General features: G+C 43.3%; 2 protein-coding genes, 1 non-coding gene and 1 pseudogene across 14 annotated transcripts; 3 read left to right on the plus strand and 1 right to left on the minus strand.

Annotated features, from left to right (window-relative positions):
* Positions 1-14,085: 14,085 nt before the first annotated feature.
* On the plus strand, positions 14,086-14,156 carry Trnag-ccc (transfer RNA glycine (anticodon CCC)). Its single transcript has one exon. It is a non-coding gene; the product is annotated as a tRNA-Gly (tRNA).
* A 339-nt stretch (positions 14,157-14,495) lies between these two features.
* On the plus strand, positions 14,496-53,887 carry Tia1 (TIA1 cytotoxic granule associated RNA binding protein). 8 transcript variants are annotated; one of them, XR_011368208.1, is made up of 13 exons: positions 14,496-14,736; positions 29,687-29,783; positions 35,640-35,738; positions 37,729-37,783; positions 37,952-37,984; positions 39,256-39,343; positions 43,593-43,668; positions 44,647-44,755; positions 45,153-45,248; positions 45,368-45,452; positions 46,694-46,817; positions 46,958-47,066; positions 47,922-48,008. XR_011368208.1 is itself a non-coding variant. In XM_070004455.1 (13 exons), exons 1-13 carry the CDS (start codon positions 14,711-14,713, stop codon positions 51,008-51,010), a joined length of 1,161 nt encoding a protein of 386 aa, XP_069860556.1. In that variant the 5' UTR covers positions 14,496-14,710; the 3' UTR covers positions 51,011-53,887. The 8 variants fall into 8 exon arrangements, 6 of the variants coding, with proteins under 6 accessions (XP_069860556.1, XP_069860557.1, XP_069860558.1 ...); XM_070004455.1 differs by lacking the exon at positions 46,958-47,066 and adding an exon at positions 50,884-53,887 and having other exon boundaries at positions 47,922-48,067; XM_070004456.1 differs by lacking the exon at positions 46,958-47,066 and adding an exon at positions 50,884-53,887 and having other exon boundaries at positions 47,925-48,067.
* Positions 53,888-57,759: 3,872 nt separating this feature from the next.
* On the plus strand, positions 57,760-94,752 carry CUNH2orf42 (chromosome unknown C2orf42 homolog). 5 transcript variants are annotated; one of them, XM_070004463.1, is made up of 9 exons: positions 57,760-57,798; positions 69,127-69,961; positions 73,558-73,668; positions 74,992-75,096; positions 77,816-77,920; positions 80,935-81,042; positions 85,228-85,328; positions 87,630-87,792; positions 94,072-94,752. In XM_070004463.1, exons 2-9 carry the CDS (start codon positions 69,139-69,141, stop codon positions 94,278-94,280), a joined length of 1,725 nt encoding a protein of 574 aa, XP_069860564.1. In that variant the 5' UTR covers positions 57,760-57,798; positions 69,127-69,138; the 3' UTR covers positions 94,281-94,752. The 5 variants fall into 5 exon arrangements, with proteins under 5 accessions (XP_069860564.1, XP_069860562.1, XP_069860565.1 ...); XM_070004461.1 differs by having other exon boundaries at positions 57,766-57,859; XM_070004464.1 differs by having other exon boundaries at positions 57,766-57,859; positions 73,588-73,668.
* Positions 94,753-118,399: 23,647 nt separating this feature from the next.
* On the minus strand, positions 118,400-118,693 carry LOC138815171 (10 kDa heat shock protein, mitochondrial pseudogene; annotated as a pseudogene).
* Between the last annotated feature and the right edge of the window lie 14,924 nt (positions 118,694-133,617).

A 133,617-nucleotide genomic window follows, 5' to 3' on the forward strand; every position in this document is an offset into this window, starting at 1 on the left:
GGCTGCTCCCTACTCTGCGCCACTCCTCTCTGTGTCTCTCTGTCTCTCTGTCTCTCTGTCTGTCTCTGTCTGTCTGTCTGTCTGTCTCTCTCTCTCTCTCTCTCTCTCTCTGCTAGTACTGTACCTACCACTTGAGTCACAGTTGTACATCTGGCCTTTATTTTGGTGGTTAATTGGAGATCAGAGTCTCACAGACTTTCCTACCCTGTCAGAACCCAGCCTCCTGAATGGCCAGAAATACAGGCCTGAACCACCATATCTAGCTAATTTTTTTTCTTTCTCCTTTTTTTTTTCTTTTCTTTTCTTTTTTTTTTTTTTTTGTCAGTCATGGGGCTTGAACTCTGGGCCTGAGCACTGTCCCTCAGCTCTTCAGCTCAAGGCGAGCGCTCTACCTAATTTTGTTCTTGACAGACTTTTACCAGCCAGTACCTCAAATCTACATGAGGAACTTTTACCAAGGAGAATTCCTCTACCATTTATCTGTCTTCCCACCATTTGCTACTCCTAGAGACTCAAAATCTTTTTCCTTTGTCTTGTCACATCTCTAAAAATCAACAATTCTTTGCTGAAGATGCTCTATAAGCCTGAATTCAAAATCAAATCTCTTAGAGATTTACTCATTTTCCTGGGTATTTTCCTTGTTTACATTGTTAAATTTTATTTATTTATATTTTTTGTTTACTTTTATCTAGTTACTATGGGGTTTTTTTTTGTTTTTTGTTTTTTGTTTTTTTTTTTGGTCCGGTCGTGGTGCCTGAACTCTGGGCCTGTGGATTGTCCCTCAGCTCTTCAGCTCAAGGCTAGAGCTCTACCACTTGAGCCACAGTGCCACTTCCGGCTTTTTTCTTATGTGGTGCTGAGGAATCGAACCCAGGGCCTCAGGCATGCAAGGCAAGCACTCTACCACTGAGCCACCTTCCCAGCCCAAAATAGTTTGCTTTGTTTTTATTTTTTATTTTTGTGCTGGTCTTAGCACTCAATTACTATGTTTTTTTATTAGTAAGGTCTGTCCCAACCAAGAACTCCAAAGGAAAAAAGAAAAAAAAATTCCTCTCATACGTACTGATGCCATAATATAGAAAATTGTACGCACTAAAAAGAATGTTTGGTCTAAAACTATGTTCCTAATATGATTGAGAAAACCTGGTGGCTGAATACTGAATATAAGCTGATCCTGTTTCTGTAATTACACTACTCTCATTTAAAAACAAACAAAAAGTAACAAGTATAGAATATTATAAATTGCTGGAGGTATAATTCACTGGTAGAGCACTTGCTTAGCACACATAGACCCTGAGTTCAATACCAGCATGTGAGAAAAATAAAAAAAGAACAACAGTAACAACTATGTGAATGGAGAAATTAATATTGATAAAAAAAACAGAAAAATCAACAGCAAAAAGAATTACATAATTACAAAGGAGGAGGTAACAATGCTTGATAGGAAATGTACTCATTACCTTACTCATGTAACTGTAACCCCTGTGTAAAGTATTTTTACAATATAAATATATACCAAAAAATTACATAATTAAACAACTATATGAGTTCCTTCTAAACAGCAGGCCATGGTCTAAATGCTTGTGAAGAATTAGCTTTAAGAAATACTCTTTCAGGACTGGGAATGTGGCTTAGTGGTGGAATGCTTGCCCAGAATGCATGAAGCCCTGGGATTGATTCCTCAGTACACATACACAGAAAAAGCCAGAAGTGGTACTGTGGCTCAAGTGAAGTGCTAGCCTTGAGCAAAAGAATCTTAGGGACAGTGTCCAGGCCCTGAGTTCAAGCCCCAGGACTTGCCAAAAAAAACACAAAAAACTCTTTCACATGTATATCTTCAAGAAGGGAGAGGGGAAAATGGTCAAATGTGTAGCAGTGGAGCTCACTAGACACGGATGAAAGTGAACTATACAATTTGGGGGTAGATGGGAGGGAGGGACTGGGAAAGAATGAGGGAACAGCAGACACTGTACAAAAGGAAATGTACTCATTACTTGACTCAAGTAATTATAATCTCTGTACATCACCTCTATAATAACAATAAGTAAATTAATTAAAAAATACTCTTACTCTGCAGAAATAAGAGGAACAAAGGGTAAACAAATGCAGCAACGGTACTCACTAGACTCACTAGAAAATGAGCTATACAACTTATGGGTGAATACAGGAGGAAAAGACCAAGTAAGGGGTGACATTGTCCAAAAAGAACTGTGCTCTTTACCTGATATGTAACTGTAATCCCTCTGTACATCACCTTTACAATAAAAAAATTTTAAGAATAATAAAAATATTCTTACTCTAATAAAGTGACCACAAATGCATGATAATTAGAACAGATAAGTAAATGATGTAATATAGAGACTGATGAATAAAGTGTCAAGAGACCAAGCGAAACACTCAGAGGCTGGAGAAACTCAAGTTTATCTCCCTCAAAAGTCTTAACACTGACTTGGCAAATATGCCAAGCATTGTCTTTTTTTTTTTTGAGGGGGGGGTCCAGTTGTGGGGCCTGAACTCTGGGCCTGGGCACTGTCCCTCAGCTCTTCAGCTCAAGGCTAGCGCTCTACCACTTGAGCCACAGCGCCACTTCCGGCTTTTTTCTTATGTGGTGCTGAGGAATCAAACCCAGGGCCTCATGCATTCAAGGCAAGCGCTCTACCACTGAGCCACCTTCCCAGCCCCACCAAGCATTCTCTTTGCTCTTTACCGAGACATCTACATGGCCACTTCCTCATTTCTTAGAAGTGTTTTTTTTTTTTCCAAGTAAGACCTACCCAATGAAGCCTACCCTTGGTTATCCCATGTATAGGGTGTTTGGAAGCAAGTTTAGATGGGGAGGGGGATGCAGGTATGGATTGTAAGGTACACTCTTGGATGGCAAGCAGACTCCACCCTCCTCGCAGCAAAGTCTCCACGCAGTACCTGCGTTACCTAGGCAACTGGGACACCTGGAAGGTCACATCTGTATCCGCTGAGGTCACATCTGAATTTGATGTGGCCACACCTTTCTCCGCCCATACCCTAGATAAGGCCTAGCCCAGGCCCTGACGCCCTCTCTCTGCTCTTTTCTAGCTCTTTCTCAGCTCTTTCCTTCTCTTCTCTTTCCCAGCTCCCTTCTTTTTCCTAGCTCTCTCTTTCCCACCTTTCCCAGACGCTCTCTTTTCTAGCTCTTTTCTCTCTCTTTCCCAGCTCTCTCAGCTCTTTCCCAGGCCTTTCCCCATCGAGTGGAGGACCAAGATGGCCTGGTGCCAACCGTAATGATGAATAAACCTACCCCTTACCTGAATACCACATACGTGCTGCTGTTCTTACTCGGCTATCTCTTTGTAAAAACCTAACATGGATCAAGTTTCCAGAAGCAATTTTTGCAAGGAACAGATGGAAAGTGAACAATCTCAGAATTAGATGAATTGCAGTGTGTGTAGGAAACAGCACAGAAAGCAAGTTATAAGTTATGTGTGGTTACAGAAGCTAAAAACTAAGCTCATTCTTGTCAAGTTATTTTGCTTATTATCAAAACAGTTCCCCTTAGGTGAGGAGGTCCTGGCTTATTTCAGGTTTCCAGACCTAGTGTTAGCCAGGCTGGGCTCCTTGACAAAGTAAGATAGAGCAAATGACTTACAATTTTACATAGGATGTTCAGAGGCTGTACCTCTTGCCTAGTACATGAGACCCACCCCCACCCCATCATCAAAAAAGGGTAGGGGCATTTTTTTGGGGGGGGCAACTCTGGGGCTTGAACTCAGGGCCAGGACACTGTCCCTGAGCTTCTTTTTCTCAAAGCTAGCATTCTACCACTTGAGCCACAACACCACTTGTAGCTTTTTCTGTTTATGTGGTACTGAGGAATTGAACCCAGGGCTTCATGCAGGCTAGGCCACATTCCCAGACACCCCATCCCATCCCTGGGGCATTTTTTACTTGAATTATGTTTATTTGAAACTGAAAGTGCAAGAAAAGAGAAAATAATTAGTAGACTCCCCCAGATCCTGGGGAGGGGACCTCCCCAAGAAAGGGAGAATCCGTTGTCTGTCAAAGCTAAATGTTTGGTTCATAGTTCTGGGAAGGGGCATTTTAAAATAGGCTGAGCCAGGGTCGGCTTCATTGAGTAGGTCTTACTAAAAAAATAAAATAAAATGTTTCTAAGAAGCAAGGAAGTGGCTATGTAAATGTTGGGGTAAAATGAGCAAAGAGAATGCTTGGCATATTTGTGAGGTCAATGTAACAGAATGAATACGGAGTGGAGGTGTTAGAGATCAAGATGCAATTGGTAGGGCTGGGAATGTGGCTTAGTGGTAGAGTGCTTTGGGTTCCATTCTTTAGTACCACATAAACAGAAAAGCCAGAAGTGGCACTGTGGCTCATGTGGTAGAACACTAGCCTTGAGCAAAAGAAGCTCAAGGACAGTGCCCAAAGATTCAATTGCTATTGGAAATAAACACTTCTACTTTAAAACATGAAATATAAAGATTAAATCTGCTTTTGAGTATATTAAGAAATTACAAAGAAATTTCCATTTTCCAAACTACATTCTGCTCACAATACTAAATATACACTAAATAAAAGTACTTAATATATACTAAATACAAAAGGCCTTCAATAAATATCTGTTAATTATAAATGGTCACATTAGTGATCTTTATATATATGTTTTTATTGTAAAAAAAAACTGTACAGAGGAGTCACAGTTACATGAGTATGGTAATGAGTACTATTTCCTATCCAGCATTGTTACCTCCTACTTTGTTTTTCCCCTACCCTCCCTTCCATCCCCACACATTAGTTATCTTAACCCTTGTATTATAGCTGGCAACTGATCCTGAAACCTTGTGAAGAAATTTACCAAGCAGGTATCTCTATGAAGAAATAGCTTAGAAGGCTTTTCAAATGGGAGACAGAAGCTTTTTACCATAATAGTATTACCCTTTCAAAGTAATAGTACCAATGAAACTTATGGTAATAATCGTGATAGAAAATGTTATCACAACCGGGTACCAGTGGCTCACACCTGTAATCCTAGCTCCTCAGGAGGAGGCTGAGATCTGAGGATTGAGGCTCAAAGCCAGCCCTGGCAAGAAAGTTCATAAGACTCTTTTTTTTTTTTTTTTTTTGGGTCCGGTCGTGGGGCCTGAACTCTGGGCCTGGGTGCTGTCCCTCAACTCTTCAGCTCAAGGTTAGCGCTCTACCACTTAAGCCACAGCGCCACTCCTGGCTTTTTTCTTTTTGCTTATGGGGTGCTGAGGAATCAAACCCAGGGTCTCATGCATGCAAGGCAGGCGTTCTACCACTGAGCCACCTTCCCAGCCCCGTTCTTAAGACTCTTTTTTTTTTTTTTTTTTGTCAGTCATGGGGCTTGAACTCTGGGCCTGGGTGCTGTCCCTCAGCTCTTCAGCTCAAGGTGAGTGCTCTACCACTTGAGCTACAGCGCCACTTCCGGTTTTCTGGTGGTTTATTGGAGATAGGAGTCTCATGGTCTCTCCTGCCCGGGCTGGCTTTGAACTGCGATCCTCAGATCTCAGCCTCCTGAGTAGCTAGGATTACAGGCGTGAGCCACCAGCACCCGGCCCGTTCTTAAGACTCTTATCTCCAATAAACCACCAGAAAACCACAAGTGGCTCAAGTAGTAAAGCACCACAAGTGGCTCAAGTGGTAAAGCACTAGCCTTGAGCTGAAGAGCTGAGCGACAGCGCCCAAGTCCAGAGTTCAAACCCCATGACCAACAAAAAGAAGAAGAGGAAGAGGAAGAAGAAGAAGAAGAGAAAATGTTATCACATTCTTGTGCCCAGATAAGGATCCCCAAAGACCAAGGAGCCAATTCTGATGCAAGTACATAAGTAGAGTCATTTATTGCAACTTGAGCATGGACTCACAACCATCACCGATAAAGCAGGTCAGAGTTGAGAGCCCGACCCTTTCTCTAGCAGGGTTTTTATAGGTTTTTAGGAACTTCTATGTGTCATTGCAGCACTTAACAAATCATATTACACTGCGGGAAAATCATAAAATAATTCTACAAGATGATTAGCATAACCAGTGGCTGGAACGGATCAGGTACTGGGGATTGGCTGGTTCATGAGGTTGATGCTCTTCAAAATGATTGGCTAAAGCACAGAACATCTGGAACTTTGGGTTTTTGCAGGAACATCTGGAACTTCGGGTTTTTCCTGTTATCTGCTGATTCCCTGTAGTTAGTGGAATTTACCATAAAGAGGATTGTTCCAGCAAGGAGCTGTAGCTCAAGTGGTAGCGCTATCCTTGAGCACAAAAGCTCAGGGACAGCAACAGGTCTTGAGTTCAAGTGCTAAGACCAGCACAAAAATAAAAAATAAAAACAAAGCAAACTATTTTGTGCTGGGAAGGTGGCTCAGTGGTAGAGTGCTTGTCTTGCATGCCTGAGGCCCTGGGTTCGATTCCTCAGCACCACATAAGCAAAAAGAAAAAAGCGGGAAGTGTCACTGTGGCTCAAGTGGTAGAGCGCTAGCCTTGAGCTGAAGAGCTGAGGGACAGAGCCCAGGCCCAGAGTTCAGGCCCCACGACTGGACCCCCCACCAAAAAAAAGAGGATTGTTCCTGGAATTTGGGCTCAAGGGGATCAAGGGGAGTTGCTGACACATTTCCCAGACAAAATGGAATCCAAACCTAAAATTGCTGTATTTTGGTCAGGCGTCACAACATCTGGGTGCTGGTGGCTCATGCCTGTAATCTTGGCTACCTAGGAGGCTAAGAACGCGGTTCTTTGAACACCATTCAAAGCTAGCTAGTCAGCAAAGTTCCTGTGACACTTCTCTCCAATTAACCAGAAAACCAGAAATGGCACTGTGGGTCTAAGTGGTAGAGAGCTAGCCTTGAAGCACAAGAGCACAGGGACAGCGCCCAGGCCCTGAATTCAAGCCCCATGACTGACAAAAAAAAAAAAAAAGGAAGAAAAAGAAAAAATATGTTACCATATAGATGAATTTTGTTGCTGTTGTTGCTGAGACAGAGCCACTGTACAACAGTCCAGGAAAGCCTTGAACTTTCAATCCTCCTACAAGAAAAATTTTCTCATACCTTCATATCTTCTCACACCTCATTTATTTCCCCTTTTCCCCACTTTTTTCCCAGTCCTGGTCTTTGAACTCTGGTCCTGGGTGCTGTCCCTGAACTCTTTTTGCTTGAGGCTAGCACTCTACCACTTTAAGCCTCAGTGCCACTTCTGTTTTGTTTTGTTTTCTGTGATTAAGTAGAGATAAGGACTTTACTGCCCCAGGTTAGCTTCAAACCACCATCCTCAGATCTCAGCCTCTAGAGTAGCTAGGATTATAGGTGTAAGCCACTAGCACCTAGCCATTTCTTTCTTAAGTAGTCTAAATCTTTTTTTTTTTTAACCACGAGTTTCAATATAGAGCCATTCATAGGAAGAATAATCCCATCCCATCTGGGAACAGCTGAGTCACTAAAGCCCAGGAGACTCTTATCTTCAATGAACCTCAAAAAACAGGAAGTGGGGGAGGGAAGGGATAGTAGGAGAAAAACAAAGGAGCAAAGGAGCGGGTAACAATGTTCGACAAGAAATGTATTCATTACCTTACTCACTTAACTGTAACTCCTCTGTACAGCATCTTTACAATAAAATTAAATTTAAAAAAAAAACTGGAAGTAGAGCTGTGGCTCAAGAGGTAGAGAACTAGCCTTGAACACAAAAGCTCAGGGACAGCACCTAGGCCCTGAGTTCAATTCTGTGACAGGCACAAAAAAGAAGATGAAGAAAGAGAAGAAGAAGAGGACGAGAAAAAAAATATATATATATATATATAAAACAAACATTTTCAGATGACAAAGCAAATGAAAAGTAATTGTCATGGATAGGATAACAGCCAGGTGGTCAGTGTTACAAAAATACCTAGAAGCTGGGCACCAGTGTCTCACACCTGTAATCCTAGTTACTCAGGGGGCTGAGATCTGAGGATCATGACTCAAAATCAGCCTGGGCAGGAAAGTCTGTGAGACTCTTTTGTTTTTGTTTTTTTGGGGGGTTCGGTTGTGGGGCCTGAACTCTGGGCCTGGGCACTATCCCTCAGCTCTTCAGCTCAAGGCTAGCGCTCTACTACCTGAGCCACAGTGCCACTTCCGGCTTTTTTTTTTCTTTTTGCTTATGTGGTGCTGAGGAATCGAACCCAGGGCCTCAGGCATGCAAGGCAAGCGCTCTACCACTGAGCCACCTTCCCAGCCCCAAGTCTGTGAGACTCTTATTTCTAATAAACCACTCAGAAAACCAGAAGTGGTGAAGTGGCTCAAGTGATAGAGCGCAGAGGGACAGTGCCCAGGCTCAGAATTCAAGCCCCATGACCTACAAAACAAAAACAAAAACAAAGAGCTCTACAGATTGGCAAGAAGAGTTAAACTATTTCCTATCTCCCACTTCCATATGTTCTTCTTGTTAAAACACTACAACTAAATATCAAGTTGGTTACCAAATCAGTTAGAGCTACCAGGTACGAGTATGTGTAGGCTCTGCCTTGGTGCAAAAACATCCTGTGGAAAAACATTTCATTCTAAAAACTAAAAGCCCATACCCTCAGTAACTCAAAATGAAGAACTATGTTGTATTTTTTATTAAACCCTTTCTTTTGTGTATTTTCTTCTGAGATCTTCTGCAGAAAAATCCTTTTGGCATTGATCTTAATGTTTGCTGGCAGGAAGTTAGTGGCCACCAGGCAGGAATAGAAACTGGAACAAGCTGAGATGGAACAGGAGTGAAACTGAGGAAACCACTGAAGCTACTTGGTCCCTTTCTCCATCCCTCTTCCCATTCAGTACTCCATCTCTCAGAGGATTTCTGACCCAAGTGGAGTTCCTTGCACTGGCGCAGTTTGAGGACCTGCAGTGCCACCTGCAGGTTAACATGCAGCTCCAGCAGCTCCAGCTTCCTTAGTGTGCGGTGTTGAATGTATGAGAAAAGCTAAGAGGTGGGGGAAGCAAGATACAATTGTCTCATTAAAAAAAAGCACAAGCCTTCCCAGAATCCTTCAACATTGAGCGCCATGAAAGATTATTGATGTTTGTCTATAAATAGCTGCCTCAAAGCATTTAAAATGCATTATTTTCACCAAGAATTTAAATTTTGTTAAAGATTGCTTCTTTTTTTGTGGGGGGGGGAGGAGAATAAAAGAAAAGTACTTGTCAGTATAGGGAAAATGATGTGGTCACTATTACATGTGTACAAAGAGTGCTCTCAATTGATCGGGTAAACAATTCCATATACACACTGTGAATAGGCAATTCATGAATGTACAAGTACCAATGGTAAAATCATACAGATATATAAAGAGATAATCTTTGTTTAGTTTATTTTTGTTTTTTATTGTAAAAATACTGTACAGAGGGTTACAATTACATGAGTAAGGTCATGAGTACATTTCCTATTGAGCATTATTACCTCCTCCTTTTTTCTCCCTACCATCCCTTCCCTCCTCTCCCCACCACTTCCCTTAACTCCTTCCTCCCTCCCTCTACTCCTTGTGGTTATTTTTTTAACTGTATTTTTTTTGTCTTTTCTTTTTTGGCACTGGGGGTCGAACCCAGGATATTAACACTTGGGAGGCAAGGGCCACTGCACTTGCATTCTAGCCCAAGATATTCAATCTAGTAGTAGTTTACATAAGTACAAACTAAAACACGCAGAGACCCTTTTATCTATTATATTGGCAAGGTTTAATAAAACTAAAATATTTTAATACAAGAGAAATATGAATGAGGTCAGAGGTCTCAAGGACTGGCTTTTTTTTTTTTTTTTTTTTTTTTGTCGGTCATGGGGCTTGAACTCTGGGCCTGAGTGCTGTCCCTCAGCTCTTCAGCTCAAGGCGAGCGCTGTACCACTTGAGCTACAGCGCCACTTCCGGTTTTCTGGAGGTTTATTGGAGATAGGAGTCTCACGGTCTCTCCTGCCCGGGCTGGCTTTGAACCGCGATCCTCAGATCTCAGCCTCCTGAGTAGCTAGGATTACAGGTGTGAGCCACCAGCGCCCGGCAAGGACTGGCTTTTGTACAACGTTCATGTAAATGTGAACGACCACAACCCTTATTACTATGATTATGTAAATGTAATCATGTATGTATGATTGTATGGTTACATATATATATATATTTCCTGTAACTCCTTAATGGGAAATGTGTCCTGCCAAAACAAAATACAAACCTCAAATGCAGGTTTGGCCAGGGGTGATGATGCACACCCATAATCCCAAACACTCCGGAGTTTGAGGTAGGAGAATCTGTAGTTCAAGGCCAATCTGAGCTACATATTGTGATCCCATTTCTCTAAACAAAACCAAACACTATAAAGACATATGCATCAGTATTGCAGCATCATTTGGAGTAGAAAAAAAGCAGAAGGCTGAGGATGTGGCACAGTGGAACATAGATAAATAGGGAAAAGATTAAAAATGCCTCCATTCTTCCCTTCTTGAGGTAATTAAATTTGAGGTCATTATATTAGTCTGCATGACTCCATTTCTATGAAATGTCAGCAATAGGCAAATCTATAGGATGAGGAAGATCCATGGGTTGGGAGAAGAATGAGATGGGTATTGCAGTACCTCTATGAATACCACTTTTTTTTTTTTTTTTGGTTGGTCGTGGGGCTTGAACTCTGGGCCTGGGCGCTGTCCCTCAGCTCTTCAGCTCAAGGCGAGCGCTGAAGGTTTTCTGGTGGTTTATTGGAGATAGGAGTCTCACGGTCTCTCCTGCCCGGGCTGGCTTTGAACCGCGATCCTCAGATCTCAGCCTCCTGAGTAGCTAGGATTACAGGCGTGAGCCACCAGCGCCCAGCCTGAATACCACTCTTAATGGGTGAATCAAAAGCTGTTAAGCTGGGTGCTAGTGGCTCATGCTTAAAATCCTAGCTACTCTTGAGTCTGAGATCTGAGGACTGTGGTTCAAAGCCGCCCAGGCAGGAAATTCTGTGAGACTCTTTATGAACTTCCAAAAAGTCAAAACGGGAGCTGCTGTTCAAGTAGGAGAACACTAGCCTTTAACATAAAGCTCAGGAGGCTGGGAATGTGGCTTAGTGGTAGAGTGCTTGCATGCATGAAGCCTGTTCAATTCCTCAGTACCACATAAACAGAAAAAAACCATAAGTGGTGCCATAGCTCAAATGGTAGAATGCTAGTCTTGAGCAAAAGAAGCTAAGGAACAGTGCCCAGGCCCTGAGTTCAAGCCACAAAACTGGCAAAAATAAAAATAAAATAAAATACCTTAGGGACAGTGTCCACATGCTAAATTCAAGCCCCAGAAATGGCATAAAAACAAAACAAAACAAAACAAAAATGGGTGCCAGTGGCTCATGCCTGTAATCCTAGCTACTCAGGAGGCTGAGATCTGAGGATCATGGTTCAAAGCCAGCCTGGGCAGGAAAGCCCAAGAGACTCTTTTTTTTTTTTTTTTTTAACATCTTGTTTGCTAGTAGTTTTTAAGATTAATTTGCTATTGTACATATTCCAGTGTCTTACATCGGTCTCTTGTTAGCTCAACAATAATCTTCAGTAACGGTGTTATAATTAAACTAAGGAATTATTCTAGTACTTTTGATATCATGCATTCTGTTTTAATACAGTTCAACCAAAACAAACAACAACTAACAATTCCAATCTAAAAAACAGTTGCTAAATGTTATTTCTTTGCCACTTGCCTTTTTTTTTGGGGGGGGGTGTCCAGTCCTGGAGCCTGAACACTGGGCCTGGGCACTGTTCCTCAGCTCTTCAGCTCAAGGATAGAGCTCTACCACTTGAACCACAGCATCACTTCTGTCTGTTTTCTTTTTGCTTATGTGGTGCTGGGAATTGAACCCAGGGCTTCAGGCATGCAAGGCAAACACTCTACCACTGAGCCACCTTCCCCAGCCCCCAAGAAACTCTTATCTCCAATTAACCACCAGAAAACTGTAAGTGGCACTGTGGCTCAAGAGATAGTGCTCCTGCTTTGAGCTGAAGAGCTCAGGGACAGTATCCAGGTACAGAGTTTAAGCCCCATATTTGGCACAAGAAAGAAAGGGGGGGAGGGGAGGAAAGAAAAGAAAAGAAGGGAGAAAGGAAGGAAAGAAAGAAAGAACAAACTATGTTCTGTTAACATTTATTTGCCTTAGTCTTCCTCAAAAGATTAATGCTTCCTGCTAGAGAAAGGGTGACATCTAAAAAGAAATGTACTCTTTACCTGATTTATGTAACTGTAACTCCTCTGTTCATCACCTTTATAGTATCAATTTAAAAAAATTTTTTTTTCTTTTTTCTTTTGGGTCTGATCGTGGGGTCTGAACTCTGGGCCTGGGCGCTGTCCCTCAACTCTTCAGCTCAAGGCTAGCGCTCTACCATTTGAGCCACAGTGCCACTGCCGGCTTTTTTCTTTTTGCTTATGTGGTGCTGAGGAATCGAACCCAGGGCCTCATGCATTGCAAGGCAAGCACTCTACCACTGAGCCACCTTTACAGCCCTCAATTAAAAATTTTTTTAAACATAATTTTCTTTCTTTTGGTCCAGTCATGGGACCTGAACTCTGGGCCTGGGCGCTGTCCCTCAGCTATTCAGCTCAAGGCTAGCGCTCTACCACCTGAACCACAGCTCCACTTCCAGCTTTTTATTTTTGCTTATGTGGTGCTGAGGAATCAAACCCAGGGCCTCATGCATGCAAGGCAAGCACTCTACCACTGAGCCACCTTCCCAGCCCCTTAAACATAATTTTCTTAAATGCCCCCCAGCCAGATGCCGGTGGCTCACGCCCGCAATCCTAGCTACTCAGGAGGCTGAGATCTGAGGATCGAGGTTCAAAGCCAGCCCAGGCAGGAAAGTCTATGAGACTCTTTATCTCCAATAAACCACCAGAAAACCAGAAGTAGCACTGTGGCTTAAGTGGTAAAGCACTAGCCATGAGCTGAAGAGCTGAGGGACAGCTCCCACCACCGACCAAAAAAAAAAAAAATGCCCCCCCAAAGTTTAATTAATACTTCTATTTGCTTGTTACTGTTATTTCACGAAGTAACCTCAGAAATTCTCAATTTCTTGCTTTGAGAGAACTGGGGTTACAGAGTGGGCCACAATATTTATGCAAGTGCTCTACTGGTGAACTATAGTCTTCAGCCCAATAGTTAGGTTTTTTGTTTTTTGTTTTTTTGGTCTGTCATGAGGCTTGAACTCAGGGCTTGGGTGCTGTCCCTGGGCTCTTCACCTCAAGGTGATAGCTCTACCACTTGAGCCACAGCACCACTTCTGGCTTTCTGGAGGTTAATTGGAGATTAGCGTCACAGACCTTCCTGCCCAGGCTGGCTTTGAACCTTAGTCCTCAGATCTCAGCCTCCTGAGTAGCTAGGATTACAGGTGTGAGTCACTGTGGCCCGGTTTATAATTAGAAAAAATACAATTAGGAAAAAAATGTGTCACAGACTCTAAATGACAATTCTAAAATGTGATATAGTCTAAAGGAACTACTTTAAAGAGGACACTACACTACTGTATACATAAATTCTATCTTTAAAAAATATTTCATATAAAATGTAATCTAAAAATTGCATATCGAGAACACTAAACCACCTTTGGGAGACCTTAATTCTCTGCTCCATAAATAACCTTCTGGTTTATTTAGTTTTAAAATTCTTGAGGCCTGTTTACAATAAATGCTTTTCAATTGTCTATTGAGTATACGAAACATTAAAAAAATTCAGCATCTTAAAATATTCTTTAGCACCAAGAAAGCAAGGTTTTTGTTTTTTTTTTTGAGGGGGGGAGAACTCAAGTTTGAATTCTGTACCTACCCTTCTTTTTTTATTTTATTTTATTTGTGCCTACCCTTCTTTTTTAAAGTAAAACTACATTGGGATGAGGAGTGACAAATCTTTTCTCCTAACAACAAAAATGGATTTTAAATTATCAATACATTTCTTTTCTTTAGAACTTTAAAAAATTATTATAAAGGTGATGTTCAGAGGGGTTAACGTTTCCATTCTTATTTTTAAGAAAACAAGTATTATGTGAGACCCATTTTCACATAGGAAAAACCAACCATGGGAACATGTGCTTGCACTTGCTCCTAGGGAACTCTGGCAAGGGAACTGACCGTCAGCGCCGCTGGTGTAGTGGTATCATGCAAGATTCCCATTCTTGCGACCCGGGTTCGATTCCCGGGCGGCGCAGATACGTTTTACTCTCCCGCACGCTAAACATTTTGAAACATAGTAATAACATAATCCTTCTACTAAGTTTTTTTTAAACATTTTTTCCTGAAATTTTCTATTACATTCTAATTCACTATCCAAACCACCCGTATCTGAAACTGAAAAAGTTTACGCCAAGCCTGAATTAGTTAATTTTGCGCCTGCGCTAAGCCATTTCCCCGCCCCAGCCTGGAGTTGGAAGAGCGGCTGCGCAACAAGTGAACCTATGGATTGAATGATAGACCAGCGGCCACGCGAGGTGGAGAGTGCAAGGTTCTTCTGCGCCTGCGCGGTCCCGGTCACTCCGCCGGCGGCTCTTGGGTTCCCGGCTCGCCGCCATCTTGGATCGGAGCTTCATTGTTCACGCTGGGCCGAGCGATTTAGTGTCATTGCCGTGGAAGAAGACGAAGTCACCCGCGGCCGGCCGAGAAACCCCGCTATTCCGCAGCTAGAGCTGCTCAAACGATCTGGGAGCTAGTGAAGGGCAGGGAGCTGGACCCAGAGGCGCCGCCGCCGCCGCGACCACCACAGCCATGGAGGACGAGATGCCCAAGACTCTGTGAGTCTGGAGCAGCGATGAGGGAGGCGGGATGGTGGTCGCCCCGGAGGGAGGCCTCGGCCCCGCGCCGCCCCGCGGCGCTCTCGGGAGCGCACACCTGGATGCTGAGAGCCGAGAGCCGGGCTGGGAGAGGACCAAGTGGAGGGAGCGGGGCTCCGCGCCCAGAGTAGCCCTGCACCCCCGCCTCAGCGCCGCGTGGCCCTCCGCGGTCCTCGGACCGGGGGGAAGACTTCCATCCCAGCCGCCCCGCGGCCCCGCGCACCTGCCCTTTGTCCTTTTATTCCCCTTCTGGAGGCAGAGAGTTGCCACCCTGGCGGGGGGGAAGCCGTCTGTCTTTAACCTTTGGCTTTCCTTCGGTTGCACTCCCCCAATCCTCGATCCAAAAGCCTGATCGGACACCCCAAGGACTTGCAAACTGCCTTTTTAAAGTGGAGATTCACACGGAGAAATGTATCTTCCAGGCCTTTTTTTTTTTTTTAAAGTGAAGCAACAGTTGGAGTTATATAGTCAAGTCTGAGGAGTTTTAGTTCACATTGAATGATCCGAGCCTGAGATGTTTTCTTTGTGCCATAGCTTCCCCCATTTGCTTTCTTTGTTTTTCAGAGTAACATTGGATGAGGTGTAATCTGCCTTTGTTGTATTTCTCGAAAAATAAGGGGAAAGCTCACTGAGTAATGTGGGTGTTTTGGCGTGTTTTGTTAGTATATTTGATGCTTACAACGCTTTTTCAGGATGCATATAGGAGTGAAGCAGACTTAACATCTGTCTCACATAGTTAACTTTTTCGTGAGTCCCATTGATAGCTTTTTTGGTCGTTATTCTTGGAACTGGCAGTTTGAGGGCTCTGTGCATTTAAAAATGCAATTTTAGATTTGCTGTTCAGTAGCTACTGAAGTTTTGAAATTGCATGTAACTTTTTCATGGTCAAATTTCTTTGAATTTCAAATTATTTCTAATATATATGGGGAACCACAGTTGCACTTGGTTTCTTCATGGTTTAAGCATTTTTCTAATTTATTTAATAATTACTTGCATATATATATATATATATGCAATTTATTTACTTTTTTGTGCTAGATCTGGAGCTTGAATTCAGGGTCTACACACTGTCCCTGAGCTTCTTTTGCTTAGCACTCAAACACTTGAGCCACAGCTCCACTTCTGGCTTTTTTGGTGATTAATTGGAGATAAGAGCCTGACAGATTTTCCTGCCTCAGCTGGCTTCAAACTTAGATCCTCAGATCTCAGCCTCCTGAGTAGCTAGGATTACAGGCATGAGCCACTGGTGCCCACTTGAAATATATTTTTGAAGTAATCATTAGGGCATTCCCTTTGTTTTTAGAAAGATATATAAATGAATTCTTTAAAAAGCAATTTAGTGAACAGTTTTTTTGTTTTTATTTTTGCCAGTCCTGGGGCTTGAACCAGGGTCTGGGCACTGTCTATGAGCCTCTTTGTGCTCAAGGCTAGCACTACAGGGCACTTGCAGCTTTTTCTGAGTAGTTTATTGGAGATAAGAGTCTCAGAGACTTTCCTGCCTGGACTGGCTTTGAACCATGATCCTCAGATCTCAGCTTCCTGAGTAGATAGGATTACTAGTGGCTCTGGAGCCCAGTTTGTTCTTGTTTTTGGTTGGTCATGGACCTGAACTTTGGGCCTGGGCACTGTCCTTGAGCTCTTCAGCTCAAGGCTAGTACTCTAGCATTTGAGCCACACAGCACCACTTCCAGCTTTTTCTGCTTAAGTGGTGCTGAGGAATTGAACTCAGGTCCTTATGCATGCAAGGCAAGTACGCTACCGCTGAGCCACCTTCCCAATCCCTGTTTTTGTTTTTTAAAACAAATTTTCAGGGCTGGGGGTGTGGCTCAAACTGTAGAGCTCCTGCCTAGCAAGCCCTAGGCTCTTAGCTAGAAATATGATAGCATCTTGAACTAAGTACTGTTCATCGTTTATAATTTTTAGATTATTTTGAAATGTTTTCATTTCAGACACTGTCAGTATTATCTGGGAACTTAGCCTTTTTAGTTATATCAAATAATATCAAATAATGGGAATATCAAATAATGAAGGCAGCTTCAGCATTCTCAGGCTGTACAAAAAGCAGGTAGTTAAATAATACTAGATTGGAGGCAGGGAACTAGCCATTGCAGGATAAATAATGGACCCTCATTCATTCACAAAGTTACTGGATGATAAGTCTGTCAGGCTCTGTATTAAATGCTTTAAGTGCTCATTCACTCCCCATTAGAATTCTAAGGTAAATTACTGCATTTTGAGGATAAGAAAAAAATGAAGTTTAGAATTTTTGTCTAATATCCTTCTTTAGAATAGCCTATCCAAGAAATTTTTCACCTAGTTTATGATCTAGAATTGCTCTTATTACCTCCCTTGCTTCTACCTTATTCAACCAAACTCATTCTTTCCAGGCCAATCTTGATTAAATATAGGTAAGGACTAATCCCGAAATTTTTTCAACAATATTGTACTTTTAAAATATTTGCCTTAATAATTCTGGGAGCCATGGGAGTTTAAATATAGTCTTGCTAGTGCTTGGTCCATGGTAAATGATAAATAAATTTGCTTTACAATCTAGTACAATTCAAGAAGTGAATCAAGATTTTACTCATTGAAAATAAAATAACTCAAATTTTAGTATTCTATGTGTTCTTAAATGGCTCAGAGGAAACACTGTCTTTTGCCACATCTATTTTCAGCAGCATCTTAAGTTAAAGACTCAGTATTCATCTTCTTGTCAGCAATACATTAGAAACATTGTAAAAGAACTCTCATAGTTTATGCTGCAAGCTGGGCACTGGTGGATCATGCCTGTAAATCTGGCTACTCAGGAGGCTGAGATCTGAGGGCAACCCTGGCAGGAGTCTCTTACCTCCAATTAACCTGCACCAAATCGGAAGTGGCACTGTGGCTCAAAGTGCTAGAACCTTGAGCAGAAGTGCTCAGAGACTATACAGTGCCCAGTCCCTGGGTTCAAGGCCCATGACCAACCCTCCCCAAAAATTACACTGCAAGATTATTTTGAGGATGTTCAAGGTACAAAATTAATAAATTCAAACATTCTAGCAAGTAGGGGGGGTGTACATACTATTTATTCTATATGAATTGGAAATTATCTATAATGAAAAAATAAAACATATGTAGTAAATCTGAATTAGTCTTGGTCACTTTAAGGACATTCAATTTGTGAATTAAAAACTACACATCCGGGGCTGGGAAGGTGGCTCAGTGGTAGACTGCTTGCCTTGCATGCATGAGGCCCTGGGTTCGATTCCTCAGCACCACATAAGCAAAAAAAAAAAAAAAAGCTGGAAGTGGCCCTGTGGCTCAAGTGGTAGAGCGCTAGCCTTGAGCTGAAGAGCTGAGGGACAGTACCCAGGCCCAGAGTTCAGGCCCCATAACCGGACCCCCCCCCCCCCAAAAAGCAAAAAAAACTACACATCCATGGTGCATGACTGTAATTCTAGCTTCATAGGAAGCTGAGAACCAAGAATCAAAGTTCAAATCCAGCAGAAAAATGAAGTTTGGGCAGAAAAGTCCAAGAGACTCCATCTGCATAATGACCAGCAAAAAACTGGACTGGAGATGTGGTTCAAATGGTGGAATACCAGTCAAGTTATCAAAAAACTGAGCAAGCTCAAAGTCCTGACTAGCCCCCCCCCAAAAAAAAAAAAAATCTCAAAATCTTTACACCAAATTAGAAAATACTGGGCTGGGAATGTGTCTTAGTGGTAGAGTGCTTGCCTAGCATGCATGAAGCTCTGGATTCGAGTTCTCAGTACCATGAACAAAGAAAAAGCCGGAAGTGGTGCTGAGGCTCCAGTGGTAGAGTGCTAGCCTTGAGCAAAAAAGCTCAGTGACAGAGTCCAGGCCCTGAGTTCAAGCCCCAGCCCTGGTCAAAAAGAAAGAGAAAATACTGCTGTTGATGGAAGTTAGCTTCCAAGCCCCTTAACATTAGTCATTGATTTGCTCTCAGGTGCAGTGCTTTTGAGATAACTTATGCTCTTACTATATAGCTTTCACTTTTTCTTTTTTCTTTTTGGTTGGTCATGGGGCTCTTGAACTCGGCCTGGGCGCTGTCTGAGTCTTCAGCTCAAAGCGAGAGCTCTAGCACTTGAGGCACAGCACCATTTTGGTTTTCTGGTGGTTAATTGGAGATCAGAGTCTCATGGACTCTGCCCCAGCTGGCCTTGAACCGTGATCCTCAGATCTCAGCCTTCTGAGTAGCTAGGATACAGGTGTGAGCCACTGTCACCTGGCTTACTTTTCTTGAAATTATGTTTATAAAGCAACCTTAAGAACCTGCAGCAGAAAAATTGCTGCATTCTAATGTGGGCCTTGTCATTCTAGCACTCTGCGTTTTTGGTTTTTTTGGGGGGTCGGTTGTGGGGGCCTGAACTCTGGGCCTGGGCGCTATCCCTTGGCTCTTCAGCTCAAGGCTAGTGCTCTACCACTTGAGCCACAGCTCCACTTCCAGCTTTTTTCTGCTTATGTGGTACTGAGGAATCGAACCCAGGGCCTCATGCATGCAAGGCAAGCGCTCTACCACTGAGCCAACTTCGCAGCCCCTCTTCGTATTCTTCATTATTATTTGTGCCACTTGTGGCCTTGTAATTTGTATGAAATATTTTTTTCTATGTTGGATTGAATTTGATGTGTGTGTGTGTGTACTCATATGTATGTGTGTACTGGGGCTTGAACTCAGGGCCTTGAACTCAGCCTTTTCTCACTCAAGGCTGATGCTCAACCACTTGAACTATACCTCCACTTCTGGCATTTTGCCATGAGAGTTCTGGATTTTCCCTGCCCTTGCTCACTTTGAACCAAGATCCTTAGGTTTCAGCCCCTAAAGTAGCTAGCCACCAGTGCCCAGCCTTTTTTTCCTCTCTGAAATAAGTCTTGTTTTTTTGTTTTGTTTTTTTCCTTTGCTGGTCCTGGGACTTGAACTGAGAGCCTGCATGCTGATCAGAAGCCATTTTTGCTCAAGGCTAGTCTACCACTTGGGCCCCATCTCCACTTCTGGCTTTTTTATTTTTTGGTTAATTGGAGATAAGAATCTCATGGGCTTTCCTCTTACACTGGCTTCAAACTGCCATGCTCAGATATCAGTCTCCTGATTATGATTATAGGCATGAGCCAGAGAGGTGCCCTCCTATGCAGTTTCCTTTTTTTTTTTTTTTTTTTTTGGCCAGTCCTGGAGCTTGAACTCAGGGCCTGGGCACTGTCCCTGAGCTTTTCTTTGCTCAAGACTAGTACTCTACCACTTGAGCCACAGTGCCACCTCTGTCATTTTCTGTGTATGTGGTATTGAGGAATAAAACCCAGGGCTTCATGCATGTTAGGCAAGCTCTCTACCACTAAGCCACATTCCCTGTCCCCTATGCAGTATCTTAACATGAAAATGAATAGCAAATATTTTCTCCCTGAATTTAGTAACTTAGACAAAATAAGATAATTTTCTAGCAAATCGCAGATGTTCAAATAATTCTGAGACTATACCTGATCTTGCTAGCAAATATTCAAAGAGTACTTGCTCTTACAATATTCCAAGCAGTATTCTATACAGTAGATATGAATTTTAATAATCTCTGCTCTTGAGGAATTTATCTTAGTTTAGAAATCTTATGCTTTTCACTCAAATTTTCAGAGACTTCATTATCAAATTCTGCATTTTAATATGATTGTGTCTGTAAACAAACCTAGCATTCATGAATTTTCTTTGTAGATAATCAAGAGCTGTGTTAATAAAAGTGTGTATTTTAAGTATTTTGAATTTCAGTATTCTTAGGAGCTTCAGCATATTAAATTGATATAAATTATCATTGATAGCTATCATTTTCACTAGAAGTATTGATTATTCTTTTCCATCATATGTCACTTTGCAGGTATTTATTTTGAAAAAAATTAAAAACCAATATAAAATTAATAAACAGTAGGGGCTGGGAAGGTGGCTCAGTGGTAGAGTGCTTGCTTTGCATGCCTGAGGCCCTGGGTTCAATTCCTCAGCACTACATAAGCAAAAAGAAAAAAGCTGGAAGTGGCGCTGTGGCTCAAGTGGTAGAGCGCTAGCCTTGAGCTGAAGAGCTGAGGGACAGCGCCCAGGCCCAGAGTTCAGGCCCCATGACCGGACCAAAAAAAAAGTAACAGTAAATTGAAGACAGATGCTTTTCATGTGGAATTAGCCAGATTTATATTATTTGTGTTTTTATTTTTTTTATTGAAGCATATGAGTTCACTGAAAACATAATAGCCCTGTGATACCTTAGGCTTAAATATTTTATGATATATTTTCTAAGAACAAGTGTGTTGTCTTATATTACCACCTTCCCAGCTCCTGTGATACTCTATCTTCAGTTAACCACCAAAAAGCTAGAAGTAGAGCTGTGGCTCAAGTGGTAAGAGTGCTATCCTTGATCTGAGTTCAAGCTCCAGGACCAGTGCTCGCGTTCACAGGCACACACACAGTAAATCCAAACCATTTTTTGTTTTTTGTTTTTGTTTTTTTTTGGGTCCGGTCATGGGGCCTGAACTCTGGGCCTGGGCGCTGTCCCTCAGCTCTTCAGCTCAAGGCTAGCGCTCTACCACTTGAGCCACAGTGCCACTTCTGGCTTTTTTCTTTTTGCTTATGTAGTGCTGAGGAATCAAACCTAGGGCCTCTGGCATGGCATGCAAGGCATGCGTTCTACCACTGAGCCACCTTCCCAGCCCCATCCAAACCAGTTTTTGCATGTGGCCAGTTCCTTTTCACTTCATGACTTGCTCTGATCAGATAGCAGTGTTATGCTGTCCTTTTCAAAGTCACCAGAGTTGTGGACCAAATAAATAAATCTCCACATACTCCCTCTCTCCCTCCCCCCTTCCCCTTCTCTTCTCTCCCTCTCTTCATATCCCTCAGGCTTTGGGGCCCTGTGCTTGCTTAGTTGGTGCTCTAATATTTGAGCCATGCCTCTAGCCTAGCTTTTTGTGGTTATTCTCAGTTCTCCAGCTCTCTTTTAGGAAGCTAAAATTTGAGGTTTGGGACACCTATGCCTGCCTGGCTTTTGTGGGGGTTAGGGTAGGCCAAGCTGGAGTTTTGAACTTAGAGTCTCATCTGTACCTGCTAGACAGGTACCCATCACTGAGCCATGCCTCCAGCCCCTAAACCTCTTTATAAGTTCCCCAGCCTTACACACTTTGTTAACAGCAACACAAAACACTTGAGAGACAGAGCATTTTGATTTAGCAGTTACTTTTCTACTCTTTCTAGTTGTGCACAAGATTGATACATGATCTCAAAGGTGTTACAGTAGATTTCAATTTTAGGGATGCTTAAATTCTATTAACAAACTCAGAATAGCTGAAAGAATATATTTTAATATCATTTGATAAAATAGATCTGGAGTGTAGCTGAGTGGCAGTGTTGCCTAGCATATGCAAGGCACTGGTTTGATCCTCCAGAACTATTTTTGCTTTTTTGTTCTTTTGTTTTTTTGCCAGTCCTGGGGGTTAAACTCAGGGCCTGAGCACTGTCCCTGAGCTTTTTTTTTTTTGCTCAAGGCTAGCATTCTACCACTTGAGCCACAGTGCTACTTCAGCCTTTTCTATTTATGTGGTACTGAGGAATTGAACACAGGGCCTTATGTATGCCAGGCAAGCACTACCACTAAGCTACATTCCTAGACCTTTTTTTTTTTAAGTATCAGACAGGAAAGCATTTTTAAAAGTAAGAACTATAAATGAAACTTTGCATTTTTGTTTTAATAGTTTAGTAGAAACCAGGCACTGGTGGCTCAAGCCTAAAATCCTAGCTACCCAGGAGGCTGAGATCAGAGGATTGAGGTTCAAAGCCAGCCCAGGCAGGAAAGTCTATGAAGCTTTTTAACCATTATCAAAAAGCCAGAAGTATAGAAGTAGCACTGTGGCTCAAAAGTTGTAGAACACTAGCCTTGAGCAAAAGAGCTCAGGGACAGCACCTAAACCCTGAGTTCAAGCCCAATGAGTGACAAAAAAGAAAGAAAAACGAAATTAACAATGGTATACCTTACTGCTAACTGTAGACTTTTAGCATCTTCCTCTGTATTTCCACTAATATCCTCTTTCTAATCCAGGATCAAGATACTTAGTGGTTAGTATCTTACATTCTTTTAATCTGTGGAAAGATTAAACATAACAGTTTTGTTTAGTGCAGGTACTGGAACTTGAACTTAGGACCTCAAGATCTTACTTCATGGCAGTCCTGAGGATTGAATTGAGGGCCTGGGCACATTCTTTAGTCTCCTGAGTAGCTAGGATTGCAGGCCAGTAGTGCATAGTTCAGTCCATCTTTTTTATTGCTTAATTGGAGATAGAGTCTTGCAGTCTTTTCTGCCCAGCCTAACTTTGAACTTCAGTTTTCAGATCTCAGCTTCCTGAGTAGCTAGGATTACAATTATGAGCCACCAGGGATCAGCTACAACCATGTCAAGTTTTGAGGGGTACTCTTTCTCCACTTTATAATGACTACTCTGTTTTGTTTCATTTTATTTTTCTTTTTTGGTGGGGCTTGAACTCTGGGCCTGGGCACTGCCCCTCAGGTCTTCAGCTCAAGGTGAGTACCACTGGAGCCACAGCGCCACTTCTGGGTTTTCTGGTGGTTAATTGGACATGAGAGCCTCATGGATTTTCCTGCCTCAGCTGGCTTTGAACCACAATCCTCGGATCTCAGCCTCCTGAGTAGCTAGGATTACAGGCATGAGCCACCAGTGCCTGGCTTGATTTGTTTTGTTTTTGTACATTTTTTTTTCCCTGTCGTGGGGCTAGAACTCTGGGCCTGGGTTCTGTGCATTACTACTTGAACCACAATGCCACTTCTGGTTTTCTGGTGGCTAATTGGAGATAGGAGTCTCATGGATTTTCCTGCCCAGGGTGGCTTTGAACCCTGTTCCTCAGGTCTCAGCCTCCTGAGTAGCTAGGATTACAGGTGTGAGCCCACAGTGCTTAACTGGTAAGAGCCCCAGCTGAGAAAAAAAGTGAAGTAAGATCTTGAGGTCCTAAGTTCAAGTTCCAGTGCTTTTTATAGATAATTTAGAAATGAGTCACTAAAGCTAGCTGATGAGAATAATAATTAAGGTCTGCTTCCTAGATTAAAATAATTTGGTCTTAGGTTAAAATCAGTTCATTGATTAAAACCAGGAATTAAGTTTTTTAAAAATGATAGTTACAACTTATGAAAATACTAATAATTTTTCTTTTCTTCCCCTCCCCTTCTCCACCCCCTCACCCCCCACCCCCCGCAATCATAGGGCTTGAACTCGAGGCCTAGGCACTGTCCCAAGCTTCTTTTACTCAAGGCTAGCACTTGAGCCCCAGCACCACTTGTGGCTTTTTTTTTTTGGTCCAGTCGTGGGGCCTGAACTCTGGGCCTGGGCACTGTACCTCAGCTCTTCAGCTTAAGGCTAGCGCTCTACCACTTGAGCCACAGCACCACTTCCGGCTTTTTTCTTATGTGGTGCTGAGGAATCGAACCCAGGGCCTCAGGCATGCAAGGCAAGCACTCTACCACTGAGCCACCTTCCCAGCCCATTTGTGGCTTTTTCTATTTATGAGATACTGAAGAATTGAACCCAGGGCTTCATGCATGCTAGGCATATTCTTAAATTTTCATCAACTAATTTCAGCTTCTATGGTATGTCTTAACCTGTAACAATTCAAACTAGAATTTAAAAAGTATTTTATCTGGCCGGGTGCTGGTGGCTCACGCCTGTAATCCTAGCTACTCAGGAGGCTGAGATCTGAGGATTGCGGTTCAAAGCCAGCCCGGGCAGGAGAGACTCCTATCTCCAATAAACCACCAGAAAACCGGAAGTGGCGCTGTAGCTCAAGTGGTAGAGCGCTTGCCTTGAGCTGAAGAGCTGAGGGACAGCGCCCAGGCCCAGAGCTCAAGCCCCACGACCGACAAAAAAAAAAAAAATTATCTTTAAGTAGTTGTACAAAGGAGTTGCTGTTTTAACAAAGCAGTTTATGAATACAATGTATCTTGATCACTGTCACCCAAAACAGCATTTTAATGTTTTTTTCTTTATTTCATTCCTTCTCCATTTATTAATATTTGACCTGAACAGAGTTTTTTCCATGTGTAGTATCCAGTCAAAGATTATTCATTGGCTATCAGTGAGAATTTTAATTCTCTTTCAATTAAAAAAAAAAATGTCTGGGCTGGGAAGGTGGCTCAGTGGTAGAGTGCTTGCCTTGCATGCATGAGGCCCTGGGTTCGATTCCTCAGCACCACATAGGCAAAAAGAAAAAAGCCTGAAGTGGCACTGTGGCTCAAGTGGTAGAGCGCTAGCCTTGAGCTGAAGAGCTGAGGGACAGTGCCCAGGCCCAGAATTCAGGCCCCACGACCGGACCCAAAAAAAAATTTTTTTCTAAAAGACAGTAGCAATTTGGATTTGTTTGTTTGTTTGTTTGTTTGTTCTTTGGTGCTGTGGATTAAACCAAGGACCTCACACATGTTAAGCATATAGCTTTAGTATCACTTTACCAGAGTTCCAGAGTTATACTACAGACAATTTCTTGAAGAGCAAGTGGTCTTATAAAATAGCTTCCATCTGAATTTATCTATTTGTGCGTGTGTGTGCACATGTATGTTTCCCAGTACAGAGGTTTGAACTCAGGGTCTCTCACCCTTAGATTTTTCACTTAAGTCTGGCGCTCTGGCACTTGAATTACACCTCCACTTCTGGCTTTTTTGCTGGTTAATTAATCTCTCCAATTTTCTGCCCTGGGCTGCATTGGAACCCTAGTGCTCAGATCTAAGTCTCCAAGGATTATAGGTGTGAGCCATCAATGACTGGTTCTAAATGTTTTCATGTCCAGTATCCTCTACATATAAACTAACTGAAGGCATGGTGGTACACACCTGTAGTCTCAGCATTGAGGAGGAGGATAACAAATTCAAGGCTAGGCTGAGTTACATAGTGATAACTTGTCTCAAAGAAAAGAATAATGAAGGCAGGTACAGGTGGCTCATACATGTAATCCCAGCTACTCAGAAGGCTAAGATCTAAGTATCACAGTTCAAAGCCAGACGGGGCAGAAAAGTCCATGAGACTTTTATCTCCAATTAACCAGTAAAAAGCCAGAAGTCAAGCTGTGTCTCAGAGGCACCAGCCATGAGCAAAAAGCTAAGGCACAACACCCAGGCCCTAAATTCCCAGTACTGGCAGGCCCCCTCTCCCCTTTCTCTCCCCTTACCCCCCCCCCCCCGCCAAAAAAAGAAAGAAAATTAAACTTGCTTAGATTTATTATGTTAGATTTTCCTGATGTGAATACTTTATAGGTGGTACCATTTATAAAAATACAACTTCTCATTTTTCATCTATGAGTTTGATTGCTGGGTCACAGTTAAAGCTATAGGTCTTAATTTTTTTTATTTTTATTTTTTTGTCGGCCGTGGGGCTTGAACTCTGGGCCTGGGCGCTGTCCCTCAGCCCTTCAGCTCAAGGCGAGCGCTCTACCACTTGAGCTACAGCACCACTTCTGGTTTTCTGGTGGTTTATTGGAGATAAGAGTCTCACGGTCTCTCCTACCTGGGCTGGCTTTGAACCGCGATCCTCAGATCTCAGCCTCCTGAGTAGCTAGGATTACAGGCGTGAGCCACTAGCGCCCGGCCCATAGGTCTTAATTTTAAGGTGTGTTTTTCTCTTTGCAGTATACTATATAGTGTATATGATAACTTTAACAGCCTGTGAATGTACATTTCCATGTAACTTCATCCAGTGGTTTTAGTATAAAGTAACCCATTGTTCCTTAAGGCATGTACATTGTTATAATTATTTTCTGGATCAATTTCCTGCATTGTTAATATTGTCCTTACGTATTTATTAACATTCTTCATGGGAACCTCCCTTCATTAAAGCCATGGATCCCACTGTTCTGGAGTTCCTATTCAAAAGACAGGATAAGTACATAATTCTTTCCCTTAGGTTACTGACTTGTAATAATATTGACATAATAATATTGACAAATTGCTACTGAGTAAATGTTCCTATTACTTTCTCCTTTTCAATGTACAATTATTCCAAGGGTATTTATATAGTGTTTGTTCTTTAGGACTCAACAGTATTCTCCCTTTGCTATCTTAACCTTTTTTCAGTGGTCTTGTACTGATCACTCAGTATGTGACTATTGAACAATAGAAAGAAAAAATTGAATTAAAATTTAATGTATGTTTATTAAGTCATAATAATAACTTTAACTTCATTTTACCAACTCTAATAATAAGGCATTATCTGCAGTTTCACCATTCTTCCACTGATCAGTAGTGTTCATTGCAAGATTTCATACCCATTTGTAAATACTAGAATGCCTGAGAAGTAGTTTGCTTATAATTTGTCAAAAGTTTGTTCACTGCATAACCAGTCTACATAATTGAACAAAATTATGAATTTAAAAATTGTTAGAAAATAGTTTTCAGTATAGAAATAGAAAGCATTTGCAGTGCTTCCTAGCATTAATTGTATAATAGCTTAACAAAGATTAAAGAGTTTTAAAAGCAACTGATGTGGAGCATGCATGCCTATAACTCCAGCTACTCAGGAATTAGAGGTCAAGAGAATCAGGATTCAAGGCCAGTCCAGACAAGAAGTTATTGAGATTTTATTCTAACAACAAAAAGCTGATTATAGTGGTGTGTTCCTGTAATTCCAGCTATGGGGGAGGTATAAGTAGGAGGATTGTGGCCCTGGGGAAAAACTTGAAACCCTATCTTAACAATAACTAAAGCAAAAAGGGCATGGCTCAGGAGATAGAGTGCCTATTTAGTAACGGGTAGGTCCTGAGTTCAAGCATCATAGAAAAGAACAACCCTCAACTGGAGATATGATTCAAGTTGTAGAGTGCTTGCTAGCAAGTATATGATCTTAGATTCAGTCCTCAGAATTGGGAAAAAAAAATAAGTAGTAGCCTTTAAAAGCCTATTTCCCTAATAAAGTACTCCTAGATACTTAGAAACAATACTGGGTGCTAGTATATAGCTACTCAGAAGACTGAGATTTAAGAATCAGTTCAAAGTCAGTCTGGACAGTGAAGTCCATGAGACTGTTATCTCCAAGTAACCACCAAAGAGCCAGAAATGGAGCTGTGGCTCAAGCGGTAGAGCACTGGCATAACAAACAAAAACCTTAAGTAACAGGTTTGATTTGAAAGAAAAAAAAAATTTTTTTTGGTGGGTCGTGGGGCTTGAACTCTGGGCCTGGGTGCTGTCCCTCAGCTCTTCAGCTCCAGGATAGCACTCTACCACTGGAGCCACAGCGCCACTTCCGGTTTTCTGGTGGTTAAATAGAGATAAGAGTTTTTGTTTTGTTTTGTTTTTTGCCAGACACCGGGCTTGAACTCTTCCTGGACACTGTCCCTGAGATTCTTTTGCTCAAGGCTAACGCTCTACCATTTGAACCATAGCACCACTATCAGCTTTTTCTGTTTATATGGGTACTGAGGAATCCAACCCATAACTTCATGCATGATAGGCAAGCCCTCTACCACTGAGCCACATTCCCAGCCTAGACATAAGAGTTTTACAGCGTTTTCTGACAGGCAAGGCTGGCCTTGAACCTCACAATCCTCACATCTCAGCCTCCTGAGTAATAGGATTACAGGCGTGAGCCACCAGCGCCTTGCTGTTTTGAAAATTTTAACTATGCCTTCACCCACTGTCTAATATATTTGCAAATAGTATATTTTGCCATCGATTTTGAAAGAGATTTTGAAGTGTTGCTAAACTTTTGTCGGTCGTGGGACTTGAACTCGGGGACTAGGCTCTGTCCCTCAGCTCTTCAGCTCAAGGTGAGCGCTCTACCACTTGAGCTACAGCGCCACATCCGGTTTTCTAGTGGTTTTTATTGGAGATCGGAGTCTCACGGTGTCTCCTGCCCAAGCTAGCTTTGAACCTCGATCCTCAGATCTCAGCCTCCTGAGTAGCTAGGATTACAGGCGTGAGCCACCAGCGCCGGGCTGTTGCTAAACTTTTTTTTTTTTTTTTTTGTCGGTCGTGGGGCTTGAACTCTGGGCCTGGGCGCTGTCCCTCAGCTCTTCAGCTCAAAGCGAGCGCTGTACCACTTGAGCTACAGCGCCACTTCCGGTTTTCTGGTGGTTTATTGGAGATAGGAGTCTCACGGTCTCTCCTGCCCGGGCTGGCTTTGAACCGCGATCCTCAGATCTCAGCCTCCTGAGTAGCTAGGATTACAGGCATGAGCCACCAGCGCCCGGCTTGTTGCTAAACTTTTTAAGTTACTCCCAAATAGTATAGTTTTAGGCAAAAATATGCCTACTCCCAGAATTCATTTTTCAGTCAGTGACCTCAAAAACCGATGCAAAAGTAGCAAGTCTAGCAAATCATGTTAAGTGAGGTAAGCCAAGCTCAGAGAGAGAAACAGTATATGTTCTTTCTGAAATATGGAAATTAGGCTTAAAAGACACTGGGGTATGGTAAATTATGCAGGACTCTAGATAGTCACACACAGTCACACACAGTGAGACCAAAAGTAGATAGTCTTAGGAGAGAAACAAAAAGATGCAATGTCTGCATGCCTCTTCATATTGATATAGACATATATATGTACGTAAATGAATTCCAAGATACAGAAACAAGCAATTTATTTTTTGATGATTCATCTTTATACATTATACAATGTATCCAAGTATATATCTTCAGGAGGGTGTGGGGGGGTACAGAATTCAAGAGAAAAAGGGTGAAAAAGTACAGCAGTGGAACTCATTGGACACTTATGAAAATGAACTATATAACTCATGGTTGGAAACAGGAGGGAAGGACTAGGAGAGAGGGAGGGAACAGAAGACACTGTATGAAAGGAAATATATTCATTACCTGACTTGTAATCAATAAAACAATAAAGTAAATTAATTTTTTAAAAAAGGAAATCTAAAATTGAAATTTCTTTTTTTTGTGTGTGTGTTTCAGATACGTTGGTAACCTTTCCAGAGATGTGACGGAAGCTCTAATTCTCCAGCTCTTTAGCCAGATTGGACCTTGTAAAAACTGCAAAATGATTATGGATGTAAGGGTATTTTGCTCAGTTAACTTTCTTTTTTATATTACTAAAGCCATTGCTTCCAGAACTTCTTAATATTTAAATTAATAGGGATTTTAGTGAATTTTTTTATTAATCTGCCTTGGTAACTAAATTTAATTTCTTCTACTAAATAAGGGAAGATAATAGAACCAGTCATTTCTAGATCAAATGGTATCTCTCCTCCATCTCATCCTCTCTATCTCTATATGTGTCATGATGGTCCTTATTTGAGGATACATTGAAGCATCAAAATTACTTGCATTAACTGGTAAAATAATCTACAACTGGATTGGGAAATGGGTAAAAAAAATATTTGGTAACAGATGAAGGTTTTTTTGTTTTGTAGGTTGTGGGGTTTAAACTCTGGGCCTGGGCATTGTCCCTGAGCTTTTCAGCTCAAGGTTAGAGCTCTACCACTTGAGTCACAGCGCCACTTCTGGCTTTCTGGTGGTTTATTGGAGATAAGAGTCTCATGGACTTTCCTGCCTGGGCTGGCTCTGAACTGTGCTCTTTATATCTCAGCCTCCTGAGTAGGCATGAGCTTCCAGTGCTGGAAAATGAAGGTATTTTTATTTTGGAGGAACTGATTTAAATTTAGGATCTTGCCCTTGCTTAGCTGGTGCCATAGCACTTCAGCCTCACAAAAAACCATTTGGCTTTCAGTTATTTTTCAGATAGGTTCTCAATTTTATTTTATTTTATTTTTTGGCCTGGGTGAGAGAGATTCTGCCCCCCTACTTAGCTGGGATGGCAGGCTTGAGCTACCACATTCCACTTTTGTTTGCTCTACCTTATAATGCGAATGCTTGTGAATCTTGGTCTTTGTAATAGAATTCCCATTAAAAATATTATTAGTATGAATTGTTTTTGTTTTTTCTTTTTGTCCGTCGTGGGGCTTGAACTCTGGGTCTGGGTGCTGTCCCTGAGCTCGTTAGCTCAAGGTAAGCACTCTACCACTTGAGCCATAGTGCTGCTTCCTGTTTTCTGGTGGTTAATTGGAGATAGGAGTCTTCCAGACTTTGCCTGAGCTGGCTTTGTACTGCAGTCCTTAGATCTTGGCCTTCTTGGTAGCTAAGATTACAGGCATGAGCCACCAGTGCCCGGTGAATTGTATTATTTTTATATTATTTATGTGTATATGTGTCACACCGGTGCTAGAACTTGGAACGCAGGGCCTGGGTCCTGAGCTTTTATGCTCAAGACTAACATACTAACCTCTTGAACAGCAGTTTAACTTCTGACTCTTTAGTGGTTATAATTGGAGTTAAGAGTCTTACAGACTTTCCTGCCTGGGCTAGCAGCATCCTCTTCCCTTTTTTGGGGATGTGTGTGTGTGTGGGGGGGGAGTGAGCAGTCCTGGGGCTTGAACTCTGGGCCTGGGCACTGTCCCTGAGCTCTTCAGCTCAAGGCTAGTTCTCTACCACTTTGTACCACAGCACCACTTCTGCTTTTCTGGTTGTTAATAGGAGATAAGAGTCTCATGGACTTTCCTGCTTGGGATGGCTTTGAACAGAGATCCTCATATCTCAGCCTCCTGAGTAGCTAGGATTCCAGGTGTGAGCCACCAGCACCCAGCACCTGGGCTGGCTTTAAACCACCTTTCTCAGATCTCTGTCTCTTGAGTAGCTAGGATGAGCCAGCCATCTTACTTACATAGGATCTTGTTTTGTAACTCAGGCTGGCCTGAAACTCATAATCTTGCCTCTGCCTCCTAATGCTAGGATTATAAGCATGAACCACTATGCACAGATTACCTAATTTTTTTTAACAAAATACTGTGGCAGTCCTAGTTTATTGAATTTCATACTTGACTCTTTGCTATAAAATTTTGTATTAGAGCTAGGTGCTTGGGGCTTATGTCTAAAATCCTGCTTATTCAGGAGGCTATCGAGAGACTTATTTCCACTTACCAGCAAAACCCAGAAGTAGAAGTGTGGTTCAAGTGGTAGAGCCATCAGCCTTGAAAGGGTGGGACTAAACAACAGCAGAAAAGGCCAAGTACAACTGCAAGGCCCTGGGTTCAAGCCTCTGTTAACTACACCAAAAAATAAAAAGTCATTAGACACCAGTGGCGCAAGCCTGTAATCCTAGCTACTCAGGAGGCTAAAATCTGAGCATTGTGATTCAAAGCCAGCCTGGCAGGAAAGTCCATGAGACTCTTTATCTCCAATTTAATACCAAAAAGCTGAAGTAGAGCTGTGGCTCAGTGGTAGAGTACTATCCTTGAGCACAAAAAAGCTCAGGGACAGGGAGCTGGGAAGGTGGCTCAGTGGTAGAGCGCTTGCCTTGCATGCTCGAGGCCCTGGGTTCGATTCCTCAGCCCCACATAAGCAAAAAGAAAAAAGCCGGAAGTGGTGCTGTGGCTCAAGTGGTAGACTGCTAGCCTTGAGCTGAAGAGCTGAGGGACAGCGCCCAGGCCCAGAGTTCAGGCCCCAGGACCGGACCAAAAAAAAAAAAAAAAAGCTCAGGGACAGCACCCAGCTCTTAGTTCAAGCCCCAGGACTGGCATGCGCGCGCACGCATGCACAAACAGAGACCTACACACACACACTGCACTGATAGGTGTAAAATATCTTTATGTCTTAATGTATAACCAAAAAATACCTTAATTTGATTACAGTTGTAGTTCAGTAGTAGTGTTTCCATAGCATGCACCAGGTTCCAGGGATGATCCCTAGCACCATAAAAACATCATTACCATTAATCCCAACTACCAGCAGAAAAGAGAGGAGTTGGGGGTTTTCTTGGTGGAGAGGGGGAGTTTTTTTTGTTAGTTTTGCCTTCTTCTCCCCTCCCCCCCCCCTCCCCGACTTTACTGTTTGGACTAATTATCTGTCACTTGCTATCAGCCTCCAGCCCTCATGGACTTTTTCTGCCCAAAATGTCTTCAAATGTTCATCCTTCTGGCCTCAGCCTCCACTATAGCTTAGGATAGTAAGCACCTGACACTTTAGATTGAGAAAGGGTCTCAAAAACATTCCTGTTTGGACTGACCGTGAACTGCAGTCCTCCCATTTTTAGCCTCCTAAATAGCATATAAGGCATGAGCCTTGGAGTTGGAGGTGTGGCTCAGGTGGTAGAGTGCCAACCAAGCCAACCAATGAAGGAAAGCATCAGATACCAAGTTTGGGTCCTAGTTTTGAGACTAAAAGAAAAAAAACAAAAAGCATGAGCCACTGACACCCAACTTAGTTGTTTGTTTTCTTTTGATTTGAACTCTAGGTATGGTACTTACTAGACACATTCTTTCTCTCTCTCTCTCTCTCTCTCTCTCTCTCTCTCTCTCTCTCTCTCTCTCTCTCTCTCTTTAACATCCTAGGGCTTGAACTCAGGTTCTGGGTACTGCCTTTGAGCTTTTTCCGCTCAAGGCTAGCATGCCCAGCCCTTTATCTCTTTAATTTTATTTTTTTTGGCAGTACTGGGGATTTTACTCAGGGCCTCAGTCTTGCTAAGCAGGCCCTCTTAGTACTTGAAGCATCCTCTAGCTCTTTATTACCTTGCTGATTTTTGTGGTAGGGTCTTGCTTTTAAAAAGCCCATGTAGACGTCAGTCCTTTTTACTCTTCTTGTGTTGCTGGGGATAATAGGCTCATACCACTTAACCCAGCCATTGTTGTTCTTCCCCTGTAGCTGCCTTATGAAGCACACCCCATTGAAAATGCGAGTATGACTCAAGTAGTAGAGTTGCAGCTTTGATCAAAAAAGCCAAGCAGGGCTGGGAAGGTGGCTCAGTGCTAGAGTGCTTGCCTTGCATGCATGGGTTCCATTCCTCAGCACTACATAAGCAAAAAGAAAAAAGCCAGAAGTGGCACTGTGGCTCAAGTGGTAGAGTGCTAGCCTTGAGCTGAAGAGCTGAGGGACAGCGCCCAGGCCCAGAGTTCAGGCCCCATGACCGGACCCAAAAAGAAAAAGCTAAGCAAGCCATTACATGGTTCATGCATGTAATCTAGCTACTCAGGAAGCTGAGCTTTGAAGACCAGGGTTTGAAGCCAGCCCAGAAAGAAAAGTCCATGAGACTCTTTTTTTTTTGGGGGGGGGGGTGTCTGGTTGTGGGGCCTGAACTCGGCCTGAGCCCTGTCCCTCAGCTCTTCAGCTCAAGGCTAGCACTCTACCACTTGAGCCACAGCTCCACTTCTGGCTTTTTTTTTCTTATGTGGTGCTGAGGAATCGAACCCAGGGCCTCGAGCATGCAAGGCAAGTGCTCTACCACTGAGCCACCTTCCCAGCCCTCCATGAGACTCTTATCTCCAATAACTCAGAAAAAGCCGGAAGTGGTGCTATAGCCCAAAGTGTTAGTGCACTAACCTTGAGTAGAAAAAAAAAAAGCTCAGGCAGTGCCCAGGCTCTCAGTTCAAGCTCCACAAGCAAGCAAGAACACAATACACACATGTACAGGAAAGAGAGAAAAGAAGAAGTGTATTCAACTCCCCCCAGCCATTGGTTGAGGCGACTCATGAACTTTTATGTCCAGGCTGTCCTTGAACTACAATACCCTGATCTCTGCCTCACAAGTATCTAGGATAAGAGGCTTGAATCACCATTTGTATTTGTGTGTGTGTGTGTGTGTGTGTGTGTGTGTGTGTGTTCGTGCACACGTGTGCTTGAGTTTAGGGCCTGGGCACTATCACTGAACCCTTTATTTTTTGGGTCCGGTCGTGGGGCCTGAACTCTGGGCCTGGGCACTGTCCCTCAGCTCTTCAGCTCAAGGCTAGCCTCTACCACTTGAGCCACAGTGCCACTTCCAGCTTTTTTCTTTTTGCTTATGTGGTGCTGAGGAATCCAACCCAGGGCCTCATGCATGCAAGGCAAGCGCTCTACCACTGAGCCACCTTCCCAGCCCATCCCTGAACTCTTTTGCTCAAGGCTACTACTCTACCAGCTGAGCCACAGATCCACTTCTGGCTTTTTAGTGGTTAGTTGGAGATAAGAATCTTAAGGATTTTCTTGTTGGGCTGGCTCCAAATGGAGATCCTCTGATCTCAGACTCTAGAGTAAGGATGAGTTGTCAGCTCCTGGCTTCTTTTTTTTTTTTGTCGGTCGTGGGTCTTGAACTCTGGGCCTGGGCGCTGTCCCTCAGCTCTTCAGCTCAAGGTGAGCGCTCTACCACTTGAGCTACAGCGCCACTTCCGGTTTTCTGGTGATTTATTGGAGATAGGAGTCTAACGGTCTTTCCTGCCCGGGCTGGCTTTGAACCGCGATCCTCAGATTTCAGCCTCCTGAGTAGCTAGGATTACAGGCGTGAGCCACCAGCGCCTGGCCTGGCTTCTTGTTTTGTGCATTTGTTTGTTTGTTTGTTTGTTTTGAAATAAGAGTCTCACTGTGTAGGCCAGGTTGGCCTCAGACTCATCCTCTCCTCAACCTCCCAACTGCTGGGATTATAGGCGTGCATCATTATGCCAAGCCCAGAAGAATTATTTTTTAAGTGGTTGTACAAAGGTGCAGGTCAGATTTTGAGTAGTGTATCTTGATTGATGTCACTTCTTCCATTGTTCTTTCTCATCTTTCCCCATCCCATCTCTACCCCTAAGTAATGTAGTTCAGTTTTACATAATGTACATTGAATATAATGAATGTATCACCTTTTCTCCCTCTGTTCATATGTCCTTCCTCTCAGTGTCCATCCCCTCCCCACGTTTCAGCTTTCTAGTATTCATTTTGCTAAATGGTTTGTTAGTTAGAGGATTTCCACCATTGGATTCCTCCCCTAAGTATACCATTAGAAGAATTTTTAAAAGGCTTTCGAGCAGGTAAAACACTTGGCAGAGAGTCCACAGTCTACAGTCTGTGCTAAAACTAAATGATTTCAAGTTTAAAACTGACTTTTATATTTCTTCTCCAATAGACAGCTGGAAATGATCCATATTGTTTTGTGGAGTTTCATGAGCATCGTCATGCAGCTGCAGCACTAGCTGCTATGAATGGGAGGAAGATAATGGGTAAGGTAAGCTGTCTTAGATAAAAAAGGTGACTGGTATTAGGAAACATTAAGTACATGGGTTTTGTTTCCTTTTAGAAGCATTACAATTTACTTTTTTTTTTTTTTTTGGTTGTGGTGGGGTGCACTTGGCACTGTCCCTGAGCTTTTTCACGAAGGCTAGTACTCTACCACTTTGAGTCACAGTGCCACATCCTATTTTCTGGTGGTTAATTGAAGATAAGAGTCACATGGATATATAGAGAGATTCATTCATCCACTTAGGAGTATATGGGTTGATTCCATATCTTAACTATGGAATGTAATGCTGCAATGAACATGGTTGTGGCCTTGTTTGTGGTCATTTGGGTAAATGTTAGGAGTAAGATTGCTGAGTCATAGGGAAGCTCTAAGTTTAGTCTTTTGAGGAACCTCCATACTGCTTTCCAGAGTGGTTGAACAAGTTTACATTCCCACCAACAGTGTAGTAGCATTCTCTTTTGGCCACATCCCCACAAGCATCTGTTATTATTAGTTTTCTTGATAGTGGTTTCAGATGGAAGCTCAGTGTTGTTTTTTATTTGCATTTCTTTTATGGCCAAAGATGTTAAACATTTCTGCAAGTATCTATTGGCCATTCTTACTCTTCTTCAGAGATGTCTCTTTAAGTCTTTAGCCCACTTAGTAATAGGGTTGTGTGGTATATATGCACAATGGAATTTTTTTTTTTTTTTTTTTTTTTTGGCCGTGGGGCCTGAACTCTGGGCCTTGGTGCTGTCCCTCAGCTCTTCAGCTCAAGGCTAGCACTCTACCACTTGAGCCACAGCGCCACTTCCGGCCTTTTCTGCTTATGTGGTGCTGAGGAATCGAACCCACAGCCTCATGCATGCAAGGCAAGCACTCTACCACTGAGCCACCTTCCCAGCCCCAAACAATGGAATTCTATGCTTCCATCAGAAAGAATGACATTGCTCCATTTGTAAGTAAATGGAAAGACAAGCCAGACCCAAAGAAACATAGGCTGTGTGGTTTCCCTCATTTGTAATAACTAGAATGTCTAAGAGTATTATTGGGAGAGGATCACAGTGGCTCAATAGCTGTTTGCATATGACCATATAAAATAATGCTTATCAAAATGAACTCCAAGAAATGGAAACAAGAGGTTTTTGGGTTTTTTTTATTGTACTGTTTGCAGCTATTTCTTTTTTCCTTATTTTTTTTCCTTTGGTTTATTCCCTAATGTCATTTTTTTTTAATTCTATACCCTTTATCTTGTATATATGTTTATCTCATTTGGGGAAGGGAAGGAGAATCACAGAAACAGTAGGACAAAGAAAAGGGTGAACCAATTCAGCAGTGATACTCACTGAAAATGAACTTTACAACTTGGGAGGGAGAGGGTGTAACACTGTTGAAGGAGAAACGTGCTTATTACCTCACTTTTGTAACTTGGCCCCTGTATATATCACCTTTACAATAAAATTTAAATTTAAAAAGTCTCACCGACTTTCCTGCCTGGACTAGCTTTGAACTGCGATCCTCAGATCTCAGTCTTCCGAGTAACTAAGATTACAGGCATGAGCCACTGGGGGCCAGAAACAACTTTATATAAAGCAAATGGTCAGTCATATTTAACATTGAAACAGTGAGATAAAACTTTTAGAGACCAGAAAACCCATGCTTACGTTGGTATTTTCCATGATACTTTACACATGGTAAATATTACAATATTTCTTGAGTTATTCAACTTTGGATAGAACATCTAGTAACATTGGATGCCAATGAGGAAGGATGAAGGGGGGAAATGTAGTAGTACCTGTAAACTAGGTTATTTGAACATTAACTAAAATGTATAAAGATTAGGATTTGTTAAAGTTATTTGCATAAATTAAATTAAAAGATAAGCATTGAAACTTTGGACAGAGCTAGTATCCCCTGAAATTCTGTGTGTTTATAAATGAAAATCTGATTTTGAGCTTTTTATTTTGTGGAATATAAATGCAAAAACATTTTTTAGGAAGTCAAAGTGAATTGGGCAACTACCCCCAGCAGTCAAAAGAAAGACACAAGCAGTAAGTATATTTTAAACTCTCTGAACTTATTTTTTATTATACCCAATAGTTTTATTATAAAGCATATAAACATACATGTTTGCAGTAATGTTTTGATCATTATCCTAAGATATGATTTAATGTGTTTGTGTTAATAAATTTAAGAACAAATCTAATCTTTGTCATCAGGTAGTACCGTTGTCAGCACACAGCGTTCACAAGGTAATTGTATCTTCTTAAACATAAAATGAAATCTCTTCAAAGGGTATTCACTAACCACCTGAAGTTTTTGTTTGATACTGTGGGGGGCGGCGGGTGGGAGGAGGTAGTATTTCTATTTGTCTCTTTGGCAATATTTTTCCCCCTTCTTCCCAGTGTTGACCAAGTGTGGTTTATCCACTATTTTGTTGCTAGTTCAAGCTCTCTGTCCCCCTTGATAGCAGCTGGTGTCTTAGAAATACTTTCACCATCTAAAGGGCAAGATACCTTACTTCCCTGAGGTCACCTGGGCTTCATACCCACATCTTCCAAGTGCTCGAGTTGCTCCTGAAACAGTGTTTTCCGAAGAGCAACCCAATATGTTGCTTAAGGCCTGCCAAATAGGGGTAACTTTTCTTTCCAAATGTACTTTGTCAAATTTGATGTGTGTGTGTATGAGTGTGTGTGTGTGTGTGTGTGTGTGTGTATGTATGTGTGTGTGTGTGTGTCTGTTTTTAAGTAGTCATCAAAAGACTTGCATTTCTTAAATGTTTCTTTTTTTGAGAACTGTCTTAAAAAAAAAAAAAACTTCACATATGGGATGATACTTTTCTCCGATGCTTTTTTAATGGTTCTGATATAAAGTGAAGGGATTACTGTTTTCATTCTGTTGCCTTCAGTCTTAGTTCACTTGCACATGGATTCACATAAACTGAATGGTGTAATGTCTGGGCAACCAAAACTGTTGGCTTTTGAGAAAACTGTCAAATACTTTAACATCAAACTGTTGCAATGCAAGGTATTTCTTTGATTGTTCTTCACAAACTATGGTTAAGCCAAGTATATCACATGCTAGCTTCAGTGAGTTGCCTTAGCTGAGGTAAATCTAGTCTACATATATCACAGTACCACTATCCTATTGTAATTTATAAAACCTGAATATAGTGGTAAAATACAAAAGAGATACTATTAGAACAAAAACTAAATACTTAAATTTTTGCAGAACTGAAACTTGTTTATATAGTATTAGTTTATTTTTTAGATCAGTTTAACAATTAAGTGTAAATAGAAATGTAACTATCAATTAGTTGCAAGTTAGCTGTATCATAGTTATTTAGAAGCATATTTTCTGTATTGTTACATGATTTGTTATGTTTGAAATTGATAGATTTTTATAGAGAGGTTAGTGTTTTATTATAATCAATACATTATTTTGAGTACTTGATCAGTTTTAGTATTGTTTGAATTCTAAAGTTCTATTTTTCTTTTCACTTCCCCTTCCTTCCCTTTATAAGATCATTTCCATGTGTTCGTTGGTGATCTCAGTCCTGAAATTACAACTGAAGATATAAAAGCAGCTTTTGCACCATTTGGAAGAATATCGTAAGTAACAGAAGATAAATACAATATTTTCAATTAAAAATAATTTTATATAGAAGTAATCTGAAAACCTATTATGATTTTGGAACAGTAGTTTTAACATTTGATATAATATATTACTTTGTTTAGCAGTCATCCAAGAGGTTAATATCAAAAGTTGCTTTCCCCTTAATGAATAAATCTTTGATCTTTAATTGTCTTAACATCCTGTTTGCTAGTAGTTTTTAAGATTAATTTGCTATTGTACATATTCCAGTGTCTTACATAGGTCTCTTGTTAGCTCAATAATAATCTTTAATAATGGTGTTATAATTAAACTAAGGAATTATTCTAGTACTTTTTATATCATGCATTCTGTTTTAATACAGTTCAACCAAAACAAACAACAACTAACAATTCCAATCTAAAAAACAGTTGCTAAATGTTATTTCTGTGCCATTTGCCTTTTTTTGGGGATGGGGGTGGGGGCGGGTGGTCCGGTCCTAGAGCCTGAACTCTGGGCCTGGGCACTGTCCCTCAGCTCTTCAGCTCAAGGCTAGCACTCTACTACTTGAGCCACAGCGCCACTTCTGTCTTTTTTCTTTTTGCTTATGTGGTGCTGAGGAATCGAACCCAGGGCCTCATGCATGCAAGGCAAGTGCTCTACCACTAAGCCACCTTCCCAGCCCTGCCATTTGCCTTTTTTTTAAAAAGAAAGAATTATTAGCATTAAGAGTGCCATATGGTGTTTTGTTTATTTTTGCCAGTCCTGGGGTTTGAACTCGGCCTGGGCACTGTCCCTGAGCTTCTTTTGCTCAAGGCTAGCTCTCTACCACTAGAGCCATAGGACCACTTCCAGCGTTTTCTGTTTATGTGGTACTGAGGAATCGAACCCAAGTTTCAGTGCTAGGCAAGCATTCTACCACTGAGCTACATTCCGAGCCCCATATGACATTTTATAAAGCACTGACTTTTCTTGCATTTGATGTCCATCATACATTTTAGGTCCTTTGTAAATGTCTTACTCTAGTTACTTATAGAAGAACTTTCAATAGTTTAATAACTTAGCTTTAATAATATGAAAAACATATCATATTAGAGTAATAATAACAAGTGTTTATAATACTTTTTTAGAAGTGATTGTTGAATTTAGAAATTTGTTTTAGAGTTTCTGGTTGCGTTATTATTTCAACTAAGGGAATAATAGAAAGGAAATGCTAGCTATGGTTTGGTTTGAACAGATGAGCAGTAGAAATGAGGGGATTGGAAAGTAAATGGAATAGTGTTGATGATGAGTTTTTGGAGTTTTTATTTGAAGCATTGCAGTTTGTTGAAAAGAAAATAGCAATGTGTAGTGATAAGAGAGTGAACAACTTTAAGTTTAACAGGATTAGGGCTTATGAATGACATTTTTCCTTGAGCACTAATAAAAGAAAATAAGTGTTGTTTTAATTGTTTTTTGTTTGTTTGTTTGTTTGTTTTCCTATCAGTTCTAGGGCTTGAACTCAGCTTTGGTTCTGTCCCTGACCTTCTTTTGCTAAATGCTAGTGCTGTACCACTTAAGCCATAACACCACTTCTGGCTTTTTATGAGTTTATTAAGATAAGAGTCATGGACTTTTCTGCCTAGGCTGGTTTTGAACTGCTATCCTCAGATCTCAGTCTTCAGATTAGCTAGAATCACAGGTGTGAGCCACCAGCACCCAGCTCAAGAAAATAGTTTTATTTTTTGTTATTATTCCTCTTAATCTGTTTTAAAATTTCAGTAATGCTTATTTTTCAGATAATCTATAACTTGCATCTTACCCTCAGTAGTCACAGAACCATTAAAGGTTTAAGAATCTAGATCTTTGCTGATTCTTTTTCATAGAATCTTTTCAAAGAGAAATAAGTAAAAGTTAAATCTTTTTGCAAGCAGACATTTCATGAAGCTTTAAAATGACAAACACTTTTTCAGCTGGGTACGAGTGGCTCACGCCTGTAATCCTAGCTACTCAGGAGGCTGAGACCTAAGGGTCAGGGTTCAAAGCCAGCCCGGGCAGGAAAATCTGTGAGACTCTTATCTCCAATTAACCACCAGAATACCAGAAGTAACATTGGGGCATCAGTGGTAGAGTACTCCCTTGAGCTGAATAGCTAAGGGACAGCGCCCAAGCCCAGTGTTCAAGCCCCACAACCGACCCCAAAAAAAACTTTTTCTAACAGTTTGAAAAACTGAAGTCACTGATTTGATAAACTTTTACTTGCTCAAAGTAGCTTTTCTGAAAATAGGAATTTTAGTTTTAGATTAGACAGATTGTGACCTTTAAATTTTAGCAATTTTGCCGGGCACCTGTGGCTCACGCCTGTAAGCTTAGCTACTCAAGGAGGCTGAGATCTGAGGATCTCTGTTCAAAGCCAAACCAGCAGGAAAGGCCATGAGACTCTTATCTCCAATTAACCACCAGAAAACTGGAAGTGGATCTGTAGCTCAAGTGGTAGAATGTTAGCCTTGAGCTGAAGAGCTGAGGGACAGAGCCCAGGCTGAGTTCAAGCCCCACAACTGACCAAAAACTTTAAAATAAAAAAAAAAGCAATTTTATAACTTTTAATATAAACCAGTCATTTTCTTCTCTACTTTCTATCCTTTTTTTCTTCCCATCCTACTCTCCCTCCCAGTTCCCCTCCCCTCTTTTTTCCTTTGTTTCTTTTTTGGCAGTATTGAGGTTTGAACTCAGTATTCTGCACTTGCCTTGCCATGCCCCCATTTGAATCAGTTTCTTTTTGATAGATATGTTGGCATCATATTATTAACTTGTTGATTCCCTTAGGATTCTACATTGTTGAATGTACAGTCTCTTTTTTAGTAAGGCCTTTCTTTAAGTTGAGATCATATACAAGGAATAAATATTAATAGCATGCTTTTCTAGTTTTGTTTGTCTACTTGTTTTGGGCTTGTCAAAGGAGATAAGTTGATAAGTATATGTCAAAGGGTTCTCATGATAATCAGAAGATGTTCTCTGTAGGGTGCCCACAATAATGCTTGATTTATGGAAGAAGTTTAATAAATAGTAACCTATTGAAATAATAGATCAAGCACTTTGTTTTTGTTGAGTTTAGGGTAATTTAGCAAGTTGTAATATACTAGTGAGTCAGTTACAAAGTTAAATGCATGTGTATCATACACATAACAAATATTTTTACATACTCAAAAGTGACATTAATTTTTGCTTTTCCTCAGCATCTCAATCATTTTGACTGTGTTTAATAAATCATCCCTAAATTGATCTAAAATATGCTTATGTATACTTTCATTAATGTAACATTTCATTGCATGGTTTTCTGACTTGGTTTCTTGTAAAAAGTACCTGTTTTATTCATGTGTCCTAAAAGATTAAGCATTGTGACATACCTGGCTAAACTTAAAAGCAGATTGTCTGTAAAGCACACTTTACGTCCAATTTTTTAGGTATGGAGTTTAGCTATCATGGCTGGGTTTTTACTCAATCTCAAATAATAGGGCTCTGGTTATTTTGCAGAGTATCTCTGAAGAATGGACAGAATTGCCCTGGCTAACTACAAGCTACGGTTCACAGTGGATAAATGTTGGCGTGCTTTTTTACTTTCTGACTTTTAAAAATTTTGCTGTTATATCTTTTGGTTTCCAATCAATCTTAATATGAATGTTGTTATAAAATTTAATGTAAAATCTTTTCTATTCTTTTAAACTTAACGTGTGTGTCTAGTATTTTTTTTAATGACTTAACATTTCTGAAATGAAATGTCAATTTCTTAACATTTACTCTAGCCCAAAAAGGTGGTACAAACTGACCTGAGAAAATTAAATCATTTATGGACAGTACAACTTTTTCTTTTAGTTTCCAGTTTCCTATTTTAAATTTTTAATGATTAAGTAAAATATGTCAAATACCAAATTATAAATTGCATGGTTAAATCCATTCTCTTAATGTACCTAAGAACCTTATAGTGGTTAAGTAATTTATGTGTACAGGGACTTTCACCATGCTTAGTAGTTAAAAGTTAAAGAAAAAACAATTTGAAGTCAGAGGCAAATATATATAATACATGCTTGTATTTTAAAAGCTACTGATTTGCGTATCTTCAGAATTAAGCCTCATTTGTCAGTACTTAAGTTTCTTAGAATAGAAGGTGACTTTAGATTAAAGGTCCATTTTTAATGATGATGAAACATGAAAATTAGTTGTACATGAAATTTTCATTTTTTATCCACAGAAAAGTTTACAAATCATAGTTTCTATTGTTTCTGTTTCCAGAGATGCCCGAGTGGTAAAAGACATGGCAACAGGAAAGTCTAAAGGATATGGCTTTGTCTCCTTTTTCAATAAATGGGTGAGCTCAATCAGAAATGTATGTATGATACTTTTAAGAGTAAAGAAAAAAAAACTTTTGTTTTCCTTTATCTGCTTTAATTTTACTGATAATTAGCAATTTCAGCTCCAGCCAAGTAAAGCAGTTTTCAAGCCTTTGAATTTAAACTCCAGTACTGTGGAAAAAAATAAAAAAGAAAACAAACACTTAAATTGTCCTTTCATTCTACAAATACTTAGTGAATGTCCATTTGCATGAGCTTGCAATTTCTTGTTTTTTTTTCAGAGAAAAGGAAACATGGTATAGTTTTTATTATAGCTAGAGTTCTATATGCATTATATAAAAAGGAAGCGGGGACTCAAAATGTGGCTTAGTGGTAGAGTGTTTGCCTAGCATGCATGAAGCCCTGGGTTAGATACCTCAGTACCATGAACAAAGAAAAAGCCCAAAGTGGTGCTGCTTCCCTTCTCCTTCCTAATCTTCATATTTCAGTAAAAACTAGCACCGTTCTTGAAAGTTCTTAAGCAGAAGTCTAAAGGTTGGTTAGTCTTTTGTTCTTATTTTGTTTTTCCTTACTCCATCTGTTGGCTTTTCCATTAGAATATATCTACTGCTCCCACACACAGGTTTTAAAATAAATATCTTTCTTTTATTCTGATCTCCTAAAACTAGTGTTATTAACAAGCTTGTTGGATTATATAAAGTAAGAATTTTCATTTGTAATAAACTGAGTTGTTGCATGAACTCTGTGATAGCTATGTCATTAAGACCTTTGTGCTCAGGACTCTTTCAGATGATTAACATTTCCAAAGCCTATTATCAGATAAAGATGCACAAATAAAAAGGCACTGTTGCATTTTCAGATCATATATTATGTGTTTTTATAAAGTATTTTCATTAACAAAAGCTTTTATAAAAAGCACCAAGTTTTTCCTACTAAATGTTTCTGGTAACGTCATCTAATTGTGGTTTCTTTATCATTTTCAATGTATGGTACAGGATGCTGAAAACGCCATTCAACAGATGGGTGGTCAATGGCTTGGTGGAAGACAAATCAGAACTAACTGGGCAACTCGAAAACCTCCAGCTCCAAAGAGTACATATGAGTGTAGGTGTATTGGAGAAGAAAAGGAAATGTGGAATTTTGGAGAAAAATACACTAGATTTTAAATGTTAGCGCTGTCCCCGGAGACTTATTGCAGAAATAGATGAGAAGCAAATCAAGACTACTATTCAAAAATGTACTTGTTTTTCATTTTTGTAACTTTAACTAATTATCTCTATTATCAAGTCTCCTGCTAAATAAAGAATACTGGGTACTTATTTTTTTTAGATATTCTTGGGGGAGGTTTAATCCTAAACTCATGTAATATATATGTATTTTTATATTTTATGAGTATTTTGATCAAGGTAAATATTGCCATTACAGTAGTGTAGTTAATGCTACTTTTCTCCTGAACATTTTATTTAATGAATTGAAGATATAAAACTTTTTTTGTCCCCAGCAAATACAAAACAGCTATCATATGATGAGGTTGTCAGTCAGTCTAGTCCAAACAACTGTACTGTGTACTGTGGAGGTGTTACTTCTGGACTAACAGGTATAGAAACTTTAATTGTGTGACATCTTGATACTAACTTTTAAACTGAGAATCTTAATATTGGAGGTTTTTAACACAACTTAGTGTGGTTTCTTCTGGTTTTGTTTTTTGCTTAACAGAACAACTGATGCGTCAGACTTTCTCACCATTTGGACAAATAATGGAAATTCGAGTCTTTCCAGATAAAGGATATTCATTTGTTCGGTAGGGATAGTTCCTTTCAAAGCTTCTTTCCTCCCCAAATAATTGTTTGGGTATTTAATATAGTGATCTTCCTTAAGAATTTACCATAGTTTGCATGTAGTTCAACTGCTTGGGAGGCTGAGGTGGAAGAATATTGGAGCCTACTAGTTTAAGATTGACCTAGACAACATAATTTTTGAAAATTTTTCTATCATGATTATAAAGAAATGGAAATTTCTTTAGTATACAGCATATTTATCAAGATAGTTTGTAATTTTATTTTGCCTTCCAGGGCCAATAAAACACATCCTCCTAGCCAGGCCCACTGGTGGCTTACACCTGTAATCCTAGCTATTCAGGAGGCTGAGGTCTGAGGATCACAGTTCAAAGCCAGTCTGGGCAGAAAAGTCCAATAAACTACTCAGAAAAAGCAAGAAGTGGTGCTATGGCTCAAGTAGTAGAGGGCTAGTCTTGAGTACAAAGTGGCTCAGGCCAGGCCCTGAGTTCAAGCCCAGAACTGGCAAAAAACAAACAACCAAGCAAAACCCACAAAACACAACCTCCATTAAAACAGATTTCTTCAGAATTACAAAATCTTTGAAAAAAGGAAATATGCCATTGTTTTTTGTGATCTGCCTGTTTCTCCATTGGCTCTCTTTTCTCCAAATGGTTATTGAGTTTATTCATCTTGATTTTTTTTTTTAAATGCCAATCCTGGGGCTTGAACTCAGAGCCTGAGTGCTGTCCTTGAGCTTTTGTGATCGAGGCTTCCACTTTACCACTTGAGTCACAGCTCCACTTCCAGATTTTTGGTGGTTAGAAATAAAAGTCTCGGGCTGGGAAGGGGGCTCAGTGGTAGAGCTCTTGCCTTGCATGCATGAGGCCCTGGGTTCGATTCCTCAGTACCACATAAGCAGAAAAAAAAAAGGTGGAAGTGGCGCTGTGGCTCATATGGTAGAGTGCTAGCCTTGAGCTGAAGAGTTGAAGGACAGCACCCAGGCCCAGAGTTCAGGTCCCATGACCGGACCCCCCAAAAAAAAAGAAAGAAAGAAGGAAAAAGCAAAAGAAATAAAAGTCTCTCAGACTCTCCTGCCTTGGCTAACTTTGAACTGCAATCCTCAGATTCAGCCTCCTTAGTAGCTAAGATTATAGATGTGAATCACTGACACCCAGCTTTTAGCTTAATTTAAAAAAAAAATAGGTTTTACTCATAAGCATTTAAAATAATTTATATTGGTGATTCTTAATATTGTTTTCAATAGGTTCAATTCCCATGAAAGTGCAGCACATGCAATTGTTTCTGTTAATGGTACTACCATTGAAGGTCATGTTGTGAAATGCTATTGGGGCAAAGAGACTCTTGATATGATTAATCCTGTGCAACAGGTGAGAGGGTCCTTGACTATGGGAAGTGATTGCTAGGCTAGCTTTCAGTTAATTTAAAAGTTAAGATTGTTGATAATCCTTGTTAATAAGTTTCAAGCTCAATTCATAGTATATAAGGGCTCTTCCTACGTGTATTATAGTTCCAGAGTGGTGTTTCATGGATTGCAGTGGTGACATGATGAGTGTAACCGCCTCAATTGACTCATGCTCACACAGTGGATTTTAAAATACTCCGACAAACCTAACAGGGTATTAAATCTTTTTTTAATACTTGGTAGATACTTATTCACAAAGCTATTAAGTGTATTTAGGACCTTAGCATTTTCTTCCAGATTTGCTGTTTTTTGTTTTTCTAGTCAACTTTAAGTGGTTCAACCTTGATCCCTCAATCACTTCTATGAGGAAGTTGTAAATGGAGCATAGAGGTGGGAGGACAAAAATCCTAAACATAGAATTCTTTTTTTTTTTCTTTTTGGGTCTGGTTGTGGGGCCTGAACTCTGGGCCTGGGCGCTGTCCCTCAGCTCTTCAGCTCAAGGCTAGCGCTCTACCACTTGAGCCACAGCGCCACTTCCGGCTTTTTGCTTATGTGGTGCTGAGGAATCGAACCCAGGGCCTCATGCATGCAAGGCAAGCACTCTACTACTGGGCCACCTTCCAGCCCCTAAACATAGAATTCTTAAGTAAGCTTAATGTAGGAATAAGTAACTTTTTTATTTTCCCAATCTAAAGGAAGTAATCATGTGGATAATTTACCAAACGCTTAAATCATTATAGTTAGTTTATTATTTATTATTAGAGCATCACATGCTGCCTTACAAAGACTATGCCATTTAGAGCATTTTGTAGAGTTTAAGCAATTAGCTCTCTTTTTTTCTTCTTTTTTTGCATGGCACTGAGAATTTAATCAAGGCTCTTTAACATTCTAGGCAAATTCTCTGCCACTGAGCTACAAATCTACCCCTATAATTTCTTCTTTTTTTAAGTATATACTAATTGTCATGATGACCTCTTGTGTCTTGCCCAAGGGTGGTTTATTAGGAATAAGGGGATATACAGGTAACTTCAACTAATACTAAGTTATCTGTTATAATTTTACTTAATAGCAGAATCAAATTGGATATCCACAACCTTATGGCCAGTGGGGCCAGTGGTATGGAAATGCACAACAGATTGGCCAGTACATGCCTAATGGTTGGCAAGTACCTGCATATGGAATGTATGGCCAGGCATGGAACCAGCAAGGCTTTAAGTAAGTACAATCAAACTTTTCCTGTAGAAAATATCAAAAAGAAAATCTAAATAATGGACAGGTAATATGGTATAATTATGACTCTGTAAGACATAATTAAAACCTTTAAAGGACTTTAGAATGATTTTTAATTTATACTTTTATATATTTCTCTTTAAAATTTTACCCTGTGAAGAACCCAAAGGCATAACTGCTCCACATTTTTTTTTAACTGAGATTAGATGATTGTATAAATTTCACATGTTTCACAGTATTGTAGAATAGTGGTACTTAAATCACAAACACATTTTAACCTTCACAAAGCAAATTGTCATTATCATGGTCTATAAAGTTTGTGACATTACACCTATTTCTTCCACATCAGGTGATATTTACATTTCTTTCCTTTTACTTAGTGTAAGCTGTTCCTCTTTCCCTCTCATTCCTTCCCTCGAATCACTGTCTTTGAGTTGCTTAGTTCATTTTCATCTATGTCCAGTGCAGCTGATTGCTCCAAACATTTTAAATGCTATTTATCACTAAGTGCCAGTGGCTCAGACCTATAATTCTAGCTACTCAGAAGGCTGAAATCTGAGGATCACTATTCAAAGCCAGCCTATGCAGGAAAGTTTGTGAGATTCTTAACTCCAGTTAACCACCAGAAAACTGGAAGTGGTACCCTGGCTCAAAGTGGTAGAGCACTATCCTGGAGTAAAATAGCTCAGGGACAGTGCCCAGGCTTAAGATCAGACACCCCCAACTGACTCTCCCAAAACAAAAATAAAAATATAAAATGCTGTTTATCAAAATTAATTCCAGGAAATGGAAACAAGTTGCTTTGCTTTGTTTTGTTTTTTTTAGTGGTGGTACTAGGGGTCTTTGTTTTTGGGGGGTGTTTGGGGTTTCCTTCCCTCCCTCCCTCCCTCCCTCCCTCCCTTCCTTCCCTCCCTCCCTCCTTTCTTTCTTTCTTTCTTTCTTCCTTCCTTCCTTCCTTCCTTCCCTCCTTCCTTCCCTCCCTCCCTCCCTCCCTCCTTCCCTCCCTCCCTTCTTTCTTTCTTTCTTTCTTTCTTTCTTTCTTTCTTCCTTCCTTCCTTCCTTCCTTCCCTCCTTCCTTCCTTCCCTCCCTCCCTCCCTCCCTCCCTCCCTCCCTCCCTCCCTCCTTCCCTCCCTCCTTCCTTTCTTTCTTTCTTTCTTTCTTTCTTTCTTTCTTTCTTTCTTTCTTTCTTTCTTTCTTTCTTTCTTTCTTTCTTTCTCTCTCTTTCTTTCTTTCTTTCTTTCTCTCTTTCTCTCTTTTGTCAGTTATGGGGCTTGAACTCTGGACCTGGGTGCTGTCCCAGCTCTTCAGCTCAAGACTAGCGCTCTAGCCACAGAGCCACTTCCAGTTTTCTGGTAATTTATTGGAGATAAGAATCTCATGGACTTTCCTGCCTGGGTGGAGTTGAACCTGATCCTCAGATCTCAGCCTCTTTAGTAGCTAGGATTACAGGCGTAAGCTACTGGCACCCGGCTGTTTTGGTTTTTGTTGTTGTTGTTGTTGTTGTTGTTTTTTAGGGGTGCAAAAGGGAGATGCAAAAATAGCAGAAAGGTGAACAAATGCAGTCATGGTATTCAGTATACATTATATGGAAAATGAACTGCAACTTGAGGGCAAGAACTGGAGGGGGAAACTAGGGGAAAGCAAAAAAAAGAGATGACATTTTCCATAGGGAATAGCACTTCTTTTTTTTTTTTTTTTTTTTTTTTTTTTTTTTTTTTTTTGTGTCCGGTCGTGGGGCCTGAGCTCTGGGCCTGGGTGCTGTCTCTCAGCTCTTCAGCTCAAGGCTAGCGCTCTACCACTTGAGCCACAGCGCCACTTCCGGCTTTTTTCTTTTTTGCTTATGTGGTGCTGAGGAATCAAACCCAGGGCCTCAGGCATGCAAGGCAAGTGCTCTACCACTGAGCCACCTTCCCAGCCCATGGGAATAGCACTTCTTAACTAGCTTTATGTTTAAAAACTAAAATTTTGCTCTGAGTTACAATTGTTCATACAAATTTTGGTAATATTTAGTAATAAGTTAACTTTTTGGTTGTTGGTGGTAGTCATAGGGCTTGAACTCAGGGCCTGGGTGCTGTCTCTGTGCTTTTTCACTCAGGGCTAGTGCTCTACCACTTGAGCCACAGTGCCACTTTCCCAACCCCTTTTTAATAATTTAAACTGTAGTTCTTATTTTTTTTTAACCTGAGGTTTTTTTTTTGTCAGTCGTGGAGCCTGAACTCTGTGCCTGGGCTCTTCAGCTCAAGGCTAGCACTCTACCACTTGAGCCACAGCGCCACTTCCAGCTTTTTTCTTTTTGCTTATGTGGTGCTGAGGAATCGAACGCAAGGCCTCATGCATGCAAGACAAGCACTCTACCACTGAGCCATCTTCCCAGCCCTTAACCTGAGATTTTAAGTGGTTGCCTTATGTTTGTTCAGCAGGCACTCTACCATTTGAATTACTCTCCACCCCTCCTACCCTCCCTCCTTTTTTTTGGTTAAGTCATATATCAAATGATAGAGTTTACCTTTCTGAAATGGAAGATGGGTTTTTCTGAGTTAAATAAATACTTATAGATTAAGGCTATTTTCTTAGCTATAATTTCTTAGGAAGTTAAGCTGCTCAAATTAAATGTAGGTGATGCCTGCTTTTGAAAGCAAGAACTTTTACTTTTGCCCTTGCTTTCTCTGATGTAACAGGTATTCTTATATTTGGGTCTAAGAAAAAGAATATTTTTCTCTCCCATGTATTTGTTATTTGTTCTGGGCATAACATTGTTTTAACCGGTGATTTCTCTACTTCTTGCCTATTCTCCTACTAGTCAGACACCATCTTCCGCACCTTGGATGGGACCAAATTACGGAGTGCAGCCACCTCAAGGGCAAAATGGCAGCATGTTGCCTAGTCAGCCTGCTGGGTACCGAGTGGCAGGGTATGAAACCCAGTGAAAAAGGACTCCAGAATCTAAAGCCAGTGGCTTGAGGCTACAGAAAGTATAGTAAAGCCAGTTGTTTACTTAAAGATTTATCAAATCAGTCAGTGCAAATGTCAGATACAATGTATTTATTTTAAAATTCATTTTTTAATCATGAAAATACTTATCATCCACACTGTTTAAAAAAGAAACAAGATGCTGGATGTCTGCCAATTTTTGCCTTCATTAACTTTTTTGATAAAGTTTCTCAGATCCTTGTTTCAAGTAGAAATGCAGGGATTGCTGCCACTTTTTAAAAATTAAGAGGCAGAAAATTGCACAATTTTAAACTTTTTTTCCACTAAAGTAGTGTGCAGTTCTAGTTTGCATTCCTGGTATGATTTAAAACATAATATAAAGATTTTTAAAAAGAAAAGAAAAAGAGAAAAACCAAACCTGTGCAAAGTCTAGAAGTTCTTCGTAGTCTTCAGCTTGTGCACAATTCTCTTTTAGGTTAAAAAAAAGGCATTGTTTGAGCTATTCTGTCTTCTTTATTATCCCTTAGGGGTTTTTTTAAAATATAAATTATTAGTTTACATCATTTTTATATTCTACTTTTTTTCACAAATTTGTCCTGCCTTACTAAACTTCTGTAAAATACACAAATGGAAAGGAATGATGCTCACTTAGATTGAAACTTTTCTCAGATGGATTGATAATTGTAATTCATTTTGTGTTTTATATGAGAAGGTGCCTCAAGAGTTCCCTGTCAGATATGTTTAAAGGACTTTTCTTCTATAACAAACTGTGTGTGTACCAGGAACTATAAGAACAAAAACTTGTTACTAAGGAAAATCTCTGAAATGTGATGTTCTTATGCCATGTCAATTTTATGTGTCATCTTTTACATTTACATGTATTATTTCCGTAATGTAAAATGTTTTAGCAAGTTAATATTTTTGCACAGTTAGCAAACTTTGTATGTCATTTTCTTCTTAAAGGCATCATTCAGAGTTGACATGAGATTTAGAAGGTTTTAAGTTGTATGCATGTGAATATCAAATACATACTTTGCTAGTCTTTGAATACAAAGTCATTTGCTCTTGTTTTTCAAGAATTTTGAGACACGAAGTCATACGTAAAGGAGTATATTAATTTTCTGTTTTCTAGTTAGATTTACTTAAGAGTAAATCAACTTAATTTTAATGTGTACAAATGATAACTGTGAAACTAAAATATTCGTATGTCAGGCTTGGAATTCATTATGAACTCCAAAATCAGCTTAAAGGACCAGCCAGGCAAAGTTTTTTTTTTTTTTTTTAATGTTCAGAGGCCAAAAGATAAAACAACAACAACAAAAAAAAAAACACCAAACCTTAAAATCCTACCTCCTAAATAGTCTTCAAAGAAGCGAATCTTCAGTGCAATCATTATTTTGATTCTTTTGTTACCTATCTTGGAGTTTCCAACTTTATTATTTTGGAGTGGCTCCAAGCATTAAGAAGTTGAATCTTTGATGGCATTGTTCTCGTTTTGAAATTTCTAGTACATTTCAGAGTCTCTAAGAAGAATTGTGGGAGTTTTAGTTTGTTTTGTTTTCAGCAAAGGTCACAAACCTCTTTCACTTTTTCTCCTCCTTGACTCAGAGAGGAAAGATCCCTTGTATATGAATTTTAATGGCTGGTTAGAGAGCTCCTAGCATTTTACTTAGAAACAGAAAAAAAAGGTCTGAGAGTTTCCTGGTCTATGTCTTCCTGGTTGGAGCAGATGACTCTGGTCTCTAAAGCCAATATATCCCAGTACCCAAAGCCCAGGAAAGACAGCACTAAGCGTATAATTCTCTGGAGCTCAATTCTATGCAGTCATACTGATGTTTCCTAAGTCACTGTGTATTTTTAAGTATTGATACATTAAAATTTGCTTTATGAAAGATGAGTAAAATTTTTAAATATTTAGAAACTTTGGAAATGTTATTTCCTTGATAACTTCTACAGATCAGGGCATATAACCATACACAGCTTAAATGCTGAAAAATAAATCAGGAAGCAACTTTTAGATTATTTTGGCTTATATTTCTATTTTAAGGACTCATTTTCTCTTATTAAAAACCAATTTTATTTCCTGTGTAACTCATGACTGCAGGGCAATTTATTTGGGCATAATAGTAATTAAATCTGAATGAAAGTATAGTTTTCCTTTCATTTTGGCTATTTCAAGTAATGTAATTTTCTCTGGACCTGAGTGCTATCCCTGAGCTTTTGTGCTTACGGTTAGTGTTTTACCACTTGAGCCATAGCACCACTTCAGGTTTTTCTGTTTATGTGGTACTGAGGAATAAAACCCAGGGCTTCATGCATGCAAGGCAAGTACTCTTACCACTAAGCCACATTCCCAGCCCATAATTTTTTTTTTTTAATATAGGTCCTGGGACTTGAACTCAGGACTTTGGCTCTGGCCCTGAGCTTTATGGCTGAAGGCTGGTTCTCTACCACTTGAGCCACAGCTCTACTTCAAATTTCAAGAAATATAATTTTTTTGTTAGCCAGTACATTGTGTTATTGCACAAGTCTTAAAATGTACATTAACTTCTCTTTGAGAAGAAAGTAGTGCCAGTTTTCATAGTGAAAAGGTTACTGCTGAACAGCTTCACGTTTCAGGAACAATGCTAACTTTGGTTTAAATCTTAGTGTTAAATCATTTAATAATTTTTCAATCCAAAAAATACTGCACTGGTATTAGTATCAGGTAAAAAAATTAACGTTTCTAAAATCATTTCATTCTCTGCAATATGCATTCAGATTTTACTCTGGTACTGTACAGAACCTGAAGTGATTCACTCTTAATGGGTCATTAATCCAGTATTCTTTACCCTGACTATTGGGATATTAAAGTTCCTTTATGTTTTCTATAACCTGTGGGATTTCTTGCAGTGATTATTGTGTGTGAGAATTTTGTTTTTGGCCAAGCCATATTGTATATACTCAGTCAGATATTTGTAAATATTTTTTAATCTTATTCCAGACTCTGTGGTTTGCATTGGGTTTGGTTTAATACCACAAAGAATCTGTATTCTACAGATTGAACTAATTATAAAACCAAGGTTTCCATTTTCCTTGTTGTTAACTCCCTGTTAAAAATCTCTGAGACTCATTCGAGTTTTCATTCTGTTTTAACCCTGTGTTTGCTCATCTTTTATATGTGTGTTGGAATTCTGTTCCATGTTTAAAGGACAGATTTCATTTACAAAGGGAGTAGTTATATTTACTAAATGTTGTAGGATGTTCCTGAAGTTACAGTTCAACTAGGAAAACAAAATGTGTTTGTAGGAAATAAAAAAAAAAAACTTTTAAATGAGTGATGATTTCTAAAAACCATTATTTCCTTATAGGGGCTATTACTTTTAATTTTATTTTGTCAGTCATGGGGCTTGAACTCAGAACCTGAGCTCTGGCCCTGGGCCTCTGTGCTCATCAAGGCTAGCACTCTACCACTTGAGCCACAGTGTCATTTCCAGTCACTTTTGAGTGGTTAAATGGAGATAAGAGTCTCACAGGGACTTTTCTGCCCGGGTGGCTTCAAACTTCAATCCTCAGATCTCAGCCTCTTGAGTAGTTAGGATTTATAGGCAAGCCACCAGTGCCCTGCCTGCCTTTTATTTTAAAGTAAAAAATGGAGGGGAGGGACTGGGAAGGTGGTTTAGTGGTAGAGTGCTTGCCTAGTATGCTTGAAGCCCTGGGTTCGATTCCTCAGTACCACAAACAGAAAAAGCCAGAAGTGGCACTGTGGTTCACGTGGTAGAGTGCTAGCTTTGAGCAAAAGAAGCTCAGGGACAGTGTCCAGGCCCTGAGTTCAAGCCCCTACTGACAAGAAAAAGTTTCCCTGATAAAATGATATGTTTTGAGATTATTAAAGGGGCAGTATTGAATTAACACAATAATAAATACCCATACCACCATGATGTTTTCACCAGAAACAGCAAATCCTAAAAGTTGTTAAGTGGCAAAAGGATTGTAAATAATACTAGTGTTAGATTCTCAACAGTGCAGCAATGTTGGAAACCATACTGCTTTCAAAGGTTTGGATGAATTATATGTCCAATTATATTGTCATGGGCACTTTGAGATAAACAAGAAAGTTATGTTTCAGATTCAGAAAGCTACTGGAAATACACCATAAAAACAGTAATTCATGGGGCTGGGAAGGTGGGTCAGTGGTAGAGTGCTTGCCTTGCATGTAGGAGGCCCTGGGTTCGATTCCTCAGCACCACATAAGAAAAAAGCCCGAAGTGGCGCTGCGGCTCAAGTGGTAGAGCGATAACCTTGAGCTGAAGAGCTGAGGGACAGTGCCCAGAGCCAGAGTTCAGGCCACATGACCAGACCCCCCCAAAAAAACAACAGAAATTCAAGGCCAGGTGCTGGTGGCTCACGCCCTGTAATCCCAGCTACTAAGGAGGCTGAGATCTGAGGAACATGGTTCAAAGCCAGCCCGGGCAGCTAAGTCCGTGAAACTCTTATCTCCAGTAAACCACCAGAAAACTGGAAGTGGCGCTGTGGCTCAAGTGGTAGAGTGCTTGCCTTGAGCTGAATAGCTAAGGGACAGCGCCCAGGTCAAGCCCCATGCTAGAAAACACAAAAACAGCAATTTAAGGATAGGGGTGTAGCTGATTTGTGATGTGTGACATGGGTTCATTCCCTAAGATTAGAAGGGGGAAAAAATCTATAAACAGTGTGGTGGTGGGTGCCTTGTGGTGCCAGCTGGCTAGAAAGCTGATCTGGGAAGGTTCCTTGAAGCCAAGGGTTCAAGACTGGTCTGGGCAACAAAGTAAGATCTGGTCTCAAGAAAAGTAAGTAGGGCTGGGAAGGTGGCTCAGTGGTAGAGCGCTTGCCTTGCATGCATGATTCCTCAGCACCACATAAGCCAGAAGTGGAGCTGTGGCTCAAGTGGTAGAGCCCTAGTCTTGAGCTGAAGAGCTGAGGGACATTCCCAGACCCAGAGTTCAGACCCCACCACTGGACCAAAAGAAAAAAGAAAAGTAAGTATAGCTGAGGATGTAACTCAAGTGAAGTACTTGCCTAGCATTTACAAAGCTTTGGGTTCTTTCCCCAACACTACATACATGTATACATACATAGATACATAAGTTCTGAGATGTGGGTTGTGAAATCCATTGGCAGCCAGTCTAGATTGATGGCCAGAGCTATCCTGGTTATCTGAGAGGATGAACTAAATAATTTGGTAATGGAACTTTTTACAGAGCTATGGAGGATAATTAGAAAAGATAAAACATTGAGGAGGAGGCTACAATGCTTGATAAGAAATGTACTCATTATCTTGCCCATGCAATTGTAACCCCTCTGTACAGTATTTTCACTAAAAAAATAATTTAAAAAAAACATTGAAATGAGATGCCATTAAAAAAAAAAAAGATGTATTCTATTGACTAAAGGGGGTGTATAAGTTAAAATCCTAACCATACTAGGAAGCTAATATCTACATTAAGTGCTTTTGGGGAGGTGAGGGCCTGCCACCCTTGGGCTTGAACTCAGGGCTTGGGCACAGTCCCTGAGCTTTTGTATTCAGGGCTAGCACTGAATATATGGAATCAAGTTTTTTCTTTCTACCTTAAGTCCTACTTGGAATTTTAACTTTTCACTAATACTACCTTTTCTACTTTAAGTAGAAGGTAAATTAGTGACAAAAACCAAGCCTACACAATTCATTAGATACTCAAAAGTGCTGATCTCACGGACTTTTCTGCTTAGGCTGGCTCCTCATATCTCAGTCTCCTGAGTAGCTAGGATTACAGGCGTGAGCCAACAGTGTCCTGCTAGAACATTAGGTTTATGCTGTGTGCTTCCAAGGAGCCAGATAGGATATATAGGAAGCCTATTTAAGGACCTGTGTGTTGGTGACACACACACCTGCAATCCAGCTACTCGAGGCTGAGGTCTGAGGATCGCCAGAGCCAGCCGGGGCAGGGAAGTCTAAGACTCTTAAATAAACCACTTAAGTAAATAAATTAACCCCAAAACCTGGAAGTGGAGATGTGGCTCAAGTGGTAGGGCACTAGCCTTGAGCACAGAGGTTCAGGGAGGAGTCCAGGCTCTGAGTTCAAGCCCCAGGACCGGCCAAAAGAAAGCAAAGAAAGTATAGTTAAGGAAGTGGGGGCCGGGCGCCGGTGGCTCACACCTATAATCCTTGCTACTCATGAGGCTGGCAGTTCAAAGCCAGCCCGGGCAGGAAACTCCATGAGACTTCAGAGTGGCGCTGTGGATCAAGTGGTAGAGCGCTAGCCTTGAGTTGAAGAGCTGAGGGACAGCGCCCAGGCCGAGTTCAAGCCCCACGACCGACAAAAAGACAAAAAGGAAGCGGGGAACCTTCAAGTGAAAGCTAGAAGGAACACTGGTGGACAGGATTTTCGAAAACCAAACCGCAATTGACATCTGTTAAGGTAGAAAATCTCATGGGATTTTCACATCATTCTTCAGCCTGAAGGTAGGACCTGCCGAGAGGCTTCGTCAAGTGCCTACTATAAGGAAAACAAGAAGCACTTTGGCCCTATAAAAGTAGAGCCTTGAGTTTAGCACTAGCCGTGTTCCTAAAACTTCTACCCCTGGATTCCACCCGAAATTCTCAGTGCCCACACTTCCCCCGCCCCACTCCCCCTCAGGCCAGGAGAAAACTACAACTCCCATCAAATCATGCGAGGTCAGGTGGGCGGGCACTTGCTGCGCGTGAGCGGCTCTAACCAATGAGGACCATCGTTACAGAGAGTAGTTTGGCCCTGTTTGTAAAAGGCCGCGGCAGGCGAAGAGAGAAGAGGTGAGGGCGGTCGTCAGCGACGGGCCCTCGGCCCGCGGGGGAGGGGGGGACCGCAGGGCAGGTAAGGGATCGTGATAAGAGAGGCCTGGGTGGTGTGGAAGATGGGTGTAGGGCAGGGGGGGGTCAAGGCGGAAAGTGCGTCCCAAACGCTGGGTGCTGGAGTGGCAATTCTCGGGCCTGCTTGGCACCGGAAGTGAGCGGTCGCGCGGGGAGGATGCTGGGAAGAAGGTTGCAAGGATGCGTGTCCCGGAAGCCGGCGGGAGGGAACGCGCATGCCTTTCCCCTCCGCGCTGACTCTGCGCGTGGCCAGATTGGGATCTAACTTGTGGTTTTACAGGAATCCATTAGATTCCAAACTCTTGCGGCCTGTGGCGGACACTCGTCGAGTCTGAGCCATAGTTTCATCTCTAAATGAACTAGAAAAATTGTATTTAAGCAAGATTGTGAGAGCAGTACATAACTGCCAAGTACCTTTCTTAACAAGCACGCCTGTGCTTAAAATGCATGGTACTTATTCTTATCTTCACCAAAGTGTATTTCCAAAGCATTAAACATCCAGCAAACTACCTACGATACAGTCAGTAGTGCCTGGAAGAAAACACTGCTTCAAGGAAGCTTAGAAGGGCGTTGTTGGTCTCCCCCCCCCCCCCCCCCCCCCCCCGTCCTCTCTTTAGGAGAAAACCGTTCGTTGTAAACTTGGTGAGAGGCAACTACTAGCAGGAGACTTTTTGGATTTCGAGTCCTGGGCTTTTTTTTTTTTTTTTTTTTTTGGCCTGTTTACAAGTTGCGTTAAATGTAATATAGAATCTGTAGTCAATGTTGGTGTGGTAAATATGCTTGTAATCCCAGCACTGGAGACTGAAAGTGGGAAGAACAAGAGTTTGAAGCCAGCCTGGGCTACCTAGTGAGACCCTGACATATCTTGAAAAGAAAGTGTATAATAACTTACTAGTACATGTGTTGAAATGCAAGCAGTACAAAACAGTGAAAAGTAAATATGCTTCCCACCCTCTTGTTTTCCCAAGTTTCAAGTCACTGCTGAGGCAATAGACACATCTTTCAAAACTGAGTAGCATATTATACACAAAGCACTACACTTTTTGTCCATAATATACCTTGACACTTACCTATCAGTCCGCTTTTTTTTAATTATTATTATTTGTTTGGTCCCCTTGTGGGGCTTGAACTCGGTACAGTCTGAGAGTTTTTCTGCTCACGGCTAGGGCTCTATGAGTTTGAGCCACAACTCCACTTCCAGGTTTTTTTTGTTTTGTTTTGTTGTTTGTTTTTTGTTGTTTGTTTTTTTTTTGCCAGTTATGGGGCCTGAGCTCTGGGCCTGGGCTCTGTTCCCTCAGCTCTTCAGCTCAAGGCTAGCACTCTACCACTTGAGCCACAGCGCCACTTCCAGCTTTTTCTGCTTATGTGGTGCGGAGGAAATGAACCTAGGGCCTCATGCATGCAAGGCAAGCATTCTACCACTGAGCCACCTTCCCAGCCCTCCACTTCCAGTTTTTGAGTGGTTAATTAGAGATAAGAGTCTCACAGACTTTACTGTCTGGACTGGCTTCGAACTGTGACCCTCAGACTTCAGCCTCCTGAGTAGCTAGCTAGGATTACGGGTGTGAGCCACCCAGCTAATTGCTGGTAATCTTGCAGTGAGTGTCCCTTTATGGAGTGTGTGCGTGTGCGTGCGTGTGTGTGTGTGTGTGTGTGCGTGTGCGTGTGTGCGTGTGTGTGTGCGTGTGTGCGTGTGTGCGTGTGTGTGTGTGTGTGTGTGTGTGTGTGTTGGTCCTGGAGCTTTAAATCAGGGCCTGGGTACTCTCCTTGAGCTTTTGTGCTGGAAGCTAATGCTCTGCTTTTTGTTGTTGGTGGTGTTGGTCATGGAGCCTGAGCGCTGCCCCTCAGCTCTTCAGCTCAAGGCTAGTGTTCTACCACTTGAGCCATAGTGCCACTTCCGGTTTTTTCTACTTATGTGCTGCTGAGGAATGGAACCCAGGGCCTTATGCATGCAAGGCAAGCACTCTACCACTGAGCCACCTTCCCAGCCCCATGCTCTGCTTCTTGAGCCACAGCTCCATCTCCAACTTTTTAGTATTTACTCAGATAAGAGTCTCAGACTTTCTTGCCCAGGCTGGCTTCAGAAATATCCTGAATAGCTAGTATTATAGGCACGAGCCACTGGCATTCAGCTCTTTATGGACTTTTTGTACATGTGCCAGTATAGTTCATAAAATCTTAGGGAATCTAAATTCCATATAGCTCATGGAATTGCTGTGGCAAAGTATGTGTATTCCATTTAATTTAGGTTCCTTTCAAGGGTTTTGCAGTTTATACTCACACCAATAATGGAGATCATTTCTTTATACATCCTCATTACTTCAGTGATAATTCATCTTTTTTCTGTCACTTTGCACAAGTGTTAATCTTGTGTTTTTAGTGCTGGAGATCAAAACCAGACCTTTGAGCATACTAGGAAGTTCTCTATGCCTAAGTTGCACCCCTGCTCCTGACACTTAAAAAAAAAAATACTGAGCCAGTGCTGGTGGCTCTGAGAATCACAGTTCAAAGCCAGCCCAGGCAGGAAAATCCATGAGACTCTATTTGTATTTCTTTTTTTTTTTTGGGGGGGGGGGGTCCAGTCGTGGGGCCTGAACTCTGGGCCTGGGCGCTGTCCCTCAGCTCTTCAGCTCAAGGCTAGCACTCTACTACTTGAGCCATAGCGCCACTTCCAGCTTTTTTCTTTTTGCTTATGTGGTGCTGGGGAATCGAACCCAGGGCCTCAGGCATGCAAGGCAAGCGCTCTACCACTGAGGCACCTTCCCACCCCCTCCATGAGACAACCAGGGGTTGGCCTTGGTATTTTACACTTGATGCTCATTGTCAGGTGCCCTACCACCTGAACCATGCCTTTAACCCCAAGTCCATGTGACATTCTTATCTCTAGTTAACCACCAAAAAGCCAGAAATGGAGGCATTGTTCATGTTATAGAGCACCAGCATTGAGCAAAAAAGTTAAGGGACAGTGTCCTGGTCCAGAGTTCAAGCCCTAGTACACACACCAAAGATAAATAAATAAAAATACATCATTATTTGCCAGGAACTGGTAGCTCTAGCCTGTAATTCTAGCTACCCAGGAGGCTGAGATCTGAGAATTACAGTTTGAAGCCAGCTCAGCCAGAAAAGCCTTGGAGACATTATCTCAAGAAAAAACTACTCAGAAAAAGCCAGAAGTGATGCTGTAGCCCAAGTGGTAGAGTGCTATGCTTGAGCAAATAAGCTCAGAGATGGCGCCTAGGCCTTGAGTTCAAGCCCCAGAACCAGCCAAAAAAATTACTTATTAGAGATTTACAAATATAAGCACAATGAGTATATGCCCACTTTACCCAAATGGCTAGTGATGGAGGCTAAGAAATAGAGAAGTAGAAACCCACTTACATTGCTGATGGGAATATAAAATACACAGCCACTTTTGGAAATAGTTTAGCAGTTGCCTAAACTAAGAAGGATATAGAAGAGATATTTTTACCCCAACTTGAACATTAAACAATATTTACATGTATTGAAACATCACATTGTTGCCCTATAAATATATATATAATATATTTATATTATATATATATATTCAAACTTTTTTTGTGTGCTGGAACTGAAGCTTAAACACAAGCTTCTTGCTCTTGCTTGGCTTTTTCACCCAAGACTGGTTCTCTACCACTTGAGCCACAGCTATACTTCAACTTTTTGCTGGTTAATTGGAGATAAGAGACACAGATTTGTTTGCCCAGGCTGATTAGGAACAGCATTCTTCAGATCTCAGCCTTCTGAGTTGCAAAGATTACAGGCATGAGCCATCTACACCCAGTTATGTAAACTTGTGTGTGGTGCTGGGGATTGAACCCAGGGCTTCATACATTTATGAAGGTACTGTACCATTGAGTTCCATTCACACTCTGTTAAAAATATATATAAGCTGGGCACTGGTGGCTCACGCCTGTAATCCTAGTTACTCAGGAGGCTGAGATCTAAGGATCACGGTTCAAAGCCAGCCTGGTCAAGGAGAGTCCATGAGAAACTTATCTCCAATAAACCACTAGAGAACCAGAAGTGGTGCTGTGGCTCAAGTGGTAGAGTGCTCGCCTTGAGCTGAAGAGCTGAGGGATAGCGCCCAAGCCCAGAGTTCAAGCCCACAACCGACCAAAAATATACATATCTATCTATCTATCTATCTATCTATCTATCTATCTATCTATCTATCTATCTATCTATCTATCTATGCATGCCCAGTGCTGGTGGCTCATACCTGTAATCCTAGCTACTCAGGAAGTTGAGATCTGAGGATCATGGTTCAGAGCCAGTCCAGGCAGGAAAGTCCATGTGTCTCTTATGTCCAATTAAACACCAGAAAACCAGAAGTGGTGCTATGGCTCAAGTGGTAGAACATTGCCTTGAGCTGAAGAACTGAAGGACAGTGCCAGGCCCAGACTTCAAGCCCCACAAACATATATATGTATATATATTTTTTTCATGTCATTACTGGGACTTGAACTCTGAGCCTATTGATAGCTTCTCTTTGCTAGTTAAGTCCTATGGAGCTAGAATTATAGTTTGAGGCACTGGCACATAGCCCATCCCAGTAATATTTTATGTGACAATTAAAAATAAGTTAAAGGAGGGGCTGGGAAGATGGCTCAGTGGTAGAGTGCTTGCCTTGCATGCCTGAGGCCCTGGGTTCGATTCCTCAGCACCACATAAGCAAAAAGAAAAAAGCCGGAGGTGGCGCTGTGGCTCAAGTGGTAGAGTGCTAGCCTTGAGCTGAAGAGCTGAGGGACAGCGCCCAGGCCCAGAGTTCAGGCCCCATGACCAGACCCAAAAAAAAAAAAAAAAAAAAAAGTTAAAGGAGGAGGCAACAATGCTCAATAGGAAATGTACTCATTACCTTATTCATGTAACTGTAACCCCTCTGTACAGCATTTTTACAATAAAAAATGTACAAAAAATAAGTTAAATGCTAGCATCCAACAGTTCCGTGTGTGTGTGTGTGTGTGTGTGTGTGTGTGTGTGTGTGTGTGTGTCCAAGAGAAATGACGACATCTGTCCATGCAGATACCTGGACATTAATATTCTCAGCAGCACTGTTTGTAATAGCCAATACAATATTTATTGACTGGTGACTGAACATAATATGATTTTTTCATATACGTAAAAGAAGTATAATCCCAACACTGGGCTAAGATAGGAGGATTGGGAACTTAGGGCCAGTCTGGGCTATAGCAGGAGTTCATCGTCAGTCTGGGCTATGTAATGAAACTCTGCCTCTAAAAGAAAAGAAAAAGGAAACTAGTGCATGCTGCAATATTGCAGAGCCTTGAAAACATGTTCAGTGAAAAAAAGTCATCCATTTATATGAAATGTCCAGAAAAGATAATTTGTAGAAACTGAAAGCAGATTAGTGATTGCCTGGGTCTAAGGCTGGGAATGGTGAATGACTACAAATGACAAATGATTTCTTTTTTGGGTGATGGAAGCATGCTAAAACTGTATTATAATGATGGGTGCCCAATTATGTCAATTTAATAAATTCTAGTGAATCTAACACTTAAAATGGGTAAATTGTATAGTGTGCAAAGAATGCCTCATAAAATTGCTAAAAAGACAGTACAGAACACTGGCATTCCCTGGGAAGATTTATTAATTAATAATTAATTAATTAATTAATTTTTGTCTGTGATGGGACTTGAACTCTGGGCCTGGGCACTGTTGCTCAGCTCTTTAGCTCAAGGTGAGCGCTCTACCATTTGAGCCCCAGCACCACTTCCAGTTTTCTGGTGGTTAATTGGAGATCAGTCTCATTTCCTGCCCAGGCTGGCTTTGAACCATAATCCTCAGATCTCAGCCTCCTGAGTAACTAGGATTACAGGCGTGAGCCACTAGTGCCCAGCAAGATTTATTATTTTATATACTTGGGTTTCACATCATTTAGGTCATCCTCATTCTGAGAATATATAAATACAGATAGCTATACACACTTTTTTTTTTTTTTTTTGTCAGTCCTGAGGCTTGAACTCAAGGCCTGGGCACTGTCCCTAAGCTTCTTTTGCTCAAAGCTAGCATTCTACCACTTGAACCACAATGCCACTTCCGGCTTTTTCTGTTTATGCAGTACTAAGGAATTAAACCTAGGGCTTCATGCATGCTAGGCAGGCACTCTACCACTGAGCCACATTCCCAGTCCTACACACATATTTTTTGCTACTGGGGTTAGAGCTCAGGCTGCCACCTTATTAGGCAGACCTCTGCCACTTGACATTGGCTTGGTGGTATATGCCTGTTGTTCAAGCTACTTGGGAGACAGAAAAGAATCACACCCAGGAGTTCAAGGTCAGCCTTGGCAATATAGTGAGACTCTATCTTAAAAACAAATGAAGAGGGGGGGCGGGAGGTGGGGGAGGATGGGAATGGATGGGAAGGGGAAACAAAGGAGGAGGCTACAATACTTGATAAGAAATGTACTCATTATCTTGCCCATGTAATTGTAACCCCTCTCGTACAGTATTTTCACAAAAACAAACAAACAAACAAAAAAAAACAAATGAAGCACTGGGAAGGTGGCTCAGTGGTAGAGCGCTTGCCTTGCATGCATGAGGCCCTAGGTCCGATTCCTCAGCACCACAAGCAGAAAAAAAAAGCCGGAAGTGGTGCTGTGGCACAAGTAGTAGAGCTCTAGCCTTGAGCTGAAGAGCTGAGGGACAGCGCCCAGGCCCAGAGTTCAGGCCCTTGACCAGACTGCCCTCCCCCATCCCACCCACCCCCCACAAAAAAAAAAAAAAATGAAGCCAGTTAACACCTAACTGTTCAGGAGGCTGAGATCTGAGGATTGCAATTCCAAGCCAGCCTGGACAAGAAAAATCATGAAACTTATCTCCAGTTAGCCACAAAAAGCTGGAAGTGGAGTTGTGACTCTAGTAGTAAAGTGCTAGTGTTGTGCACAAAAGCCCAGGGACTATACGCAGGCCCAGAGTTCAAACCCAGGACCAGCAAAAAAAAGAAAAAGGAAAAGGAAAAATAACTTGTTTTGAGCTTCAGTGTTTTATCTGTCTTGAGTTTATTCTTCTAGGAAGTGAGACAAGATTGATAACGATTATATATTAAATGATCATCTTTGCCCACAAATATCTTGTTATGTTGCGTAATCTTAAGATACTTTGGTTAAGGAGGAGGCTGCAATGCTTGGTAAGAAATGTATGCATTATCCTGCCCATGTAATTGTAGCCCCTCTGTACAGTATGTTCTCAAATAAAATAAAATAAAATTTAAAAAAAAAAGATACTTTGGTTAACTGATTAAAAATTATTTGAATTCCAGCTAGTCATCTGTGACTCATGCTGTAATCCTAACTACTCAGGAGGCTTAGATCTGGTTCAAAGACAAGCCAGGGCAGGAAAAGCCTGAGACTACCTCCAGTTAACCAGCAAAAAGCCAGAAATAGAACTGTGGCTCAAGCAGTAGTGTACCAGTCTTGAGAGAAAATACCCCATGGACAGCATCCAGGGCCTGTGTTCAAGGCCAAAAAGAAAAACCCTACAAAAATAATGCTAGAGCTGGCTAAACTGTAATAGTAACTCTACAAAGTACTCAACAGCCATAAAAGGATGGATTCAGGCTGTATATGCTTATATAGAAATGTAGTATTAAATAGTAAGAGGAAAAAGCAAACTGTGAATGATGTATGCAATGTAACTCCATTTGATGAAAACAGAAACCTACATTTGTATGTTTATAAACTGACATGTATGTGAGGGTGCACGCCTGTAATCATAGCACTTAGAAGGCTGAGGCAGGAAAATCATGAGTTCAAGGTCAGCCTGAACTACATAGCAACACCTTGACTCAAAAACAAATAGCTGGGAGCCAGTGGCTCACACCTGTAATACTAAATACCAGGAGGCTGAGATCTGAAGGTTTGCAATTTGAGGCTATCTTAAGCCTTAAAGAATAAGATTTTGGGGCTGGGAAGGTGGCTTAGTGGTAAAGCACTTGCCTTGCATGCATGAAGCCCTGGGTTCAATTCCTCAGCATCACATAAGCAAAAAGAAAAAAGCCGGAAGTGGCACTGTGGCACAAGTGGTAGAGCACTAGCCTTGAGCTGAAAGGCTGAGGGACAGTGCCCAGCCCCATGACCGGACCCTCCCCCCCCAAAAAAAAATTAATAAGATTTTATGTGTTAGTCTGTGGAGTTTTGTTTTTTGTTGGTTTGTGGTTGTTGTTTTTGTTTGGTGCTGAGGACTGAACTCAGGACCTCATATATACTATGTATGGCCTATCCCAGGCCCTGTTCTATCTGATTACTTAGAAAGAATCATCCCATCTATATATAACTTTAATATTATTTTCTTATTTACTTATAGACTGCCAAGATCTCCATTTAGGGGAGTGGGAATCCTAGATTGTGGAACATTGGTCAGGAGCTTTGCCATTGGCTGGTCAAGAAGGAGGAGACAGAATGTCTACATTGTTACACCATAGAGTTCAATCTTCTGAAGCCTTTGGGCTAAGTAATATCATTTACTCTGCAAGTGATCATGCCTTTACCTATCCTTTCTGATCGTCATATTTAGGTCTTACAAATTCAGGTTATACTGTTGTCCAGATGCCCTGGCAGCTGGTACAGGTAGGATCTGGGTTTTGTGGGAAATAGTGAAAGGGAAAGAACCCACCTTCCCTCCTCTCCAGTCTTTAATGAAATTAAAATATCTGTGTATCTTGTTAACACGTACGATTAGAGACATAGGCGCTTTCTAAATCTACTTTTGAAATGGTAAAAATCTGAGACCTCTTTATGAGTAGGTAGAGACTGAAAGAAGGAAAGGAATGTCTGGATGAAGGAAGTCCTAGCTGGGCGCTGGTGGCTCACACCTGTAATCCTAGCTACTCAGGAAGCTGAGATCTGAGGATCATGGTTCAAAGCCAGACCCGGCAGGAAAGGCCATGAGACTCTTATTTCCAATTAACCACCAGAAAACTGGAAGTGGAGCTGTAGTTCAAGTGGTAGAGCGCTAGCCTTGAGCTGAAGAGCACAGGGACAGCGTCCAGGCCCAGAGTTCAAGCCCCGCGACCAACAACAACAACAAAAAGGAAGTCCTGAAAATTACTTGTGTTTTGGGTGGCCTCATACATCTTACCTACCCAAAACCATTGTCTGAGGATTAGGAGTTTCTATATGACATGACCCCATATATTCCCCCAGTTCAGAAAGTATAAAAACTGCATATAAAAACCACCATTCTGGGTTGGGAAGGTGGCTCAGTGGTAGAGTGCTTGCCTTGCATGCATGAGGCCATGGGTTCGATTCCTCAGAACCACATAAGCAGAAAAAGCTGGAAGTGGCGCTGTGGCTTAAGTGGTAGAGCACTAGCCTGGAGCTGAAGAGCTGAGAGACAGTGCCCAGAGTTCAGGTCCCATGACCGACCAAAAAAAGAAAAAAACAACATTCTAACTCCTTTGTTTTTTGTGATGGTAATGGTACTTGAACTCATAGCCTCAAGCTCTCATTTGGCATTTTTTTTTTTCTGGAGGGGTGGGGGGGGGGGGGACCTGGTGCTTGAACTCAGAGCCTGAGCACTGCCTCTGAGATTCTTTTGCTCAAGGTTAGCACTCTACCACTATAGCCACAGCACCACTTCCAGCTTTCTCTGTTATGTGGTGCTGAGGACTCGAACCCAGGGCTTCATGCATGCTAGGCAAGCACCCTACCACTAAGCTACATTCCCTAGCCCTCATTGGCTTTTTTGCTCAAGACTGGCCTTCTGCCACTTAACCCAAACCACATTTCAGCTTTTTGGTGGTTACTTGGAGATGAGTCTCATGGACTTTCCTGCCCAGGCTAGCTTTGAACCATGACTCTCAGATCTCAGCTTTCTGAGTAATTAGGCCTGGCTGACCACTTTGAAGCTTTAACTCCCATTCTTGCATGAGGAGCAGATAAGATTTCTCTTTTTCATATTTCTCCCTACTTTAACCTTGTTATACTAAAATCCTTACAAAAACTTTCCAAAAACAAAACAAAACAAAAAAAAAAGATTCACCAGGTGCCAGTGGCTCATGCCTGTAATCCTAGCTACTTAGGAGGCTGGGATCTGAGGATCACACAGTTCCAAACCAGCCTGGTCAGGAAAGTCTGTGAGACTCTTAGCTCCAATTAATCACAGAAAAAGCTAGAAGTGGTACTGTGGCTCAAGTGGTAGAGTTAGCCGTGAGCAAAAGGAGCTCAGGGACCATGCCCCAGGCCCAGAGTTCAAGCCTCAGGACTGGCAAAAAATAAAAATATAGGGCTGGGAAGGTGGCTCAGGGCCTTGCATGCATGAGGCCCTAAGTTCTATTCCTCAACACCACGTACACAGAAAAAGCTGGAAGTGAGTGCTATGGCTCAAGTGGTAGAGCACTAGCTGTGAGCTGAAGAGCTCAGAACAGTGCCCAAGCCCAGAGTTCAAGCTCCATGACCAGCAAAAAAATAAAATTAAATTAAAAATAAAATATATATATATATATATTTGATTAAGTAACTTTGGTTATTATATAGAACAGATTGAGTATAGAGAAATACTTGGAAGTACTTTGATTCCTAAAATAGTATTTTTTTTTAATGTACAGAGGTGACTGATGCCTGTAACCCTAACTATTCAGAAGGCTGAAATCTGAAGATTGCAGTTCAGAGCCAGCCCAGGCAGAAAAGTCTGTGAGACTTTTTTTTTTTTTTTTGGTTGGTCATGGGGCTTGAACTCTGGGCCTGGGGCACTGTCCCTGAGCTCTTCAACTCAAGGAGAGCGCTCTACCACTTGAGCCACAGCACCATTTCTGGTTTTCTGGTGGTTAATTGGAGATAAGAGTTTCATGGCCTTTCCTGCCCAGGCTGGCTTTGAACTGGGATCCTCAGATCTCAACCTCCTGAGTAGCTAGGATTTCAGGCGTGAGCCACCAGTGCCCAGCTGTGAGACTCTTTTTTTTTTTTCCGGCTGTGAGACTCTTATCTCCACTTAACTGAACTACAAAAAAACTGGAAATCATGCTGTGGCTCAAAGTGGTAGAGCAATAGACTTAAGCACAAATGCTCTGTGAGTATGCCTAGATACTGAGTTCAAGCCCCAGGACCAACACACACACGCACACATACACACAATATGAAGAGCAAAATTTCTTCCATTTTATTGTATTCAATTATTTATATTGCTTTGTGGTATGATTTGCCTCTTTCATTTTGCTTTGTAAATACCATGAGAAGTTTTTGCTTTTTGTATATGTGAATGTTTACTCATGCCAATGGCCTTGTCTTTCTAGGGCCTGTGAAAAATGGAACCAAACTCTGTGAGAACTAAAGTCCCAGCTTTCTTATCTGACTTGGGGAAGGCCACATTGAGGGGAATCAGAAAGTGTCCCCGATGTGGAACATACAATGGGACCCGAGGCCTGAGCTGTAAGAACAAGACATGTGGAACTATATTTCGCTATGGTGCACGAAAGCAGCCAAGTGTGGAAGCTGTCAAAATCATCACAGGCTCTGATCTGCAGGTCTACTCTGTGCGGCAAAGGGACCGGGGCCCTGATTACCGATGTTTTGTGGAGCTAGGTGTTTCAGAGACAACAATCCAAACAGTGGATGGGACAATCATCACTCAGCTGAGCTCTGGACGGTGTTATGTCCCCTCATGTTTAAAAGCTGCCACTCAGGGTGTTGTGGAAAACCAGTGCCAGCACATCAAGCTGGCAGTGAACTGCCAGGCAGAGGCCACCCCTCTGACCCTGAAGAGTTCAGTCCTCAACGCTATGCAGGCCTCCCCAGAAACCAAACAGACCATCTGGCAGTTGGCCACTGAACCCACAGGTCCCCTGGTACAGAGGATTACTAAGAACATCTTGGTAGTAAAATGCAAGGCAAGCCAGAAGCATAGCTTGGGATATTTGCATACATCTTTTGTGCAGAAAATCAGTGCCAGAAGTTTGCCAGAGCGCCGCTTCTTCTGCTCTTGCCAGACTCTGAAATCACACAAGTCAAGTGCCTCTAAGGATGAGGCAGCCCAGAGATGCATTCATTTCTTTGCCTGCATCTGTGCCTTTGCCAGTGATGAGACATTGGCTCAGGAATTCTCAGACTTCCTAAATTTTGATTCTAGTGGTAAGTGGTATAATCGACACCACTGCTATGGTATTCTAAAATGACAAAGTGGGGCTGGGAAGGTGGCTCAGTGGTAGAGCGCTTGCCTTGTATGCATGAGGCCCTGGGTTTGATTCCTCAGCACCACATAAGCAGAATTTTTAAAAACCCAGAAGTGTCACTGTGGCTCAAGTGGTAGAGTGCTAGCCTTGAGCTAAAGAGCTGAGGGACACACCCAGGCCCAGAGTTCAGGCCCCACGACCACACCAAAAAATAAATAAATGACAAAGTATTCCACTGATGCACTATACATTGTCCTAGCAACATTGGACATAATTACTTTTTTGGTCAGTTGTGGGGCTTGAACTCTGGGCCTGGGTGCTGTCCTCAACTCTTTAGCTCAAGGCGAGTGCTCTACCACTTGAGCCACAGTGACACTTCCGGTTTTCTGAGTGGTTTATTGGAGATAAGAGTCTTGTGGACTTTCCTGCCTAGGCTGGCTTTGCACCACAATCCTCAGATCTCAGCCTCCTCAGTAGCTAGGATTACATGCATGGGCCACCTGTACCTGGCTTCACAATTGCTATTTAATTCAAATAAAAAACATTTTTGGGGGCTGGGAAGGTGGCTCAGTGGTAGAGCGCTTACCTCGCATGCATGAGACCCTGGGTTCAATTCCTCAGCACCACATAAGCAGAAAAAACCAGAAGTGGTTCTGTGGCTCAAGTGGTAGAGCGCTAGCCTTGAGCTGAAGAGCTGAGGGACAGTGCCCAGACCCAGAGTTCAACCCCCACGACCGACAAAAAATAAATAAAATAAAATACATTTTTCCCAAGCAGCAGTAGTTGCTTGGGCCTCATGCTTGGTTGAGGATTCTACCACTTGACCTGTGGACTGTGTGTATGTGTGTATGTGTGTGCATCCTAGGGCTTGAACTCAGGGCCTAGGTGTTTGCTGTTCCAGAGCTTTTTCACTCAAGTCTTATGTTCTGCTACTTGAACAACAGCTCCAATTCTCTTTTTGACCAGTTGTGGGGCTTGACCTCTAGGCTTTGGCGCTGTCCGCTGTCCATGCACTCTTCAACTCAAGGCAAGCACTCTACCGCTTGAGCCATAGCACCACTTCCGGTTTTCTAGTGGTTTTACTGGAGATAAGAGTTTCACGGACTTTCCTGCCCGGCTGACTCTGAACCAAGATCCTCAGATCTCAGCCTCCTGAGTAGCTAGGTTACAGGCATGAGCCACGGGCGCCCAGCTCCACAGCTCCAATTCTGATGGTTAATTGGTGATGAGACTCTCATGGACTTTGCCTTCCCAGTCTGGCTTCAAACCTCAATCCTCAGATCTCAGCTTCCTGTGAATAGCTGGGATTACAGGTGTAAGCCACCCAATGCTCCATTCCTTTTGTTTTTATTCTGTATTTGAGATAAGGTGGCCTTGAACTTGTAATCCTCCTGCCTCCACCTCCCTAATAGTGGTGCTGGATCTTAGCCTCTCAATTGCCTAGGATTACATGCATCAGCTACCAGTGCCCAACTTAGTGATCTTTTTGGTTTGTTTTGTTTTTGTTTTTTGCCACGCCTGGGGCTTGAACTGAGAGCCTGGACACTGTCCTTGAGCTTCTTTGCTCAAGGCTAGAGCTCTGCCAACTTGAGCCACAGTGCCACTTCCAGCTTTTTCTGTTTATGTGGTACTGAGGAATCTAACCAGGGCTTCATGCATGCTAGACAAGCACTCTACCACTAAGCTACATTCTCAGCCCTAATGATTTTTTTAGTTGGGTGCCATGCCAATAGTAGGTTTTGAATTCAGGGCCTTATAAGCTCGTTTAACTTTTGCACTGAAGGCTGGTACTCTACAACTTGAGCTTAAGATCCACTTCTGGCTTCTTTTCTTTTCTTTTTTTTGGGGGGGAGAGGGGTCCGGTCATGGGGCCTGAACTTTGGGCCTGGGCGCTGTCCCTCAGCTCTTCAGCTCAGGGCTAGCGCTCTACCACTTGAGCCACAGTGCCACTTCCGGCTTTTTTCTTTTTGCTTATGTGGTGCTGAGGAGTCGAACCCAGGGCCTCATGCATGCAAGGCAAGCGCTCTACCACTGAGCCACCTTCCCAGCCCCTGGCTTATTTTCAATTGTTAAGATGATGATATACGAAGTGGTGGCAGTTGTTATTTAAGTCAGGTAATGAGTACATTTCTGTTTGGATAATGTCACCCCTTCTCTCATTTTCTCCTAGCCACTTTCTTCTGGCTTTTTGCTGGTTTAATTAAGCTAAGTCAGATTTTCCTGCCCAGGCTGACTTTGAATTCCATCTTCATCTTAGTAGGTGGGATTACAGGCATGAGCCACCAGCATCTAATTTATCTTAATTTTTAGCTGGTAGTAGCTCCCACTTTGTGTGTTTGTATGTGTGTGTGTGTGTGGCATGTGCATGCACGCGCGTGTGCGTACATACATGCTAGTGGAGTTTGAACTCAGTGCCTGGGCACTGTCCTTGAGCTTGTTTGGCTCAGGGTTAGAACTCTACCACTTGAACCACAGCTCCATTTCTGGCTTTTTGGTAGATTATTGGAGATAAGAATTCATTAACTTTTCTGCCTGGTCTGGCTTTGAACCAAGATCCTCAGATCTCAGCCTCCTCAGTAGTTAGAATTATAGGCATGAGCCACCAGTGCCCAGCTCCCAACTTTTTAGTTTTATATTACTTAATCATTTTTTGTTTGTTTTTTGTTTGTTTGTTTTTTGTCAGTCATGGGGCTTGAACTCTGGGACCTGGGTGCTGTCCCTAAGCTCTTCAGCTCAAGGCTGCACTCTACCACTTGAGCCAAAGTGCCACGTCTAGTTATCTGGTAGTTCATTGCAGATAGTTTCACAGACTTTCCTGCCTGGGCTGGCTTTGAACCACTATCGTCAGATCTCAGCCTTCTAAGTATCTAGGATTACAGGCATGAGTCACCAGCTCCTGGCTAGTTGGTTTTTTTGATGGTTTGTTTTTCCTGTGGTAGAGAGTCAAACCTAGGGCCTCATTCTAGGCAAGCACTCTATCACTGAGTGATAGTCCCAGCCTGGTAGAACCTCTTTACCAATTTAATAAACTATAAGCAAAAACACATATTTTTCAGAGTTCTTTCAAGAAATTTATTTTAAAGCAAAGACTGTATTCTTTGTTTTGAGGATTTAGATTTCTTTTTATTTTTTTTTCTTGGGTCCGGTCGTGGGCCTGAACTCTGGGCCTGGGCGCTGTCCCTCAGCTCTTCAGCTCAAGGCTAGCACTCTACCACTTGAGCCACAGTGCCACTTCCGGTTTTTTTTTTCTGCTTATTGTGGTGCTGAGGAATCGAACCCAGGGCCTCATGCATGCAAGGCAAGCGCTCTACCGCTGAGCCACCTTCCCAGCTCCGGATTTAGATTTCTTTTTTTTTTTTTTTTGGTCGGCCATGGGGCTTGAACTCTGGGCCTGGGCGCTGTCCCTCAGCTCTTCAGCTCAAGGCTAGCACTCTACCACTTGAGCTATAGCGCCACTTCCATGGATTTAGATTTCTTATGAATTAATATTTTCTCTAGATTGAGGCTCATAGTTACTCTTGAACAGTTAGTAATTTAGAAACCTTTTCTTTTTAGGTCTTAAAGAGACTATTGTGCCCCAATTAGGTTGCCATTCAGAATCAACTGTATCAGCATGTGAGACTGCTGCCTCTAAGCCAAAGAAGAGGAAGAAGGATGAAGTGACTGGTGAGAGCCTGTTTTATTTGTTTGGTGATATTGTCTCTGGACATTATTCTACTAAGCTCTATGTCTTTCACTGAACCCCAGCAATTATGTGTAATCTTTGCTCATTTTAAGTTTCCATTGCTAGGGATTGAACTCAGGACCTTGTGCATACTAGCCAAGCAGTCTGCCACTGACCTACTCCCCCAACCCTTCTTGGAGAGAAATGTTTAGGTCACTTAGGAAGTCTTGCGTAGCATAGAATGCTCAATAGACCTTGAATTTTAAATAACTAATCATTTAGTATAATATTTCCAATGTAAAATTTGAAATATGCTTAGCCTAAAAAATTATCTACATTCAAAAGAATTTTTTTATTCTTTTTCTTTCTAATCTGGCAACCTTAGTATAATTATAGCTACTAAAATAAAAAAAGCATCCAGCACTGGTGACTCATGCCTGTAATCCCAGTTACTCAGGAGACTGAGATTTGGGGATGGCAGTTCAAAGCCAGCCCACACATAAAAGGCCCTGTAAGACTCTCCAATTAACCACTCAAAAACTAGAAGTGGTGCTGTGGCTCAAAGTTGTAGAGTGCTAGCCTTGAGCAAAAGAGCTCAGGGACAGTGCTTAGGCCCTGAGTTCAAGTCCCACAGCTGATAAAACAAAAAAAGGGCAGCAAAACAAGCTAGGAAGATGGCTCATCAGAGAGTTAATTATTATTCTGACAGGTAAGAACAATGGGTGACTTCTTCCTTTCATTTCTATTTTCACCCTTAATATTCTATAAACAACATAAAAAATTTACATTTTATGTATAAAGGATAATGTTTATTTCCTTTTAGAAGTGTAATGCTAATCTAGAAATTAGCAAACACTATGTTTTAGACTCTTCCAAGCCCTTTTTTTTTTTTAATAATGGAAATTGAACTCGGGGATTAGTGCTTGCTGGGCAAGTGCTTTACCACTTGAACCCCTTTTTACAGTGGTTATTTTCAAGGTAGGGACTTATGTCCAGGCTGGAGGGTTGTGATCCTCCTACTTGTGCCTCCCTGTGTGACTAGGGCTAATGAACAGGTCACTTTGTCCAGCCAGTGTACTTCGCCCATAGCTGGGATAACAGGTGTGTGCCACCCCACTTGGCCATTGGTTGAGATGGAGTCTCTAGAACTTCCTTTTGCCCAGGTTGGCTTCGAACCACAATCCCCCATCTTTTCCTCCCATATAGCTGAGATTACAGGGTTGAGCCATCTTACTCAGCTTGTTTCAGACTCTTTAGAATTAAATGTCAAATCAGTTTATATATTCCACAAACATTTTTAATCACTTCAATAATCTGTGATTTAGGTGCACAAATGAATAGGTCACTAATTCCTCAAGATGCAGTGAGCGGCAGTCTAAGGAAGAGTGGCCTAAAAAAGCCTGTTGTTGCTTCTTCATTAAAAAGGCAGGGTAAGTCTCCCTCTGTAGAATAGTATACAGCAGTAGAAAATGTTCCTGTATGAGTCAGAAGCAGTAAGCAAAAGGAATAATTGCATATTGTCTCCCAAAGAGTGCTAAACATCAGCATAAACACTAGCAGCATATAGATTTATATGAGCTGAGTCTCCCATCTCACCAGTTTTCAAATCATGGTCTAAATAAAATGCCATCTATAATTATGGAGACAGAGAACAGATTATTGGTTGCTAGGGATTAATAGAAAAGAGTTGTGTGATAGAATGCTTTTGTGTTTTGACTATATTGGTCACACGATCTACATGTGACAAGTTGCATAGGGCATATGCACACATACTACACATGTGCATGTAGAAACTGGTGAAATATGAATCAGGTCACTGGATTCTGTCCATTTCATTTTCCTGATTAAATATTGTACTGTCATTTTATAAAATGTTACTACTTGGTGAAGGGGGTTTTTGTTTGATTTTGGGTTTCAGGTGGTATGTGTATATGTGTGTGTGCCCATTGCTACTGAGGCTTGAACTCTGAGCTTCCCATACTTCCTTAACTTTTTTAATCAATGCTGGTGCTTTACCACTTGAGTCACACCTCCACTTCTGTTTTTCTTCCAGTTAATTGCAATAAGACTATATCTTGTCTGGTGCTGGTATCTCACCAGCTACTCATCCTACTTACTCAGGAAGCTGAGATTTTGGTTAGAAGCCAGCCAGGGCAGGAAAGTCCATGAGATTTTCAATTAAACACCAAAAAAAAAAAAAAAACCCACCAGTTAACACTAAAAAAGCAGGTGGCAGTGTAGCTTAAGTGGTAGAGCCTTGAGCAAAAAAAATCTAGGAATCAATGCCCAAGCTCTGAGTTTAAGCCCCAGGATCTTATAAAAATAAAACAAAACAAAAAGAGCCTAGCATCCATGGCTCATGCCTCCTAATCCTAGCTACTCAAGAAGCTGAGATCTGAGGATCACAATTCAAAGCCAGCCCAGGCAGGAAAGTCCATGCATGAGACTCTTATCTCCAATAAACCACCAGAAAACCAGAAGTGGCACTGTGGCTCAAGTGGTAGAGTGCTATCCTTAAGCTGAAGAGCTCAGGGACAGCACCCAGGCCCAGAGTTCAAGCCTCACGACCACTACCACCACCAACAACAACAAAACATCTCTTATTATTATCTTCCCAGGCTGGCTGTGAACCTCAGTCCTCAAATATCAGCCTCCTGAGTAGCAAGGATTACAGGAATAAGCAACTGGTACCCAGCTTGCTGGTTAATTTGGTACAGAATTTTGATTCTTGCCTAGGCATGTGTCTGAGTATGATCTGAATAATTTAGCTTTCCTATGTACCTAGGATAACAAGCATGTACCACTATTTCCAGTTCTTTTTCAAAAGGGGTTATTTGAGCTTTATAGCCCAAGTTGGCTTTGAATTTAAATCCTCCCACTTTCAGTTTCCCAAGCAGCTAGGAATCAGCATGTGGCATGAACTACCAGCACCTTATATTCTTTAAAAAAAAAAAAGGGGGGGGGATGGGGAAGCTGGGAATGTGGCTTAATGGTAGGGTACTTGCCTAGCATGCATGAAGCCCTGGGTTTGATTGCTCAGCACCACATAAACAGAAAAAGCTGAATGTGGCACTGTACCTGAAGTGCTAGAGTGCTAGCCTTGAGCAAAAAGAAGCTCAGGGACCGTACTCAGGCTCTGAGTTCAAGCTCCAGGACTGGAAAAAAAAAAAAGCCAGGCATTGGTGGTGGCTCATACCTATAATCCTAGCTGCTCAGGAGGCTGAGATCTGAGGATCCTGGTCCAAAAGCCACCCTGTGCAGGAAAGTCTATTAGATTCTTTTCGAAAGAAAGAAAGAGAGAAAGGGAGAAAGAAGGAAAGTAGGAAAGAAAGAAAGAACTACCAAAAAGCTGGAAATAGAGCTGTGGCTCAAGTGGTAGAGTGCTAGCCTAGAGAGAAAAAAAAAAAAAAAGGTACCCAGCCCCTGAGTTGAAACCCCAGGATAAGCATTTAAAAAAAAAGTCTTAAGCTGAGCACCAGTGGCTTACACCTGTAATCCTAACTACTCAGAAGGCTGAGATCTGAGCATTATGGCTCAAAGCCATCTGAAGCAGAAAAGTTTTGAGATTCTTCATCTCCAAGTAATCACAAAAAAGCCAGAACTAGAGCTGTGGCTCTAGTGGTAGAGCATTGGCCTTGAGCAGAAAAAGCTAAGAGACAGTGCCTAGGCCCTGAGTGCAAGTCCCAGTACTAATATTTAAAAAATAATAATAATGTCTAAGCCAGGCAATTGGTGGCTCATGCCTGTAATCCTAGCTACTTAGGAGGCTGAGATCTGAGGATCATGGTTCAAAGCCAGCCTGGGCAGGAAAATCTGTGAGACTCTTATCCTCAATAAACCACCAGAAAACCAGAAGTGGCCTTGTGGCTCAAGTGGTAGGGTGCTAGCCTTGAACTGAAGAGTTCAGGGACAGTGCCCAGGCCCAGAGTTCAAGCCCCACGACTGACAAAAAAAAAATCTATATTGAATTATCACACATAAATAAATATGTACAGTGATTTTGTATTAACTTTTCATTTAGTTTATCCAGTTTCTTTGGATTTCATTTTTTTGGTCTCTTATTTTCTGTACAAACACTAACTTTTTTCAAACTTCAATTATTTGTTATAAAAGAAAATTAAAGTTACTAACAGTTTTTTCTTTTTCTAGTTTGTGGTCAGTTGTTGGATGAGGCACAGGTAACCTTATCCTTCCAAGACTGGTTGGCCAGTGTAACCGAACGTATCCATCAAACCATGCACTATCAGTTTGATGGTAAGTATAGATCACCCAATTGAGCTATTCCTGAAGTAAGAGAAATTAAAGTAATTGTGTTTTGCTTTTTGTGTGAGTGTGTGCTGGTCCTGAGGCTTGAACTGGGAGCCTGGGCCCTGTCCCTTCGCTGTCTTGCTCAAGGCTGGTGCTCTACCACTTGAGCCACATCTTCACTTCTGGCTTTTTGTTGGCTAAGTGGAGATAAGAGTCTCCACAGACTTTCCTGTCTGGGCTGGCTTCAACCACAATCCTAAGAATCAGCCTCTTGAATAGCTAGGATGATAAACATGAGCTACCAGTGCCCAGCCAGTTATGCTGTTGGTTTTTTTGTTTTTGTTTTTGTTCTTGTTATGTTGGTCCTGGGGCTTGAACTCTGGGCTTGGGCGCTGTCCCTGAGCTCTTCAGATCAAGGCCAGTGTTCTACCCCATGAGCCACAGCACCACTTCTGGTTTTCTAATGGTTTATTGGAGATAAGAGTCTCACAGACTTTCCTGCCCAGGCTGACTTTGGACCGCGATCCTCAGATCTCAGACTCATGAGTAGCTAGGATTACGGATGTGAGCCACCGGGATGCCCGCAGTTCTAATGTTTTGATTGGAGAAGTAAATGAAACTCAATCCAGAGAGTACTTGGCCAGAAGAATGTAGAAATCAAACTGGGTGTGGTAACACATGTCTGTAATTGTAGCCTCTGTAATCAGAGGCTGATTCAAGAGGACCATGAGTTTAAGGCCAGCCTAAGCCATATAGCAAGACCTTCTCTAAAAAAAAAGGAAAAGGTAGCTGGGCACTGGTGGCTCATGCCTCCAATAAACTGCTCAGAAAACAGTAAGTGGTACTGTGGCTCAAGTGGTAGAGCACTAGCCTTGAGCTGAAAAGCTAAAGGACAGCACCCAGGCCCAGAGTTCAAGCCCCACGACCGACAAAAAAAAAAGGAGCGGGAAGGAGGGGGCAGGACACCTCATAGTAGAAATCAAAGTTGTAAGAAAAGAATAATTGCAACTTAATCATTCATTTAATCAAGGAAAGTGTGGGACCAACAAAATGAATTTAGAGATAGAAGAGAGCACCACACATATTAAGTAAGTCAGTGTGTAAGTCATTTGGGAGTCAGAGGCAGGAGATTCAACAAATTTGAGTCCAACCCAGGCCAGGTTATTATGACCCTGTCTCAGAAAAATAAAAGTGTAGTTTGTTTATCTGTGTTTTTGCATTTGTCTGTTTGGTAAGAAAAAAAAAAGACACCAGAATTATAGAAGATGATTCTAACAAAAATAAAATCAAAACAAGGGGGAGAAAAGCTTATAGAATGCCTAAACTTAATGTGAGACTAAGATAATTATATCAAATGACATGGACATGCTGAGAAGAATAGGTGAACATAGGCTAGATTTGGGTGTGATTTGTTGAGGTCTCAACTGGTCCTTGCCCATTGCTTAAAAGCAACCATACTGCATGTCAGATCTGGAGGATAATGATTTGAATCAATCCCAGACAGAAAAGTCTGCTAGACTCCATCTCCAATTAACCAGCAAAAAGCTTGATTAGCGGCATGTCAAGTGGTGAGAGTGCCAGCCTTGAACAATAAAGCCAATCCAAGGTGAAGCCCTCAGTTCAAACCCCAGTAACTGGTGGAGAGAGAGGTGGGGGGAGGGAGGGAGGAAGGAAGGAAGGAAGGAAGGAAGGAAGGAAGGAAGGAAGGAAAGAAGGAAGGAAGGAAGGAAGGAAGGAAGGAAGGAAGGAAGGAAGGAAGGAAGATAGAAAGATAGATGACCCAAAATAAAAACAAACAAGAAAAGAAGCCTCCTCAATGCTGGTTTGTTGGGCTCTATTCAGCTAGGAGGAGCTCAGTGCTTTTTGAGGCAGCTCTTAACATTGCTGAGCAGTTTCAGCTTTGGGGAAGTCTTCATTGTCTGAGGAAAGATGTTGGCTTGTAATATTTCCTATTGTTTCTAGTTCTAAGCTCTACCCACACAAAATAGGTTTGATATTCTTTCCAAAAGACTGTCTCTACCATTGTGCAAACACACTGGCTTACTACCCCACTTGATGGACCTCTGTTCCAAGAGACAGGAGTCTCTTAGTCTCTTGGAAAATAGCCTTCTTTTGTGGCACGCACATGTATATATGTGTATGTGCATGTGTGTGTGTTCTTTAACATTGTTTTGTGTGGATTTTCCCCCTCACATACAGTAGATTATTTAACCAGATATTTATCAGATACTTGCCAATGGCTTAAATTGAGGGCCTTGATTGGCTTTATTAAGTGCTGAGATTTCAGAATTGAGGTTTAAAGCCAGCCCAGGCAGGAAAGTCCTTGAGATTTTTTTTTTTGGAGGGGGGCAGGATCAGTCATGGGGCTTAATTAAACTCCCAGCCTGGGCGCTGTCCCTCAGCTCTTCAGCTCAAAGCCACTCTACCACTTGAGTCACAGTGCCACTTCTGGTTTTCTGAGTGGTTTGTTGGAGATAAGAGTCTCATGGAGTTTCTTCCCCAGGCTGACTTTGAACTGTGATCCTCAGATCTCAGCCTCCTGAGTAGCTAGGATTACAGGCGTGAGCCACCAACTCCTGGCTAGTCCATGAGATTTTTCTCTCCAGTTAACTACCAAAAAAAGCTAGAAGTAGAGCTGTTACCCAAGTAGTTGAGTACCAGCCTTGACAAAGCACTGTCCTAAGCAAAAACTAAGGGACAGTGCCCAGGCCCTGAGTTCAAACCCCATCCAGTGTTGGCACTAAAAAAAAAAAGTTTTCCTTAATAGTTTGATTACTGCTAAGTGACATGAGCCACTGGCGTCCAGCTCACCCCTGCTTTATATTGTTTGTTTTGGGAATGGAGTCTATCCTGTTAAACTTTTCTTTCTGGACTGGCTTTGGACTACAATCCTCAGGATCTTAGTCTGAATAGCTAGGATTTTATAGGCTTGATCTACGAATGACAGTCTCCTTTTCTTTTTACTTTTCTCTAAACATCAGTGAAGTTTCTCTAAAATAACTTTATTTTTTCTTCCGCAGGCAAACCAGAGCCACTGGTTTTCCACATTCCTCAGTCCTTTTTTGATGCCCTGCAACAGAGAATATCAATAGGCAATGCAAAAAAACGACTCCCCAATTCCACCACAGGTATGAGACTTCCTTCAGGAATAGCAACACACATTTTGATCCTAGTGAATTATTAGGAAAAAAAGATCTGTGTAGGACTCTCAGGTTAAGGATTTCTATTTTAGTCACATGCTTGGACTGTGATTAGTTGGGATTAGTTGGAGTGTGATTTCAGTAATTAGTTCTTAGAACAATGACTATATATATATATATATATATATATATTTTTTTTTTTTTTTTTTTTTTTTTTTTTTTTTTTTGGTAGGTCTTGGGGCTTGAACTCCGGGCTTGGGTTTGGGCACTGTCCCTGCGCTCTTCAGCTCAAGGCCAGCGCTCTACTGCTTGAGCCACAGCGCCACTTCTGGTTTTCTAGTGCTTTATCGGAGATAAAAATCTCACGGACTTTCTTGCCCAGGCTGGCTTTGAACCTCAATCCTCTGATCTCAGTCTCCTGAGTAGCTAGGATTACAAGCGTGAGCCACCAGCACCCAGCAGTGACTATATTTTTAGAAGGTCCATTCTTCCTTACTTCAGCAAGAATGAATGGGAAAAAAATTTTAATATACATTTGGTTAAAGAAGAACAATGACAAGCGATGCAGGTGGCCACCAAAAAGTTTGATATTTCTAAGTATGAACAAATTTCCGCAAAAGTATTACAGGCCCCAATACTTACTGAGTCAGCATCTTGGACCTATATTAGAGAGAGAGAGAGAGAGAGAGAGAGAGAGAGAGAGAGAGAGAGAGAGAGAGAGAGAGAGTGTGTGTGTGTGTGTGTGTGTGTGTGTGTGTGTGTGTGTGTGTGTGTGTGTGTGTGTGTGTGTGTGTGTGTGTGTGTGTGTGTGTGTGTGTGTGTGTGTGTGTACCTGTTAACCTTTTTTCTAATGATTCCCAAGTTTTGGGAAAAGGAAGATTTTTATTTAGGAAGATTTTTTTAAATAGTATAATTAGCTATACAGGGGGATTTCACTGTGACATTTTCATGCTTTTTTTTTTTTTTTGGTAAGTTGTGGGGCTTGAACTCTGGGTCAGGGCGCTGTCCCTCAGCTCTTCAGCTCAAGGCTAGCACGCTACCACTTGAGCCATAGCACCACTTCTGGATTTTTTTTTTCTGCTTATGTGGCGCTGAGGAATCGAACCCAGGGCCTCATGCATGCAAGGCAAGCGCTCTACCACTGAGCCACCTTCCCAGCCCCTGCAATACTTTCCAATCAGTCTTCTCTCTTTGTCATGCTTTCTTATCCTCCTCTCCCTTAATAAAACAATTCAAGCCAGGCACCAGTGGCTCACACATGTAATCCTGGCTACTCAGGAGGCTAATATCTGAGGATTGCAGCTCAAAACGAGCCCAGGCAAAAAAGTCCATGAGACTCTTATCCCCAATAAACCACTCAGAACAAACTGGAAGTGGTGTTGTGGCTCAAGTGGTAGAGCACTAGTCTTAAGAACAGAGAGGCTCAGAGATAGAACCCATGCTCTGAATTCAAGCCCCAGAAGAGCAAAAAAATTAAAAATGGGGTGGGAGAAGGAAGGAGAGGATTGTTCAGTGGCAATAGCCTAGGATAATTACAACTAGAAACCAAAGCTATTTCTTCAATAAATTGTTATTTGAGGATTAGCTGTTTCTCAATAACGCAAGCTGTAAATCATTGTTTTAGACTATGAAAACCTTTGTCTTTGGCTGGGCATTGTAAGTTCATATCTATAATCCTAACCACCCAGAAGGCTGAGATCTGAGGATTGTGGTTTGAAGCCAGCCTAGGCAAGAAAGTCTATGAGATTTTTTTTTTTTTTTTGTCAGCCATGGGGGGGCTTGAACTCTGGGCCTGGGCACTATCTCTCAGCTCTTCAGCTCAAGGCTAGCACTCAACCACTTGAGCCACAGTGCCACTTCCGGTTTTCTGGTGGTGAATTGGAGACAAGAGTATCACAGATGTTCCTGCCCGAACTGGCTTTGAACCGAGATCCTCAGATCTCAGCCTCCTGAGTAGCTAGGATTACAGACTTGAGCCATCAGTGCCCAGCTTCTATGAGATTTTTTTTTTTTTTTTTTTTTTTGGTCCGGTCATGGGGCCTGAACTCTGGGCCTGGGCACTGTCCCTCAGCTCTTCAGCTCAAGGCTAGCGCTCTACCACTTGAGCCACAGCGCCATTTCCGGCTTTTTTCTTTTTGCTTATGTGGTGCTGAGGAATCGAACCCAGGGCCTCAGGCTTGCAAGGCAAGCGCTTTACCACTGAGCCACCTTCCCAGCCCTTCTATGAGATTCTTATCTCCAATTAACCACCAAAACAAAAAAAAAAAACAAAAACAAAAACAAAAAAATCTGGAAGTGGAGCTGTGGCTCACATGGTAAAACTTTAGCCTTAAACAAAGAAGCTCAGGGACAGCACTAGGCTCTGAGTTCAAGTCCCAGGACCAGCACCAAAACAAAACAAAACTGTCTCCATAGCATACCTTTTGAAGCAATGTTATCTCTTCCAGTTTAAACATTAATTTTAATCACTTGGCTATTTTTGTAGGACCTTTGGTGGAATAGCTTTATAATACTGCATGCAAACAATGGATTAGTAATCACATTACAAATCTTAAACTCCATGTAATATTTTAAGGACTGTGATTTGATCTGTTAATTCTACAGTTGTAAGATCTGTTTTGCCAGACACTGGTGGCTCATGCTTATAATCCTAACTACTCAGGAGGCTAAGATCTGAGGATCATAGTTCAAAGCCAGCTCAGGCAGGAAAGTCCTTGAGACTCTTATCTCCAGTAAAACTACTCAGAAAACTGGAAGTGGCACTATGGTTCAAGTGATAGAGCATTAGCCTTGAGCTGAAGAGCTGAGGGACAGTGCCCAGGCCTAGAGTTCAAGGTCCATGATCAGCAACAACAACAAAAAAATCTGTCTTATAATGGGGTCCTGTGCATAGCAGTAGCAGGCATAAGATCCTAGGTTTGATCCCCAGAACCGAAAAATAAATAAACAAAAAACCATACAGACAAAATCCTAAAGACAGCATCTCTAAGAAGCCTCAAAAATTTCATCTAGCAAAGCCGGGCACTGGTGGCTCACGCCTCTAATCCTAGCTACTCAGGAGGTTGAGATCTGAGGATCTCCGTTCAAAGCTAGCCAGGCAGGAAAGTCTGTGAGACTCTTATCTCCAATAAACCACTAGAAAATTGGAAGTGGCACTGTGGCTCAAGCAGTAGAGCGCTCACCTTGAGCTGAAGAGTGCAGGGATAGTGCTCAGGCTCAGAGTTCAAGCCCCTGACCAACCAAAAAAAAAAAATTTCATATAGCAGAAATTCATATTGTTTGGCTTGTCACATATTGGTTGAACCATGTTATTTATATATTTGCCCCTAAAAATTTCTTTTTAAAAGTGACATAAAGACAAGAGCTAGGGGCTAGGAATGTGGCTTAGTGGTAGAGTGCATGAAGCCCTGTGTTCAATTCCTCAGTACCACATACACAGAAAAGGCCGGAAGTGGTGCTGTGTCTCAAGTGGTAGAGTGCTAGCATGGATCAAAAGAAGCTCAGGGACAGTGCCCAGGCCCTGAGTTCAAGGCCCAGGACTGGCAAAAAAAAAAAAAAAAGACAAGAGCTATTTGCTCATGCTTGTAATCCTAGCTATTCAGAGGGTTGAGATCTGAAAATAAAGTTCTAAGACAGCCCAATCTGGAAAGTCCATGAGACCAAGAGGCTGAAAGTGGAGCTGTGGGTTAAGTGGTAGAACACTAACCTTGAGCATAAAATGCTCAGAAACAGTGCCTAGGCCCTGAATTCAAGTCCTAGGACTGGGACACACATATACACACAAATGAAATATAAGGAAAATATTGCATTAAAGAAAGAAATTAAGGGCTGGGAAGGTAGCTCAGTGGTAAAGCACTTGCCTTGCATGCATGAGGCCCTGGGTTCAATTCCTCAGCACCACATAAGCAGAAAGAAAAAAAAAAACCGGAAGTGGCGTTGTGGCTCAAATGGTAGAGAGCTAGCCTTGAGCTGAAGAGCTGAGGGACAGCGCCCAGGCCCAGAGTTCAGGCCCTACGACCGGACCCAGAAAGAAAGAAAGAAGAGAGAGAGAGAGAGAGAGAGAGAGAGAGAGAGAGAGAGAGAGAGAGAGAGAGAGGAAGGAAGGAAGGAAGGAAGGCAATAAAAATAATGTTATTATTTGGTAGTCTAATTTTGTTCCTTTTTTATATTAAGCTTTTGTTCGGAAAGATGCCTTGCCCCTGGGAACCTTTTCCAAGTATACCTGGCACATCACAAATATCCTGCAAGTTAAACAAATCTTAGATACTCCAGAGGTAAGAGTTTATTTCTACAATAGTGGGAGCACAAAAAGGGATGCAGGTATGAAGAGTAAGTTTGCATCAGATCCCTGAGTTCCAGTTGTCAGTGAAAGTTTCTCTTTTTCCATGCTAAGAGATTATTCAGAAGTGATCATTACCAGGTGTTATGCTTCTTGCCTATAATGATGGATACATGGGAGTATGAGATCAGAAGGGTTTGGCTTGAAGGCCAACCCAAGCAAGAAAGTTACTGAAGCCAGGTGCCAGTGGCTCACACCTGTAATACTAGCTACTCAGGAGGTTAAGATCTGGGGATCACAGTTTAAAGCCAACCCAGGCAGGAAAGTCTGTAAGACTCTTATCTCCATCTTATCTCCATTTAAGCCACAAATGTTGAAAGTGGAGCTATGACTTAAGTTGTAGAGTGCCATCTTGAAAAGAAAAAGCTAAGGGATAGTGCCCAGACCCTGGGTTCAAGCCCAGTATTGACATTAAAAAAGAACAAAAAAGGGGGGCTAAGAAGGTGGCTTAGTGGTAGAGTGCTTGTCTTGCATGCATGAAGCCCTGGGTTCGATTCCTCAGTACCACTTGAATAGAATAGAAAAAGTCAGAAGTAGTGCTGTGGCTCAAGTGGTAGAGCACTAGCCTTAAGCATAGAGAGACTTAGGGACAGCTCCCAGGCCCTGAGTTCAAACCCCAGGACTGGCAAAAAAGAAAAAGAAAAAAAAAAAAAAGAGTACATAAAAAGAGAAAAAAAGAGCAAGGGAATGGGTGACATGATCTAAAAAGAAAGGTATTCCCTTTTTTGGCCAGCCCTGGGGCTTGAATTCAGGACCTGAGTCTCTCTGTGCTCAAGGCGAGCAGTTTTTGAGCCACAGCTCCACTTCTGGCTTTTTCTGTATATGTGGTACTGTGGAATAGAACCCAGGGCTTTGTGCATGTTAGGCAAGCACTCTACCACTAAGCTATATTCTCAGCCCAAGAAAAGTATTCTTTAGCTAAGTTATGTAACTGTAACACCTTTGTACATCCCTTTATAATAACAATAAAAACAATTTTTTGAGTTACTGAAGCCAGGCACCAGTGGCTCATGCCTGTAATCCTAGCTACTCAGGAGACTGAGATCTGAGGATCACGGTTCAAAGCCAGCCCAGGCAGGAAAGTTCATGAGACTCTTACCTCCAATAAACCACCAGAAAACCAGAAGTGGTGCTGTGGCTCAAGTGGTAATGCACTCGCCTTGAGCTGAATAGCTGAGGGACAGCGCCCAGGCCCAGAGTTCAAGCCCCATGACTGATCAAAAAAAAAAAAAAAAGAATTAGGGGGAATGTGGCTCACTAGTAGAGTGCTTGCCTAGGTTCAATTCCTCAGTACCACATAAGCAGAAAAAGCAGGAAGTGTTGCTGTGGCTCAAGTGGTAGAGTGCTAGCCTTGAGCAAAAGAAGCTCAGGGACAGTGCCGAGGCCCTGAGTTCAAGCTCCAGGTCTGGGGGGAAAAAAAAAAAAGGTAGTCAAGCGTGGGTGGTTCACACCTACAGTTGTAGCTACTCAGGAAGGTGAGTTCTGAGAATGGAAGTTCAAAGCCAGCCTGGGCATACAAATCTCTGAGACATACCCTCTTCAGTTAACCAGGGCAAGGGCAACTGAGGCAGGGAGCCAGTGATACAGTGCTCATTAGAGCTTCTGTTATTGGAAGTATTCACTTACATGGACATATTCATCTTCCCAGTCATCCACTGCTATTACTTGGGTTTTGCAAGTGAGAAAATAGGCTCTGAAAACTTCATCACTTACATACACAAGATGGGAGAACTGTAGGTGGAGCTGCGTACTAGAAGAATGCTGCCAGTAGTGCAGTAGGGGAAGGAATAAAATCGGGTTGGATAGGTTCAAATTAAGGAAATCCATAAATGATGTAAGGAAAAAATGGTGATTTGGATTTGTTGATGGTAAATTTGGATTTACTTGAAAATACAAAGAAAATTTTAATTAGTTTGAGTGCACTTAAGAAAACAAGAAAGAAAGAATAATAAAAGCTCTTTTAAGATCTGGGAAGGTGGTTCAGTGGTAGAGCGCTTGCCTTGCATGCCTGGGGCCCTGGGTTTGATTCCTCAGCACCACATAAGCAAACAGAAAAAAGCCAGAAGTGGCGCTGTGGCTCAAGTGGTAGAGCGCTAGCTGAGGGACAGTGCCCAGGCCCAGAGTTCAGACCCCACGACCGGACCCCCCCCCAAAAAAAAAAAAAGATCTTTTAGTATCCAAGCATTTGCTTGCTTTGAAAGTTTTCCCTATCTCACCTTTCTGTCTTTGTGTCCAGATGCCCTTGGAAATCACACGTAGCTTTATTCAGAACCGAGACGGAACGTACGAGCTGTTTAGATGCCCTAAAGTGGAAGTAGAAAGCATAGCAGAAACCTACGGTCGCATAGAAAAGCAACCAGTGCTTAGACCCTTGGAACTAAAAACTTTTCTCAAAGTGGGTAAGTAAATTCTTTGTTTTTTTTGTTCATTGTGGGCTTGAACTCAGGGCTTGAGTGCTGTCTTAGAGCCTTTTTGTGCTCAAAGCTAGTACTCTACCAGTTGAACCAGGGTGCCACTTCCAATTTTTGAGGGTTAATTAGAGATAAAAGTTTCATGGGAACTTTTTTGCCCAGGTTGGCTTTGAACCAGGATCCTTAGCTCTCAGCCTCTTTAGTAGCTAGGATTACAGGCATGAGCCCCTTGTGCCTGGCTGGGTAAGTAAATTTTAACAGCCCATCTTCCTTTGAGGGCCACATCTGCCTTTTACATTTTCTGAGGTTTCGGATCTTGACTTGGATTTTTTTTTTTAACAAATTACTCTTTTTTGTGTGTGCATGTGTGCCAGTCCTGGGGCTTAAACTGCTCAAGGCTACCTCTCAACCATTGAGCCATGGCTCCAATTCTGGGTTTTTTGGTGGTTAATTGGAGATGAGAGTCTCATGGAGGTGGAAGGGAAGGGATCGTAAGGGAAAAACAAAGGAGGAGGCAACAATGCTTGATAAGAAATGTACTCATTGGGCTGGGAAGGTGGCTCAGTGGTAGAGCGCTTGCCTTGCATGCCAGAGGCCCTGGGTTCAATTCCTCAGCACCACATAAGCAAAAAAGAAAAAAGCCGAAAGTGGCACTGTGGCTCCAGTGGTAGAGCGCTAGCCTTGAGCTGAAGAGCTGAGGGACATCACCCAGGCCCAGAGTTCAGGCCCCACGACCAGATCCAAAAAAAAAAAGAAATGTATTCATTACCTTGCTCATGTAACTGTAACCCCTCTGTACAGTATTTTTACAATAAAAAAAACATACAAAACATTTCAGGAGAAATGCCCCTTTAGGGAATAAAATACTTATTTTACCAAGGTCAAAAAAGGCTGGTATAGGGGCTGGAAGGTGGCTAAGTGGTAGAGCGCTTGCCTTGCAAGCATGAGGCCCTGGGTTCGATTCTTCAGCACCACATAAGCAAAAAGAAAAAAGCCAGAAGTGGCGCTGTGGTTCAAGTGGTAGAGTGCTAGCCTTGAGCTGAAGCGCTGAGGGACATCACCCAGGCCAGAGTTCAGGCCCCACAACGGGATCCCCCCCCCCCAAAAAAAAGGCTGGTATTGAACCTCAAGCCTCAAATCACAACCTTCTGAGTTGCTAGAATTACACACTTGAGCTGCTGGCACTCAGCACACATTCATTCATTTTGTAAAGAGATTCTAGGATAACATGTTTTGTTTCATTTATGCTAGGGCTTTCCAAGTAACATTACAGATCTAATATATATTCACTGTAGAGAAATCATAGATTTCATTATAGAGCATAAAAGACAAAAACCACCTGTAATCCGTCACTCTACAGACAACATCACTGTTAAAATTCTATCAAGACATGGTATCATATCACAGCTCTTTTTTTAACTTACTACTTTCTGTATCCAGCTTCTATGTTATTTTTAATACATAATTAATCCATTCCCAAGTTTATTATTACATTCATTAAGCTACTCAAGAGTACAGAGGTTTCTCTGACCTAATCTCCCTATAAAAGCCCTACTTCACAAAAGTATTGAACTAAAGATTTAAGTATATGAACTTTGATCAGACTTGTTTTATGAATACCTTTCTCCAATTCTCCCTGCCAGATTAAAGGAAAAACCTAGATATCTTATCCTTAAATGACTATTTTAAATATGTATCTCTAGATTATTGCAAAAATATATTCAGTGTCATTATATTTCAATGTTATTTTTAAACATTTTTATTGTTATTATAAAGGTGATGTACAGAGGGGTTACAGTATTTTTTTAAACATTTGGATATGGCTTAGTGGTAGAGTGCTTGCCTAGAATGCATGAAGCCCTGGGTTCAATTCCTTAGTACCACATAAACAGAAAAAGCTAGAAGGGGCACTGTGGCTCAAGAGGTCAAGTGCTAGCCTTGAGGAAAGAAGCTCAGGGACAGCGCACAAGTCCAAGCCCTAGGACTGGCAATAAATAAATGAACATAGCAGAATATTTCAAGTTTTAAAGTTTTGTTGTTGTTGTTTTTTTATGCCAGCCCTGGGGCTTGAACTCAGGGCCTGGGTGCTATCCCTGAGCCTTTTTTGCCCAAAGCAAGTGCTATACCACTACAGCCACATTTCCACTTCTGCCTTTTTTGGTAGTTAAATGGGGATAAGAGGGCTGGGAAGATGGCTCAGTGGTAGAGTTCTTGCCTCTCATGCATGAGGCCCTGGGTTCAATTCCTCAGTACCATATAAACAAAAAAATGCCAGAAGTGGCTCTGTGGCTCAAGTGGCAGAGCACTAGCCTTGAGCTGAAATGCTGAGGGACAGCACCCAGCCCCAGAGTTCAAGCCCCATGACTGACAAAAAAATATAAATAAATAAATGAGGATAAGAGTCTCTCACACTTTCCTGCCTGTGTTGGCTTCAGACCACAGTCTTCAGATCTCAGCTAGGATTACTGTCATGAGCCACTGGTGTCCAGCTAAATTTTAAGGGTTTTTTTTGTTTTGTTTTTTTGGGTCCGGTCGTGGGGCCTGAACTCTGGGCCTGGGCGCTGTCCCTCAGCTCTTTAGCTCAAGGCTAGCACTCTACCACTTGAGCCACAGCACCACTTCCAGCTTTTTTTCTTTTTGCTTATGTGGTGCTGAGGAATTGAACCCAGGGCCTCATGCTTGCAAGGCAAGTGCTCTAACCACTGAACTATCTTCCCAGCCCAATTTTAAGTATTTTTAAGTGTACAGTTCTCTAGTAATACATTTACATAGTCATTTCTCTAGAATGTTCTCATCTTCAACTGCAATGAACAGTAACATTCCTCACTTGCCTCCCCAAAGGCCTGGCATCCATCATCCTACTTCTGTGAGTTCATCTGCTTTCTGTAGGCCATGCAAGTGGGGTAATTTCTGCAGCTGTCTTGCTGTTCCATCTTTTCTTTTCCTTCCTTCCTTCCTTCCTTCCTTCTTTCTTCTTCCTCTTCCTCCTCCCTCCTCCCTCCTCCTCCTCCTCCACCTTCCTTTTTGTAATAGTACTGGGCCTTCCTTCGTTCGTTTGTTCGTTCGTTCCTTCCTTCCTTCCTTTCTTCCTTTCCATCTTTCCTTCTTTCTTTCTCTTTCTTCCTTTCCGTCTTTCCTTTCTTTCTTTCTTTCTGTCTGTCTGTCTGTCTGTCTGTCGTGGGCCTGAACTCTGGGCTTGGGCACTGTCCCTGTGATCTTTAGCTCAAGGTGAGTGCTCTACCACTTGAGCCACAGCGCCACTTCTGGTTTTCAAGTGGTTTATTGAAGATAAGAGTCTCACAGACTTTCTTGTTCGGGCTGGCTTTGAACCGCGATCCTCAGATCTCAGCCTTCTGGGTAGCTAGGATTATAGGCATGAGCTACCGGCGCCCGGTTTCTTTTTTCCTTCCTTCCTTCCTTCCTTCCTTCCTTCCTTCCTTCCTTCCGCCTTCCTTCCTTCCCTCCTCCCTTCCTTTCTTTCTTTTCCTCCTCCTCTTCCTCTTCTTCCTCCCTTTTTGTACTAGTACTGGGCCTTGAACTCAAGGCCTGGGTATTGTCCTTTAGCTTTAGCTTTTTCCACTCAAGGCTGGAGTTCTACCATTTGCACTACTGCTCCACTTCTAGGTTTTTACTGGTTAATTGGAGATAAGAGTCGATAGACTTTCCTGTCCCAGCAGGCTTTAAACCACAATCCTCAGATCTAGCCCTAGGATTGACAGCATGAGTCACCAGTGCCTGGCTGGTTATATACATTGTTTTGGCTCATTTACTATAAACTGTCATTATCTTTGGAGGAGGACCAGAAGCCACTGGAATTGGAAATATATTGGATTCAGTCCACAAGTTTTCCCAAGAACTTGCAATGTGTTCCATGCTGCATTTACTTTTTTTTGGTCGGTTGTGGGGCTTAAATTCTGGGCCTGGGCACTATCCTTGCGCTCTTCAGTTCAAGGCAAGTGCTCTACCACTTGAGCCACAGCACTACTTCTGGTTTTCTGGTGATTTAAGAGTCCCACAGACTTGCCCGGGCTGGCTTTGAACTGGGATCCTCAGATCTCAGCCTCCTGAGTAGCTAGGTTTACAGGCTTAAGCCATGGGCACCCAGCATTGTTTTTATTTTTAGAGAATAGTTTGGTAAAAACAGAGCCTTAAAAATGTACATGTAGCTGGGCACTGGTGGCTCATGCCTAGAATCCTAGCTACTCAGGAGGTTGATCTGAGGCTCGTGATTCAGAGCCAGTCCAGACAGGAAAGTCTGTGAGACTCTACCACTGAGCCATCTTCCCAGCCCTCTTATCCCCATTTAACTACCAAAAAAGGCAGAAGTAGAAATGTGGCTGCAGTGGTATAGCGCTTGCCTTGGGCAAAAAAAGGCTCAGGGACAGCACCCAGAAAAAAACCACCAGAAAACCGAAAGTGGCACTGTGGCTCAAGTGGTTGAGCACTCACCTTGAGCTGAAGAACTCAGGGACAGCGCCAGGCCCAGAGTTCAAGCCCCATGACCGACCCTCCCCCACCCCAAAAAAAATCAACACACACAAAAAAACCTCAAACTAATGTTTATACAATTTATTCCAGCTGTGATGGTACACATCTATGTTCTATAATTCCAACAGTTGGGAGGCAGAGGCAGGAGGATCATGAGTTCAAGGCTAGGTTTAGGTACAAAGGAGGCTGAAAGAAAGCCTAGGCTACATAGCTTTATTGAGACCCTATCTTAAAAAACAAAATAGAGGGGCTGGGAAGGTGGCTCAGTGGTAGCATGCATGAGACCCTGGGTTTGATTCCTCAGTACCACATAAGCAGAAAAAGCTGGAAGTGGTGCTGTGGCTCAAGTGGTAGAGTGCTAGCCTTGAGCAAAAGAAGCTCAGGGACAGTCCCCAGGCCCTGAGTTGAAGCTCCAGGACTGGCAAAAAAAAAAAAAAAAAAAATTTACTAAACGGGGTGCTGGATTGCAGTTCAAAGCCATCTGGGCAAGAAAGTCTTTGAAACTCTTAAATCTCCAATTAACTACCAGAAAAGTGCTGCTGTGGCTTAACGTGGTAGAGTGCTAGCCTTGAATGAAAGAGCTCAGGACAGCGCCCAGGCCCTGCGTTCAAGCCTCATGACCAACAAAAATTAAAAATTAAAAAAAAAAAATTTTAAATCCACCTGTAGAGGAGCTATTTTATCGTTCTTACCCAGGTCAAAAAGAGAGAGAAAGAGCCCAGGACTTTGTCTTACCTTTGTTTTGCTTTGTGTGGTTTCAGTTACTCTAGGTTAAATGCAATCTGAAAATGTTAAATGGAAAGTTACAAACATACACAGTGCCTTTATTTTAGCCAGATGTGATGGTATATGCCTGTAATCTCAGCATTTGGGAGGCTGTTGCAGGAGGATTTTTAAGTTCAAGGCCAGCCTGAGCTATGTGTTCTTTGAGGCCTGTCAGGAACATATAGGGAGGCCTGTCTCAAAAACCAGCAAAGAAACAAAACACAACAACAACCCAAAAAGTTAAAAAAAACAACCTTGTTACTTATTCTTTTTTGATGGCTAATTGCAGGTAAGAGTCTCACAGACTTTCTTGCTTGGACTGGCCTCAAATCATGATCCTCAGATCTCAGCTTCCTGAGTAGCTAGGATTGATTACAGGTGTGAGCCCCAGCACCTGGGGCGCCGGTGGCTCATGCCTGTAATCCTAGCTACTCAGGAGACTGAGATCTGAGGATCGTGGTTCAAAGCCAGCCCAGGCAGGAAAGACCGTGAGACTCCTATCGCCAATAAACCACTAGAAAACCGGAAGTGGCACTGGAGCTGAAGTGGTAGAGCGCTCGCCTTGAGCTGAAGAGCTGAGACAGCGCCTAGGCCCAGAGTTCAAGTCTCACGACCGACAGAAAAAAAAAATTGAACTTCATAATGATATGTGATCTTTTATTTTTTTCTGTTTATTGAGGGTTTTTGCACTTTTTATTGTTACTATTAATGAGTGTACAAAGAGCTTAAAATTTCTTAAGTCAGGTAATGAATAAAATGCTCCTTGGACAATGTCACCCCCTTCTTTGCTTTCCTTCATTTTCCCCCTCCCATCCCTGCCCATAAGTTGCATAGTTCATTTTTTTACCCAGTATATATTGAATAATGGTCATGTAATCTCACCACTGAATATGTAAACTCTACTCAGATTGTGAAAGTCAGGGAGATGGTCTAATTGACCCTTCTTGCTGTTAGGGGTGCCCATTAAAGTCAGACGAAGTATGTTAATAAGTGTTCTGTTTTCATCTCTTTGAGGTAATACTTCTCCAGATCAAAAGGAGCCAACACCTTTCATCATTGAATGGATCCCAGATATTCTTCCCCAATCCAAGATTGGTGAGCTTCGGATCAAGTTTGAGTATGGTCATCACCGGAATGGACATGTGGCAGATTATCAGGACCAGAGGCCCTCCCTGGAACACCCCTTGGAACTGGCCCCTCTGACCACTATCACTTTCCCTTGAGGCAAAACAAACCTCCTGCTGCTGTATTTGCACATCCTCATCCCTTAACCACTTTAAATACTCATTAAGCACTTAGATGGCCCTGTTCCTTAGTGAACTACTCTTAGCTAAGATCCACTTTCTCAGAGCATTCAAGTGGGTTGTGTGGAAGAAAAACTTCTAAATTGCCTTGGTGCTGCTGTTCACCATCTTCATGATGAATTGGAAAATATTTCTGGTTACTAGAATTTTTAAAGGAACAACAACAACAACAAAAAGCCCACTCATTTTCCTTCCTTGTGGACTCATTTTAGAGATGTATTTCAGCCTTTTTCTAATTCTCCAAGAAGTTAGCAGCACTAGCCTTATGCCAACAGGGTTAGAAAGTAATAATACCCTGGGGTTAGGGCAGAATGTAAAGAACCTCCTGACAAAGTTCCAGCCATGCTTTTTATTCTATTCTCAAATAAAGCACAGTGTCACGAATTTGCAAGTGATATCTCATGTTGGCCTGATTGTAAAATTATAAAACATTGGAGAGAATCTGATAAGGAAGTTAAAAAAAAATTTTTTAAACCAGGTCTGAGTATGTCCAGGGATCATGGTAGACCTCAATATCCTCGGATATATAGTGCCAAAGATACTGCTGTTGAAGAGATCCACAAACACTCAGGAATCAGTTCAGTTCTGTTCTATGGATGTTTGATTGATTTATCTCAAAAACCACACATCAGCTGGGTGCCAGTGGCTCACATCTGTAATCCTAGCTACTCAGGAGGCTGAGGATCACAGTTCTAAGCCAGCCCCCTTTCCCCTCCCCATCAGGAAAGTCTGTGAGACACTTATCTCCAATGAACTACCAGAAAACCAGAAGTGGTGCTGTGGCTCAAGTGGTAGAGCACTCACCTTGAGCTGAAGAGCTGAGGAACAGTACCCAGGCCCAGAGTTCAAGGCCTACAACTGACACAAATAAACACACACACATATGTCACTAAAGACATGGCAACCATTTAAAACATCTAGAATTTTTACTTTATCACTTCGATTAGGCACATTAACTTTTTGCTTTTTGGAAGGCATATTTTGATAAAATTAAGGGCAGGGAAACATCACACAACCAGTTAAACACAACTAGAAGCATGGGACTGATTGACAACATCTCAAATCAACTGAGCTGCTTCATGCATGTACTGGAATATTTTTTTCTTTTTGCCCCAACCAGGAATTTAAATTTTTTTATTTGTGAACTTTAACTTTTTCTTTTTCTTTTTGTTTTTGGGTCCTGTCATGGGGCCTGAACTCTGGGCCTGGGCGCTGTCCCTCAGCTCTTCAGCTCAAGGCTAGTGCTCTACCACTTGAGCCACAGCGCCACTTCCGGCTTTTTCCTTTTTGCTTATGTGATGCTGAGGAATCGAACCCAGGGCTTCATGCATGTAAGGCAAGTGCTCTACCACTGAGCCACCTTCCCAGCCCTGAACTTTAACTTTTTTTTTGGGGGGGGGGGCGGTGGTCTGGTTATGGGGCCTGAACTCTGGGCCTGGGTGCTGTCCCTCAGCTCTTCAGCTCAAGGCTAGAGTTCTACCACTTGAGCCACAGTGCCACTTCCAGCTTTTTTCTTTTTGCTTATGTGGTGCTGAGAAATCGAACCCAGGGCCTCACGCATGCAAGGCAAGCGCTCTACCTCTGAGCCACCCTCCCAGCCCCTGAACTTTAACTTTTTAGTGTTTTGTTTTTTTGCTTGTTGGTTTGTTGTTTGTTCATGGGACTTGAACTCTGGACTTGTCCCTCAACTCTTCAGCCTAAGGCTAGCACTCTACCACTTGAGCCACAGGGCCACTTCTGGTTTTCTGCTGGCTTTTTTTTTTTTTTTTTGTCGGTCATGGGGCTTGAACTCAGCCTGAGCTCTGTCCCTCCTCTCTTCAGCTCAAGGCGAGTGCTCTACCACTTGAGCCGCAGCGCTGCTTCCAGTTTTCTGGTGGTTTATTGGAGATAAGAGTTTCATGGATTTTCCTGCTCAGGCTGGCTTTTGTTTTTTGTTTTTTGTATTTATTTGGTCAGTTGTGGAGCTTGAACTCTGGGGCCTGGGTGCTGTCCCTCAGCTCTTCAGCTCAAGGCTAGCGCTCTACCACTTGAGCCACAGTGCCACTTCTGGTTTTCTGATTGATTTATTAAGAGTCTCAAGGACTTTCATGCCTGGGCCGGCTTTGGACCACAATCCTCAGATCTCAGCCTCCTGAGTAGATTATAGGCATGAGCCACAGATGCCCATCAACTTTTTAGTTTTGTTTTTATTTTTTTGATTTTGTTTTTCTTTTTTTTGCCAGCCCTGGGCTTGAACTCTGGGCCTGGGTAATGTCCCTCAGCTTCAGCTCAAGGCTAGTGCTCTACCACTTGAGCCACAAAGCCACTTCCAGCTTTTTCTGCTTATGTGGTGCTGAGGAATCATATCCAGGGCCTCATGCATGCAAGGCAAGCACTCTACCGCTGAGCCAACTTCCCAGCCCCAACTTTTTAGTTTTTGACTGGTCAAAACTTGTGTGTTGGAGCCAGCTCTGGTGGCTCATGCCTATAATCCTAGCTACTCAGCAGGCTGAGATAGGTGGATCTTGGTTCAAAGCCAGCCTGGGCAGGAAAGTCTATGAACTCTTATTTCCAATTAACCACCAAAAAACTGGAAGTGGTGTTATGGCTCAAGTGGTAGAGCGCTAACCTTGAGCTGAAGAGCTGAGGGACAGCGTCTAAGCCGAGTTCAAGCCCCACGACCGATAAAAAAACAAAAAACAAAAAACTTGTGTTTTGGGACTCACAAGGGTCTGCATGGTGGGACAGAAGGAAAAAGAAAGTTAAAAAGAAATCCGCATGGTTGGTGCCAGTGGCTCATGCCTGTAATCCTAGTTACTCAGAGGCTGAGATCTGAGGATTATACTTCAAAGCCAGACTGGGTAGGAAAGTTTGTGAGATTCTTTTCTCCAATTAACCACCAAAAAGCTGGAAGTAGAGTTGTGGCTCAAATGTTAAGAGTGCTAACCTTGAGCAAAAAGCCCATGGACAGCACAGGCCCTGAGTTCATGCCCGGCACTCACACAAACACAAAACTAAATGCATGTGACGATTAAGAAGTCTGAAGGTGATGTCCAACAGTGTGTGTTTCATCAAATTTTCAGATGATGCATGAATTACCAGTCTGCAGTCTGCAGACTGCTTTGAGTAGCAGGTCAGTGCCTGATTTGGTCTATAACCATTTCTCTACTTTTCACTGCTACTAATGGGGAGGAGCCAGGGGTAGGGGTGGGTGACAGCAACTTGTGGGGAGGGCATAGTGAGGGCACTTAAGATGTTACAAGGAAGCCGGGCACCGGTGACTCACGCCTGTAATCCTAGCTACTCAGGAGGCTGAGATATGAGGATCATGGTTCAAAGCCAGCCCAAGCAGGAAAGTCCATGAGACTCTTATCTCTAATAAACCACTAGAAAACCGAAGTAGAGCTGTGGCTCAAGTGGTAAAGCGCACACCTTGAGCTGAAGAGCTCAGGGACAGCGGCCAAGCCCAAAGTTCAAGCCCCAAGACCGACCAAAAAAAAAAAAAAAAAAGACATTACAAGGCAGTGTAATTTTTTTTTTTTTTTGTCAGTTGTTGGGTCTGAACTCTGGGCCTGAGTGCTGTCCCTCAGCTCTTCAGCTCAAGGCTGGTGCTCTACCACTTGAGGCACAGTGCCACTTCCAGCTTTTTCTGCTTATGTGGTGCTGAGGAATGGAACCCAGGGCCTCATGCATACAAGGCAAGCACTCTACCACTGAGCCACCTGCCCAGCCCAAGGCAGTGTAATTCTATGAGCTACTTTTCGTTATCTTTTTATTTTATTTTTTTGTTGTTGGTCATGGAGCTTGAACTCTTGTCCCTGTGCTCTTCAGCTCAAGGCTAGCACTCTATCACTTGAGCCATAGCGCCACTTCGTTTTCTGGTGGTTATTTTGGAGATAAGTCTCACAGGACTGGGAAGGTGGCTCAGGGGTAGAGTGTTTGCCTTGCATGCATGAGGCCCTTGGTTCCATTCCTCAGTACCACATAAGCAGAAAAGGCTGGAAGTGGCGCTGTGGCTCAAGTGGTAGAGCGCTAGCCTTGAGCTGAAGAGCTGAGGACAGCGCCTAGGCTCAGAGTTCAGGGCCTGTGACCGGCAAAAAGTTTCATGGACTTTCCTACCCAGGATGGCTTTGAACCATCATCTTCCTGAGTAGCTAGGATTACAGGTGTGACCCTGTTCTGAGGCAGGATTAATCAGGGGAAAGAAGGCACTCGAAACAGGAGCCAGGGATTCAAAGCCTAATGCTTTATTAAAGATGTCCTGCGCTGGTGGCTCACACCTGTAATCCTAGCTACTCAGGAGGCTGAGATCTGAGAATTGCCGTTCAAAGCCAGCCCGAGCAGGAAAGACCATGAGACTCCTATCTCCAATAAACCACCAGAAAACTGGAAGTGGCACTGTGGCTCAAGTGGTAGAGCTCTCGCCTTGAGCTGAAGAGCTGAGGGACAGCGTTCAGGCCCAGAGTTCAAGCCCCACAACCGACAAAAAAAAAAAAAAAAAAAAAGAATAGTTTGCTCACTGCTGGTGGCCCATGCCTGTAATAAACTATCCCTAATTAGCCACCAAAATCTGAAAGTAGAGATGTAGAAAAGTTCAGGGACAGGGCCCAGGACACACACACACACACACACGGGGCAACATTCAGAGGAAAGAAAAGTAGAGGAGGGTTGACTTTGTCAGCTTGGGAACTGAACAAGGATATCTTAGAGGCACATCATAGGGTTGGAGTCAGGAGAGGGATGACTCTACTAGGCACTGAAAAGTGTTTACAAAGAAAAATAGCTCAGGGATGGGAATGTGGTTTAGTGGTAGAGTGCCTGCCTAGCATGCATGAAGCCCTGGGTTTGATTTCTTAGTACCACATAAACAGAAAAAGCTGAAAGTGGCACTGTAGCTCAAGTGGGAGAGTGCTAGCCTTGAGCAAAAGAAGCTCAGAGATAGTGCCCAGGCCTTGTGTTCAAGACCCAGGACTGGCATCTTTGAAATTATTGGTCCCAAATGAAAAGACAGCATGGCAACAAATGTGATTCCCAGTATCAGAACTGAGGGAGCACTCACTGCAGCAGAAATTAGCATCAAAGACCAACCCACAGTCTTACCATAACACCTATGATTTTAGAACATTCATTGCTGTCATCAGATGCACCTGCACCATGCCTGAATACTGTACTATTTTTATTTACCTTATTAATAAAACTCTCTTAGCTCTGTTTTCATGTGCACTAATTTTTTTTTTTTTTTTACAACATCGTGTCCAGTCAAACCATGGCCTTCTTTTAGAGACCGGGCCGCTTCCTGGAGCATCCCCAGTTCATGTAAGAGTTATGGTAGATTATTTAACACTCGGGACCAATTCTGCATGTGGATGATGTAAACAAAGAATGAGAATTGCACCAATCCTCACCTGAGGACTTTTTTTTTCTTTTTTGCCAGTGCTAGGGCTTGAACTCAGGGCCTCGGCACTGTTTCTTTTACTTAACGCAAGCACTCTACCACTTGAGCCACAGCACCACTTCCAGCTTTTTCTATGTGGTGCTGAGGAATCGAACCCAGGGCTTCATGCAAGCTGGGCAAGCCCTCTACCACTGAGCCACCTTCCCAGCCCCCAAACTGAACTTGTCTACCTTGAAGCTTCAATATTTTTTGTCCCTTCTTGGGAATCTTTGTATCTCATACATTGTTATAAACTAAGATCACAAGCCGGGCGCCGGTGGCTCACGCCTGTAATCCTAGCTACTCAGGAGGCTGAGATCTGAGGATCACGGTTCAAAGCCAGCCGGGGCAGGAAACTCCTTGAGACTCTTATCTCCAATAAACCACCAGAAAACCGGAAGTCGTGCGGTAGCCGAAGCGGTAGAGCGCTCGCCTTGAGCTGAAGAGCTGAGGGACAGCGCCCAGGCCCAGAGTTCAAGCCCCACGACCGACAAAAACCGCAGTTTTGCTCAGCGGTTAAAAGCAGGGAGTAGCGAGGCTAAGGAGGCCCGACATTTGTGTTCTCCACGTATTGTTCTTTTTCTTCGTATTTACTATAATGAACTTCGAAGGGACACGAAGTTAATCGCTCACCGTCCACCCGCGCAGGGGCGGAGGAGGAGGGGGCGCCCCGGGCGCTGCGGGCGGGGGTGTCACGCGGCAGGCGCCCACCCGCCTCGGCGAGGTGACGTCAGTGGGTCACGTTCGCCGGGCGCCCGCTCCACCGCTTCCGGTAGCCTTGGCGGCTGGCTTCCACCAGGCGGCGCCACAGGACGTTCAGTGACGGACGCTGCAACGCGCAGCCGCACTGGTGTTCCAGAGACGTCACCGCCTTCGCGTCTTTTCTGGAGTGCGCGGGAAGGGGAGCGTTGGAAGGCGGTGACGTCACCGGGGTTCCCCGCGTGGCGCGCGGGGGCGGAGCGGGGCTGGGGACGTGGCGCGCGCGGAGCCCCGCTCGGGGAGGGAATGAGGGACGCGAGGGAGAGAGGAAGGAAGTGGGTGGAAGTTAACCGGAGCGGGAGATGGACCGGGACGGAACCTGAGCTCGGGTCCCGCCGGGGCGGACCAGGCCGCACCCGCCCCGTGACTCGCGTTGGGGCCGAGCCGCGGGAAAGGGGCAGACTAGGCGGGCGCCCGGCGGCCCGGCCCCAGACTCTCCGGAGGTCGGTTGTGGGCCGGCCGGACGTCGACTTCCCGTCACCCGCCCGGGGCGGCCGCGCCCTGCGGCGGGCGGGCCCTGGCCTGGATCCCCGCGGGCCCTCCGCAGTGGCCCTGAGGCACGTGGGCGCGGGCTGCCCGCGAGATCTCGCGCGTGCGCCGTGGCCGGGAGGTATCCGTCGGGGTAGGGCCCCCTCCGGCCGCGATCTCCCCCGCCCCCGCCCGCTCCCCGCGGCGTCCTCCCCCTCGGCCTCCCCTCCCGCTCGCCGCCGCCACCCCCGCCCGCGGGCGGCCCGCGGCGGCCCGGGGATTCGGGCGCCCCGGAAGGGGTGGGCAGGTCGTTCTGGCCGCCGCTGGTGGCGGGCTGGCTGTGAGCAAGCCCTTCCGCCACTCGGTCCCGGAGCTGAGCCCTGCCCTGGCTAAAGCATTCCTAGCCCCGTCCACTTCCCAGACTTGAAGGATAAGAACTTGTCTTCCTTTCCGCTTCTTCCTGCCGGGTCCCCGGAGCCCGCGGGTGAAGGCATCCATTTCCCAAGTCAGTCTTAAAACAAAAGGCTTTGTTCCCAACCCAGGCAGTCCCCTATAGGAGCTCCCCTTCGTACGCACGGCTCCACGGCCCACAGACTGGAAGAAAAGGTGGTAAAGGGCTCCTGACACCTGCGACCCGATCAGAGTCGGGGGCCAGAAGTGGTTACGAGTTTCGCACCTACATAACTCCTAAGCCCGAGGAGCCCCATCCAGGGCACCCTGCCCAGAATCCCTGAGCTCATGTGACATTGCCATGGCCAACTCCTCTGTGTGAGGATGGCCAATCCCAGGAGACAAGCCAGACTCTGTAGCTCGATTGAGGCTGGTCTGGCAAGTTCTAACAGACGTAGGGTGAGGAAGTAAGAAAGGGCATGCAGCTGTTGCATGGTTTGGGACTGACAAAGTTTTCCAACGAGAGATTTCATTTGATCACACAAGTGCTTTGAGTTGTGAGGAACCATCTCCCTCTGTTTGAGGAAACTGAGTCAGCAAGTTTCAATAGCTCACCTCCCATCCCCATTGCAAGGATGTGTTTGGGGGTGCTCTTGGGGATTACTGGGGTTTTGTTGTAGGGCTGTTGAGCAGGAAAAGCAGCACTTCTTTCCTAGATCTACTCTAGGATCTGAGGTGCCCAGGACCATTCCGAGTGTGTGGATGAATGGCAGACTTCCCTTCCATGTTCTGTCTCAGCTGCTATTACCATTTGCATTAGAAGGAAAAGCCCATGTTAGCTGACACATGAGGACAAGTAGAAGCCCTTAAAGGCAGAGGAGAGGCAAACCTCTCCCTCTTGGCCTTGGTCATGGAAGAACTCCTGTGAGTCACACTTAGGCCTTTTTTTAGCCCTCTCTGGCAAGAGTCACCTTGCCTGCACCTGCTGCTTCTACAAACCATTGCTCATTTGCCAGTCAGCAATGCAAAAGCAGATTCCAGGCATGGGGAGGTGGCTCTGGTAGAGTGCTTGCCTTGCATCTGGGTTCTATTCCTCAGTACCACATAAACGGAAAAAGCCAAAAGTGGTGCTGTGGCTCAAGTGGTAGAGTGCTAGCCTTGAGTTGAAGAGCTCAGGGACAGCGCCCAGGCCCAGAGTTCAAGCCCCATGGCCGACAAAAATAAAAAAGGCAGATTCCATGCCGATTCAGATTCAGTATGTTCTCTGCATCATATCAAAAGAAAAGCAACAGTCCCTCCTTCTCTTTTGCCCCCATAATCTTAAACTTGGCTAGAGCATGGAATAGAGAAATACCCAGAATAAAGCAAACACATAAAAAAGTAGAGGTATTTCCAAGGAGTTCTTTGTAGGTAAAGGTAAAGGACTCATAGTTTTGGACATGACAAGTAGCTTCCGTGTTCCATATGGCTAGAGTGCATGAATGTGATTAATACAGGAATCCTTTAGATGGGAAGTAAGTCTTCCTTTTTTTTTTTTTTTTTTTTTCTTTCACAAAGCAGCCTTTCCTGTCCTGAATTAGTTGACATACTTAATGGGACCTACTTAAGTCTAATCAATTGAGTTATAAGCCAGTTTGGAGAACTGAACAGAAAGGGCTTTGGCCATCGGAGAAGAACAGAAGTAAGCTCTAGCAGGACTTATGATGGCCCTGTCTAGAGTAAGAAATTTTAAGTTCCATGATTTCCTTGGTCAGGTGCTGGCTCCTCTTAGCCAAAGAACAAGCTCCTTTCTTAAAAACGTAAGTGGTAGGGCTGGGAAGGTGGCTCAGTGGTAGAGTGCTTGCCTTGCAGGCATGAGGCCCTGGGTTTGATTCCTCAGCACCACATAAGCAGGGGGGGAAAAATGCCAGAAGTGGCACTGAGGCTCAAGTGGTAGAGTGCTAGCCTTGAGCTGAAGAGCTGAGGGACAGCACCCAGGCCCAGAGTTCAGGTCCCACAACCGGACCCCCCCCCCCGCAAAAAAAAAAAAAGAAAAGAAAAGAAAAAAAAAACTAAGTGGTTAGTCTTTTTTGGTGGTTGTTTTTTTTTTGTGGTTTTTTTTTTTTTTAATGTTTTATTGGTAGTAGGGCTTGAACTCAGGGCCTGGATGCTGAGCTCTTTTGCTCAAGGCTTGCATGCTACCACTTTAAACCACAGTGCCACTTCCAGTTTTCTGGTGGTTAATTTGAGACAAGTCTCATGGACTTTCCTGCCCAGGCTGGCATTGACTGTGATCCTCAAATCTCAGCTCCCTAAGTAGATAGGATTACAGGCAAGAACCACTGACACCCAGCCTTTTTATTTATTTTGAGCAGCACCAGGGTTTGAATTTGAGGCTCAAGCTTGCCAGACTAGTGCACTAATAATTGAATTACATCTCTAGTCCTGCTTTTTGCTGGTTATTTGGAAGATAGAGGCTAGAATTTTTCTCTTTGAACTACAATCTGCTTAGTAGCTAGGGTTACAGGCATGAGCCACTGGTGCCCAGCCAGTTTTAAGTTCACATTTAGGTTCTGGGAAGGTGGCTCAGTGGTAGAGCACTTGCCTTGCATGCATGAGGCCCTGGGTTCGATTCTTCAGCACCACATAAGCAAAAAGAAAAAAGCCAGGAGTGGCGCTTTGGCTCAAGTGGTAGAGCGCTAGCCTTGAGCTGAAGAGCTGAGGGACAGCGCCCAGAGTTCAGGCCCCACAACCGGACCAAAAAAAAAAAAAAAAAGAACTTCAACCTTAAGTTCACATTTACTAACCATGGAGTAGTTAACTAATCAGGTTAGCCAACTAAAGCATTCCAGTCTACCTATCATGTCCACCATTCATCAGTGTGAATCAGTAAATTGGCATTTGGTTTATATGTCCCTCAACTCTGTGTGACCTTGGTAAATAGATCATTGAGACATGACTTCCCTTCAGTGTGCCAGGCCCACATCTGAGTGCTTACTTAAATTTAGCAGTGGCTTGTAAGCCATGGGAAAGGCCTGGAAAAGGAAGACAGGAAGCCAGCTTTGTCCAGGAAAAACTAATGAATGTTACTGTTAGCCTTACTGTAGTCATTCAGGAAAATAACAGCAGCACAAAAAGCAGGAAATTCTAGAGGAAGGACATGTCTTGGGTGCTCTGGATCAAGGGAAGGTCAGAATGTTGTGGGAGGGAGGGGATTGTGCCACAGGGGGGTGAGGACTTACAGAATGGATGAGACGTCCATAGCTAGAGATAAATGGTATGGAGAGGAACTACCACCACTCCAGTAACGTCCACCATAGGAAGTGATTTAGACTACAGGGTCATCTAATTTCCTAGCTGTTTTAACCTACGGAAAGAAATGGTTATAGCTGGAGAGATGAATACTAGGTCCCAGAGAGAAAGAAGGAAAAACTCTATTCAACAATTTGTTCAACATTTATTGATTGGTTATTTGAACTGACTCTTAAGATATAGCAATGAACAAGATAAAAAGACCTCATAAAACTTATAGTCTAATGAGGACAGAAAAAGAAACTATAGAACTAGGTGCTGACTCAAGCCTGTAATCCTAAATACTCAGGAGGTTGAGATCTGAGGTTTGAAGCCAGCCCAGGCAGGAAAGTCCCCTGAGATTCTTTTTTTTTTTTTTTTTTGGGAGGGGGGGTCCGGTCATGGAGCCTGAACTCTGGGCCTGGGCACTGTCCCTCAGCTCTTCAGCTCAAGGCTAGCGCTCTACCACTTGAGCCACAGCGCCACTTCTGGCTTTTTTTTTCTGCTTATGTGGTGCTGAGGAATCGAACCCAGGGCCTCATGCATGCAAGGCCAGTACTCTACCACTGAGCCACCTTCCCAGTCCCTCCCCGAGACTCTTATTTCCAATTACCCAACAAAAAGCTGGAAATGGAGCTGTGGGCCCAAATGGTAGAACACTAGCCTTGAGCAAAAAAGCTCAGAGACGGTGCTGACCCCAAGTTCAAGCCCTTGGACTGGTACATACACAATAACAATAACCTAAACAAACAAAACTAGTATGTCAGATGGTGACAGGTGCTATGGAGAGTATAGAAACCAAGGATGGGGAGGCAGAAGGAAATGTGGGGTTTTTTCCCCTCTTTAAACAGGAAGTAGAATTTCTTAGCTAGTATCAGAAGGTGCAGCATGGCAGAAAGCTTCAGCATGCAATACCCACCACTTACCCAAAGGCTGTTACAGGGATGTATTTGACCCCGAAGCCATATAGGATAAACTGTCATATCTTTTGCCCACTATATATATATATACACACACACACACACACATATATATGTGGTAAATAGGTACGTTTGTTTAGGTAGCCCATAAAGAGGATACCACGAGGTATTCAGGCAGGAAGAGAAGTTTATTTATTGTTTTACTGAACTGCTGCAAGGTGGAAACTACCTGGCTGAAGAAGCAGAAGGCCCCCGCCTGGGTTTAAGTAGGGAAGGGGGCGGGGAGAAGGTACAGCCAGGCAAGGGAAGGTGTGGCCACACTGGATGTGACGTCCTGGCCTGGGACCCTTCCTCGTTTGGAAGTGTGACTGGGCAGCCCAGTCTGGGTGTGCCAGTTACCTAGGTGACACAGGTACTAGTCAGAGACCTGCCTTCTTAGGGCTGACTATATTTTTTTCCCTTTTTTGTTTTTGCCTATCCTGGGGCTTGAACTCAGGACCTGGGTCCTGTCTCTGAGCCTCTTTGTGCTCAAGACTAGTGCTCTACCTCTTGAATCATAGTACCACTTCTGGCTCTTTTTGTTGTTGTTGGTGGTGGTCATGGGGCTTGAACTCTGGGCTTGGACGCTATCCCTGTGCTCTTCAGCTCAAGGCGAGCACTCTATGGCTTGAGCCACATCGCCACTTCTGGTTTTCTAGTGGTTAATTGGAGATGAGAGTCTCACAGACTTTTCTGCCTAAGCTGGCTTTGAACCATGATCCTCAGATCTCAGCCTCCTGAGTAGCTAGGATTATAGGCGTGAGCCACTGGCATCCGACTCACTTCTGGCTTTTTTGAGTAGTTTATTAAGAGTCTGACAAGGACTTTTCTTGTTCAGGCTGCCTTCAAACTGCAGTCTCAGCCTACTGAATAGCTAGGATTACAGGTGTGAGCCACCAGTACCTGGCTCCACTAGGAATATTTTTGTGTGTGTATGTGCTAGATATTTAACCTGGAGGTGCATGTCTGCTTACCTAACCTGTGGCACAAAATAAATCCATATAGGACCCTGCGTGGAGTTTCAATCACAAATTGCTGGGTCTGCAGCTTAGTGTGGATGACCATGATGACTTGGGCTATGTAAACCCTGGCCACTGTGCCCTGAGGCTTCCCAGAGGCACCCTATACCTTTCTAGTTTCGGAACCACACAAGGTCAGAGTTAGGAATGCCACTGGAAGAGGCAGCCCCTACAAGGAACAGGCTGCATTGACTATCAAACATGTTTTTTGCCTCCGTTGTACAATGGGCATACTTCCTCCAGACTTTAAATAAATTTTATATAAGTGAATATAAGGGTAAAAGAAGTATAACAGGTAAAAGAGGTCTTTAATAATTTTTGGTGAGTTGGAGGTGAACGTGTGCATTGGAGACAAAATTTATGACTATGACTCACTGCCTGAAGAAAAATAAGCCAAGATCTCTGAATGGATCAAATTCTCTGAAAGCTAGAAATGCCAGGTGCAATGATAGGGAAAATGGAATTTTACCCTAAATATAAACACTGTAGTGTAGTTCTAAGAAAATAACAGTGTTGGCCTGGTGGGCTGTGTTAGAGCTAAGCAGGGAAGAAGAAAAAAGCTGAAGAACTGCTTTCTCAGCTCCTTTTCCTGTCCAAGAAGCAGAGTTGGGGGCAGGGAGGAAGTCAGCCTGGAGACTGTAGATCACGTGTGTTTCCTCGGCAGGCTCCCTGTTCCCAGTTGAAGGCCTGCACCTGGAGAAAGGAACTGCTAGTTGAAGGCTATTCTTGGTGTGCCTACCTTGCTCTCTACATCACTGGTTGCTTTTCTTATATTTTTATTATCTTTAAGTAGCTGTACAAAATGGTTACCATTCAACAAATCAGTTTGTAAGTACAATGCACCTTCATAATACCCCTTTCATTATTCTCCCCATCCCTCCTAACCCTCCCCTCCAATACCACTGGCTTTTGTTGTTGTTGTTTTGTCGGTCATGGGGCTTGAACTCTGGGCTTGTGCGGTGTCCTTGCACTCTTCAGCTCAAGGCACATGCTCTACCGCTTGAGCCACAGCACCACTTCCAGTTTTCTAGTGGTTTAAGAGTCTCATGGACTTTCCTGCCTGGGCTGGCTTTGAACCGTGATCCTCAGATCTCAGCCTCCTGAATAGCTAGGATTGAGTTTCAAAGCTCTGAAGATGATCATGTCAGAAATTAAATTGGAATACACACACACATACGCACACATATATACACACACACACAGGCATTCTTGTGTAGAGATATAACAATGAAATCCTCCACCACCACATCTAACTGATATATGCCAATAAAAACTAAAAAAAAAAAAAAAAAATCTATATGGTTTGATAGGTGACATATCCCAGCATCTCAGGGATGGTGGGACCCAAACCCACAATCAGTGAAAAGAGTCACTAACAGTCAATCAGCTAGGAACCTTTATTAGACAGGCCATCTGACCGCACTCTGAAGCCCAGTCCTGAAGTCAAATAGCTCTGGTATTTAAAGGCAAGATCCATGGGGGGGGAGGGAGAGGGGCAGCTTGCTGGTGGTCAGTGGCAGTTTCATAATTTACAAGCAAGTTACAAATGGCATCAAAGCAAAGTAAGGTGGCTGAGCCAAACAATTTCCTGGTGCCTAGGCAGGAGATGGGGGCTGTGCACCCAGCTCCAAGGCCTGGAGGTGGGGCAAGTCTTCCTTTGAAGTGCAGAGATCTGGCTCGGTGGGGGGTGAGCTAGTAGGGCTCTGCTTTAGCCCTTAAGAAAACATTACCTCCCCTAATGGCCTAGAGGTGAGACAAACCATCCTTGGAAATGCAGATTCCTACCTTAGCCATCCCAGTGCTTAATTTAACATTTGGCTCCATTCTTAATCAATTCAAATGGTCAAATTTCAGTCACTGTCAGACTGTTCTGTTCCCAGGGTCTGTACCTATGTTTCTGAGGTTACTTGGGACTTGTTTGTCTCAGTTAAATTTCCTTGGTCTAATCAATACCCTATCTGCTTAATTTGACCTGGTCCTAACAATTGCACATTTTATATTCTTTTGTGTGTGTGTGTGGGGGGGTCATCACTATCAACAGGGAACCACTTGGAAGCAGTCACCCCCCCAACCTCCTCCCCCCACCCCCAGTCACATTAGAATCGGGGTGGCCACACCCTCTTCCACCCCTTGCCTTGATAAGTCCTGACTTGGTTGTGGTTCGACCCTTTTTTTTAATTCCTGCTTCTTGGGCTTCCAACTTGACCAGAGACAGCCTACAAATAAACCTTTCCCTTGCCTGCTCTCTTTCCTTGGCTGCCAATTTAATTTACCTAACAATCACAATAGGGAATAATGACAAGGAAAAAACAGTTGGCATTCTGAAGTGTTGGTGGTTTATGAGCATAATGGAAGAAGACTGTAGAAGGAAGTAAAAGTTTGTGGTTGAGGAGAGAAAGATCAAGATCAAATACAGGATAGTGTGACTCCTAGTGTCAACAGATAGTACCCATATGATGAGACTGAAGTTTACTACGTTAAGAGTCTACACTGACCTGTATGACCTCTGGGACAATGGCCAGATGTATTAGCTTTGAAAACTAGGAAGCTGAGGAAATGGAGGAGTGAGGACAGAGTATATTTCAAAACAAAACAAAGCAAAACAGCTGGTAACTGAACTGTGTTTTTGTAACTTATGTTCCTGTTCCTGAATCATATACCTCCTCTACTCTCCCCTCTGTTAATTTTAAGATTAAGGGGAAATAAAATGGTCCAGACAATAGTAATTGTTAGTATTATGGTCACCTTTGGTCCTCAGCTCCACCCAGACTGCCCTCCCCTCCCATTCCTAGACTTCCTGCCATACAGCTGTCCCCTCCCTCTCTCTGCCCCAGACCCACCTGAACTCCCAGCTACCTCACTCCCTATCCCCCAGACCCTCCTGCTACCTGGATGGGGACCAAGGCCATGTGCTCCCTCTTGGGGGAAACATGGCTCCTCTAATAAGCCTTATAATAATCTTTCTCCTGTGCCTGCCTGCCTCTGCGTGGGCCCCTGGGATGGATGTGTGGGATCCTCCTCTTTCAGTAATAATGTAAAGTGGAAACCACCAGATTTTATACTCCAAGAAACAGTATAACTGTAGTTTTGAAGAATCTGCAAGTTGCCTAATACTTTCTACATGTTGTATGGTAATTACTATAAGAAACAATTTTTTTTTTAATCCATAGGGCTGGGAAGGTGGTTCAGTGGTAGAGTTCTTGCCTTGCATGCATGAGGCCCTGGGTTTGGTTCCTCAGCACCACATAAGCAGAAAAGGCTGAAAGTGGTATTGTGGCTCAAGTGGTAGAGTACTAGCCTTGAGCTGAAGAGCTGAGGGACAGCACCCAGGCCCAGATTTCAGGCCCCACAACTGACAAAAAAAAAGTCCATAATCTTTGGCCTAAAATGGCAGCCACCTCTCCTTATATACATGCAGAACCTATATCCACCCACTTGTCCAATTCTCATTGGCACTGACTTCGTTCGGCGATCTTCATCTTTCTCCTGCAAGGTACTCCTGCTCTTCTTGATTCTACTCACCCTCTTCAAGTCTTCCCCTAGCATGCCTGTTTGTCCACTCTACAAACCTGGTCATGCTGTTTCCCTGCTTAAAACCATTCAGTGGCCAGGTACCAGTAGCTCATGCCTATAATCTTATCTATTCATGAAGCTGAGATCTGAGGATCACAGTTCAAAGCCAGCCCAAGCAGGAAAACATCCGTGAGACTTCAATAAAGTATCCAAAACACCAGAAGTGGAGCTGTGGCTTATGTGATAGAGTGCTAAACTTGAGAAAACAAAACAAAAATAAAAAGCTCAGTGATAATACCCAGGCTCTGAGTTCAAGCCCCAGAACCAGCACACACACAAAAAAAAGCAAAAGGTATTGGAGGCATGGCTTAAGCCCTACCTCAACATCATACCAAGGATCTTGGCCACCAGGTTCTGTTCCTTTCTCCATCTATCCTCATCCCTTCCACTATACCCTGTCGCACCCTTTATTCTCTCCTTTATTCTCACCCTTTATTCACTTGAGTCATTTGTTGTTCTTACTGCACCATACTTTCTCTCTTCTATACATGTTACAGTTTTATACATGCTGGTCCCCACTCAAACATTCTTTACTTTCCCCTTTTTTCCGAACTGATTCCTCCAGGCTTCAGGTATCAGTCTCTGACTACTTTTCCTCAACTATCTGTGGGACACTTTTTTTTTTGGTTGGTTGTCGGGCTTGAACTCAGGGCCTCAGAGTTGTCCCTGAGCTTTTCAGCTTTTCAGCTCTCTACCACTTGAGTCACAGCTTCACTTCTGACTTTTTGTGGTTAATTGGAGATAAAAGTTTCATGTACTTTCCTTCCCAGCCTGGCTTTGAGCCATAATCCTCAGCTCTCAGCCTCCTGAGTAGCTCGGATTACAGGTGTGAGTCACCTGTACTCTGCTTGCCAGTCCTGGGACTTGAACTCAGGGCCTGGGCATTCTCCTTGAGCTTGTTTTGCTCAAGGCTAGTACTCTACGACTTGAGCCACAGCACCACTTCTAGCCTTTTCAGTTTAAGTGGTACTGAAGAATCCAACCCAGGGCTTCATGCATGCTAGGCAGGCACTCTACTACTAAGCTACATTCCCACTCCTTGACCACCATTCTTTTTTTTTTTTTTTTTTTTGGTCCGGTTGTGGGGCCTGAACTCTGAGCCTGGGCGCTGTCCCTCAGCTCTTCAGCTTAAGGCTAGCGCTCTACCACTTGAGCCACAGTGCTACTTCCGGCTTTTTTCTTATGTGGTGCTGAGAAATTGAACCCAGGGCCTCAGGCATGCAAGGCAAGTACTCTACCACTGAGCCACCTTCCCAGCCCTTGCCCACCATTCTTGGAGCAAGGCCAGATAGCTAAGTGATAGCAGCAACACTCTGAACATAAACCCATCATGCTGTCTTACACTAATGGCTCTCTGCTGTTAGACTGGAGACTTGTTTAATCTTTAAGTAGGTGTACAAAGAAATTCTCATTCTATAAAACAGTATATGAATGCAAAGTGTCTGATAACCTTGTGACCCATTGCTCCTAACCTAAACTGGGAACTTTTTTTTTTTTAATCAACTTTGTGTACTATTATTTTATTTTTTGTCGGTCGTGGGGCTTGAACTCTGGGCCTGGGCACTGTCTCTCAGCTCTTCAGCTCAAGGTAGCTTGAGGTAGTGCCCTACCACTTGAGCCACAGCACCACTTCTGGATTTTTTCTGCTTATATGTGGTGCTGAAGAATCAAACCCAGGGCCTCAGGCATTCAAGGCAAGCGCTCTACCACTGAGCCACTTTCCCAGCCCCAAACTGGAGACTTCTTAAAGCCAACAAATGAGCCATCCACTTCTGCATTTCCAGTACCTAGCACAGTGCTTGAAGCCTCACAGGTGTTTTTGTTGTTGTTGTTCTTTTTATTTTTTGTTTGTTTGTTTTTGTCAGTCTTGGGGCTTGAACTCTGGACCTAGGCCCTGTCCCTCAGCTCTTCAGCTCGAGGCTAGCACTCTACCACTTGAGCCATAGCACCACTTCTGGCTTTTTCTGCTTATGTGGTGCTGAGGAATCGAACCCGGGGCCTCATGCAGAAATGGCAAGCACTCTACCACTGAGCCACCTTCCCAGCCCCTTACAGGTGTTTTATGAATGTGTATAGAAGGACTGAAATGGGTGAATGAATGGACAGGTGGCCTTCTGGTCCTGAGCTTACAAGATGAGTCCAGAGTGCAGAGTCCTAGCCACACTGCTATCTGTGGATTCGCCTTAACCCCACAATTTTCTCCAGAAAGACAGCTTGTACCATTTAAATGTATATCCTTCAATGTATGCCAGGTAGTTAGGTATGCAGGGTTCATGAGCAATGGGGAATTCATAGGTAATCTTCAGAAACAAGCAAAATAGGGCCTGCCACTTGAATGTAACATTTGTGTAACATGAGCTTGACACAAATTTGGTTCAAGGCCATTGGTTTAAAACAGAGCCCAGTCTACTTGGAATCTGTGCACAGAGCCTTCACCAAGCCATACTCCTTGAAACAGTTCCTGCCACATGTTCCTATGTTCCTCTGTATCTTGAGGAAAATATATTTGTCATGAAGTGGAATAGGTAATTTTCATACTAGGTTTGAACTGCATTTCACAAACGGATAGATGTATTACATCCTCAAGGACATGATCTAGCAGGTTCCCGTCTGTCAGTTCATCATATGTCTTCAGTGACAGTCCTGTGTGTCAAGCCAGGATGTCCCGGCAGAAAACCTGGGTAAGATATTGTTCTTTCTTGTTGGCGTGTTTTGTGTAGGAGTCATCAGTGTGCAATAGCTTCTTGCCTTTTTTTTTTTTTTTTGCCAGTTGTGGGGCTTGAACTCAGGGCCTGGGCATTAGCCATGAGCATTTTTGCTTGTTTGAGCTGAGACTCAAAGTAGTAGAGTGCTGGTTAATTGGAGATTAGAATCTCACAGACTTGCAAACAAGTCTCCTGGATAGGGAGGATTACAGGCATGAGCCACTGGCACTAGACACTTCTTGCTTCTTGAAGTCTGTAGTATACCTGGGGTTTTCTCTGTCCTTCTTTCTCTTGTTCTCTCTCTCTCTCTCTCTCTCTCTCTCTCTCTCTCTCTCTCTCTCTCTCTCTCTCTCTCTCTTTCACACACACACACACACACACACACACACACACACTCTCTCTCTCTCTCTCCTTTCTTTCCTTTCTTCCTCTCTCTCTCTCTCTTTTTGCTAGTACCAAGATTTGAATTCAGTACACTTTGATCTCTTCTCTGATGCTCTACCACTTGAGAGGCCTCTAGTCTTGCTTTTGCTAGTTATTTTGGAGATGGAGTTCAGGAGACTTTTCTGCCTGGGCTGGCTTCAAACCATGATACTCTGGTTCTCACTCTTCTTAGTTACTAGGATTTCAGGCATCAAATACTAGAAAACAAACTGGAAAAGAATGTATCTCTAGGTGTTGTTCCTGGTGACCCTGTACAGGTGTGTTAGGGAGTGAGCATGCTACTCACTGGCTTGGGGGTGGGGTGGGGGTGGAATCTGGTTTGCATTCCCAGAAAATTTAACAGCACTGCAGGGAAGGAGGTGTTCTGACCCAGTTCCTGGCGGGGGGGGGGGGGGGGGGGGGGGGAGTGTTATGGTGTGGTTCTGTGTGGAATAGGTAATTTTCATACCACACTGCCACACTCAGCGTTTGTGAGAATTTGTTTTTATACTTACATTTAATGGGGGGGGGGAAACCTCTCATTGAACACACCTGGCAGACATTTCAAATTTCCTTCACATTAGCCAAGGATTTCTAAATGAAAACTAAAAGCTGAAAGCTATGACACTATTAGAGATTAATTCACACTCTGAAAGGTTAGTAATTCATATAAAGATTACATTACCTAGAGTTAGCAATAGAAAAGCTTTTTCCAAAAAGTTTCAAAAGAGAGGGGAGGAAGCCATGCCTGTAAACATATTTCTGACACATAGATAGCCATGATTATGTCCACAGTTCAGTGATATAATTGATACCTTGCAAAAAGATGGTTAAAACAATTTAAGTAGTCAGAGTGACAAACTGGAAGTCTCCTAACAGGATTGTTAAAGATTTGAGGTCAGGAACTGCATCTCATGGTTGCTTATTTCCCTGGGCCAGGACTTCAGATACATACTTGATGTCGGTGAACACTCAGGGAATGGAAATTTACTGGGGCTCACTGCAGGGTTAGGCTCCACACACAAATTAGGCCTGCCCCATGGGGTTCTTCACAACAGCAGATATTTTATGAGCACTGTCTCTCTGAGTTGATTGCATTGACAAAATGAAACCAAGGGATCGTGTTTCAAAACCAAATCGATTTACTCTGCTTGATTTTACAACAACATTTCTGCTTTGGGTTGGGATTTGTACAAAATGACTTGTAATTTAAAGTATCTGGGTTCTATAAAGATTGGAGGTATTTTGTTTTTGTTTTTTAAAAGCAGATGAACCCAGCAGGCAAGTTGGCAGGAAATCCACTGCAGTCCTTGTGGGAAAGGATGACACAGGCCACAAAGAGAAGGAACACAAGGCAGCCAGATCTACTAAAGCATTGAGTAAAGTAGTTACAGAGCTTTCCAGGTTTTTCTGGAAAAAGGAAGAAAAGAAGAGTAAAGGGCAGCAAGAGGATTGGTTAATAATTGCCTTCAGAAAAGCTGACTGGTGGATTTACCTCTTGGTTTTGTTTTTCTAAGTCAGAAGTAAGGCAGTGTTTGGCCCAGCTGCTTGTTGGTAGGGCTTTGACCTCAGTCTGTGGTTTGGCAGCCCCAAGACCTCAGGGGCCTATCATCCTGAGGAACATTAAAAAGGGGACAGCAAATACTCTCCAAAGACACGTGCATAGGTAATACAGGAGTTTTGTTTCACTTTACTTTTAAGGTATTTTTATACACATTTACTTCTTTGAATAAGTGATTCTTTTACATGGTTCAAAACATACACACACACACACACACACACACACACACACACACACACACACACACACACACACACACACACACACACACACACACACACACACACACACACACACACACACACACACACACACACACGTATGTCTCCTTTTCCTCTCCCTTATTTGCTCAGTTCCCTAATCCCAAATAGAAAACCCCTTTTTTAGGTTTTTGTTTATCTTCCCAAAATGGTTCTTTTTTGTTTGTTTGGTGTTAGGGGACAGAACTCAGAGCCTCCAGTGTGACAAGCACTGAGCTAAAGCCCCAACCCCTAACATTGTTCTTATGCTTGTACAGACTAAAGAAGTCTTTGTTTTACTCAAGTTTTAATGTAAACAACGTTGTGCTGTACACATATTCTGCACCTTTAGAGTCCCCCTCCCCCATTTAACACTAAGCTCAGTGACATTTTCCCATCAAGTGGAAAGTAACCTCATTTTTTTATTTCATTATGACTGCAAAATATAACATGGTATGTATATCTTGTAATTTAATTCCCACAAAGAAACATTAAAGTTGTTTCTAGTCTTTTGATATTACAAATAAAAGTATGGATATAAGAGTCTCTCCATGCACCTAGGCTGGCCTCTTGCTTCTGCCTTCTAACAGCTAGGATTACAAGCATGTACCACCACACCTGGCATCGAGCTTGGGCTTCGAAGCCCGATGCACAGGTGGGAAAGACAGAGATTGATCAGTGTGAGAAAAAGACTTTTCTGGTATACTGTTTTACAGTAAGACAGTAATAGATAATAAATGTTATGTGCATGTGTGTATATATATTTTTTTTCATTTTATTTAAAGCTAGAAGAGGGGCTGGGAATGTGGCTTAGTGGTAGAGTGCTTGCCTAGCACGAATGAAACCTTAGGTTCAATTCCTCAGTACCACATAAACAGAAAAAGCCAGAAGTGGTTCTGTGGCTCAAGTGGTACAATGCTAGCCTCGAGCAAAAGAAGCTCAGGGACAGTACCCAAGCCCTGAGTTCAAGACCCAGAATTGAGGAAAAAAAAGAGTCTCAGGGACTTCACTGCCTGGGATGCGTTCAAACTGCCATCCTTAGATCTCAGCTTCCTGAATAGGATAGGATTACAAGTGTGAACAACTGGCACTTGGCATTCATTTGTTTTTGATTGTTTGTTTGTTTGTTTTTAGTCTGGTTGTGGGGCCTGAACTCTGGGCCTGGGCGCTGTCCCTCAGCTCTTCAGCTCAAGGCTAGTGCTCTACCACTTGAGCCACAGCGCCACTTCGGCGCTTGCCTTGCATGCATGAGGCCCTAGGTTCGATTCCTCAGCACCACATAAGCAAAAAGAAAAAAGCCGGAAGTGGTGCTGTGACTCAAGTGGTAGAGCGCTAGCCTTGAGCTGAAGAGCTGAGGGACAGTGCCCAGGCCCAGAGTTCAGGCCCCACGACCGGACCCCCCGCCACCCCCCCAAAAAAAGAGTCTTACAGACTGTCCTGCCTGGGCTGACTTTGAACTTTGATCCTCAGGACTCAGCTTCCTGAGTAGCTAAGATTACAATGTGAGCCAGTGTCATCTGGCAAGTGAGGGCAGTTTCAAAAGTAGTAAATAACATACAATGGAACAATCAGTGTGCCCTTCAGCTTTCTGGCTTTTTCCAGTGATGATTGTGACCACCTAACACTAGGCCTTTCTCTCTAGGCCATGTAGACACTGCTGCACAGCCAGGAGAGGTTGGAGAGGAAAGTGAACGAGGCTGGCAGTGTTCCCACCTTCACTTTGGGCTCAAACAGTTTTCAAGGTTGGATGCTCAACCCAGCTCTCTGAGTCATGAAGAATCAATTGTCATCCTTTGTGTGGCTAAAGTTGGGGAAGGACCTGTGTTGGCTGCTTTCCATATTGTTTTTCCATGGAGCTGGAGAAACAGAGTCAGCCCTGAGTGGAAGCTGGCCTTACAGGGAACCGGGGTAGTGGTCCCTTAACTTTACCTGAAGACATCTTTAGCCCTGGTCCATCTAAGTATCCTTTTCAAACTGTGCAGAAGGTGTTGGATTCCTCCAACTCAGAGGCCTGCAAGTAACTCTCAAAGAATGCATTTTGTGATAGAAGAAAACCAGTTTGCAGGAAGGGAGGGGAAAAGGTTAGACTCCCCAACTTGGTCCTACTTCTCATTTGGACCCCTGAAAGTCTAGGTACATTCTAGAAGCCTGTTCAGAGAAACAGACTGGGGTAACTGGACTAGCTGGTCACCCACAGAGATTCTCATGGTATCAGCTCATCCCAGAGATTAGTCTGACTGGTTCTCAGGCTTGCCTGGTTGAGTTAGCAGCACACAAGGACTGGGTCAGCTGCTGAAGGCTGATTTCCTAAGCCAGCCAGCCAGCAGTATTACCCTGCATGTACAGCAGGTTAATACTTCATCTCCCATGCACTGGGCTTCCTTCAGTCTTTTCCACGGCACTATGACCCTCCTTCCTCTTGGGATGGCAGGACAATGAGGCATCTTTGCCTCAAAGTTCCACTATAAAGCCGAAAGCTGACAACAGAAGACAGGATTTAGAATAGTCAGATGTAGTAGCCTTCCCTACCTACCCAGACTAAGCCAGGCCCTTGTGACTCTTTCCTATAATCCTCGCTACTGAGGAGGCTGAGATCTAAGGATTGTGTTTCCAACCACTCCAGGCAAGAAAATCTGTGAAGCCAGGCGCTGGTGGCTCACGCCTGTAATCCTAGCTACCCAGGAGGCTGAGATCTGAGGATCGCAGTTCAAAGCCAGCCCCGGCAGGAGAGACCGTGAGACTCCTATCTCCAATAAACCACCAGAAGACCAGAAGTGGCGCTGTAGCTCAAATGGTAGAGCGCTTGCCTTGAGCTGAAGAGCTGAGGGACAGCGCCCAGGCCCAGAGTTCAAGCCCCCACGACCGACAAAAAAAAAAAAAAAAAGAAAATCTGTGAAATTCTTTTTTTTTGGGGTCCGGTCGTGGGGCCTGAACTCTGGGCCTGGGTGCTGTCCCTCAGCTCTTCAGCTCAAGGCTAGCGCTCTACCACTTGAGCCACAGCGCCACTTCCGGCTTTTTTCTTTTTGCTTATGTGGTGCTGAGGAATCGAACCCAGGGCCTCATGCATGCAAGGCAAGCACTCTACCACTAGGCCACCTTCCCAGCCCCTCTTTTTTATTTTTTTATTTTTTATTTTTATTTTTTTTAGTAACCATCAGTTTATTATAAAAGGGAGATAATGGAAATTATTTACATGATGAAAGATCTCAGAACTTGCATGGAATGTGCAGCTTCACATGATGCCATTTCAGTGATATATTCACTCTACAAACTTCCCAAGAATGTCACCATCCCTAAATAAGAAATAATCCTTGTCATCTAGAACTACTTTGGTACCTCCATATTTATCACCCACTTTCACACTAACTGGCTGAATCTCTCCACCCTTTCTTTTAGAGCCTGATCTCACGGCCACTACGGTGCCTTGCAATACTTTTCCTTGAGACTTTTCTGGAAGCATAATGCCTCCTTTGGTTACAGTTTCGGCTGCACCCCTTTCAACCAACACCCAGTCAAACAGAGGAAGAAACTTCCTAAATGCTTATCCAGCCATGACTGTTGGCGATTGCTACTTGGACTCTGCTCTCATGCCGATGCTCCAAGAAGAGACCCACAATCGGGCTAAGGGACACCCAAATCTGTGAAATTCTTATGTCCAAGTTAACCACTAAAAAGCCTGAAGTGGAGCTTTGACTCAAGTGGTAGAGTGGCAGCCTTGAGAAAAAAGGATAAGGGAGTTCAGGCTTCAGTACTGTCACAGAAAAAAATAAAGTTTTCTCACGTGGGAAAACACATACAGACTTGAGGCATGACCCCAAATACCTGCGAGGGTCTGCGCTTATCTCTAGCTCCATACTCAAGGGAGTACAACAGTAAACAGCAGATAAACATCATGATACACTGTGAGATATTTGAAGAACAAAGCTTTCTTTCCCTCCTTTTATTTAAGAAAGAGAGAGAGAGAGAGGAGAGAGAGAGAGTGCAACAATGATGTAGCTGTAGCTGACTTGGTGGCAGATAAAACATTCCCAAACTAGGTAGCCAGAAGTCTAAGAATATTCTGAGGTATTGTGGCTTAAGCAGAATGTCAGCCCTATCCAAATTTGGAATAATATTGGGGACTATTTCAAGCCATGTGAAATGTCAACACCTGTGGCAGAGAGCTATCAGCAAAGCAAATATGTAATAGCTGCACATGGGACGAGAAGAGAATCGGACTCACTAGAAGGGGATTGCTGGCTATGGGACTGCATTGGGAAGCCCAGGTAGAAAAGGTGCTGGGACTGGTCTCTCCCTAATCTTTTTTTTTTTTTTTTTGGGTCCGGTTGTGAGGCCTGTACTCTGGGCCTGGGCGCTGTCCCTCAGCTCTTCAGCTCAAGGCTAGCGCTCTACCACTTGAGCCACAGCGCCACTTCCGGCTTTTTTCTTTTTGCTTATGGGGTGCTGAGGAATCGAACCCAGGGCCTCAGGCATGCAAGGCAAGCGCTCTACCACTGAGCCACCTTCCCAGCCCTCTCCCTAATCTTAACATCACAATAATCAAAACTCCTAGATACCTTCTTTGGCAAGCTGATCCCCCAGCTCTTTTATGTTAGGAGTCCCCAAATTCTAGTATTTTCAATTCATTTCTCAACAGTGGTATCTTATTTTTTTTTTATCTTTTATTTTAAAGAGCGTTTACTATAAGGGTGTCTTTTTGCCCCCCTTCCCCCAATATTGGGGTTTAAACTCAAGGCCTTAAGCTAACTGCTGAGCTATGTCTCCAGCTCATGCTTTTTATTTTATTTAAAAAGCAACATATTGAGCTAGGCTCATGCCTATAATCCTAGCTTCTCAGGAGGCTGAGATCTGAGGATTGCTATGTGCAGCCAGCTCAGGCAGGAAAGTCCATGAGGCAAAAAAGCTGGAAATAGAGTGGTGACTCTGATGGTAGAGCACTAGCCTTGAATAAAAAGGTCAGGACAGCACCCAGTCCCTGAGTTCAAGCCCCAAAATTGGCACCATAAAAATGTAGATGTTGCCAGGTGCCAGTGGCTTACACCTGTAATCCTAGGTACTTAGGAAGCTGAGATCTGAGGATCACAGTTCAAAGCCAGACTGTGTAGGAAAGTCCATGAGACTCTTTTCTCCAATTAACCACCAAAAAAACAGAAGTGGTGCTGTGTGTGGCTCAAGTGGTAGAGTACTCACCGTGAGCTGAAGAGCTCAGTGACAGTGCCCAGGCCCAGAGTTCAGGCCCCCTGACTAACAACAACAACAACAAAAAACATAGATCTTTTATTTTACTTTGTATATTTTACTTTGTATACTAGCCTGCCTGTCTCTCTGTCTGCCTGCCTGCCTGCCTTCCTGCCTTCCTTCCTTCCTTCTTTCCTTCCTTCCTTCTTCCCTTCCTTCCTTCCTCCCTTCCTTCCTTTCTTCTCTTCCTTTTTATGGTACTGGAGATAGATGGAATTCAGAGACTGTGCTTGCTAGAAAAATGCTTTATCACTTAAGCCATACCTGGATCCTGTTGATTTAGTTTTTCAGATAGAATCTTGAACTTTTTCTCAGGCTGACTTCTGAGCTCCATCCTACTATCTCCACCTCCATAATAACTGGAATTATAGGAATTAATCTAATTGGCTAATTTTCCAAAGTCAGACATTAAGAGTGCTAAATTGATTCTGGGCACTGGTGCCCACAACTGTAATCCTAGCTACTCAGGAGTCTGAGATCTGAGGATCATGGTTCAAAGCCAGCTGGGGTAGGAAAGTCTGTGAGACTTTTTTTGGGGGAGTCTGGGCATGAGGCCTGAACTCTGGGCTGGGCACTGTCCTGAGGGACAGCTCTTCAGCTCAAGGCTAGTACTCTACCACCCGAGCCATAGCGCCACTTCTGGCTTTTTTCTTTTTTGCTTATGTGGTGCTGAGGAATTGAACTCAGGGCCTCATGCATGCAAGGCAAGCAATCTACCACTGAACCACCTTCCCAGCTCTCTGTGAGACTCTTATCTCCAATAAACTACCAGAAAACCAGAAGTGGTGCTGTGGCTCAAGTGGTAAAGTGCTCACCTTGAGCTAAAGAGCTGAGGGACAGCACCCAAGCCCCCAGAGTTCAAGCCTCATGACTGACAAAAAAAAAAAAAAAAAAAGCAAATACAAGAGTCTTATGGACTTTCCTGCCCCAGCTGGCTTTGAACATTCTTAGATCTCAGCCTGCTGAGTATCTAGGATTATAGACGTGAGCCACAGGTACCCTATGGGTCTTGCTTTTTAACAAAATTGCTTCAGGGGCTGGGAAGGTGGCTCAGTGGTAGAGCGCTTGCCTTGCATGCCTGAGGCCCTGGGTTCGATTCCTTAGCACCACATAAGCAAAAAGAAGAAAGCCGGAAGTGGCGCTGTGGATCAAGTGGTAGAGCGCTAGCCTTGAGCTGAAGAGCTGAGGGACAGAGCCCAGGCCCAGAGTTTAGGCCCCACGACCGGACCCTCCCAAAAAAAAATTGCTTCAGATATTTGTCTTATTGTTTGAATTTCCTATTCCTATTTATTTGCAAGCACTTCCTATCTATGGCCTTAACTTCCAGGAATAATAGGTTTATGCAGTCTTTTAACTTAGTCAGTGTGGAATGTCTCCAAGCCATGTGATCTGATAGTAATGAATTAGGTCATCCTAACTATAATACCAAAATCTCATTAATTCAATTTTAGTAATCACCTAATATCTGCTAACAATTGTGAACATTTACTGAACTTGTACTAAATACTTAATATGCTATTAATCTTCAAAATTATCCTATAAAGTGGGCACTGTTATTAGTTCCATTTTATAGATCAAGAAGCAGAAATAGGAGCAAGTAATTTGCCCAGTTACACAGCCTAGTAAGAGATGGCATGCAGATCTAAAATGCAGACCTAGCCAGACACTGGTGGCTCACATCTGTAATCCTAGCTACTCAGGTGCTCTGAGGATCTCCAGCCAGGGCAAGAAAGTGAGATTCTTATCTCCAATGAACTACTCCCCCCCAAAAAACTGGAAGTGGCGCTGTGGCTCAAGTGGTAGAGTGCTACCTTTGAACAAAAAGAAGCTCAGGGACAGCACAAAGGCCCTGAATTCAAGCACCATGATTGGCACAAAATTAATTTAAAGAATGTGATCTATCTCATTATTAAGTTTTAAAGTATTACATATTGAAATAACACTACTTTGGGTATATCAGGTTAGTAAAGTATCTTTTTTTTTTTTTGGTAGGTCATGGGGCTTGAACTCTGGGCTTGGGCACTGTCCCTATGCTCTTTAGCTCAAGGTGCATGTTCTACCGCTTGAGCCACAGCGCCACTTCTGTTTTTCTAGTGGTTTATTGGAGATAAGAGTCTCTTGGAAGCCGGGCGCTGGTGGCTCACGCCTGTAATCCTAGCTACCCAGGAGGCTGAGATCTGAGGATCGCGGTTCAAAGCCGGCCCGGGGAGGAGAGACCGTGAGACTCCTATCTCCAATAAACCACAGAAAACCGGAAGTGGCGCTGTAGCTCAGGTGGTAGAGTGCTCACCTTGAGCTGAAGAGCTGAGGGACAGCGCCCAGGCCCAGAGTTCAAGCCCCACAACCGACAAAAAAAAAAAAAAAAAAAAAAAAGAGTCTCTTGGACTTTCCTGCCTGGGCTGGCTTTGAACCGTGATTCTCAGATCTCAGCCTCCTGAGTAGCTAGGATTACAGGCATGAGCCACAGGCATCTGGCTTTTTTTTTTTTTTTTTTTTTTGATCCGGTCGTGGGGCCTGAACTCTGGGCCCGGGTGCTGTCCCTCAGCTCTTCAGCTCAAGGCTAGCGCTCTACCACTTGAGCCACAGCACCACTTCCAGCTTTTTTTTTCTTTTTTTGCTTATGTGGTGCTGAGGAATTGTACCCAGGGCCTCATGCATGGTAGGCAAGCACTCTACCACTGAGCCACCTTCCCAGCCTGGCTTTTTTTTTTTTTTTTTTTTGCCATTCTTGGAACCTGAACTCAGAGCCTAGGCCTTGTTCCTGAGGCCTGACCCCAAGCTTCTTTTATTTTATTTTTTTATGGTCCTGGGGCTTGAACTATGGGCCTGAGCACTGTTCCTAAGCTCTTGAGCTTAGGGTAATACTTTACCACTTTGAACCACAGTGCCATTTCCGGTTCTCTGGTGGTTAATTGGAGATAAGAGTCTCACAGACTTTTCTGCCTAGTCTGGCTTTGAACTGTGATCCTCAGATCTCAACCTCCTGAATAGCCTGTAATCCTAAAGTGAAGGCTCCCTGAGCTTTTGCTCAAAGCTAGCACTCTACCACTTGAGCCACAGCACCATTTCTGGCTTTTTCTGTTTATGTAGTTCTGAGGAATCGAACCCAGGGCTTCATGCATACTAGCAAGCACTCTACCACTAAGCCACATTCCCAGCCCTAAAATACCTTTTTTTCCTCCCTGGTTCTGGAGCTTAAACATAGGGCCTAGACACTGTTCCTCAGCTTTTCAGCTCAAGGCTAGCGCTCTACCACTTGAGCCACAGTGCCACTTCTGGCTTTTTTCGCTTATGTAGTGCTGAGGAACCAAACCCAGGACTTCATGCATGCAAGGCAAGCACTCTACCCTGAGCCATCTTCCCAGCCACCCCCCTCCCTTTTTTTTTTTTGGTCTGTCATGGGGCTTGAACTCTGAGCCTGGGCACTATCCCTGAGCTCGGCAGCTCAATGCTAGCACTCTACCACTAGAGCCACAGCACCACTTCCGGTTTTCTGGTGGTTAATTGAAGATGAGAGTCTCCTAGACTTTCCTGCCAGTGCTGGCTTTGAACCACGATCCTCAGATCTCAGCCTTCTGAGTAGCTAGAATTACAGGCATGAGCCACCCACACCAGGCTGAAAATGTTAGGTTTTTTAAAAAGAGGTAGCCGAGTAAGAACCGCACCACGCACGTGGTATTTAGGTAAGGGGTTTATTCAGTAGACCTGCTGGGACCAGGCAAGGTTGGTACTCCACGCGGCTGGCAAAGGAAAAGGGAGGTCTGGCCGCGGTTTAGGCCTTATATAGGGTAGGGGGTGGGGAAGGGTGTGTCCAGGTAAAGGGAAGTGGGATCAGGTGGGAGAAAGGTGTGGCCACATCAGGTTAAGATGTGACCTCATACAGACTGTGATAGACAATTTGCTCCAGGAAAGTTAGAATGAACTTGTGACTTTAAATGAGCATCATTATTCCACAATACTGTGAATTTCCGGAAATTAAGTAATCACTTAATCACGATCAAAAAAAAAAAAAAAAAAAGAACCTTGGGGAAGGGAGGGAGGGAGGGGATGGTAGGGGGAAAACAATGGAGGGGGTAACAATGTTCAAGAGGAAGTGGAAGTGTACTCATTACCTCACTCATGTAACTGTAACCCTCTGTATAGTATCTCTACAATAAAAAAAAAAAAAAAAAAAAAAAAAGATGTGACCTCAGCGGATGCGGATGTGACCTCTTCCAGGTGTCCCAGTTGCCTAGGTAACGCAGGTACTGGGCGAGGTCTGTTCGTCCTCCAGGAATGGACCTTACAGAAAACAGCCTTTGTGGTCCCTGAATTCTCTTCCTCAGTTACATCACACTGTTGGCACCTTATAAGTTTGACGTTAAACTAAACTTTTCTAGATTTTTAAATTTTGTTTTGAGTTTTTGTTTTTAGGCAAAGTCTTGTTATAAAACCCAAAATAGCCTGTAACTTGCTCTGTAGTCTAGCCTGACCTCCAATTTATGATTTCCCTACCAGCTTCCTGAGTAGGATTACAGACCTGAGCCACCAGTGTCAGACTAGAGTTTTGTTGTTGTTTCTTTTTTTCTGTAAATTGTAATCATCTCAGGTCCTCACTTTCTGGACCATTCTTAATTTTACTCTTTTTTCATATATGATTTCTCATAGATAGGCTTCTGTCTTTCTTGTTGCCCACAATGGATATATTCTACCATCAAAATGGTACCGCAGCCCTCCAGAGGGACACTGATGATGCCTCCAAGTTTACAGAGACAGGAAGTGAAATGGTGGTTGGTGGGGGAAGACAGAAGGAATGGGGAATTATTGTTTAGTGGTACAGGATTTCAGTGTGGGATGATAAGAAAGTTTGGAGACGGGCACACAACCATAAGATTATAGTTAATGCCATGGAACTAAACATTTGAAATTGGGTTACCAAATGGGGATGATTGTTGCTCAGTAGTAAAGCCAAGCATCTCCAGAACAGTAACAAAAGGGAGAAAAGAAAGATAAGGGGAGGAAAGGAGAGAGAGAAAAAAAGGAAAAGAAAGGTTAAAATTGTACATTTTGTTAGGTGCATTTTACCATGATCATCTTCCAATACACAAATGTTCACAGCAGCTGTATTTACAAGGGTCCCAAATTGGAAATAACCCCAAGGCCCAACAATGGCCAGATGAATAAAACAAATTGTGGTATGGCCATACACTGGAATGCTATTCAGCAATAATTACTGTAATTATGTTTTAGGAACTGGAGTGGCATAACAATTATTTCTCCCAGTTCTATTGGCTAGAAGTCGGAGTTCATGCTGCGGTGGGATCTTGGTGAGGGCCTCCTGGGGTATCCATTCATTGTACCCTCACATAATGGGGCCACAATACTTTTTTTTCTCTTAAGAAAGCAATGAATTTGTCACCTACGCTATAACAAACTTCGAAAAAAAAATTAAGCCAGGGAAAATAAGCGTGACACAAAGGACAAATATTGCATGATCCCACTTACACAAAATACCCTGACTAGGCAAATTCCTACAGACAGCAAAAGATCAGCAGTTCTGGGGCTAGAGGGGAGGAGGAAAAGGGAAAAAAATCCAGGGGTGGGAAGCAAATGGCCGCGAGGAGGAAGAGGGGGCGGCCAGATGGCTCCGGGTCGCGTGCAAGCCCTGTGCGCCGTGCCTTTGTCCCCTTTCCCCGCCAGCCTTCCAGAACAAAGGGCTTGGGGCGCCCGCGCTGTCACCCCTGGCTCCGGGTTCTGGGCAGAGCAGCGGCTGAGCCAAGGGCCTGGGTGCGCGGGTGCGGGAGGAGGGCGGGCGGTGAGGGGTAGTTTTTCCACTTGGTCCATTTACTCTATGAGTGTCACGGATTCCCTCCCTTCCTCTTCCTCATCTGCATCACTCTGATCCAGCAAGCAGAAGTGAACGCGCACGCGCGCGCACACACTTGCTTTTGTTCTCCCAAACTGCATCCGGCGCAGGCGCGCGCTGGCGTCTGGCTCTGCCCGCACCGCGTGGACGCCCCGCTCAGCGCTGGCTCTGCCCACAGCGGCTCTGCCGCCCAGCGCCGGAGGCACTCGCTAGATCATAAGCCCTTTGTGTCTGGGTTTGCCACCAGATCTGGGCAGCAATGACTACGCAAGGCCCAGAACGGGAACTTGCCCGGTCTCCGCGCCCGTGGCTGGAGTCTGAGACCATTGCTTTATTCTCCAGCCCCTTTGGCCAGCGGGGCTTAGGGGTGGGGATTGTCCCTAGCTGTCCCTGGCTTCCGCCAGCATGGCCGCTCCCGATCTGCTTTGCGCCCCCAAGATCTCTTTTCTTTTCCTTTTTGTGGGTTGTGGACCTGAACTCTGGGCCTGAGCGCTGTCCCTCAGCTCTTCAGCTCAAGGTTAGCGCTCTACCACTTGAGCCACAGCACCACTTCTGGCTTTTTCTGCTTATGTGGTGCTGAGGAATCGAACCCAGGGTCTCATGCATGCAAGGCAAGCGCTCTACCACTGAGCCACCTTCCCAGCCCCCCAAGACCTCTTTTCACTCCAGCCCCTGGGGGAGGGGGGCTGCATGCTCATCTCTACTCCCTTTTTGCAGGTTCTGAATGCTTGCTGCCTCTTGGCCTCTTTGACTGCTACCATAGCTGTCCCTCCAATCTCTCCTTTTTGTATATTGGTCCTGGAGCTTGAACTCAGACCCTGGGCTCCGTCCCTGAACTTTAGTACTCAAGGCTAGCACTGTACCACTTCAGCCAAAGCACCACCTCTGGCTTTTTGGTGGTTAATTGGAGATAAGAATCTCACAGACTTTTCTGCCTGGGCAGGCTTTAAACTGTGATTCTCAGCTCTCAGCCTCCTGGGTATGCCTTATAGGCATGAACCGCTAGTGCCTGGCTTTCTGCCACTTGTTCTTGATCCAGTACCATGTCCTATTCCAGGGAAATGGCTCCTGACTTTTAGGAGATACCTAAGGTTTATTGCATGAAAGGAGCACTGGCCCTAGCGAATTGAGGCCAAGTTTAGGATGTGGACCCTGTCTTTTCCTTTCTTTGCTTGACACTGCTTGAGCGAATTGCCCTACATCTCCCCTTTCCTAACAGATCTCCAAGATCCAGGTGGCCCCAACCTCTCTGAGGCTATAATTGCAGTTCTGCTCCTCTCTTCCTTCCCCATTCAGCTATATAGCCCACTCCCTGCACTTCTGGGAAGCCCCTTCTTGAACATCAGACCCTGCTCACTCTTAGGGATCCACTTGGGTCAAGCTTCTCCCTGGAGCCTTCCGCATGTCATTTAGTGGAAGGAACTGCTCTGTTCTTGCAAAGACATTGTTGATCACACTTATATGCATCATTCTAGAGTCTCTGACCCCTGAGCCTGTGGAACTGCAATGATCTGTCCCGCTGTCTCCCAGCTATCCCCACCACTCCAACAGTGCTGTGCAAATGTGCAAGGACATGGGAAGCAGGGTACAAATGTTTGTAGAGAGGTTTCAAAGCTCACGCCTGTAATCCTAGCTACTCAGGAGGCTGAGATCCAAAGATTTCGGTTTGAAGCCAGCCTGGGCAGAAAAGTCCACAGAAGACTCATCTCCAATTAACCACTCAAAAAATGGAAGTGACACTGTGGCTCAAGTGGTAGAGTGCCAGTCTTGAACACAAAGAGGTTGGGAACAGTGTCCAGGCCCTGAGCTCAAGCCCCACCACCAACAAAAGTGAAGAGACTTTTTTCTACCACTCTCCCAAGCTTTTTACTAGGCCTCCAAATTGGGGTGCCTAGAGGCAAAAGAGATTGAGACACATTCCAGGGCGTGAGTCTTACACAAATTGCTCTTTCCCTGCCTCCCAAGAGCCAAGGATTGAGGACGGTGAACCAGGAGTCTAGCCTCTCCAGGGAGGCCCTGGCCTGTCCCATATCCAGGGACTGCCTTTGGCCTGCCTCTTTGTCCTGGTGGCCTGACATTCTAGCGCCCTCCTCTCTCCACTACATGGCCCTGGTGGGCTATGGACCTCACACAAATAACCTCAGCTCTTGCTTTGACACCATATCTAGAGTGGCTTTGTAGGAAGGGGCCTCACTAGCCAAAAGCAAGCTCAAGGCAGAAACGCTGGAGATAAAGATTCAGAACAGGTCCCAGGTACCACAGGAGAGGACAAGAGGGAGGTGGTAGCATGGATGCTGGTCTTCACAGAAGGTAGGTATGAATTTGGCAAGTGAGGGGGATGGTTATTTAAATGAAGTTGTATGGTTTCATTTCTTTGTTTTATGTTTGTTTTTGTTGGTACTGGAGGTTGAACTCAGGACCTGGAACTTGCTAGGTAAGTGCTCTACCACTTAATTATATCCTAGCCTTTTTTTTCTTTTCTTTTCTTTTTTCCTTTTTTTTTTTCCCCGGAGACAGGGTCTCAAGGGGTAGTATATACTGACCTAGAACTCATCCAAATGCTGGGATTACAAGTGTGGACCACCATACCTGCCTTTGTCTTACATTTTATATTTCAGAGTGTAGTATAGGATTTAAACTATGCTTTAATCTCTCTTATTAACTTTTAGTTCAACTGGTGGCACATTCCTCTAATCCTAATTCTAGTATTCAGAAGGCTGTGGCAGGAGTTCAAGGCTATCCTGGACCAAATAGTGAGACCCTATTTCAGAAAAGAAAAAACAAAGGACAGGGGCATAATTCAAATGGTAGAGCATTTTCCTTACAATTATGAGAAACTCTGAGTTCAAACCGCAGGACTATCAAAACAAACAACACTTTGTGTTCTAGAAACCCTCTAAAATAAAGGTAAGAGCCAGGTAGCTTACGCCTGTATTCCTAGCCACTCAGGAGGCTAAGATCTAAGGATCATCATTTGAAGCCAGTCCACCCAAGAAAGCCTGAGAGGGGGCTGGAAATGTGGCTTAGTGGTAGAGTGCTTGCCAAGCATGCATGAAATCCTGAGTTCCATTCCTCAGTACCACATGAACAGAAATAAAATGGAAGTGGTGCTGTGGCTCAAGTGGTAGAGTGCTAGCCTTGAGAAAAAGAAGCTCAGGGACAATGCCCAGGCCCTGAGTTCAAGCCCCACAAATGAGAGAGAGAGAGAGAGAGAGAGAGAGAGAGAGAGAGAGAGAGAGAGAGAGAGAGAGAGAGAGAGAGAGAGAGAAGGGAGAGTGAAAGGGAGAAAGGGAGAGAGATGGGTCCCAATGGTCCCATACATTCTGACCCCTCTAACTCTCACATTTTCCTCCATAACTAACAAAACCTGCCAGTCTACCTGACACATCTCAGTACCTTCTCAGGGATCACCGGCCCCAGTCACTGCCTCAGCAGTCTCTTAACTACTGTCCCACTTCAATTTTCAACCCCTGTATCTGACCTTAACTAAGTCTGTCCTTCATATTGCAGTCTCTGGAGTGATCCTTTAAAAGCATAAGTCAGGCCAGGTGCCAGTGGCTCATGCCTGTAATCCTAGCTACTCAGGAGGCTGAGATCTGAGGATCATGGTTCAAAGCCAGCCTAGGCAGGAAAGTCCGAGAGACTCTTATCTGCAATTAACCACCAGAAAACTGGAAGTGGTGCTGTAGCTCAAGTGGTAGAGTGCTATCCTTAAGCTGCAGAGCTGAGGGACAGCACCCAGGTCCAGAGTACAAGCCTCATGACCAAAAAAAAAAAAAAGTGTAAGTCAGGTCAGGTAATCCTAGCTACTCAGGAGGCTGAGATCTGAGGATTGAGGTTCAAAGCCAGCTTGGAATCAATGAGATTCTTGTCTCCAATAAGCCATAAGTGGTGCTGTGGCTCCAGTGGTAGACTACCAGCAAAAAAAAGCTCAGGGACAGTGTCTAGGCCCTGAGGTCAAACCCTAGCACTGACATGAGAAACAACAACAACAGAAAACAAAAACAAAGACAACAAAAATCCTGGTGCAGGTTCTGAGTAAGATGGAGCCTCCATTGAAGGAAGTCATGCTCACACCTGCCAGTCAGAATGGCCTCTCAGACTTCCGCAGCCAGCTAGCCTTCTATTTCTGATTCCCAGCACTGCCAATACCGCCAAGTCTGAGCCTTGGGTGACCCTGGAAGCCGGGCAGTACCCAGGAGTCTTGCCCCCATTTAGTACCCCCCTTTACCTGGCTGTGCTCCACATTCCTTCCTACCTGTAGCTCCTCCTGGCCAGGTCTGTCTGACCCATCTAGGGCCTCCAAGGAAAAGTGGGAGGGCTGAGGTCCATCCAGTGGCCTATCTGTGAGTAGGTAAGGACCTGAGCAGATTCTGCCCCAGACTGCCCTCTGTCCTGCTGCCAAGGTTGCCTTCCAGCTTCTGCTGTCCCAGCTCCCAACAGGTTTATCTGGGGCAAGAGACTGTCCTGGATGCCTGTTCTTCGCAGGACTCTAATTCCTGGGCTTCTGGCCTACCTTGATGGAATTTAGCCTGTGCTTTGTGATAAATGTCATTTTCTTTCTTTTTTTATTGTAAAGATGCTGTACAGAGGGGTTACAGTTACATGAGTAAGGCCATGACTACATTATATGTTGTCACTGTTACCCCTTCCCTTGTTGTCCCACTATCCCTTCCTTCCCCCAAGGCAGGTTTGTTTCTTGCCTCAGATGTTACATTCAATAAACTGCATTGGACAAGACAGAAAAAAAATAGCACCTTAAGTTAGGTCTTGTCCTTCTACTCAAAATCCTCCGATGGTTTCAAAGTCAGAAAAATCAAGTCCCTGGATTGGCCACAATGTCCGACAGGACCTGACCCTGCTACTCACTAACATTGTCTCCTTTCTTCTCCTCTGTGCTTACTGTACTCCAGCTACAGTGGCCTGCTTACTGTTTCTCAAATATTGCAAACGTATTGCTGCTTCAGGGCCATTGGATACCCAGACTATTCTCTGGCTAGTCTCTTAGCCTAGATTTTCTTTGGTAGTTCTGGTGTTTGTTAATTCATTAGAGGCATCTTCCTTGAATCCTCTAAATAACCATGCAAAGTTCACCTAGGTCCCACATCCCTATTCCCTTTTATTTATTTTATTTATTTATTTATTTTTACCAGTTGTGGGGCCTGAACTCTGGGCCTGGGCGCTGTCCCTCAGCTCTTCAGCTCAAGGCTAACACTCTACCACTTGAGCCACAGTGCCACTTCCGTCTTTTTCTGCTTATGTGGTGCTGAGGAATCGAACCCAGGGCTTCATGCATGCAAGGCAAGCGCTCTACCACTGAGCCACCTTCCCAGCCCCCCTATTCCCTTTTATTTCCTATACTTTTCTCTTTTTTTCTCAGCACATGTATAATATCTTTCTTGCTAATCTGTAGCATTAGATTTACAGGCTCTCCATATCTCCATATCTGTCATGGTTTTTGTTGTTGTTGCTGTTTGTTGTTGTTGTTGTTGCCAGTCGTGGGGCTTGAACTCAGGGTCTGCGCACTATCTCTGAGCTTCTTTGTGCTCAAAGCTAGCATACTACCACTTGAGCCACAGTGCCACTACTGGCTTTTTCTGAGTAGTTTACTGGAGATAAGAGTCTCAGGGCATAACCCCTGCTTTCACTATATTTGATGTCAGTATAACTTGAGGAGGAGATGGGGAAAAACCAGTTGTTTAAGGATACAGGTGGACCTGTTGCAACAATGAGAAGTACAAGTTGTCATGTCCAAAACGAGCTTTACAACGTGGGTGCGGGGGGTGGGGGAAATGGGGGGGAAGGAGAAGGATTGGGATTGGGGGGGAGGGGGGAGGCTGGGAAGGGATGTGAAGGGTAAACAAAAGGAGGAGGCTGCAATGCTTGGTAAGAAATGTACGCATTATCCTGCCCATGTAATTGTAACCCCTCTGTACAGTATGTTCACAAATAAAATTTAAAAAAAAAAAAAAAGAGTCTCAGGGCAGCTATCGTCAGTTGGTCACGCCTGTAATCCTGGCTACTCAGGAGGCAGAGATCTGAGGATTGCAGTTCAAAGCCAGCCCAGGCAGGAAAGTCCAGGAGACTCATCTCCAATTAACCACCAGAAAATCCGAAATGGCGCTATGGCTCAAGTGGTAGAGTGCTTGCCTTGAGCTGAAGAACTCAGGTACAGTGCCCCATGACTGACAAAAAAGAACACGAAAAAAAAGAGTCTCATGGACTTTATTGTCCAGACTTTATTGCCCAGGCTGGCTTTGAACTGCACTCCTCAGATTTTAGCCTCCTGAGTAGCTAGGATTACAAGCATGAGCCACTGGCACCCAGCTCTGATCTGTTATGAAAAGAGCTCCTCTGACCTAACATGAAACTATAACCCCTCCGTACATCACCTCTCTCTCTCTTTTTTTAAAGAGCTCCTCTGCTTTAATCTCAGACCTGTTTTCCCACTGAGATTCAACAGTCTCTTCATCTGCAGCTCTCCTTCCAGTCTGCACTCCCCAAACTTCCTCCTCCTGCTTTCAACCCTCAGCTGAAGAAAATGAACTCCCAAAGGAGGTGGCAGGCTTCTGATCCCCAAAATAGCCCATGCTCCAACTCCAGACCTGGCTTTGTAGCAAGCTGATTAATTCATTTGTTTTACTTTTTGCACTAAGAAGATTGCAACATCCCTATTATTGGATAGAGTCTCCCCCCCACCCCCCCACCCCCCAGATTTTACTATTGTCCACAACCTTGAACACACCCATGATTATTTCCTTGAGATAAACAATTTGAAAAGGAATTACTGAGTCAAGGTGCTTCTGGTGTATGTTGCCAACTTTCCTCTAGTTCAGCTGATTATACTCCTATCAGCTGTATGTCATGGTTTTTGTTTGTGTTGTGTCAGTATTGGAGCTTGAACTCAAGACCAGACTATTCTCCCTTAGCTGCTCACTCTGAGTCACACCTCCACTTCCAAGTTTTTGCTGCTTAATTGGAGAGAGTCTCACTGACTTCTCTGCCTGGGCTGGCTTTGACCCAGATCCTCAGATCTCAGCCTTTCGAGTAACTAGGATTACAGGTATAAACCACCAATTCCTGGCTTGTATGTGATGACTTTTACAGTCATATGTCTTTGATAAAATCAGCTACTTTTTTTAAATTGGCATTTAAAATCCATTGTGAGCACTGGGCACTGGTGGCTCACAACTGTAAACTATCTAATCAGGAGGCTGAGATCTGAGGATCATGGGTTGAAGTTAACCTGGGCAGGAAAGTTTGTGAATTTTTTTTTTTTTTGGCCATTCCTCCTGGGGCTTGAACTCAGGGCCTGGGTACTGTCTCTAAGCTTCTTTGCTCAAAGCTAGCATTTTACCACTTGAGCCTCAGCCCCACTTCAGGCCTTTTCTGTT

The sequence above is a fragment of the Dipodomys merriami genome, unplaced genomic scaffold, assembly GCF_024711535.1.
Source record: "Dipodomys merriami isolate MVZ:Mamm:240054 unplaced genomic scaffold, mDipMer1.0.p SCAF_63, whole genome shotgun sequence".
Classification (NCBI taxonomy): Eukaryota; Metazoa; Chordata; class Mammalia; order Rodentia; family Heteromyidae; genus Dipodomys; species Dipodomys merriami.

Excerpts from the sequence above, each read along its gene's own strand:
- Tia1 (XM_070004455.1), top strand. The coding sequence starts at position 14,711 with ATGGAGGACGAGATGCCCAAGACTCT. Across the intron at positions 45,249-45,367 it reads TGTTACTTCTGGACTAACAG|AACAACTGATGCGTCAGACT; the intron begins GTATAGAAACTT and ends TTTGCTTAACAG. Across the intron at positions 46,818-47,921 it reads TGATTAATCCTGTGCAACAG|CAGAATCAAATTGGATATCC; the intron begins GTGAGAGGGTCC and ends TTTACTTAATAG.
- CUNH2orf42 (XM_070004463.1), top strand. The coding sequence starts at position 69,139 with ATGGAACCAAACTCTGTGAGAACTAAAGTCCCAGCTTTCTTATCTGAC. Across the intron at positions 73,669-74,991 it reads GAAGAAGGATGAAGTGACTG|GTGCACAAATGAATAGGTCA; the intron begins GTGAGAGCCTGT and ends TCTGTGATTTAG. Across the intron at positions 77,921-80,934 it reads CATGCACTATCAGTTTGATG|GCAAACCAGAGCCACTGGTT; the intron begins GTAAGTATAGAT and ends TTTCTTCCGCAG.